The 106,144-nt window shown below is 33.5% G+C and overlaps 10 protein-coding genes, 1 long non-coding RNA gene and 1 pseudogene across 15 annotated transcripts in view; 4 read left to right on the top strand and 8 right to left on the bottom strand.

The window, feature by feature from the left end:
* The first annotated feature begins 8,968 nt into the window (after positions 1 to 8,968).
* MYB176 (transcription factor MYB176) lies at positions 8,969 to 11,111 on the top strand. Its single transcript, NM_001249119.2, has 3 exons — positions 8,969 to 9,333; positions 9,467 to 9,675; positions 10,169 to 11,111. The coding sequence occupies exons 1-3, from the start codon at positions 9,102 to 9,104 to the stop codon at positions 10,583 to 10,585; spliced, it is 858 nt and encodes a 285-aa protein (NP_001236048.2). The 5' UTR covers positions 8,969 to 9,101; the 3' UTR covers positions 10,586 to 11,111.
* A 6,729-nt stretch (positions 11,112 to 17,840) lies between these two features.
* On the bottom strand, positions 17,841 to 23,175 carry LOC100800825 (serine/threonine-protein kinase AtPK2/AtPK19). 3 transcript variants are annotated; one of them, XM_026128634.2, is made up of 6 exons: positions 22,990 to 23,175; positions 22,716 to 22,798; positions 22,481 to 22,601; positions 21,997 to 22,170; positions 21,303 to 21,407; positions 17,841 to 20,228 (listed from the first exon to the last, which is right to left on the bottom strand). In XM_026128634.2, the coding sequence occupies exons 1-6, from the start codon at positions 23,059 to 23,061 to the stop codon at positions 19,953 to 19,955; spliced, it is 831 nt and encodes a 276-aa protein (XP_025984419.1). In that variant the 5' UTR covers positions 23,062 to 23,175; the 3' UTR covers positions 17,841 to 19,952. The 3 variants fall into 3 exon arrangements, with proteins under 3 accessions (XP_025984419.1, XP_014630920.1, XP_040871825.1); XM_014775434.3 differs by having other exon boundaries at positions 23,014 to 23,175; XM_041015891.1 differs by having other exon boundaries at positions 22,716 to 22,879; positions 23,014 to 23,155.
* Positions 23,176 to 26,170: 2,995 nt separating this feature from the next.
* Positions 26,171 to 46,367, bottom strand: LOC100813996 (transportin MOS14). The gene is made up of 27 exons (XM_003525041.5): positions 46,044 to 46,367; positions 45,597 to 45,674; positions 45,379 to 45,441; positions 45,113 to 45,160; positions 44,839 to 44,985; positions 44,412 to 44,543; positions 44,256 to 44,296; positions 43,592 to 43,683; positions 42,234 to 42,358; positions 39,987 to 40,062; positions 39,712 to 39,832; positions 39,530 to 39,629; positions 39,138 to 39,219; positions 37,730 to 37,812; positions 37,317 to 37,436; positions 33,571 to 33,622; positions 33,216 to 33,371; positions 32,242 to 32,365; positions 32,061 to 32,142; positions 31,892 to 31,980; positions 31,709 to 31,783; positions 31,541 to 31,595; positions 30,980 to 31,099; positions 27,602 to 27,694; positions 27,369 to 27,514; positions 26,927 to 27,104; positions 26,171 to 26,825 (listed from the first exon to the last, which is right to left on the bottom strand). The coding sequence occupies exons 1-27, from the start codon at positions 46,164 to 46,166 to the stop codon at positions 26,547 to 26,549; spliced, it is 2,880 nt and encodes a 959-aa protein (XP_003525089.1). The 5' UTR covers positions 46,167 to 46,367; the 3' UTR covers positions 26,171 to 26,546.
* A 3,408-nt stretch (positions 46,368 to 49,775) lies between these two features.
* On the bottom strand, positions 49,776 to 53,513 carry LOC100809878 (transcription factor bHLH79-like). 3 transcript variants are annotated; one of them, NM_001255556.2, is made up of 6 exons: positions 53,193 to 53,502; positions 52,882 to 53,106; positions 52,740 to 52,805; positions 52,377 to 52,445; positions 51,905 to 51,982; positions 49,776 to 50,202 (listed from the first exon to the last, which is right to left on the bottom strand). In NM_001255556.2, the coding sequence occupies exons 1-6, from the start codon at positions 53,310 to 53,312 to the stop codon at positions 50,086 to 50,088; spliced, it is 675 nt and encodes a 224-aa protein (NP_001242485.2). In that variant the 5' UTR covers positions 53,313 to 53,502; the 3' UTR covers positions 49,776 to 50,085. The 3 variants fall into 3 exon arrangements, with proteins under 3 accessions (NP_001242485.2, XP_006579447.1, XP_040871168.1); XM_006579384.4 differs by having other exon boundaries at positions 49,821 to 50,202; positions 51,891 to 51,982; positions 53,193 to 53,512; XM_041015234.1 differs by lacking the exon at positions 52,377 to 52,445 and having other exon boundaries at positions 49,821 to 50,202; positions 53,193 to 53,513.
* Positions 53,514 to 58,852: 5,339 nt separating this feature from the next.
* On the bottom strand, positions 58,853 to 60,865 carry LOC100806149 (uncharacterized). Its single transcript, XM_003525027.5, has 2 exons — positions 59,525 to 60,865; positions 58,853 to 59,357 (listed from the first exon to the last, which is right to left on the bottom strand). Exons 1-2 carry the CDS (start codon positions 60,161 to 60,163, stop codon positions 59,202 to 59,204), a joined length of 795 nt encoding a protein of 264 aa, XP_003525075.1. The 5' UTR covers positions 60,164 to 60,865; the 3' UTR covers positions 58,853 to 59,201.
* A 3,438-nt stretch (positions 60,866 to 64,303) lies between these two features.
* LOC100800292 (hydroxyproline O-galactosyltransferase GALT6) lies at positions 64,304 to 68,139 on the top strand. The gene is made up of 7 exons (XM_003525434.5): positions 64,304 to 65,172; positions 65,799 to 66,037; positions 66,119 to 66,409; positions 66,489 to 66,617; positions 66,705 to 66,878; positions 67,489 to 67,596; positions 67,720 to 68,139. The coding sequence occupies exons 1-7, from the start codon at positions 64,416 to 64,418 to the stop codon at positions 67,927 to 67,929; spliced, it is 1,908 nt and encodes a 635-aa protein (XP_003525482.2). The 5' UTR covers positions 64,304 to 64,415; the 3' UTR covers positions 67,930 to 68,139.
* A 1,087-nt stretch (positions 68,140 to 69,226) lies between these two features.
* On the bottom strand, positions 69,227 to 70,252 carry LOC100527285 (PUA domain-containg protein). The gene has a single exon (NM_001250625.2). It carries the CDS (start codon positions 70,193 to 70,195, stop codon positions 69,632 to 69,634), a length of 564 nt encoding a protein of 187 aa, NP_001237554.2. The 5' UTR covers positions 70,196 to 70,252; the 3' UTR covers positions 69,227 to 69,631.
* A 1,491-nt stretch (positions 70,253 to 71,743) lies between these two features.
* Positions 71,744 to 72,823, top strand: LOC102668772 (uncharacterized). The gene is made up of 3 exons (XR_414171.4): positions 71,744 to 72,148; positions 72,235 to 72,586; positions 72,685 to 72,823. It is a non-coding gene; the product is annotated as an uncharacterized lncRNA (long non-coding RNA).
* A 5,420-nt stretch (positions 72,824 to 78,243) lies between these two features.
* On the top strand, positions 78,244 to 80,221 carry LOC100798176 (AAA-ATPase At3g28580). The gene has a single exon (XM_003525013.5). The coding sequence runs from the start codon at positions 78,425 to 78,427 to the stop codon at positions 79,946 to 79,948; it is 1,524 nt and encodes a 507-aa protein (XP_003525061.1). The 5' UTR covers positions 78,244 to 78,424; the 3' UTR covers positions 79,949 to 80,221.
* A 3,726-nt stretch (positions 80,222 to 83,947) lies between these two features.
* On the bottom strand, positions 83,948 to 92,817 carry LOC100795519 (DDT domain-containing protein DDR4). Its single transcript, XM_003525008.5, has 12 exons — positions 92,127 to 92,817; positions 91,928 to 92,038; positions 89,644 to 89,730; positions 89,512 to 89,549; positions 89,350 to 89,431; positions 88,514 to 88,620; positions 88,240 to 88,405; positions 86,662 to 86,754; positions 86,453 to 86,576; positions 85,427 to 85,469; positions 85,121 to 85,306; positions 83,948 to 85,041 (listed from the first exon to the last, which is right to left on the bottom strand). Exons 1-12 carry the CDS (start codon positions 92,478 to 92,480, stop codon positions 84,285 to 84,287), a joined length of 2,148 nt encoding a protein of 715 aa, XP_003525056.1. The 5' UTR covers positions 92,481 to 92,817; the 3' UTR covers positions 83,948 to 84,284.
* Positions 92,818 to 98,032: 5,215 nt separating this feature from the next.
* Positions 98,033 to 101,939, bottom strand: LOC102668285 (HIPL1 protein-like; annotated as a pseudogene).
* Positions 101,940 to 102,018: 79 nt separating this feature from the next.
* Positions 102,019 to 106,144, bottom strand: part of LOC100792892 (protein EARLY FLOWERING 5) — a 6,109-nt gene continuing 1,983 nt past the window's right edge. Inside the window, exons 4-9 of the mRNA XM_003525003.4 lie at positions 104,986 to 105,035; positions 104,827 to 104,896; positions 104,637 to 104,718; positions 104,128 to 104,531; positions 102,952 to 103,482; positions 102,019 to 102,465 (exon numbers count right to left, since the gene is read on the bottom strand). Coding sequence (XP_003525051.1) covers positions 102,247 to 102,465; positions 102,952 to 103,482; positions 104,128 to 104,531; positions 104,637 to 104,718; positions 104,827 to 104,896; positions 104,986 to 105,035 — 1,356 coding nt within the window. The 3' untranslated portion in view covers positions 102,019 to 102,246. The remainder of the gene's footprint in view (positions 102,466 to 102,951; positions 103,483 to 104,127; positions 104,532 to 104,636; positions 104,719 to 104,826; positions 104,897 to 104,985; positions 105,036 to 106,144) is intronic.

The raw sequence follows: 106,144 nt of genomic DNA, 5'->3' as shown, positions 1-106,144 counted from the left end.
GCTGAATTCGGCATGTGACGATTTTTTCAAGGTAAAATGTTGAAACACGGGAGAAAATACCGACGTGTCAATGGTGTCAGTTAAACGGTGGGAAATGCAAGACGTGGACAATTTAGTAGAATGAGAACATTATATTATTTTTCTACAAAGTTGCAAAGAGAATAAAAGAGGAAAAATAATAGTAAACCTGATGATTTTAGCTTAATTGAAGAAAAAATTAGAAGGGAAAATAAACATTTATCACTTGTTAAATTTACTTGTTTATTCATCATCAAATAAAAAATGTCAAATAAATTATATTATAAAATTATTTTTTTTTATCACTTTTTCAATTATAGCTTTAAAAAAGTATCATCTTAAAGTTCGTTTTATGTCTAAAAATATGTTGGGTTGGTCCTAAATTAGTAAAATATTTTTTTGGATCTTTAAGAAATTAATTTAATAATTTAAATTTTCCATACGAATAAATTTAGAGAATCAATTCAAATAAATTTACTAAAAATAATTATACACTTCAGCTTGACAGCATGAGACGAGACACCTACTTGTTGGCTCTATTTTTTTTTTAAGTAATTAGGTTAATTCGCATAAGTGAATGAAATATGAAACATATACTAATGCAAACATGATTTTATTTTTTTTTAAGAAAAAAATCTTGTACAAAAAAAGAATAACTTCAGCGTCAGGGTCGACAATTAACCTCGCACTCATACCTTTCGGCCGAAAGGAAAACTAGCAATTAAAAAAAGTTTAAATCTTATAATAATTTTCTATTATTATAATCTTCTTATTTTTTTATATGATAAATATTAAATATATTATACATTTTTAAATATTAAATTATATATATTTTTAATAAACCGTTGGTCATTATGACTTATCAGTCTTGAGATGAGGCACTTGGCTCTACCTCTTCTTTAATGCTTACACATATAAGTTGATTTTGTCCAGCCATAATTACAGAAAGAAAAGAAATACTGTATATATTATATTTGCATATATTGCGTGTATTAATTTTTATGTATAAGAAGTATCTAAATTACCACAAAATTATATATGTTTTTTTATCCGGTAGTTTTAAAATTAGAGTCTATTATTGCACTTTTTTTTTTCTTAGGTCGTCTCACATATTATGGGTGTATGTAAACTCTCTGTATCAAAGATTAATTTTATTTATAATATGTAATTGTTGTTGGTATGAAGAGAATGTTACACGTAAAAAATTAAACATAAATTATTTCATTAGGTAAATTATTCCTCTCACACAGCACTGTATTAATCTTATGGTTCTGTTACGTTTGCAATATATATATAAATAAGGGATTCTAGATTTTTCTAGGCAGCACTGTAGAGCCTTGATTGAGAAAAATGAAATTTAGAAGAATGGGATTCCCAGTGGAGAAGGAAACTAAATACTTCAAAAATTATGATTTTTAGTGACTAAAAAATTGTGATAAAAATTTAAGTTGTTACTAATAATATACATTAATGATTAAATTTTATTTTGTCATTGGTATTATTTATAATAGTGACAAAAAAGAAATTATCACTAATATTATTTACAATAGTGACAAAAAAGAAGTTGTATATTATTTCTTGATTTATTACAATTATAGTTTATATTATACACAAGTTTAACTTGTATATTATTTCTTATTTTTATGATTAATCATTGTAATTGATAGATGATAAAATCTTTGATATTGAATTCTAAAAGAGTCTATAATGATTCATCCACACACCACTCTTTTGATAAGGAAATGAAAGTTTTTACCTAATAATGCATCTCATGCCTCATAATTGATCAATGTAGAACAAGTTGAATCAAATGCAGGTACCTTTATAGAATAATCCTTAATAAAAAAGTTATCATTTAAAATTTTATAACTTATGTTATTTATGTTAGACAAGCAAATCATAAAGAAGGGACGTGGACATATAATAAATGCAAAATTTCAAAAGAAAAAGAAAAATCTTATGACAAAGGGAAAAAGTATCAACATTCAATTTCCTCCACCATTTTATAAGATTTGCGGAAAACATGCAAAATATTTCAAGTCCGAGGCACAAGTGTAGATGAAATGTGGTGACATATGAAGGTTAGTATATAATTAGGTCAATTATATTTAATATATTTATATATTTGAATATTAGTTATATCTTCAAATTGGTTTGATAATGTATCTTGATAGTATTTAATTTTTACTTTTTTCTTATGAAAACGTATGATATAAGGATGCTTTTAGTTTATCTGACGAGGTGAAAGAATATGCAATGAAGTAAATTCAATCTCAATACAAGAATAAACTTTTATCATTTACATCAAGCTTGTCTTAAAGAAAAAGGTAGACCAAAATTCGTATCTCCAGAAGATTGGAATTGGCTAATTAAAAACAAGTGAAGTGATTCAAAATTTCAGGTAAATTTATTTTATTATTTTGAACAGAATTTTTTAATAGGTTTATACTTATAATATAAAATCATTTATACTTTGATGTAGCAAAGAAGCTTGGCAAACAAAGCTAATCGAAGCAAGCAAGAAATAAAATCAATTATTGGCACAAAATCAATCGTGCAAAAGGTATTTGAAATGATAACATCTTTTAATATTTTATATTCATTTTCTTATAAGTTATATAATAATAACTCTTTTTTTATTTTGTGATTGTTTTTATATGATATATGAAAGTTTGGTGAAATTTTTATAAAGGTATCATGCATTAGATTATATTATTTAATTTGTCTTTTACTATATTTAATTTTAATAGAAAAAAGATTCAATATCTGGTGAATGGTCAGATGCTATGAAAGTTTGGAAGGCTACTCACATGAGATCTAATGGAGCTTGATGCATTTCAAAAGGAGAAGAAATTATGATAAAGAAAAAATCCATTTTAAAATCTTGATGTCAATATTAGAATTAAAGACATTAATTGTATTATGATATCATATCTAGTTATATTTTTGTGGAATGTTTTTCTTTCCATTTGTCAACTAATAATGTGAAGATTTTAATGTAAGTATGAAAATTATATATACTTTTTCCACATTATACAAGAAGCTTTGGAGAATGTGGGTGATATATATCAAGAGGAAATTTCAAAAGTTCCTGTACAACTTGTTGAACATTTTGTCATGATATTAGGAAGAAAGTCAAACCATTATGTAGGTGTTGATCGTGCATTAATAACAAATAAGTTTTCACACAAATAAATTATTCAAAATCAACTTGAAAATGCACAAAATTGAGCAAATAATTTGGAGTTGGAAGTGCAAAAGTGGACAAATACTACAAAAAAGTAAGAGGATGTCATTACCCAACGAGAGTTGATTGAAACTAACCGAGAACAAATGAAGCAAAATCTTGAAAATGAAGTCAAGCGCCAAATTGTAGGCATATTGAAAGAATTGTCGACCTCTGAATCACTTACTAACTCAATTGCTGACGTTAATAATACAAAGCTTTTTTATTGAATATTTTCTTTTAGACTTATTATGTGGTCATTTTTCTAAAACCAAAATATCAATATTTTTTAGTTTTATCTAATTTATTTATTTTTATATTTATTTGCAGGATTGAAACATACGAAGATACTACTTACTGTAGTTTTGGGATTGAAACTTACGAATATACTATTTTTTTTATTGTGATGTCTAGACTTTTATAAGTTATATACTTGGCTTTATTATTTTTATGAGAATCTAAATATTGTATTAATGTATTTGATTACGCATTTTTGGATACTATTGCTTTAGTATATCGTTCAACATGTAATGACTTTATTATATTTTAATGTAAACTTTGATTTATTTGATTATTTTACTTTTATTTCAATAAAATTATTTTAGCATTTAAAAATAATTTTCAATGCATTATTGATATATTTAAAAAATAATAGTGATAATAAAACAATATTTTATTTTAAAATAGTAATAAAAATCATACTAATTACAATTAGTAACTAGTTGTGACGAAAAATTGGCAATAATAATAATATTTTATCATTAATTATTTTGTCATTATAAAATCTTATAAAATATTGGTGACGATTACATAAAAATATTAAAAATATTAGTGACGATATTTGTTTTCACAATAAAATAGTATTCTTGTGACAACAAAAAATATTGTCACTCTTACAACAATGACTAACATATTAGTGACGACGGTGACAAATCAAAATATTATCACTAAATATTTTCAATGACGATTTTTTAAATTTTTAATCACAATTTTTTTCATCACAAAAGATATTTTTTTTCAGTGACAATTATATATATATATAGAGAGAGAGAGAGAGAGAGTCAAGAATATTGTGGCTGAATTTGTTGGATAGAGACTGGTGGCATAGACAAAATGCGATAGTGGAACCCCACAAAGCCTTATCCGAGGCTTATCCTCCATTCCCAGTTGCACCCCACCACCAAAGGTGAACTACCATTGATTCAATCAGCATATCATAATAATATCTTTTATTTATTAGATATAGGGAAATAAAAAAAAGAAGGTGTGTTTGTACCTGCGTCCATAGATAACCAAAAAATCTTCCTTGATCCCCTTTATTTTACGCCAATAATATTGACGAATATGTGTTAAAAAAGCCACCGGTGCACGCAGCATCTTCCATCCCCTTTTCGCATTAATAATGGATATAATGCAATCCCTTTCATTATCATTACCATCACAACTATAAAAAATATGCCCCCTCTTCCCCCAAATTCTATGATTAAATTAAACACCCAACATTGTGAAATATAAAACTTAAAGGGCAACTGTTACTGTATTATTAAGTGTAATTGCCAGTAGTACTAGTCTAAAAAAAATTATGGTGGTGATCAGGTGGGTTTAATTTAATAATATATCAAGTTAATGGGTATATACAGTGTTAGAATAATATAGTTTAACGCCAAGTTGCTGGAGAATAGTGTAAGGTTGACCACTGAAGATTAGAGATTTTGTTTGCATACATATATACATGCATGTGGCCCTGATCCTTTGTGCTTCATTTTTTTAACTTTTAAATGAAAGATAAGGGAGGAGCCCATGTGTCGGAGTTGCATTAGTGGGGATTAGAAAAATCGTTGCTACTGTGAATTTGTCTGGTAGCTGCAGCTCAATTTGGATAATATATATGTCGAATTTTAATCAATGTATTAAGGGTATTGGTTAAAAAATTTATTGTGTAAATTATAAAAAAAAACATTTAAAAATCATAATTAATATAATTTTCATGTCTCAATAAAAATATTTTTATTTTAAATTTCTTAAACAATACCCAAAAATACTGTTCAGCAACATCCAATATTTATATATCTATTCTACTTATTCACTCTTAGGATTCCTATATGCATGGGGTTTTGGTCATCTTGGTTGCTGCATTGCATCTGGTTTGGTTATTAATGCAGACTGGAATATTATCTCTGTAAGGTAGACACGTCGAGTGGTAATTAATTAGGAATGTGCTTAAATGTCGTTTTCCACGTCAAAAATATCTAGGGTGTACGTCCATTAATGTAAATGTGTATGTACCTCTATGTATATGGTGATACACTCATACTGTTAGAATTTTTTGAATTTAAACATTTTATTCAATTGATGTATTTAGTTTTATAAAATAGGTTAAATATCAATGTATAATTTGGTAGATTCTTTGAAAGTTTATATTATTATCTGATTTAGTGTGGATTTAAGAATTATAGTGCACGTATATTTGGATTTAAGTATAAGTACTAGTAGGCATGTTGAGTTATATTGTGTAAGATTAAATAACCTAAAATTTATAGTAATATTTATAAGAATGAGGATTATACTATTTATAAATTTATAAGATGAAATAATCCGATTAAGATAAGTAAGTTTGATTTAGGTTGGGGTATGACAAAAAAATTGATTATTTTTTTGTAAGTTTTTATCTTCACTTATTATCTACTTCATATAAAATTGAATTTCATATTGATGTGTAAGGTAAAAATATTTCTTATTTTTTAATGGTTAATTGTTTATTATTTATATTTAGTAATTTTTTATAATTATCACTTTACATATATATCTCATTAAATTTTTTTATCCAAAATATTATAAAAAGTTATATAAACATGACCAAATTAAGATACTTGATAACATTAAACAAGATTATAAGAACATCAAAATAAAATAAAAAATAAAGAAAAGACAAAGATAAAAACATTAATTACTGAAGTCTAAAATATACTAATATAAAACTTGAAAAAAATGATCATTTTATTGGATTTTGAGATGAAAAAAATATAAATTCGAAAATGGAATCAATTATAATTGGTTTGATTCACATTCAAAGTCAAAAGAACCAATATCATCTAAGATATATAGTAAGTATACAATCAGAAAGTATAGTTCAGTTTGTAAATTTAACTATCCGATGTATACTAATATTAATGGAATTACTTTGTGATTGAGAGGATATCAACAATATCTAGATAAAAGTCTGTTACACGGTTTTGTAAAAGCACGTTTAGGTGGAGGGGAAAAGAGTATAGATGTTTTTAAAAGTTCGTGTCATTAACTATTTCAAAGGGGAAAGAAAAAATTAAGTTATTTTACTAATAAGCCTTGGAGAAAAAGAAGTGCTAACAACGTTGATATAAGAATTCAATTCAATTACATATCGTTCCTTTTGCTGCTAGCCTTCACGCGTTTTGTTAATTAACTACGATTCACACCGACCCACACTTAATTGTTTGATTTAGATTGACACAATTGTTTGTGCTTCAAGGATTTAATCTGTCAATTAGTCATATGATTTCTTAGTTACTCCATACGCTGCCTAACGTGTAGCTTTTTAATACAAAAAAAATCCATAAAATACAAAGTTCTTGATCCCAGGTTATCCGTAGCATAACTTGCGGATCTTTGTAAGAACCTACTAGTTGACGAATGGTTTATTTTTTTGGGTCTTGTTACAACCTTGTAATTTGTTTTACTATCTTGATATCCAATGATTTTACGACAAATGTACTCAAGAATCGAACCCACAATTTATATTGTCGTCTCTTTTCATAGAATCGATGCCTAATAACATGCAAGATTGGCTGTAAAGTGTACTGTCAACCTTTTTTTTCTATCTTATTTGTACGACATCTTAATTTTAAATTTCATTATCAACATCGTACACCAAGTAATAACAATAATAATATTTTTTTCACTTATGATATATATTTAAATTTCAATATGACATTTGTGATTAAAATTAATTTTATTCACGTTTAAAATAAATTAACACTAAAAAAATAACAAAGGACTACTTAATTTATTTATCTTTGTCATATTTGACCAAACATACAATTGTACGATATTTTTTTTATTATAATATTAATATTAAGTAACTTCTGCCGGAAGGTCAGAATTCGAACCCAAGGTCTTGGGTACCATCTTAATGTGTTGTGGTGGATTAACAAAAATAAACCACCTTCTTAATCAAAATCATTTGGAAAAGGAGGACTAGAACTTGTTGACTTGATGTAAATTAGTATGTTGCGTAATCAAATAAATTATACAAGGATGTGTTACAAGATGTTAGTGTAAAATTACCAATATCATTAAGGCATCTTTTCTTAATTGAATAATTACAAAAATATGATATATTACTTTAATTTACCAGATGAGTAGGTATAAACTTGTAAAAAAATTTATTGTACGATGATAATGAATAAACATATCATCACTTAATCGATGTATTAATCATAATCATAAAATATCTAAATAATTTACATCCCGGATATATTGAGGCACAAAATATACCTCTATAAATTTAAAAAATATCCATTCCTAGATTTTGTTAATAATGATTAAATAATTGTTATCAGAGAATAAATAACACATAAAAGTTATTGAATATTTTTAAAGAGTCGATAAATCTTTTCCATTTGTTTAAAGTTGTTGACCTTTTTTTCATTGTCATTTCTTCATCTCCTTTTCCATGATACTAGATGAAGCCTAACTCTTAACAAAAAAAAAATGTTATATTTTTTAAGAGAAACTATTTAAAATAGTTTTCTATTTAGCTTCTTCAAAAAATTGATTTTATCTTGGACAGGAAACAAGGATAAAGCCCCCTGTATTAAGAGATCGAGCTGTCACTGAATGAGGGTATGTTGTCTTATGACTCGGTACATAATCGGATGATACATGACCCCTCAACTTTAAATGCAATAACACTAACAGACTAAGTTGAAGATGCAGTTGCTATACAACCTCTCATTCAAGTACAAATTGAAAATTTGATTGATATAAGATCAGGAGGGTACAATAATCAAACATTTTCTTTCACTTCCTTCTCTAGATTAAAAATACCATTAAAGTCAATTGTGTTAATCTTTGAAAGGTAGATTGCATGACATCTTTATACATTAACAAATATATAGTACATTTTTAAGAGTTCAATTTAAATATCTTATTACACAATAATTTATAAATTTTATTTTTATATATTGTTAATATTATATACCATTATTTAATTATATATTCTAATATATGATAAGATATTGGTTTTTATAATAATAATTTTAAAATTTACAAATAAAATAATTTATAATTAGTTAGTAGTAGTAGTATAAAAATATTCATACCAATGATGTATGATATTTAATTCCCTAATTTATAGATAAATATTAGTAGTGTAATAGAATTTAGTTTATTTATAACAAAGGAAAACAAGCATTTCGTGTCTAATTATTTTTTCATGTATTTTTTTTTAAATAAAATGAAAGGTAATAAGAATTAGTGAATGATTCGTGAAGGTAATTATAAAAATAAAATAATAGTATATAAATGTAATTACACCCTACTCTCTCTCTCTCTAGTTAAAAATATTGTAATTAGTTCTTATTAAAGTATTATTTTTAAGCTTAAAAAAAAATGATCCACATGGTTGCCACCTCATTGCCGTCTGACTCTATTATTATATATTAACCATGAGGCTCTCATCTTCTTCCCTTACTTGTCTCTGTCTCAACTTTTCTTCATTTTCTCTCTTCCTCTCACCGAGTCACGCACTCGCCTCGACTCGTACGGACTCCGATCCCCCCCGAGTCACACTCAGCCAGCACCACCGCCCGATCCGACGATGTCTCGCGCCTCTTCCGCCGCCTCCGGCGAGATCATGCTGTTCGGGGTCAGAGTCGTCGTCGATTCGATGAGGAAGAGCGTCAGCATGAACAACCTCTCACAGTACGAACATCCTTTAGACGCCACCACCACCAACAACAACAAAGACGCCGTCGCCGCCGGCTACGCCTCCGCCGACGACGCCGCTCCTCAGAACTCCGGGCGCCACCGCGAGCGCGAGCGAAAGCGAGGTTCGATCCGTCTCTCCGATCGATCATCATTTTTTTTCTCTTGTTTAATCTCATAATTGTTGAATTAATCGGAACTGTCAAACGCGATTATTGATTTTGCATTGACTGAGTGATGGTTTTGGTGAACGATCAGGAGTTCCGTGGACGGAGGAAGAACACAAGTTGTTTTTGGTTGGATTGCAGAAAGTAGGGAAAGGTGATTGGAGAGGAATCTCCAAAAACTACGTCAAAACGCGAACTCCGACGCAGGTTGCCAGCCATGCTCAGAAGTACTTTCTCCGACGAAGCAACCTCAATCGCCGTCGCCGTAGATCCAGCCTCTTTGACATCACCACCGACACGGTAATTATATATTCCTCTCACGCGCCTCCTTTGTTACTTTTTTAAATATTCGCTTTTATGTTAATTTTCTCATACAGTTTCTATATAGAAAATATCGAGATGCTTTACGTGTTAATTCGTGTTCAATTAGTTATATTCCTAATCAATGGAGCGTTACGGTCTTAATAAAATTACATGGATTTTTCTCAAGTCTAGTCACTAGTCAATAGTCAATAGTCAAGCCTTGAATATCATTACTCTTACCATTTCAGGGTTTTGAAAAATAAATAAATAAAAAAAGGAAATCAAGTTTCTGCTATCTTGTTAATTATGAAATTCCTTTGGTTAGTTGAAGTGTGTGTTTGAGTCAGCATTTGCAAAAAATAGATATAGGGATTTTGTTGCCTTCAAATTCAATTGGAAAAGTTGACTTGCCAAGAGTTAAAGCTTTCTAAAACTTGGATTGGAATTTGGGGTAACAAAGTTTTCATGATTTTGTCAATTTTTGTGCCAGGTCTCTGCAATTCCGATGGAGGAAGAACAGGTCCAGAATCAAGACACCCTGTGTCATTCACAACAACAACCCGTGTTCCCTGCTGAAACTAGCAAAATCAATGGGTTTCCAGCGATGCCAGTGTATCAGTTTGGGGTTGGTTCTTCTGGAGTGATTTCAGTCCAAGGTACTGGAAACCCAATGGAAGAACTCACTCTGGGACAAGGAAACGTGGAAAAACACAATGTGCCAAACAAGGCCTCTACAGTGTCTGGTATCATCACCCCCGGTTCTTCTAGTTCTGCCATTGACCCACCACCGACACTGTCCCTGGGGCTATCCTTCTCATCTGACCAAAGACAGACATCATCAAGACATTCAGCTTTACATGCCATGCAATGTTTCAGCAATGGAGATAGCATCATTAGTGTTGCTTGAGAATATGGTCCTTGGATTCACAGATTAATTACATATATTAATATTTCTCTAGTTTCCTGTCTTTTTGGTGGGAGAAAGAGAAAGAGGTTGAAGGAAAGGGCGATGGATTAGAGAAGGCAAGAAGAGTTTTAACAGACTGAATTTGATCCTTCTGTTCCTTGTACAGACCCCAGAAAAGGTCCTGTCCTGTTTCTTCTTGTTTGCTTATGTTAATTAATGTCATGACTTTAGATTCTTGTTTATTTGGCCGTTTACGTTTGTAGTAGTTGATGTAACTGAAAATAACAAAGTACACTCTGTTCTTTGCTGATAATGTATTAACGTTCGATATGAACTTTCACTGATGAGGTCTTTGTGGCTCTTTCAGTTGGTAGTCTGTGTCATTCCTGTTAGGTGTTAGCAGTTGGCCACGTTTATTTTTTCTCATGAATTTGCGTATTTACTCCTACTCACTAATTGTACTACATACTGGTAGCTGCGGTAGTATCATAGGAGTAATTGTTTTCGAACAAATGGATCATCTTATCTACACGGAAGTGTTCGTTTGATTTCCAAGTGAAATTAATTTAGGTCATTGTGATACAGTACTACTTTTCATTGGGAAATTAACCAAATTATTGACGAAGCTTATTTTGCAGTCAGATTTATTAAATAAGAATACATACCTCTAAAAAAAACTATTGCACATAGACAAGCGAGTTTAAGTTTTTTTAAACAAATTAAAAATATACAATCTTAAGTATATTATAAATTTAATATAATAGTAATGATGTTATTAATGATGTTATTATTGTTGTTATATTGTTTCTTAGCTAAATAAATTTTTAAAGAAGTCTTGATCCTACTTCGTACTTATTTAACAAATAGGGTCTAATTTGATTTGTGCTTAATGTAGATTTTGATGATAGGTTCTGACGAGCGGCCAAATTTATCTCCTAATAATATATTCCTTAGCATATTCTTTTAGGAATTTAATTAGAATTTGTTGACAAGGTAATTATTTTAGGTTGTTCCTAATTAATGTATTTGAAACATTTGTTAGGGAACTAAAATGAAAAAAAAAATATTTATTGGTTAAAACATACAAAAGCAAAAAATTATCTAGACTAGTTTTACACGATTACCTGATCATAATCCATCATTTATAATAAATTTATTAACTTTTATAAAATTATTTTAAAAATCATATAAACAATGATTTTAAATAATAATATAAAATTATTTTATATCTTTCAAGCATCACCATTAAATTCGTTATTTAATCATAAATTTAGTATAAACTAACATTACTTCGAATTTAAAATTATTGATGAAGCTAAAACAATTTTATAATAATTAATTTATATGTTCCACAGTATTTTTGAATCATATTATCATTATATTATCATTATATTAGAATGAGTAGAATTCAACTTATTAAGTAAGATTTTGAATTTTTTTATATGGAAAGTAAGATTTTTAAAATAAAGATCTCATTAAATACGTTGACCATATTTTTTGGTAAAAAAAAATACTAGTTATTAACAAATTGGTAGGTATTTTGCATTTCTAACATAATAACTAAAAAATGATAAATTTTTTAAATTTTTGTAATATTGATATTAAGAATAATATTTAGATTGATTTTTAATTAGTCGAAAGTGTAAATTTTTATATAGATGACGCATAAAAGTAATTTTTTAAATAATTTTATTATTAGGTGAGGTTTATAAGTTTTATTGAATAAAATATGTTTCACCTTTTATCTAGTGAGCAACACTGTCTTTTATAGTGAGTTTTATAATGAATTTTATTCGTGGTTCTCCATTAGTGATTGGCAGCTAATGCTGCCTTGCCGAATACGTTCTGAAATTCCCGTGCAAGGGCTGGCTATAGCATTGATCAACGAGAACCACTTTTTTAGAATAATATCCTTTCATATAGATATATAGTACATACTTATTATAAAGGGACCACTCGGATTAGCGATGGGATTGGGATCTTACATTAAAATGTATGGATTTTTTTCTTCTATCCAACAGAACGTTCTTGTATCATTATTTTACCAAAGGGGAGGGAGATTCGGATTAGATATTTCTGTGAACCACTCCAAACCAGTAATTTCAGTGGCTAGTGACAGTTTCTACTACTATTTTACTCCATTAGTTAGTGCCTCCTCTTAACAAAACTTTACTTATTAAGAATCAAATAATTTACTTTAAGTACTCTTCTGACGTGTTTGGCAGGGGTATCGGAGGATTGAATTGATTTTAAGATTAAATTTAATTTGGAAATTCATAATAAATTTATAAAATCTCATTTAAAATATTGTTATAAGAGCAACTCCAAATGTGGATTGCTCGGTGACAGCAAAAAAACAAAAAAACAAAAACATTTTTAACCGTTGGAGAGAAACATTGAAGTTGTTCTGATGACTTTGAGAAACATTTTTAGTTGAGTATTAAATATAAACTCCTAATACCTTTTGATTGTACGAAAAAAATGTTTTCATATGTTTTAGATTTTAATTTTTAAGTTAAAATTTTCTATTCACGTTAAGTTAGATTGATTCACGAACACCTTTAGTTTTTGAGATAATGAAAAAGAAAAACAGATACATTAAAAGTAGGAAAAAAAGGATAAATACCACTCAGATTTATGTTGTACTATCATAGTAATTTTCTTTCTTTATTTGTTTTCATTATTTTTATTAGCTCAATTCCTCAATAAACATATTTTATCAACTTTAATTCGTACCTGGACAAAAACCTTTTTTTTTTTCTGTCTGATTGTCAAATTTAGTACGTTAGGTTATGTACAAGGACAATGTCCGACATTACCGGGTGAAAAGCTGTAGGAAGAAAAAGAAGAAAAAAAAAAGGATCAAGAGAAAAGAAGTAATTATTTATGGGGCAAGGCGAATCTTTTTAGTTCTTGTGCGGACCCGTAAGAGATTATGTCTTGTTCCCTGCCCGCAGTTTTCTGTTTCATTTTGGTTCCATTCGGTTGTAGTTGTTGTGTAATTGAAGTGACTAGACTAGTATTTCATTGCTTCACATTTTTTTTTCATCAAGTGTATTAAAATTTTAATTTTTATTAATAAAAGAATTGCATTTATTATTTTTTTAACTATCTAACTCATCTTATATTCTTCATTGTTGACATCGCTGGTCTATTGCATATGCAATATGCACATTGAATAATGACTAAAATGACTAAATTATTCACAGTGTCTCTTATCTTTATTTTAAGTTGTAATTTAGTTATTTATTTTTATAAATTATTAAATAGTCTTTTATTTATTAAAGCTTGTAAAATGATTCTTTAAGTAATTTTTTATAGCATATTTATCCCAAAAAAAACTGATAAAGAGATTACTTAGGGATAAACATGTTATAAAAAATTATTTGAGAGATTATTAATTTATAACTTTTAAGAATAAAATATCAAATTATAACCTAAAATAAAGATAAGGAACAATAGAGTAATTTATCCTGCAAAATAATTGTTAATGAGTTTTCTTCAAATTAAGAATTTCATTTCAAAGAGTATAACTATTCGTGAAAATAAAATTTAAAAACATATTTTAATAACCTAACCTCGTAATTTATTATACATGTGCATTAAGTAATGATGTGATGTTAGCAAGAATTTCATTTCAAAGAGTATAACTATTCGTTAAAATAAAATTTAAAAACATATTTTAATAACCTAACCTCTTAATTTATTATACATGTGCATTAAGTAATGATGTGATATTAGTAGGAATATCTTTTTAAGTTAAATGTTTAGTTAAACTCGCATGCGACTTGGTTGGGTTTGAACAAAGATAAGGCCCAAAAGAACAATACGAGGTGGCCCACAGCACTCGCTCTTACTCTTACGTCCAGAACTATGTTTTGGAGAAACACTGGGCTTTAGCCTCTACATCCAAGCCCACTTTGAACATTTAGAAAATTATTAAGAGAATTTTTTTTTTTCCTTTTTAGGATAAACAAGAGAATCTTACTCACGGAGGAGGCATGCTGTTTTGATCTCTAATGATCTTCAAAGCGTGCTAGTAGAATTAAGGGTGCTATGTTCTTCCTACTTTTTTCTTTCTTTCTGTAAAACGACTAAAATTAAGTTCATGGCGTGCAAACAATCTCCAATTTCTTTGTGTAGAGCAATCTCTTGCTCTCTGGGTTCTAGAATAAAACCACGAGCCTCAATTTAACTATATTTGTTTGTTATATCCTTTCTATACATATTTTTGTGAACTTAATAAAAAAAAGGGTTTAATGTTTAGTAAGGAAAATGATTTTTTGTACGAAACAAATTTCGTATTAAAAGAAGCACGAATGATGTGGTTTGGTTTTGATTTATAACCGCAAGTTTCTTTTGGTTTGGTTTGGATTTAAAAGGATCCTTCTTAATCATTGGATATCCAAAATATAACAGTTTTTCATAAAATTATTGATTCTGCAACTGAAGGAAATCTTTTAGAAACTTCATAATCGAATTGCATACATGATTTTCAGAAGATAGAGCAAACTGAAGGACCTTTTATATATTTTTCATCTCTCTTATTTTTTACAAAGAAAATAAAAAGAGAAAAAAAAGGAAACTACAAGATAGCTAGAAAGAAAGTATCATCTCTTTTATATATCTTTCATCTCTGGCATTTGATTTGCTACTGCAAATTTTTTCATTTTCACTATTGCATTGTTGTCTTTTAGAAACAATTAGATATTAGTTATCAACTAGATATCACAGCCAGAAAAACTTAAAATCGCTGAAGCCGCTTTGGTAGGAGAGCATCCATGATTAGTGGGATAAAATCTCAGATATAGAATCAGAGATCTGTTATTTTTAAAAAAATATTTTAATTAATTATTTTAAAAATAATTATACATCAGAATTTAATTACACATGTTAACTGTTTCGTGTGTTCCCTACTGTAGTATTTCGTACTAAATAGCAGTACTCGTTTAGTAAATGCAATCGTATACAAGATTCTTAAATGAGGAGAAAAACATGTCACATGTGATTATGTTTATAGATCTGGGTCTTTGAGAAAGGAAGATTTTTTAACATCACCAAAATCAGGGAAGCGGATTTATAGTGAGATTCACGTGGATCCGACAGACTTGTGAGCATGCTATCATATGTACTGTATTACGTACAGAAGAATTAGCATCGCTCATAAAAATTCCAATTCTTTAATTTGCTAGGGTTTGAAATTCATATTAGTATTACTAAATGAAGTAGGTTTGTAATGCGTTCCACTTTCTATATAATGAGTTCTTCATCTCATTTAGTAGGTGTTTGAAAGGGTTTGTTAATATTTCTTTTGAAATGAGTAAACTTCTACTTTATTTTATAAAATTGTAAGCATTTGTCACTTAAGTCTTAATTTTTTATATATATATATTCTCATTTTAGTCCTTTAGTAAAATGTTACTCACTCTCTATTCTTTTTATACTATATTTTCCACTTACATTAATGATTAAAGTGAATGCCATTTTGAAACAAAAAAGACTAAGTTAGAAATTGAAGTGAGAATTTTATAAAATTAAAGACTAAAATAAAATGCTTAAAATTTCAAGACTAAAGTGGGAATATACTCCTTTTTAATACATATATCCTTTGAAATGAATGAAGCAGAAAATTATTATTCCCTCATGGTGTGAATTACCATGTGTTGTTGGATATAAAATATGCATGGAATATAAACAATTTTCCTATAGATTCTCGTAAAAATGGGTGTGAAGAGTTGACAAAATTGTTACCTATATAATCCACCAATTCTCTCCAAAGAACAAAGAGAGGTGTGAATTAGTTTTCTTTTGCTTGCTAACTGAACAAAAAGAAGGTAGGATTAACACGCATTATGAAAAGAAGAAATCAATAAACGTGTGAATTGAGATGGAAGAATCAAACGCTATACTTGACGAGGCAGTGACATGATCATCAACAGTCATCACACGCTGACGTAAAGTTTTGTTCACACTGGTGGTGAGGGATTGTGGAAGATTTGGTTCACTAGTGTAGAACACCTGATAAATTAATCATGGATTATTCCCATTTAGCTACAGTCATTCCCTTCAAAGGCAGAAGTTCCTTTTGTTGTGCACAAGCTGCATATATGCCGAACCGTTTAATTATTCAATGTTTTGAACAGAAGCTTGTCGCTTGCATCAACACAGAATTTGAATTCAAGACTTGCACAAGCTATGTGTTGGTCACAGTCACAGTGTTTTGCTTCTCACAAAGTCACAAGAAATGAAGAAAATATATATAGCTTGAGGTGAGATAATAATTCTAAACAAATTGAGGCATTGAGGGAGAATGACTCCACGGGATTCTTAATGGGCAAGGTAAAGTAAAATTACTTTAAAAGCATAATCAGAAAGTTAAAAGAAAAAAAAAAAAAGATGCTGAAACCTATTGTGAGTGAAAAGCAATATGGTTGGCCGGTCAAGTATAAGGCAGATAAAGTTGACATCTCTTTGCTGGTATTTGAGTTATGCTTAGCAAGCTTCTATTGATAAATGTAGCTTATGTTAACTTGAAAGCATGAAATCAGCTTATCACATAAAGGATATTCATAAGCTTGACTGGAAAATTGTTAAAGTATGTTTAATAGGGTTTGTTTTAGTTAGTTTATGCGAAAAAAACTTAAAGAATTAAGATAAAGAATTTATGTGAAGCTATTCTAATCACCTCCTAAACATAATTGGTTGCTATGTAGTATGTATGGGTCCATGAGGCCAGCACATGAATTACTGCAGTGACTTTTGCACAGCATATACAATACTCTTAAATTCTCTGTTTTATTCTATATATCTACATGGCCCATTTGAAGCTTAAAATTGTAGTTAATAAAGATTTAGAAGCTTAAATGTTGGTTAACCTTCCATCAGGATGTTTAGCAACAATATTCTTGAACCACTTGTTCACGGTTTCTAGTACTTTATCTTTTTATCCACACATGTAAGTTGGACCACCACTATGCCTGCAACGCTCAAATACTCGGTAATATTAATTTATTATTATATACTATCGATATTTTATTCAATTTTCCCAATGAATAATATCTTTTGATCTGCCATGACCTAAACAGCGATTGACTAAATAAATGATTTGGATAGAACAAATTATCTTAAAACCAAATGAAATACTTAAATATAATTCATGCAAACTTATGTTGAAAACTAGTCTACATGTAATACTTGTCCATCCAGCAAGGAATATTAAAGAAAGCATCAAGGAAAAAAGTTGAGTTGGGACTCATCAGCAACAGCCACATCATTTCTTTTAGCTAGAAACCCCAACAACTACAAAGTTTATTACAGCTGGTTAATGCGAACCAAAATGGCTGTTTATGTAAGTAGTATGCTACACGGAACACATAAAACTACGAAGACAATAGTTTTTTACTAGGAGCACATAAGTGAAGACTTTTAATTTCAAGTCTCTTCTTATAAACGAGAAATTATTACATGATCCAAGATCATGTTGATCTCAACCAATCTTCACGTGACAAGTTATCAACTCTTTTTGTAAATTGAAATATGAAGTTACATGTCACATAGAGAATGGCTCGGGACCACATGGTCCTGAATCATGTAATAATTTGTCCTTATACACCACGCCCGAGCTTGTTACGTATCTTACTGATATAGTCAGAAGCCAATCCATCAACACACTGCTCTTTCTTTGGGTTGACATCACCAGGGACTCTCTCTTGATAAATCAAATGTTGGGTTGATCCATTGCTCCCAGCTGACTTGATCACATATGTGGGGTTGGCGCGGCTCTGTGGTTGTTGTGACCTTTTGCTTGCTGCAGGGAATTGATCAGGAACAGGAACCAGTGCTTCCTCATCAGGGTACATATCAGACCCTGTACCAGCCTTTGTTGTATTGGTAGCTCCAAGAGTCTTCTGTGCAATAGAGAAAGAGGAAAACCTAATGACATTTACTACAACCTGCATCGATTTCTCGCAAAGAGACATCTCACTCTTAGACTTAATTCTATCCATGATTTTTGGCTTAACAGGTCCTTGGTGTCTCAAGAGAAGATGGTTAATACAACATAAAAGGCAAGCAAGGTCTATTTATAAGAGCATAGGATGAATATGGGTGAATTGGTCTTTTTGGCCTTTTTCTGGTTTCGTGTAAACCCTCATCCAAATATATCCTAATCAGGCTTCTTTAGTGGGTGGATCCCTTGCTCGTTCAGTTAAATGAAGGTTCTTTTGCAAAGAGTAGAGCCCACGTAATATAGACAGAATCTTGTTGCCTTTCTTGTCTGTATGATGAGTGAAAGCATGTAGTAGCACATACAACATTAATAATTGGTTTGGTGAGTTTGGTCCCTGGTTGCACCATTTGTAAAACCATTAAGATTCTCGGCTTTATAAAACTATAAATGGGCAAAAAGTAGATTTTAGTGACTAGAGTATGTGGCCAGAGATTGGGGAGATGTAACGAAGAATTTACCCTGATCTTAAATCATTCACGTAATTCACATGTTATGGAGGATTGATATTTTATTATATTTGTGTTCTGAAGTCGGGGAGGAATAAGATTCTTTGATACTGCTAATGCCTAATGTTCTATTTGTGTTTTTCAGAATGCTTCTCTCATTATTTGTTTCTTAATGTGTTCGTCTTTACATTTTAAATAACATTGCTCTCACCTTACTAGTGACGCTTTTGTGGAATCATTTCATCTTCTTTGTCTGACTCTACTTGTCAAACATGCAGTGATGGAAGAAGGAGGTCGATCTTAAACAACCACGATAAGACAGTTTGATTAGACAAAAGTTTTTATGGATACTATTGTTTAGTGTGTTCCTACTTCCTATTTCCTACCCCCCCCCAAAAAAAAAACGTGCGCTTTTGCAGGGAAGTAAACACAACCGAAGCATTGGTGCCAACAACTATCTATCTTTCTAGATCTTATAATATAGAACATTTGATAGCTACGTGTTCAATAGCTCATAGTTACATATACATATAAGGGGCAATGATAAAATGCATCAACCTTTCAGTTGTGTCGCTGCAAAAAATAGGACAAACACAATTTGACACGTGCAATTCTTTTGATGAATAATAAGTCAAATATGCTATAGCCTGTCACCCTCCTTTGGGCCCTGGCTAGTCAAATATGTTAATGTTGACCTGAATGGAAGGCAAAGCAATTCAAATCTTTTTCCTTTAAGACAAGAACTAAACCAAGCTGCATAAACATGAAAGGCCATATCAGAGCCACTAAACATTCTCTGTTTTGTGCAATTTGCCTTTACAATTTACATTTAAGAGTTAACTCTGAAAAACAGATTGGGTGGCACCTTTGTGAGAGAAGCTTTGGGTTACTTACAAGCTAAGAAAGCTTACAATCAGAAGATTTGGGTTGCTAGATGAAAGCCAAGGCCCTGGAAATGGTCACCTGCTGTAGGCGTGGGTGCCGGCGAGTCATCAACAGGCATTGCTGTCCAACATTGGTCAAAATTAGCTGTACAATCTTTTGCAGACACGTCTGGTTTGAAATTTGGTTCCAGTTCTCTTGCCTCCAATTTTTTCCAATTGATTGACCTAAACCATTTATGACTTTTGATCTGATCATCTCCATTTGGCCCATTGCCTAACCTTGTCGATGGATCCTTTTGTAGCAACTGTAACAAGTAAACAGAAATGTGCAGTTTTTAGCATTGGACCCCTCTGTTTCTCTCCTTACCAAGGCTTTCTTCTTCTTCTTCTTTTTTTTTTTTTTTCATTTTTAATCTAAAACACAAAAATATTTACAGAACATCATGTCCCAGAGCACGAACTTTGCCTGTATCCATGCATTCTCCTATATTCTTTTTCAAAATTATCCTTTGAATGTTCACGCTTTGTAGCAAAATAACGTCTACAAAAATGTGGTCATCAATGTTTTTCTTTTTCTAGAACTTGTCATTATATAAAGAGAAGTGGTTATTCTCATTGTGCAGATGCTTTTACTACATTCAATTTTGTACTTAAAGAATTACTTTTCTGAGCAAGATGATTGCATCTTTTCAGGATAACCTTGAAAAGCATTAGAAAATTACCGATTCACAAACAGTTGCAGGGGAATCATGGTGTATTTTTTCCACTAATTTTTATTAGAATATTAATATCAATTAAAATTTATGATTTATTTAATAAAAAAACAAAACAAACGCAAGTGAAATCAAAGTAGATTAACAATAGACATCAGGTTCCATTTACATACGCATGAAATAACAGAGATCTGCGTTTGAGTTTAAAAATGTTTTGATAAATACAATGTGTTTACAAATTATAGGATTTGTAATTTTGAAAAGGCGAATTTTAATTAACTTAGAATGGTTTTCAGAAAGATACAAATCGCAATATGCCTATGAATAAGCAATGCCCCGATTCAATAAGTCAATATAGTATAAATGTCAAATTTAAAATTTTAATAAATAGAATTATCCAAATAGAATGTAGATAGGATCACTTTTGGAGTAAAGTAAACCCTGACATGATTTCAACAAAAAATCATGAAAAAATTAAAACATTGGCATAAAAAAGGACACCAACGAAATATTAAGGCAGTGAATTCAGAAATCTACACTATAAAACCTTTATGCCATGCTTAGAAAACAAGCATTTTATACTTGTAAGTTGCAAGTATACTATAACAGGATAGGAGACTGTAGAGAAACAAAAAGGATGAAAACCAGTAACTGTTGTCTACTTACTCCGTTGAGCAAAGAGTGAGCTTCACTGGTAAGGAATGGTGGAAGTTTTACTTTCTCTTTAATAATTTTCTCCTGAAGTTTCTTTCTGTTATTGTGTTTTGGTGCCTGCCAAATAAAACTCAACAATCAAGAAAAACTGAAAGTACATACTTTGTAACATAGCAAAAGCCCTTGGTATGGGTTAAGAGAGATTCTGCAAAGTGGTGCTAGGTGTCCTAGAGTAGGGAGCCTTCAAATGCTGATAGCTTCAACATGTGCTTATATAGAAAAGAAATGAAATAAAAAAGGTTCCTAAACAGCAAATAAACAGATTCATTCACATACCAATTTTGAAATAAAAAAAGAAGATTGATCCTCTCAATAAGATCCATGTTAATATAATGCAGTTCACAACTTTCCATTACCATATAATTTGAACTTAAATCAATAAGGTAAAATTTAGAGTTACAGGCGTCTTTTCACCTTTTCCCTCATTGCATAAGCAACTAAACCTGGCCAAGACTTACCTATCGTGATTCCTAATGTTCTCTATTCAAGACTTGATTGCCAGAGACATAATGGATTCTAACCATGCATAATGTTATTGTATACCCACATATAATTCCAAATATTCAACTTAGTTACCTTCAAATATGCACACGTGCACACACAACCAACAGTAATTACAGATAAATGATGAAAGATATGGCATTACCTTCCCTGTTAGCATTTCATACAACAGAATACCAACACTCCACCAATCTGCATCCTTATTATGGCCTTTAGCCAGTAGGATTTCTGGAGCCATGTATTCTACAGTCCCACAAAAACAGTTAGATCTTCCCAATTCATCAATCTCTTTTGACAGTCCAAAATCAATTAGCATGACCTATACAGGCAGAGCAAACATCAAAGTTGAATAATACACCTCTGTCTTCCAAGATATTCTAACAGTGAACTTGACATATCGGGAAGAGGAGTGTTAACAATACATTTCCAACAAGCTTTTCCTAACACACTTTCTACTATTGGTTAAAATTTATTAAAAAATTACAAAATCATGGGTGAAACTTATTAAGTAAGATGTGGGACCCACAAAAGATCATGATTTCTAATAAATTTTAGCAACAGATACATAGATCGAAAATCCAAAATGTTCCTGCAAGAAAACAAAGCATTTGGGGTAGGGGCATTATTACATGCCCATCAGCATCCATAAGAATGTTTTCGGGCTTAAGATCTCGATGCACGATGCCATTTTTGTGAAGGGGTGAAACAGCAGATACTATCTCAGCAGTGTAAAGCCTTGTCTGATCATCACTACTCAACACATACACCAAACCAAAGCCATAATTAAAATTATATATATATATATATATATATATATTTAAATACGTAGGCTGCAATACTTAGCATGATGAAGAAAAAAAATACCTGAAGATACCCTGGCGATATAATTGAAAGAAGAGATGCCCCCCATTAATGAAGTCCAACACCAAATACAACTTAGATTTGGTCTGCACATAAACACATAATAATAACAAACTCATTAAGTGTGTTTATTAGTGGTTGAAGGGAGAGTTCATGGGTTTGAATCCCTGTAATAACAAAAACTAATAAATTAACAACTAGCATTTGCCAATAAAAAAAATATTTATTGTATGACTGAATTGAATTGAATTGGGTTATTAGTTAGTTAGTTAGAGACATGGAAAGAGTAACGGAGCTTAACGATGAAAGGGTGAAGGACTTTGGTGAGAATATCTCTCTGGGCTTTCATGTAATCGACGTGGTTTTTTGCTTTTTGATTTTCAGTTAGTTGGTTAGTTATGTGAGGGAGAGAAGAGATTAGTTACATTGCACTTTGCACTGAGTGAATTCAATTGCTGTATTGAATAATTTGATTGGATTTGACGAGCAATGGAAATGGAACTTGGAGTTGTTGGAAGGATGGGTCCACGCGCTGAGATCATCGCATCAATAATTGATGGTTACTTCTGCTTCTCGACCAATAGATGATTTAATGAATAGGATCTTGCTAATAAGTTCTTTAATTAATGTTCGTAGGACACCAATTAACTTTTATCTTATAAATAAATCAAAAATAAAAATAAACTTTGATTTTTCTTGTCTTTTTCTTTATCATGATTTTCTACACCAAACCATGCATTGATAGTTATGCCAGCCGTTTTCTCTCATTTTGACCTAATAACAATTCTCTTTCTCTTTGTATCTAAAAATAATAACAATTGTAAATCTAAACATGTCAAAGTTGGGGATTAAGAGTCACACATGGAAAGACATATTTGTATCCCAAGTAGAGGATGTCGCAAATTAACACAAAAATTAGAAAATTATTTTTTTTTGGCAGAAAATTGTTTTTTTTTTAACAATACTGACAACAAAGTTAAAACCTAAGGGATTGTATAATTTAACCAATTTTTCCCACATTTTGGTCAATCCAAACTGATTCGTTATTCCTTTTTTTGTAGCGTTGAGTGTATATGAATGTTAAAATGAACTTTAACATTTGTCCTTATAGTCTTACTACATTTTGGTTTTGGTGCTCTTCATATTTTTCTTGTGTGTTATTCTAGGCAAAGAACATCGTTATTAACATGATTATGATGACTCCAGAAAGAAAGATGATAATCTCGTATACCCTTGATTGAATTTTAATTTTGTCTATTGTTCTCTATTGCCCATGCATGATGAACGCTTATACACTAATGCTCAGTTTTGACAGCGACAAAATGGAGTGAATGGACGCAAATGGATAAAAAGCAGTGTATTTGATACAATAGATTTACAAGAAAAATAAATTTGAAGTAGTGGATCTTACTTGAAAAGTTTCTTGTCACCTTTCACGTGGGAAAATCCAGACCATTGATCTAATGACTTTTGTAACATTTTCTTTTTCTTGTCGATGACCCTACAACTCAATAATCACAAGGGTATAATTTCTCACCTATTTTTCTTCAACTAAACAACCTAATATTCTATTATATTTCTACTCTATTTTCCTTGTTCAAATTATCTCTCTTTTATTTTTATTTATTCTATTTCTCTTCTTTCTACCAAACAAAGCATAAGAGGTCCATCTATCAAAAGTCCTAACAAGACCATTATTCCTACAATATTGATTGCATCTATCTCATTTCCTACAATGCTTCTAACATAAATTCCAAACCATCCCTTCAGTAATGGGTGCTCAAATGAATATTGAATGTTTAGGATTTATGTGAAGGGAGTTTATGTGTATGTACAAGGACTTGTTAGCAACCTACATGTTGCTCTCATGTAAGCACCATAGGCATCTTTAGCAACATGAGTGACTAAGGGAATAAAACCAAAAATCAGGTGTAGGGATTAGGAACCAAAATTGTTAAGTATGAGGAATAATATATATATATATATATATATATATATATATATATATATATATATATATATATTGAGAGATTTACTTTAAGAATGACTCTTTCATAATTACTTCTCTTCCTTTATAGTATTAAAGATTTATTATAACCATTAGATTACAAGAAAATAAATAATAAAAATGAAAAAAATTCTCAAAAAAATTACTCTTAAAATAAGTTGATTTCCATATATATAATATAACCTTTCTTTTTTCTTTTGCCTCCTTTTAAGTAAAACATTTACCTAGTCATTGAAATTCATATCGTCAGTGAATTCATTACCAAATAATTTTTACCATTAACAATAACAATAAATCACAGGGCCAATTTCGCTCAAATGGACAAAAAAAGACTAGAAAAATTATACAACACAAATGGTAAGCTTGTAGTAATCCAAATTCACAAGCATTGCTTTGCAAGCCCAACAAATTGCTAGTACATCCAACATAAGATGAACAATTTTAATATTGCATTTTCATAAAGTCAATACATATTGTGAATATGTAAGAATCAAACATGTGACCTTTAGGATATTAGCACGACGTTCTAACAAATTGAGCTAATAGGCCAATTACGTTACAAAATAATTAATGTCGCTATATATAACACTAAAATTTCTAATGCACATATAAATTTATATAATAAATTTTGTGACAATTAATTTGATCTAATAGTTAATTTATTTACATATATAAATTGTAAATAAAAATAATAAGTTTAATAAAAATTTATATATGTAAAAAAATACATTATTAACATAAATCTAATAATGTATTTTTTGGCCTTATTACAATTAATTTTGATCTAATAATATTTTTTTACATATATAAATTTTAAATAAAAATCATAAGTTTCATAAAATTTTATATATGTAAACAAATTAATTATTAGATCAAAATTAGTTGTCACAATTTATTATCTAAATGTACATGTGCATTAAATATACATTAAAAAATTTAGTGTTATATATAACGACATTTAATTATTTTATAACATAATTAATCTATTAGTTCAGTTGATTAAAGCATCGTTCTAATAACGCAAAAGTTACAAAAAATCATATGGACCACTAAAGAATTGACAATTCGTATTGGACTTATTGATTCACAATCCGTATCAAAGGACAATATTGAAATTGCCCATCTTGTACAAGATGGGCCATCAATTTGTTGGGTGCACAAAGCAATGCCCCAAGTTCACCCTTGCACTAGACCCTCGTATAGTCCAATTTTAAGAATCTGTTGAAACTCTTTGGTTTTTTCTGTGAAAAAAAAAATCAGAGATGGCTTATCCACTCTAAATTTAAAAAGGCTGGATCCCAAAGAGCTTAACATTATACTCTCATGGCATCAACACAAGTAAAAATCGGATCCAAAATGAGTCCAATGTGCCGCGTATTTTCATCTGAACATCCGCCTCCATTCATTTTAACAGATTGGTCCGACGAACTGAACACAATTCAGTCACAGATTCCAAAATCGATATTCATTCCAAACTTGAAAATTTGCAGCAACTTATCAATGTACTCTATTTTCCCCCACCTTTTCTGTTTCCATTAAATTACAACTGTATACCATGTAACCTCCGCCCCCCAAAAATGACAACCGGGACAAACATCACTCACCAATCCCACATCTCAAGAATAAAAAGATACAATACCCCCATCGAATTTCTTCCGGCCAACACATCAGAGCATGCAGGGGCAAATTCTTCTAAAAAATTGGAGAATGATAATGGATAAAAAAAAATGAATATAACAGATAGATAATACACAACCAACTAGCCTAACTAACAGACAGGACCCTAAACAAAATGGCCCTCTCTATCAATGGCATTTACCAATCCTCTATGATACATTCACCATATTCAACTCAAGCGGTCTCAAAGCTTCCTGAACTATTTCCTGAACGGCCCTGTTACGTCGGCAAACATCTGACAGCTCTTCAACAGGAACAGTAAGTCCATTAGTATCCCCTCCGGATGCTGCATCAGAAAGTGCTTTTAAGAATCTTGATCGCTCTACATCTGTAACAGCTGTTGATGGAATTAACAAAACACTCTTTTTTGCCCATTCCAGCGCTTGCATCCCATATGATCGAGTTAATGCCAGGAGTGTATAAGATACCTGAGGGAGGTGCAGGTGCACACAAATTAAAAAGAGATAGTTGGACTTCATCCAGTAAAAAATGTGAATGAAAGACAACCAACGTTGACCTGAGAAATTACCACATCCACTCGAGATTTAGGAAGTGCTCCCGTTAATGAAGCAACCAAAATTCTGGTGATGCTGGCACCTCGAGGAATTATTACACTATCTCTTATTGGTATAAATTGCTCCCCCACAGAAGAATTCGCAAGATCAAAAATGTCAGCCAAGAAATGCAATATGGAATTCGAAGCCTCCCTGCAGAGGAGGAAAACAACAAAAAGGTTAAACAACCACACTACATAGAGGAAGTAAGCCATGAAGCAGCATGAAAATTTGTTACTACAGGATTTTTGCCTCTCAATAAGTAGTAAAGAAAAGGATCAAAAACACACGTAACACCCTGTCAAAAAATGGAGGATGCTTTCAAGGTTTTCCTTTTTGTCGTACGCGTGCGTGTGCATGTGAGAGAGTGTGTGTGCGTGTGTGTGAGAGAGAGAGAGAGAGAGAGAGAGATTGTACCTATGCTGTACTGTGATCCCAATCATAGAGCAATCCACTAATGAAGGAAAAACAGACGAGGGAATAAACAGTTGAGGACAGTAGCGAATACACCTTGAGGCCAACAAAAAACAATCATCTGCTATATCAGGCCGGGCTGTGAATTCCTGCAGCAACAAATATAATCAAACATCCAAACACTATCAACAGATCTGAAAGGAAGGTCTACAGCAAAGTCACTACTTAAGTCACACCTGAATATTTGTGAGAAGGAGTGTTGTGTGCTGGAAGAGTGCCTCAATCAAATTTTTCAGGTAGTCAGCACAAGATGGATCAGAACCAAATATCTGAAATGCAAGACACCAACTGTCAAAGTTATGGCAAACTAGTTCATTGACCACACCATGAACAGGAAGGGGGAGGAATTTGTAGAACCTATAGTTGATGATAATTTTTTTATACAGCAAGAAATTTTTTATTAGGAAAAAAATTAGGGGAGTAAATTAATTGAGGAAACAAAGAAGCAAGAATACACAAGAAGGGAAAGATGGTAATAGGTAAAGCTTGTTTTTATTGATATTTCAATCATAGAGAAATAGCATAGAAGTAGAATAAGAAACTGGGGGGTAATGAGAATAATATCTATCAAAACTCCTTTTTAATTTAGAATAAGAAATTTTATTAGGAAAGAAAACTGCAGGAGTAAATTAGTCAAGAATATGAAATCTTCAAATAAGCAAGAACATACATCTAATAAAGAAAGCGAGAGAGACAGATAAAATAAGTAAAGCTCATTTTTCCTGATATCTATCTATCAAAGGGCTCTTATCTCTTTACTGCTTGTGAAAACTATAAAATAAAACTATAAAAGAAGTTCAAAGATTGCTGCATAAATCTACAGTTCTCTGGATACTAACTAACCCATATTAAAAACACAGGAGGCAAGTGTCGGAATATATGGCTACTAGTGAGAACACATAAAATAGAATTTACTACTGTGGTCTAATCTATGAATCACAACAACTCATTTTGTATTTAACCCATGTGCAGCACACAAAAGAATATTACCACCTTTGGGGGTTGGCAAACAGCTACAAGTCCTTTTTGGGGAATAGGGTGTTGTTGGCCAACAGAATGAAGGTGATGCCCTTTAACATAGATGAGACCCAATCTGCGTTCATTGAGGGAAGACATCTATTACATAGTGTTCTCATTGCGAATGAGGTGATTGAAGAGGTCAAAAGGAACAGCAAACCATGCCTTGTATTCAAAGTAGATTACGAGAAGGCATATGATTCGGTTTCTTGGGAATTTTTATTATACATGCTGGAAAGAACAGGTTTCAGCTCTAAATGGGTCAAATGGATTGAGGGGTGTTTGAAATCAGCATCCATCTCAGTTTTGGTGAATGGGAGTCCCTCGGCTGAGTTCCTCCCCAAAAGGGGTCTTAGGCAAAGGGACCCATTAGCTCCTTTCCTGTTTAATGTGGTGGCTGAAGGTCTGAATGGGTTGATAAGGAGAGCTAAGGAAGAAAACCTGTATAAGGGTTTCCAAGTAGGCATCAATAATGTGAATATCAGCATCCTACAGTACACCGACAACACAATCTTTTTTGGGGAGGCAATCATGGAGAATGTTACAGCAATCAAAACTATCCTAAGGACGTTTGAACTTGCCTCAAGCCTAAAAATCAACTTTGCAAAGAGTTGTTTTGGAGTTTTTGGTCAATCACAACAATGGAAGCAGCAGGCAGCCAAATATCTGAATTGCAGATTGCTGGCTCTTCCTTTAGTTTACTTGGGAATACCAATAGGGGCAAACCCGAGGCGAGGACAGATGTGGGATTCTATCATCCACAAATGGAAGAGAAAGTTAGCAAAGTGGACACAGAGACACATATCCTTGGGGGGGGAGAGTGACACTAATACAATTAATGCTAACATCGACCCCTATTTACCTCTTTTCTTTTTTCAGGGTACCTAAATCAATGGTGGATAAGTTGGTGATATTGCAACGTAGATTTTTATGGGGAGGCGCACCCGACCAAAACAAGATTGCATGGGTCAGGTGGGAGACAGTGTGTCTACCAAAAGAAAAGGGTGGTTTGGGCATTAAGGACATCAACAACTTTAACCTTGCATTGCTCAGAAAATGGAGGTGGAAACTCATGCAACACAAAGGAGAACTATGGGCTAGAGTAGTGGAATCCAAATATGGAGGATGGCGGGGTTTGTTTGAAGCAGATAGAGCAGGACCTGAATCAGTATGGTGGAGAGATTTAAAAAGAGCCCTCATTCATACACAACAGGGGCAGCTTATTCAAAATGGCCTGAAGTGGAAGGTAGGCAGCGGAGATAAAATCAAATTCTAGGAGGATAGGTGGATATGTGGGGAGGAGTCACTGGCAGAAAAATTTCCTAGACTTTATTTGATTTCCTTACAGCAGCATCAGGTCATCCAACAGATGGGAAGCCACAAGGATAATGGATGGAAGTGGAATTTTACCTGGAGAAGGCCGTTGTTTGACAATGAAATTGACTGGGCTATCAGTTTTCTAAATGAGGTTCAATATAAGGTCATTCAGCAACAAGGATCTGATCGGTGGGAGTGGATTGGAGACCCAACAGGCCAATATTCAGTGGGAAACTATGTCATGGAATTTTTCCTTATCATAAACAAAACAACATGATAAGTGCACGCTCAAGCATAGTTACCCTGCTGCTTTATGTGTTACTAAACCTGTTTTATAGATATTCTCAGTTTTCCCCCCATTTTACATCAGAAATGCATAGGGTTTCAGATTTGAGTCACCAGTTAAAATCTCCCCCTTGTTGAGACCAAAAAGCACAAGGCACTTGTGTTTTTTTCTCTGACCAACTAGCAGATCTCCAGAGTCATTTTTATCGAAGCCAGAAGATCTCCAGCGCTGTTTCCAATCACCCCTTTGTTCATGTATCATAGCACAGCTTTGGACTTTGTTCTGTTTTTGTACAGTTGTCTGTTTTTATAATTTATTTTTTTTATGTTCTTTCTTCACACTTCAGTCTATATTTCCTAAATTGGTCTGCATTTTCCCAAGTCCTTTGGCATTTGTTTACACATCTGATTGTGTTTATTTTTTCTTACATAATTCCATCTTTCTTTTACTTCATTTCGTGCAGTCTCATTTTTTCTTGACAGCCATGGCATCATCCACTCAATTGTGACTACATTGCTTTTGTTGTAACCTTAGATTAGGGATGATTGTGTGAATGTGAGCTTAGAATTAAAATATGACTTTTGATTATTAATTATTATTGTCGTTAATTTTTAGTTTTATTTTTTAGCATTGATGTGCATACATACCACTGTTTGCTATCCTGCTATGGTATTTTTGGGCTTGGCCGTGCCATGCCGCAGTCAGGGATTGATAACCATGCACTCATGTTCACCTACGGTAAAAAAGATCTTCATTTTAAAGTTGAAAGGTAGTTCTAAGACCACCTTTGCATGCAGACTCATTCCTATAATTCTTATAATAAAAGATATTTACTAACATGCAAAATAAAGGTATCAATTGAGCTAAAACCATATATAACTTCGGCAACAATTGGTTATTAGGAATGGCCAATGGTGTAGCTAGATATGAATACCTTTATAACTTCACTGGAGAGATAAAGAAAGCATGGTTGGTGGTGCTGCCTATAAAGACTCTGAATCTCTTCCAGCATGGCACCAATTGTGAGCCCCATGAACCTTCCAGAAGTTCTCACCTAGAAACATGTGATAGAATATTGCCACATAGCATTCAATAATACAAACTAATCTTTTCAACGTTGATAATGCATAGAACCAGAGTTGAGCTTGTACAGACTCTTTAGGAGGAAGAAGCCACCAGGGAACTGACATTAAATTTTAAATTTGTATCACAGACATGGCTGAAAAACAGCCAACTGAAAACATGGCTTATATTGCATGCTGGAAAAAGAACACATCATAAACATAGCGTGTTGTGATCTCATGAAAATTATGCATGGCCATATGACAGGTTGAGACAAATAATAAGCCTAAGTTGAAAGTTGAAACTACAAATAAAAATTGCAGTAATAAGGAAATTTAGGATAAATGCCTAATCCAAATTGAATGACTCAATACCAATTCATGTCTTGTCATTGTAAATGTGCAAATGGAGCAGAGTTAATGGTTTAGCTTACAGCATATTTACATGCTCGGCAGAGAGATTCCATTGTTCTCATGTCCCAAGCACGACTGGCATCAATATCATCATAAACATGTCTTAGACAAGCAAGCAAGCTTCAAAAAATAGAAGAAAACAAAAGAAGAAATGATAGACATCACATAAGCAACTAGAGATTACTTACATATCAAAAATAGCCTTAAAAATTGGCCATAGCCGTTGAATAGCATCTGCCACAACTTGAGGATGATTTACAAATCTAGAAGAAGATTCAGTCATGTGTTCAGGATTGTAGCCAAATTGAGTTAAAAGAAAAAAAAAAGGTAGTAGGGTGCATAGACATGACAATATTAATTATGGAACACACCTAAAGATGTAGGCAAATCGATCAATATGAACCGTTAACTGCCGAGAAGGTCTTTTACTCAAGCTTTCTGGACCTTGATTGATAGCTTCCTGATGGAGCAAAATATAGAAAGCAAAACCATCAAAAGAAAATGTTTAACTAAAAATATCTCTACAGTTTGGACACTAACCTGTAAAGGAGTTATGACTGGTATGCATAATGCCTCAAGAGCTCTCTTAGCATCATCTGGAGGAAGTTCAGTAACAACCATACTGCACAGAAATTGAAGATGTTTAAATCAATACCTACCATTCAAGATAGAAAAAATAGCAAACAATCCTAGATGCAAATATTTAAAGGAAGCAAACTACCTCAACGCTTCAACCAGATGCAAAGAGTCTTCGGCAGGAACTTTAAAACTATCTTCTCCATTAACTGTCTTGTTGTAGATGTGGAATAGACCTTCTAAGCATCCACAAAGCTTTTTCCGGCAGTCTGAAATCAGAACAAAATCATAGAGTAATGATTCACATATCAAATACTAAACTGCCAATCTCCAACTTGCCTACACAGGCAAGAGCCCTTTGGACGCACTTCTATTTAAAAGAATAAGGACAGCAATGATTGAATTCTTGACCACATGATCAAGAACCAACTATCACCCAAAAGTTTAAGCTGTAGGGTGAAGGCTTACTAACGGCTTTATATCTAACAAAAATCATATAAAATTTAAAGCAAAATTTAATAATTTGATCCATCAAATATTCTGTCTGAATTAACAGGCCATAGCAAAAATAATGGAAATAAATTAAAACAACATCTTCCATGTTCTCCCCACCCAATATTCTCTTTTTTATTCATCTTCTGAAAATTTCTAATCATTACAGGTTTTATTCGGTAAAAGCAGATATAAAAGTAAAATGAGAATGCTAGCAACACTCTATCGTACTCTTTTAAATACACCCTCTACCATTGGCTGAAATTTATTGAAAATCTTAAATTTTGGAGGGTTCCACCTCTCATTTAATGAGTCTCTCTCATAATTTTGTAGTTTACAATAAATTTCAGCCAATAATAGCTTACTAAAAGAGGTTCATCTCATAAAAGCACAAGTGTTTTTCATCACTGTGTATGAAAATGACCAAAACAACTGCTCCATGTAACACTTCATAATCAAACCACACAGTTCAGAAATCAGAAGTTTATTCATTATTGTTTAAACTGGAGTCACTCATCTTCGCTATGTTTGCACTGAATACTGTTGTAACTAACCAAGCTAATTCCTCAACATTCCAAAGGATAAAAAGAAAGTGCAAAAATATACTCAAATAGAAGTTGACTATACCATCACAGATGTGTCTAAATGCCAAAGCAGCAGCAGCTGCACATTCTTCAGATGTACCCATGCCATTCATTAGGATATCTAAAACTGATGGCAGTACAGACAGTCCACAAGATGCAGAATCAAGCCATTTTGAATAAGCTCCAATAGTTAAACACACTGAAAATACAGCAACAAGACATAACAAGCATTTTATAAGTCAGGTACCATACAAATTGAACTAGAAAATCTACAATTTGCGTTAGATATAAAATTACAAGATGGCAAGCAGGAACTAAAAAGTTGATTGGGAAGAGAATAACATAATACACACACACACACACACATATATATATATAAAAGGCAGTATAAACATTACCTGTCTGAAGTAGTTGGGGTTGATGAGGAAGTTTCGGAAGCAAAGCCATGATCTGTATGAAGGCAAAAAAAAAATGAAACTATAAAACAATTTCTTATGAGCTTGCAAGAGAAAGGACTTGGATAGTGTCATCATACTAGCCATTGAAACAAGGGGCGCTTAATTATGCCATTTCAGATGGTGCTATTTTACTAACCACTGAAGTAAGGGATGCTAAATTATGCCATTTCAGATTGTACTAGACCCTGAACTAGGGGACATTAAATTATGCAAAAAAAACAAACGTACTGGTGGTAGCCACTAAAATAGAGTACCAAGCATATTGACATATTGAAGAGGTTAAAAATTAGTACGACTTTGAAATCCTCCTTCATAGTTGTGTCTCAGTTCAAAATTGAAGTTGTAAACCACAGTCAAATCATTAGTATATCAAACAGGTTGTAGATAAAGGTAAATTAAATTAACTTCCCTGGGATATGGCCAAATATCAAGACCACTTTTTAATATTAAAATTCACTCCATTACTGTTCACTGCTATATTGATAGAACCCCAATTGATAAACTAATAGAATATAATACTAAACACAAATCACATACAGTACAGCAATACACTTGCTATAGCAAGGACAATAGTCTCCTACAGAGAATATCCTTTACTCACAAACCACAGATACAACACGCTTGCTTAGTTATACACCTTATTACCAGATATAATTCTAGTACATAACTGCCATCAGTTATTTTCTATGAATAATTTTCATCATTCAGTTTATAATGCAGAACTAATACAGAATTGCTAATACAGGATAAGTTATTTTCTAACACATAATCTCCTAATAATAACTGCCTCCAATCCATCAATGCATCCTTCCTAACCCATGAGGAATACTCTACCTCTCATCAATACCTCCTGCTGAAAAATCAGCCTTGGGGGAAGAAGCTTCTTCCTTGTTCTCTTCATCCACTCCATCCCATAGCAATTACCTCTCCTTTATTTAGAGCTTCGTTATCTCCCAAAAGGCAAAAATCACCAACCTTAAAGGATGGAATTTCTCTTGCATTGGTGTAAAGGATGGAATTTCTCTCCACAAAAAAACATAACCTTAAGTTTTTGCCTCCATAAATTCTTGATAAGTTAAATGTCACAACCCTTACCTTTTCTCAACAGAATTCCATTGATCCCCTTCCTTCTTCCTCCTTGTTGACGTTGAAAAGGAAAGGTCTCTGTTTTGAGAAAAAAACTCTAAGCCATTAAACCAGAATTCATGCCATTTCTCATTCTAACTGCAACTTGGCTGGGTTGCAGCAGTTTAGAAATTAGCTCCCAATTTTACATCCCTGCTCCAAACAGCGTAACCAATTGCATTGCTTGAAGGTGGGAGTTGCGGATGGTTGAAATTGTGTTTGATAAGCCCATGAAACCTAAAGCACTAACACTTATTTATGCTAATCATAATCCTAACTAATTACCTATTCTAGCATTCTATAAGGGCCACCGCGACTAACCAACAAATCCCATCCTAACGCACATATACTCCTAATACTAATTGCCTCCAGTCCATCAAGGATTCCTTCCTAACCCACTTGAATCTTGGTTCTCATCACATCTTAAAAAAAATCTTTGTTGCCAGAGTATTATTTTTCTGTTAAGAATTACTTTGTATTGGAAAAAACCCAAGTCTCACATCAACTAGAGATAGTGTAAAAATATAATATACATAAGTGTGGGGCAACCCTCACCACCTGAGTTGACTTTTAAGGTTAAGTTAGGTTCAAACCCACATTTTAAGATGGTACCAGAACTTATCCTAGATCCATTAAATGAGCCACTCATCATGTCATCCACGCACCAAACTCAAAAGTGTTAGGCATGAGGGAGTGTATTGGGAATAACCTAAGTCCCACATTGGCTAGAGATAATGCAAGAGTGAATAGGCAATTTAGTCCCTGAGATTGTACCCATTTTGTATATTAGTCCCTAACTTAATATTAAATTCAAAATAGTCCATATCTTTGCATAAGTGTTGTAAAATAGTCCTTCCGTTAAATTTTAAAGTAACGTCGTTAATGAGGTCAATTTTAGTGCCACGTGGACTATCCAACGTGGCACTAAAGGATGACGTGACATGACACGTGGACGTGCCTCCTAAAAGATGTCACGCCATTTGATGAAAACAAAACGAGTAAATAGGCAATTTAGTCCCTGACTTTGTGCCCCTGTTGCATATTAGTCTCTAACTTAATGAAAAATTCAAAATAGTCCTTATCTTTTGCATAAGTGTTGCAAAATAGTCCCTAACTTAAAAGATGTCAGAAATCGCGCTTAAAGTGTCCATGCATTGCAAAGGTTGTGCCTTGCACGATTTCTGGCGGTGCAGATTCCTCCTTGAATTCCTTGTCATCTTTTGATTCCTTGCAAAATCAGAACCCAGAATGATACATTGATGGTAATTGAAGAAAAAAAAAGAGGAAAAGAGAATGGTTATGCAGACCTCGCCCATTGGTGTTGACAGCTACAGAGATAAGGTTGTTGCTGTGGATTTTTGGTTCTTTTTATTTGTGCAAGTGTGTGTGGATTATTTTTTGTATATATGCCTCAATTGGTTCAGAACCATCAAATTTGAAGAAGCCACTCATTCTATCATCATCAAATGACGTGGCACTAAAATTGACCTCACTAACAGCGTTACTTTAAAATTTAACGGAAGGACTATTTTGAATTTTTCATTAAGTTAGGGACTAATATGCAACAAGGGTACAAGGTTAGGGACTAAATTGTCTATTTACTCGTTTTGTTATCATCAAATGACGTGGCATCTTTTAAGAGACATGTCCACGTATCATGCCACGTCATCCTTTAGTGCCACGTTGGATAGTTCACGTGGTACTAAAATTAATCTCACTAACGGCGTTACTTTAAAATTTAACGGAAGGATTATTTTGCAACACTTATGCAAAGATAGGGACTATTTTGAATTTAATATTAAGTTAGGGACTAATATGCAAAATGGGTACAATCCCAGGGACTAAATTGCCTATTCACTCATAAGACAAAAATAGAATATATAAGTGAACGACGACCCTTATCCCATGAGCTAGCTTTTAGGGTTGAGTTATGCCAAACCCACATTCTAAGATGATATCAGAGCCTATCCTAGATCCATTAACGGACCATCCACCAAGCCCAAAGTGCTGAGCGTGAGGGGGTGTATCGGGAAAAATCCAAGTCCCACATAAGCTAGAGATAAGGCAAAGATAGAATATATATAAGCGGGGGCAACCCTCCCCCCATGAGTTAGCCTTTGGGGTTGAGTTAGGCCCAAACCCACATTCTCAAACTTTGTCACTTCTACAATCTCCTTCAAGGTGAGGTTGAAATGACAGGAATGTTTTCTCATATTTTCTGTTTAGTATTTTGATATAGATAAAATTTAATAAGAGAAAATAAATAATAAAAAAACATTTTTTTCTATAAAAAAATTCATTTCCTTTTGGAGTTTCTTTAATATAAATCACAAGATACTCAAGGAGTCAGGTTCTATGCACCTAGATATGTACAAAAGGGCTTAAGTACAGATAGAAACCATCTGTGAGGACAAAAGTGTATAAAATCATGGAAGGATTTTATAATGTCACATTAAAAGCAAAAAATGAATTGTGATATTTCAAAGTCAGCAGGAGATTCTACCCATTTGGCTACATTGTAGAGATAAACTATATAATAATTATTAAAGGCGTAACCATACCTGAGGCATTACTTCTGCTTCGACAACCGACACATAATTTGATATTGCCCGAATACAAAACAAAGCAGCCTCTGCTGGACGCCATTCCTTGTGTTCATTATTACCATGGCCAGATACAGCCTAAACAGGGGGACAAGGAAGTTCAGAAAAAGTGAGAGGCTTAGGAAATAACATTCACACATTATTTAAGCAAAAGCACATATAAGCAGAAAAACATAGCCAACATCTACAATCTACTTACTGATATTAGGGTTAATGCAGAAGAATAAACTCTAGAGACTCACAAGTTCAGAATGAAACTTATGCACTAAAATTTGATTAAACAGATAAGCAATATCCACCATTACAATAACCTTATATTAATAATAGGTGAAGCATATTTAATTTAAATCACTTCAAGATGTATTCCGCACCTCAAGCAGTTTCATGTATAGAATTTTAAGTGTGGCATCACCGCCAAGAACTGATGATGCATCTGTTAATACATCCGCAACAGCTGAAACAACAATTTGCAGTTAGCCTATGAGTAATGTCATCTAATTCTGGTTGAAATAAAAACAGCCCTTATATGGTTTGAGTAGTATTATATATAGTTTTGTTGATAAGTAACAACAATCTTTATATGGATTGGATATCCATCCACGAAAAAATAATAATGGATGAGCTTGATTTTTTTCTAAAATGAATCATAATGCACTAATGTCTGTGATGCATCCATTTCAATCCTACTCAAAATGTATCCAAACTATCTATTTTAAACCCATTTATAACATTGAAGGACCAAATTGACATCCAAATTCTTTCTGAGGGGCCAACCTACTGTCTCCTATTGGAGGACCACCTTGAGTGTGTGTGTGTGTGTGTGTGTGTATCAAAGCAGAGAAATGGTATTAACTGTCAGCTGACACCACAACAGAAGTAATCCATGCAAATTATTGTGTTCCCATTCAAGCATAATAACAGGGTAAAAGTTCTATAACTATACATCCATCCACATTGCAATACCATTATTTCACAACAGATTAGGAAACTCACTATAAATTTGCAATTCAATACTCAGAAAATTACTGTAAAAAATATGTATATTGCAAAGCCCCAGCAACTGCAACTAAAAATGCCATATCTAAAGACAATTAGAGTGTGCTTGCGGAAAATATATTAATTCAATAATTAATTATAAATATAATATTTTTTTCTTACAACCAATTATAATCAAATCTTTTTTTGTTTGGGTATATTTGTTGAAAGCAAAAATTTATTTTGTTTATACTGCATAAAAAAAGTTACTTTAACATAAATTACAAAAATAAAGAATATGGCATTATTTGTTATATTAATAATAGTAATGATTTATTAACATTTAAACCTTTTTGAAATATAGTTTAGGGTTTATGGTTTATGCAAAAGAATATGCAAGAGAAGTAGAAGAGAAAAGAGAGTTTGGGATCAGCATATGAGAAGTAAGGTCACAGGTAAAAAAGATAAATGAGGTCTGTTGTGGTAAATGCGGTTGCTGCTTTGCAATAAATGCAACAGTCAGGGTAAATGAATGAAAATGGAAATTTGACATTTGAGAGAGAATATAATATAAAAAATTGAATCAAAATGATCAAGCTGAGAGATGGAGACTCAACAGCATTTTTTAACCATGAACAGCTTTTTTGAGTTTTCATCTCAATTGCCAAACATACTAGCTTCTCTCTAAAACAGCTTAAATGTGAAATCAATTATCAATCTAATATACCCCTGAATATAATCAATCTAATGCACAATAATATATGGAAAACAAGCAAATGAATCACAACACCACCAACCCATTACCATATTTAGTCTGCTTAAATTCCTTAAGATCCTCATATGAAAGGTCTTGATAATCTTCAGGATACTGAACCCGAAAGATAACCTACAAAACATCCATGAAAAAAATAGCATAAAAATAATGGCAGGTACAGAATCGAGTCATGACTGAAAATAAAAGTGTTGTGCATGAGTAACACAGGCAATAAATCATATTTCATAATGCAACAAGAATGTTGAGAATAATCATGTAAATAGTAGAAAGTCATGCAAATTTTTATGGGATATAGATAATTACAAAACTGGTTTTAAGGTAGCACACATGAGAGCTGGAAATCATGCATAGCAAGGGTGTTTTGACAGTTTCAGAGGAAAATTTGAGTTCCAACTTCAAGTTTCCAACCAGGAAGACTCACCAGCGATACAAGTGACTCATATGCAGGTCGAAAAACATGCAGCCTTCTATTTCTCTCAGCTTCAATGCATGTTTCGTTGCCATATGAAATATAGGACTCCCTGACAGATTATGTAATAATCATATTTCTGGTTAAAGCAATGCCAAGTAAAAACAGTACTTTCTAGAGTGAAGAAAAATCACCTTTTAGTCAAGTTTAACTGGAGACTATGCCAAAAGTTAAAAGTCATAGAAGCAATATCATATTCGGCATGTGAAGCAACTTCCAACAGTGCATGCACTATTAACATTGATTCATCTGAACCTGGAAAATTCAGTCATGATGCAGACACAGTAAGTTCAACACAACCAAGAACCATGAGATACTAGCCATGGCAACAAAGTTTTTCACAGAGCATGAGAAAGCATCAATTCTTCTCAAAGAGAAACCAACAAAGATTATATCCAAGTACAAGTACCAGTTGCAATCAGTTCCACATATGAATCACCCATGTCTGCAAATAACCTAGCAATTGCCTTCACATCTTCCTCGTCCTAAAGGCAGATAAGAGGATCATGAAAAGAAGACTCAAGTATAGCAGGCAACTGTCTTTAAATTAAGAATGTCAATATCATATATAATGAACAAAACATCGCTATGATTGGAATACAAATTAGTCCTTTTCTATATCCATGGTCATTCACATAGTCATACAGTTTTACAAACTGAAATCCTTAAAATGAATTTTTAATTAAAAAATCATTAACTTATTACAGATGATATATTTTTTTCAGAAAATCTCGCAGATTATTCAATTTCTTGGTGAATGAGACACCTCAACAAATTATAGAGACCAAGTGTTGCACACAACAGCAGTAACAGGTACACACACACACATACAAACAATAATTTGGCAAAGTAATTTAAATACCTATTTATCCATTAGCCTGAAAAAAATAGCAAAAAATGCAAGTAAAAAACAAGAAAAAAAAATCAATACTTAACTGACCATTGATTTTGAAACCCTTACAGCCTAAATTAAAAAAAAGAATTATAGGGTAAACTTCCAAAATATTACAACTGGAACTTGTGAACTTTAGTAACATCAGAATGTGAGTTTGCTTTGTAATATCATCATACACGATAAAAATTATACAGTTTAAGGTAGTTGACCTTGCTCTTGTATCAGTGTCACCTCACCTCACACAGCCTGGCTGCTATGGTATGTTCACCAAGTCATGCTTTTGGGAAGAAGAAATAACAGCTGTCTTTACAGTCAAATAAAAGCTGTCAAGATACTACATTGATGGGACAAAAATTCCTGTTTTTCCCTGCTTATGTTTGACTACCACACTGGTCTTGAAAAGGCAATTTTTGAAATTCAATTCCTTTTTCACCTACGAGATATGAAAATAGGATAGAAAATCCCTTATGTTTCAAAGAAAAATGCCCTAGATTGTTTGGCTACTGCTCTGTTCCTTTAAACTGCAGCATCACACCAACAGACATATACACTTTGATCAGACTCGCGACCCTGTCCTCATTAACTTTATTTTACAGTGAACACAATGTCTGGCAAACAAGGGGGCTGGGCCAAAGAATCACCGGGTTACTGGAAAAAAATGTCCTAGGAAGCTGGAGGTACGGAGGTGCTAGGCCACAATTAACAAGGTCTATAGGAGAAGGAATAAGAGGTCCATATTAGAAGAGCCCATCCTGTTAATGATAGGATTGTTAGTTATGATAATGAGATGAAACATAAAGTTAGTTATGATAGTAAGAGGGAAGTAAATAGCAACAGGGAGAGGGGGTATCCGAATAGAAGTCTCTTCCTCTGTGTTTTCTTTTCAGTTTTCTTCCTTTCTTAAACCAGTATCTTACAAAAAGATATCTGCAAGTGTAACCCAGTGGTTTCCCAACCAAGTCATTCTGCTTTGAATGTCCCACCTGTTGGAAGACTTCTCACATGATGCATTTCCCAGTAGAATCCCAGTAGGCAGCAGCCAACCAATTTTTCAGCAAAGCAACCTAGGTTTCAGCATGAAGTAATATTTGCAGTCCCCCTACCAGCCTCACCCACCACTGTACTTTTTATTTTGCCATGCTTCTTGAAGCTAATTTATTAGTTAGATTAATTATTATTGGCTTTTTATATGATTTATGATTATTAATGCTGAATATGACTTCAATTTCAAGTATTTTATATTTTTGAGCATTTATACATGTGTAGTATAAATTATTTGCGTTCTATGTAATTTCTTTGGTATCGTGGCTGCTATAGGTCTCTTAGGGTCAGCTGCCCAGCACTGGTTTAAAGGTTGAGTGCTATGATATAGAGTGAACACATTATATTCCTGCCTTAAATTCTGAGTGAAATTGTCAACCAGAACAGAACATAACATTCAAGTAGCTAGCTGTTAGCTGCCCACTAAATAAATAGAGAAACCATCAAAGGCTGGCATGATTCACTAAATATTTGGTATTCACAGCATGCCCCTAAAACCATAGCTGCGACTCCCAATCAACCATTTGATGCATTGCAAACAAAAAATCTAGCAGTTTAAATTTTACGTTACTGTTGACTATAACCATCGAGTAAATGCCAGCAGAGAGAACAGAATCAGCAATATCACAAACAAAAACTGTTCCAGTATGCTTCGGAATTATCAAGTAGGCAATCTCTCATGCCCCAGAGCATGCAGATTGAATACTAAAAAGTGTTTACCTTCGTAGAATCACTAAGCTGGGCTTTTAGATTCATAACATGAGGTACAATGACTTGAATTAAGGGCATATTTGCAGAAACATCAATGTCCCCTGCTGTTGTGTAGTGTATTAACTCGGAAATCACTGCAAAGAGAGCGCACACAAAAAACAAAAAGAATATTATGTTGACAACAGGAACACCAACAGCAATAATCAAATGGTGGTAATAATAACAAATGCTGAAAGTGAAAGCAACATCAATCATTAAAAATATCCAACTTCTAAGCAATCAAGCAAAGACAGCACAACTACTGCTGCTGAAGGAAGGAAGTGGGAGACATGGAACTTTATTTGGATGTCATGCCAACACAAAATTTTATTATACAAACAAGCTTATAATACACATTGTACGGATTCATTTTGCACTAGCAGTTCTTTTCCTTCTCTAATAATATTCCAATTTCCTTGGGGTAACATCATATTTTTTATTTATTCAACATTTTTTTAGAAGAATATCTCATTACAGCAAGACTGCAACAATAAGCTGGTAAACGGTAACAGTTCCTGGTTTAAATTGTAAAACTGTATAGTGTGGGATATGAAGTGTTAATTAACCTAAATATTATATAATTTCTAGACCAAATCGTGGTGGGAACCCAATCCAACATCTAAAACTAATAGGGTTTTAAGATCCAAGGCTCCAACCAACACTTATATGGACCAGAGAAAATGCCTAGTTTATTTATTTTGGGAAGCCTGTTTATTTCTCATGAGCCAATCACCAAGTGACTAACTTCTTTTATTCTATAACACCAAATTGCTTATTCTTTTTAAGTTTTAAGGGTCTCTTTGATAACAAATGACCCATTATTTCTTTAAATATGAAAGACTAAGAGAGGCATTAAACAATACAAGTCAAAAGTTGATGAGAAGTCTTCCTAAACAACAAAAAACAATAATGTCAAAAAAAAATAACAGCAGAAATAATGCTTTTTGAGGAGTGCTAGCAACACTCTCTAACACACTCCTTGTAACCCACTATTTTTATTTATTCAAATTTATTGAAAACTACAAAATCATGAGAGAAACTCATTAAATAAGATGAGAGATCCACAATTATGATTTCCAATAATTTCAACCTATTAGAGAGAGTGTTCAAAAAAGTGTGTTAGAATGTGTTCCTAGTATTTCTCGTGTTTTTTTCATCTTAAGACAAAATTTTAACCTTGAAATATTATTGCAAGCTTTCTTAATGAGGATTTGCTGGCTTAGCAATGTCAATATTACTTAAATGGACTTGAGTGAGCAAGAAAATAGCTAAAAATAAAATAAACAGAACACAAGATTAATGTTTTCCCACTTGTCAACTTGTCATACCATTTACAGATGCCTCTGAAAGTAACTCAGAATTCAAGCTTGACAATGCCGTGAGAACTAGCGGATGAGAACTAAGAACTGATCCAGGAATCCTGGAGAACAGAAAAAAAATCACTGGCCAATAGAATCAAATACTTTTTCCCCACTAGAAGATTGAGAGAAGAACAGACCTGAATAAGTTTATAAAGAACATATATAACTTAAATAGTCCATCTAAGTTTCATCAAGTAGTAATAAACAGTCCCCCAAGCCTCTTCATTCAACTTTATGAATGCTAAACTATAACCCATTCCCAGCATTTTTAGATATGCTTCCCACACCTTCTATCACTTTCACATAACAAAAGCAGTCTATAAATGTAGAACTCAGATAAATTATCCACTCCTAACATTCTTTCACATGAAAGCCAAATTTTAATGTTCATTAAAACACACACACAACAAAAAAGAAAGACTTTTAAATCTTAAACTGGGGACAACAGAGCATTTATGCGATTTTAACAAAAGCTTACGGTCATTCATTAAATGGTTTAAATGAGTCATTGATACCCCAAAAGTTCTTAAAAAAATAACATTGAAGAAGAATAACATATTACAATTATCAGTAATGCCCCATGTGATGAACAAAATTTAGATACAGGCCTAAACAAAGAGAAATTCCGTACCCATGCTTTAGGCGAAGCCATGAAGCAAATGCCTCAAGAACCTGACCATTTAACATGAAAACATCGCCATAAGACCACTTAATAAACCTAAGTTGAAAATACCTCACAAGAACCACATAATGGACAGTGAGTAAATGGATAATATCCACTGCTCACCTGCTCCTTAAGTTCAGAAATACTCAAACACGCTGTCAAGATATTAAGAGAAACTTCCATTTGAGATGTAAGCTCTTTTTCAAATTGACGTCGCCTTTCTGGGCGAGCTGCTATCTTATAATTTAATACTTCCTGTGTATAAAGAAAAAATATACAAAAGGCATAATATGCAACACAAGCGTACCAATTGTTAATAAACTTATTTTAATTAAAATACTTTTTTACAACCATTTATATAAGAATTTATGAGTTGCGTGATGTTAAGCTAAGCACTACATAAACAACAATATCCAAGTCCAACAAGAAAGCAACTTTGTAAATTATAACAACTTGGCGTTGAGTTATTCAAAGTTCAGACATGTGCCTAATTAATAAGATGAAAAGATGACGCATGTTCCTCACACGCTACTGATGTCAGCTTATATACCTCAGGTAGAACTGTAAGTAACTCCAAGAATCCCGGTATATATTCCGGATGGGAATCCATCTCATCCCTAAGCCATTTAACTATACCACCATCCCCCCAGTCTTCTGCAGGCACGTGCACAGCCAAGGCAGCCACTGCAATGCTAATCTACAGGTGCAGACAATTTTGAAGAATACATTTGGTTACATTAGATTTCCATATAAAAAGCACAAAACTAACCAATAAGACAAACTAAAAAGAAGACAGAAGGTTGCAAGGGACTTCTATATGACACCTGTGTTCTGACTTTTGGAGGACCCTTGTGGAACTTTTTCAGTAAGGTCTGCATTCAAAAACAACTATGAAAGTAAAGCATATAAAGTATTGTTTCTACTTAAACATCAGCATGGTCATGGGTCCATAAATCAAACAATTTTACACTGAGCAGGTTTGAAAACAGGAGTATATATGCAGTCCTTTTAAGACGGAATAAAATTACACGTCCCAAACTTAAATAAACACCCTAGGAATAGCACCAACAATACATAAACCCTCACTCACATTCAATGAGTCACGCAACGGCCGAAAAGCTGTGGAAGGGAGCTCCTCAAAGTCCCTTTGTACCTAAATCATACCAAAAACAAGTACTCAAAACCCGAGAAGAAGAAGTAGCCCTCTCAGCGCAAGTATTTTGCATTCAGAAACTAACACCCAACATTCTTAAACACGCATAAGCGTTAACTACACATCAACATGAAGTAGAAGAACAGCAGAGTTACCTTGCTTCTCAAGGTCTGAGAACAAAATATCAAAGTTTCTAGATTGCTACTGGGATCATGAAGTAAATTATCACCCACCTGCAGATAACAAAAGTAAGAAACGTATGTACAGTACGCAAGCCCGTTTGCAACTTTGTTTCTGCACCGAATTACAGAGCTCACACAATTCAAAAGATGAAAAAAAGCCCTAAGTGTCCTTGAAATCCAGAAGACACAGAAATAGAAACATTCACAAAACACAGCTAGATAAATAACTCTCAGCGAAGTTCACAGCTCCAGCGGTGGTCAAATCAAGTACCGAAAAATAAAAGATAGCATCGACAAACAACACCATTATGTAGTGATTCAGTGAAAATCAAATCGGCGCGCGGCGAAGAGAGAGACAAATCGGAAACGAAACGAAACGAAACGAATCGAGTAGAGCAGAGAACGGATAGATGGAAGAACCTGCCACGCGTCCAAAGTTCGCTGGAAATCCTGGAGATAGCGATCGGCTTGCATGCGCACCGCATCATCGGGGTGATGGTACAGTGCATTTAGGGCTTCTTTGACAGTGTTCTGAAGGTCCATGCTCCTCAAATCGAAACGAATCGCAGCACTGATACAAGAAGACGAAAGCAAAGCTCAATCTGGCACTTTGGGATTTGTATCTGCAGCTTTTTCAATTTCGGTGTTCTGGTTTGGGCACTGCGTTTGAAATGAGAGAGTGAGGTTTGTTGATAAAGCGACGAAAGGGGTTTTTGGCGCCCGGTGAGAAAGCCTTGGAGCCTTGGAGCCTTGCACTTGCTTCTTTGGACCGAGACACTTTCTCAGCCGTTTGATCTATAGACACTAGGTCAACTTATGTGTCTTGCGCTTCTGATCTAGACACGTGGCTGTGATCATTCAGGTTTCAGTGTTGGGGCCCATTTTACACACCGTCAACGTGTGAATCCTCGTGGAACGAGGACGCCTGAACTGCGGTTGTTTTTTTTTGTTTTTTTTTTACCTTTCACTTCTTTTGTAATTGGCATCACATTTTTTGTTTAAACTTTTATTAAAAAAATAAATCTTGTTAATGCATATAGTTAGGATATTAATTAAGAAGTTAAAAAATAGATTATTTTATATAAGATTATAGAAAAATATAAAAAAAATTATAAACAACATAATTTTATTTATCTCAATAAAAAAATAATTTCTTAATCAATATTCAAATACCGTGGTTAGCATTTGCAAAAAAATAAAAAGTTTGAACTAAAAATTTTGTTTGAAGGTCACAAAGGCGTCCATAATAAGATTCATGTTACTTGATTGGCGGACTCACTCCATAATATTCATGAGACAAGTTTGATAGTGTTATTTTCTTATTTATATTTTGAATTAGAGTTCAATTAGTATTTTAGTTTCTATAATTCATAGTTTTTTATATAATTAATTTTTTTTAATATGTAAATATTTTTAAATATAAAAATTATATTATAATTTAAATTTATAATATAAAAAAATTAAACATATGAATTATATTTTAAATTTATGATAAATAATTTATATTATGATATAAAAATTGTTTTTAATTGCGATCATTCACGTGTGAATTATATAAATATTAATTATTGATATTTTTAAAATATTATAATTCAATTTAAAAAATAAATATGAAAGTGATAAATTACAAAGATAAATTCGCCTTTAGCCTTTTAAAGTATATGAGATTAGGATAAGAAACATAATTCAATGAGAGTGAATAAAAGTCTTTAAAATGTTATCTAAGAAAAACTTTTAACAAAATCTTATTTAAAAAAATCTTTATAAATACTTTCATTCAATACCAGAATTCAAATTTATAATATTGAAGTAAATTATTGTTTTCTTATTATCATCATTAGGATTTAACTTTTTAAATAAATGTTTAAAGAATATAAAAAATATGCATATTAATTTGTGTTTTTAGAACATTAGTTAAAGAATTAAAAAAATATTAGAATGCATAAAATTATACTTTTTTTACATTTTCTTATATTTTTTATAATAAATATTTTATTTTTAGTTTATTAATCAATATTTTTAGGACTCCGGTTAATAAAAAAAAATATGTATCTATCAATGTTTTGGTAATGACTAAACTAATTTATAAATATCTCTATAAATTTATTTATTGAATTCTTAGTCCAGCTCTTACCCTGCTGAATCGGATCTAACAATATTTTTAGGACTCCGGTTAATAAAAAAAATATATGTATCTATCAATGTTTTGGTACGACTAAGCTAATTTATAAATATCTCTATAAATTTATTTATTGAATTCTTAGTCCAGCTCTTACCCTGCTGAATCGGATCTAACAAATGACACATATAGACAATTCATGTTTCCTCGTAATGATAGACAGCTTGTTCCACTCAAACTAAAACTGGGGGTTTTGAATGATGCCTTTCTCTTTCTCTTATAACCACAAGGATCATTTGTTGTATTGGCAAATGAAGGACTATGAAGTTGATAATTAGTGGACTCAATTATTGAGATTCGGTATTGGTATTCCGTGTAATAGGTTGTGAACAACAGGTTCTCCAGTATTTGCTTTAATTAGATGACTATCTAGTAAAACAGATAAACAAAAGCAATAAGTAGTCACACAAATTTCTATGAAACACAGTGATATAAAAATTTGGATATTCATAGTCTCAAAAGGTGACAAAATAATACTTTAACTTGAACAAGGTGAAACTAGGCTTGGTACGAAATCATAATCATAGATGTGTGTTATGTTGCTGGAAATTGTAAAATGATCTACTTTATTATATTATCTCTTTGGCCGTTCAACACTGCATGCTTTCAAAATCTTGGCATTATCACGATGCCACCATTCTCAATCAAGCGTAATCTTGGAAATAAACATTTTTGCAACCAATTATTAGGAACTTGATCATAACCAATTATGAATAATTGAGTCCAAGAATTCGCAATTCCATAATCCTTCATAGGTTTCATCTGACATACATAAATGGGCCTTGGACTTGTAAAAGAAGATAAACATCATCCAAATCCCCAACGTTAGTTCGATTGGATCAGGATGTCTATCATTCCGAGGCAACATAAATTGTCTCCTTCGTTAGATCTATTGAAACAACCAAATTCTGATCCCTGTCATGATAGGAGTGATATGTTAACCAATTTAAGAGTACCCTTCAAATATATACCATCAAATCGGAAGTGTATAGAGATGGGAAAAATAGGCAAATGTTGAATGTTTCTCCAACAATAGTCACCTATGTTGTAAACTTTCACCTGAACTGCTGGTAACATAGCTCTATTGTACCAATTGAAAATGATTACTACGACTTTGTAACTGGGTTCCACAAATAAAACAGGTATTTTTTATATGAAGGTAAAGCATGATTAAATGGCAGCATATGTGCATTAGAAGGGCTATCACCACCAGCATAACCAATCAACCCATTACAGGAACCAACAATGTGATGTTCCTTGGATGGCTGAACAATGGTACTGGTGGATGATGGGTTCTCCAGAACATTGCAATGTTTCAAAGAGCCACTCATCTTAAATAGGGTGCTGGCATTTTTCTGTGACCTCTGGAGATGCAAATTCAAGAAACTTGGATTGGAGGTTGAGGATTTTAAGGACGTGGACACACACCTGAATCAAACAAGAGATTTCACAGGAAGCCATGGCAGGATTTCAACATACAAAGGATTGGCAGCGGCAATAGCAGCTGCTACATCATATTGTGACAATTCTGGTTTTTGGTTAAATTTACCATGCAATTTGAACTGCTTGTTCCTTTGGGGGCGGGCCTGTTCTTATATTAATGAGTATTAGGTTCTTGCTTCCATCTATGTGTCGGTTATTAACTATTGACTGTGGCAACCATGTGTATGATTTCTTGGCAAAAAGATTGGATTGGTGCGAAGGAGGGAATTATGCAATTGAGTAAATTTTCGATTGGTTTTAGTTAAAATTTCAAAATGATAGGTTTTTTTTATTCAGAAATGAGAGGTTATTAAAATAGATATAGATAATTCATCCTCAAAAATAGATATAGATAATTCTCAAACATTTGAAATTAGTATGTTACTTATTTTGTCGTAATCAAACATTTGAACTTCAGACAAGGACTCAATTACGACCTTGGGGTAATTTTCATAGTGTTTTTTGGAAAAGACAAACTTAGGCATCAGAGTGGAGAGAAGAATCCTACCACAGCAGAGTTTTTAATACGAAAACCAAACCACAATAAGATTATTTCAATTGCTAACATAGTGCAGCACTACATTCCCAGTCAGATGATGCGCGAGGAAATTAGATGCATTTCTTACAATCGATATCATACTATGACAAAGAACATACAGACCTTACAACATTTTGCATCAATTGACTAGGTTGTTAATAGAGCAGACCATGCTAACCAACCAGCCCAAGTGACTTTTTTCCTTTTCAATGTAAAACCAACCACACTGATTGATCTGTCATTCCCTATGAATCTCCCTTGAATTATGTTGCTTTCTCAAAACCACCAGCTATCTGCATATGCAGCCATCCCATTTGTGATCCTTGAGCATATCCCTTGGCCGGTTGTGATCCAAATATTATTCCGGCCTGAGTGCAAACCTGAACCAACAAAACAGCAAATCAAAATCACAGTATTCTGCCATACCCCATTGCCCAGAAGCTCCTCACCATGAGAAAGTATGGGAGAGGGATATTGTACGCACTACACAGCGTTACCCTTGCATATGCAAAGAGGTTGTTTCCAGACTCGAACCCATGATCAACAGGTCACTTAGGCACAACTTTACTGCTGTGCCAGGGCTCACCCTCATCAAAATCACAGTATAATGAAAATAAACAGTCCCAAAAAAAATGATGTGTTAAAGACATGTTCTAGGTCTAAGTAACAATACTGAGATGAACATATTGCCCCAAGAACATGACACACAATGATTCAATGAAATCCATGCAGGTCTTAGTCCTGATTTTGTTCATCCTACATTACATAATAGATTTGACTCAATCATAAAGAATGTGTCGACAAGAGTGAGTCAAAGAGTGTGTAACTAGCTCTCTACTTGTCCCAATTGAGATTATTTCTTTGATATACACTGCAAATCTTTTAAAATGGTAGGAGGGTTCGTTAACATAGTGTTTGGAGTTGACTTGCTAGATTACTTGCATTTACACCTAGAGCTATGCTAGTACAAGTATAAAGGAAAAAGGGTAAGTAAAAAAAACCCACATTGTAGAATAATATATTTGAAGCCAAAAGTAGTAAATTCATTATTGACTCACATTACTTGCAAAGAAAAGTTAATTTTTCCGTGACTTGGAAAAGTTCATTAGGCATCATCACTGATTGACTCTTTTTTTGGCATAATTCATTTTGTAGTTGATACAATAGAAAAACTAATTTTATTTTTCTCTTAATCTTTCAAACACATGCCAAAAGACCATAGATAAGTAACCTGGGTACAAGAATCTCTAAATTCTTTTAGAAAATTAAAACTAATAATGAGAAGGGAAAATCTCATGAATGATGCCCAAAATTATGCAGCAAGCATACCAAAGAAAAATACGGACAGTAAAAAGCCCAAGATAAACATGAATCCCAAGGAAGTTAGCAATTAGTAAACCAAGATGCAGATCTGGAGTGCAAGATTGTGAAAGCTTACAGAACATTCCCTAGAATCAGGTAAATATACTTGACAGCAGGGTTCACTTGAGCTGAGGATTCATGCATCACTGTACAATGTTACATGTAGTCATGTAGATCACTGTATTGCGATAGTGATAATTTACATTGACAAGAAACCAATCTGGATGACAATAAACAAGGTCAAAGGATTCTGGGTTCACAGGTTCACAAAAAGATTCAACTCATTTTCTTAAGCTTCTTCTACTTTGGCTTTTAGACACCCAAAAATGTTTGCAATGTCTCAATAACTGCCACCCCTGCTGGAATCAGACATTCAAAATCACAATTTCAAATTGATCCGGTGCTGTTGCATCATTATATTCTTCCTTTACAACATTTCCCCATAAACTTCTCTTGGTTGGAAAATGAATTTTACCGTATCATTTCAATTTCTATCAATATAAATTATTTTCAGTTTTCCCGTTACCATTCTTCTTTCCTTATCCATGTTACCATGTATGAAACATCAGTATATGTTAAAACCAGCACTGGGCATTTCCTGGGAGTTCTAAAACACCAATAACACCCCACGATGTAACATTTTGCTTAACATTTTCTAAATGGAATGAAATCATGAATTGCTTTGGCGTTAGATTAACATACTTACGTCAATACACTTACTTCTTTTGAAGGAAAACATTCAAGAGTAGGCTTCATGCTCAATCTCGAACTAACTGCCTCAAGCTTCATTGAAAGGAACTGCAGAACAAAAAAAAAATCAAGTTATTTTGCATAGAATTAGTGCATCAAATCATTCAAAATCACGTTAAAATATAATATAACGTAATTTTAGATAAATCAATGTTCATACTATTTAGTCTCATATTAAGAAATTGATTTCGAGTTAAAATAATTTTAAGTAATTTTTTTCGTTAATATTTATTAGTAACTCTTAAAATAAAAACATATAACATAGACAATTTCATTTCAAATTCAATCTTAATCAAAATTAATTTTGTAAAATCAACTTCATTAAAAAAAAAAAGTTAATTTTGTAAAAGTTGTTCAGCTAAGCACACAATTAGATTCATTTCAGTGGCGAAAGATAAAAGCAAGAAACGGCATTGGGTGGTAATGCTAAACAGACACCCACCTCAACCTGACGTTGCAGTGACTGGACATAATTAATTATCTCATCCAGCACAAATGCTTTACCAATTACCTGAACGGAAAAAAATTATACAATAACACGAAACAAAATAAATATGGAAAATAATAATTTAGCACTGAAGCAACGAAAATATCATGTTCAGTTATTGTCGTGCAATCGAGGCGAGATTAGTATGGGGAAGATTTAACTAATGAATCATGAGCAATCATCTAAGTGAATCTTAGACATAATATTTTAACCCAAAATCTTAAGATTCAAGTTTATAGGTTTTTCCTTGGTACTCAACTTCTCATTCCTACATGAGAGACTTCACCTAATGTTTAACAACAGATATTAATTAGTTACCTTGTTGCACCCGGGGACTAAATCCTGAAGAATTTTCATCCTCTCACTGATTTTTTCCCTTCTAGCCTGCCAAAACGACAATAACAGTTATTGAAGATACAAAGAGAAAGAGAAAGAGGTGAATAACGGAATTGTGAATTACTCTCTCAGCCAGACTGTGGTTATCGGTGGCTTGGCCTCTTCTGGCTCGCACGTGTATATAGTCTTGCTTAGGTGCCTGCTCCGAAGAACTAGGTTTCGGGGTTTGTTGAGGTAGCTTGTTACCGGCCACGGAAGTCGCGTCTACTTCACCAACCTTCAACGCACCGTTTTGATCCTGGGATTCTGGTGCTGATAACTTGATATGTTTATTGCTGGCAGAATCACTCTGTTCAATTCTCAAACAGAACAGAGGGTGAGAGAATTGAGAGATTAAAAACTAGGAAATGGAAGTGAAGAGAGAAAGGAACGAACCGAGGGGGAGAGGCGCCTCTTCCTGGGAGTGTGATCGGAGGGGAAATGAGAGGGCCAAATCTCAGACAAAGAAGGGTTAGCTGAAGAGAATGTGGAGTCGTTGAAGAGAAGAGGTTCCATTGAGATTCATTCAATTCAATTAACTAAGCTACTATTGTTTGGTTTCTTCGTTTTCGTAATTTCATTTAATAATAATGAGTTTCCAATTCAGAGATGACGATGGATGAAAGAGAGTGTGTGAGAGCGAAGGTTAGGGAGTGGTGGAAGCAGCAAAGGGGGTGTGGTGTGGACAGTGGCGTACTGCGCCTACCGCGCTACTTATCTATCTCTTCCCACTTTTATCTCATCCCATCTCACCTTTTTTAGAAAGAAATTTTAACATCTCATATTCTACCCCTTTCCTTTCATGCACAAATTAATTAAATTAAAATAACTTATTTTTTATTTTATTTGAATTATTATCTGATTTTGTTAGCTCTCTTCCTTTTACTCCCAATTATTAATATGCTCTAGATGTGTTAGAAATATGATCAATGTTTCTTATAATATTTGGGTAATCTTTTTTCCTTAAATTGATTTTTGTTAATATACTTAGATTTAGCGCATGTTTTGTTTCTTGGTGAAAAAATATTTTTGAGGTAAAAATAATTTTGTCAAAGGTTCATCATTCTTGTTTTTACTTTCACTTTACTTTTATTTATTAAATTTACATTAGAACCCGCATACAATATTTCTAATTTCAATCCAAAAATATACTTGATTTGTATCTAACACAGTATTAAAACACACCTGATCTTAATATTTGATCACACGCGTGTCCATTGTTGTAAACATCACTCTCTAGTGTCCAATCTTGAACGTGAAAAATGTATGTTAAGATGTCTCTTACTGTCCAAATAATTTACGTAGTTTGCATTTTCTTACCTATCATTTATGTTAATGTATAGAGTGAATTCTTGTCCTCCCATGCTCGGGTCAATAAAAAAATATTGATTCAATTGTTGATGGGATAAATTGCACTAATTAGAAATTTATGAGAACGTATTATTAAATGTCATGATTAGTGTAATATTATGAAATGTTATGATTAGTGTAATATTATTAAATGTTATCATGAATGTCTTGATTGTTACGTTACCTAAGATATCTCCAAAATTAGTCTTGATTGTAGTTAAGTTATTATAATTTTTTAAAGAAACTCGTGTATCTTAGAGTATAACCTTGCATGAAGTAAAAAAAAAGGTATACCATGTATATAGAAAAATTACAAAAACAGTGTATGTGTGTTTAATGTATATGGTTGAAAATTAAAATCATCTAAATTTTGATAATTAAAAAAACAATTTTTTTAAGCAAAAGGTCGGAAACTACCAAGGGAAGGGGTTGGTCACATCCCAACTATGTTGGCACCGAACCAACCACCCCCAAAAAAGCAGCTCTCGAATGAATATATATATAAACAAACATATCCAACGACAACATAGGGGGTCAAGCCAAATCCAAGCAAGCAAAGAGCAAGAATTATCTAAATCAGTAGCTAGGAATGCTTAGCTTGTCATTAACGAAAAAAAAAATTATTAGGGAAACTTGGCATAGAATCCCACCAAGAGAAACCAAGATTATCCGCACCAAGAGTGGCTAGCCCATCTACACAAGTGTTATCCTCACGAATCAAAAAACTAAAATTAGAATGTAGAAGTATTTTAGAGGGTGTTTGTTTTGGTTATTTTTTATTTTTATTTTTAATGAAATTAAAAAATGATGATGGAAATGCGTTGATTGAATTTCAGAAGATATTATCAGTGAACATATTTTCTCAAATAAATCAAAGGCTAAAACCAATAAAATCTCATTTTTCATTGAAACCAAGAAACTCATTTTGGATAAAATGAAAATGTGGTGACAATCAATGTAATTTTAAACAAATCTAAAAATACATTTCCTTGAAAACACAATTTCAAATATTTTTATTTCTTGAAAGTAGAAAACAAAAAATCAAATCAAACATATTTTCAGAATTTTAACCTTTTAAAAATAAAAACAATTTTCAAAAAATAAAAATAGAAAATAAAAATAGAAACTAAACACACCCTTATATTTTTTTCATCTAGTTTGAGACGCCAAGGGACTATGGAATGCTACTTGACCGCAAGCACAATCAATAAAGGAGTCACATTCTATCCATAATCTCCTCCATCCTTTCTATTTAGCAACAATTGTCTGTACCACAACCAATAGTTCTATGAAGAAAGCATTTTGGCAACTAGCGTGGAGGGCGAAACACCGCAAAAAATCTACCCTATGATTTCTATGAATCATGCCACTCCCTGCTAATAATTGTTAGTGCATGTTTAGTTTTTACACTTAATTTGCACAACAATTATCTTAATTTTTCTCATTTATTACTTAATTTATTTTCAATAATTTAGAATTTAATATTTTTTAGACTTTTTAGCTTATTGAAGTTAATTTTATCAAATTTATTAGTTTTAGTTGTATTTTGTAAAGTTTTGATACACCAACAAGGAAGAAAGCATTCTTAGGTTAACAATATAATTTTTAATATATATTAAAATGAATAATTAAAATGAAAATGTCATGAAAGTTAGTTATCATAATTTTTAATATATATATTTTTATCTTACATTTCAATGAAAAAATTATTTATTAATTTCTTAACGATATACTCCAAGAATTCTTTTAATCTGCATGAAAAGTTATGCGTTTTAAAAAAATGGCCAGTTAACTATGATTGTGTCTGTCTCTTAGTCTTAGGTACAGTTGAAGTGGTGGGCTGCGCCAGCAGCAGCAGCTGCTACAAAACCTATAACACCGGCAAAACAAATTCTTTAAAATTACCGTTTGAGTTTTTTTTAAATTCTTTAAATATTTAAAAAACTATTCTTTATTGATCACTGTTTTTTCTTTCTTTGTTTTTATGAAAAAATTGTCCTCCTTTTGCTTTCAACTCATACCAATTTCTCATTGATAAACCTAATAACCAAATGATAAGAATTTTGAATAATTTACGTAGAGTCTTTTAAATTCTAATTTCATTGTCACTACTGTAATAAAAAATAAGCTGATAAAAAAAACTGTAATAAACATATAGCCCTCGATGATAATTACCACAACTGATTGGTAAATTGCACTCAACTTTGCAACTAACGCTTGAATTTAAGAATTTATTTAAAAGATTCGAGCTCAATTAAATTTATGAATACTTAAATTTTTTTACTTTATTAAAATTAATTTTTTTAATGTTGTGACATAGTATAATAAAACATTTAAATTGGGACTTTTGCATACGATTTGGATGGCGAACTATTGCAAGAATCCGTCCATTCTAACCACTGACTGTCCAAGCCCAATCAATGGACAAATGAAATGGGTTGAACATGGCCACGCATACTTAAAGCCCATGGGCTATGGCTGCGAACATGGCAATAGTAATGAAAATTGGTGTGGCTTGATGAAGAAATGTTCTATTTCAGTTTGTGTATTAATTATCTAAGGACAAAGTTAATTTGATTAAAAAATATATTTACAGTTAACGATGAATGATGTATCATAATATAAGCTTCATGCCCACTAGGATTGGAGTGAGAAGACTAGGGGTAGTAATCACCTCCTACTCATTACAAATATGCCTCATATTTGCTGCATATCCACACTAGTATCCATTATGTGGATACTTAAGATTTGATAACAATTTACGAATATTCATAAACATTTTTTTAATATTGAAAATTTATTTAAAATATTAATAAAATCAGTCTACATTTAACTTAGCTTTAAATTTGATATACTTATAATAATAATAAAATATTTAGCATAATAGAACTCTATATATATGTAAGACACTTAAGAATGAGGACCCTACAACCCTCTAACTTCTGGAGACCCTCTTTTATTGTCTCAAAAGATACAATAGAGAGAACCTCTTTCATTCACCGTTTAAACCCACCTTTCTTTTTATTGTGAAATGTGTTGTGTAAAAATATAGCTTATTTTTATGCCATTGCATTTTTAAAATATTTTTAAGTAAGTTTCCATTTTAAAAATCATAATCGAGTTTGTATAGTTCCAAATTTTTTAAGATTTTCCCTAAATTCCTTTTATTCTTAAGTTCTTATAAGAGGCCATAAAAAAAACCCATCAGGGTTGGCCTTGTGATGGGTTGGAGTAATAAGTCCGAATTAAAGTGGGACAATTGTATATATAAAAAAAATAAAACAGAAAAATTAAATCAAATTATTAAACAACAAAATTTATTTAAATTTTTAAACTATAAGAATCTACTTAATTTTTTTTAATACTGCATGATCATGTAGATTAATTTAGTGTTTTTTCTGGCGTATTCTACGTTGAAGCAATGTTATAATGATAGATATGACCATGGGGTTTGTAGGCCATAGGGTATCCTCGAGGAAGTGCCAAGGGTACATTTGGATAATACATTAATGAGTAGTGAACAAAACGAGATAGCAAAAGTGCATCAAGAACACAAACATTTAGGAGATCTGAGAGACCCTTTTTCCTTTTTAGATTGTCGTCGTTCTCGATAAACTTCTTCATAGAAAATAAGGCATGGTTTCCACTTTCCACCAAGCTGCAAAGTACATATACAACCGCCCCATGCTTTTTAATCCAATTTCTTGCCGAAACCACGTCAACTATGTTGTAATACTAGTACAATTGCTGTTTGGTTTTAAAAGTGTTTATCTGCAAATGTGAGATGATACTTGGTCTTGAAACTATTCATCAAATTAATGACATGTGGATATGAGTAAATTAATTTCCAATACGAGAGAAAAGGAAACAAAACTATCATGGCTCTTAATATAGAAAAATCCCACTAAGCTCCTTCTCATTAAATTCAATATTTAATGTAATTCACGTAATTAATAGAACCCACCGAAACTATAAAATTCAGGTCATAGAACCATATTTGTGAAATTTGGAAGACATGACATCAAATATATATACCAAACCCCACTGTCCACTGCTGCCAACAATTTCCTGGTTATTCGGGTCAATGCAACAATTTGAATTAATTTTAGCTAATCTATGCAATGGAAGACGAGATTCAAATTCTTTATCAAAGGATTAAGAACTTGTATAGCTCCTCACACACGAGAAATAAGAAATGGACAAGAATGAGGATGGGGACTCATGCCTAAAATTTAATGCCATGGACCCCAAATATATGTAAAAGTTGAATGATTGCACATTTTTGAAGGCAAGAAGTAGTGAGCGAGAGCGACGTGAGAATACAAACAGCCCCTTCTGTGCCCTTTCATGACTACGAACAAAATGCTTGATCAGATTAGAAATCCCAGCTATTTCCATTTTCTTCTTTACTTTAGCACATTGTTACTAAGTTATTTGATAAACAACAAACACATAACAATGACTGATAGGGACACTATATTTGGTAGTCACGATATTGCTAATATTGAGATAGCAACTAAGATGAAGATTACCCCCTACCAAAATTTGTAACTAACACAATATGGCAACATCACATGTTAAGCTGCAGTTTATTAAAACAATTTAGAAGAGCATACCCTTCAAACATAAACAAAACTTTTTAATCATAATGGTTAGCCAGAAATTTGTTGTTAAAAATATGAAATGTCCGCATACTTCAGATACAATTGGAAAGTATGAAATACTTTATAAATTAAAATTCTAAATAATTGTACAATCAAATTCGATTTCAGTCAAAAAGATAGGTACATATGTAGATACACAAACAACAACAATCGGTGCACGTTGCTTGTAAAGTTGGTTTCTTCAATTAACTCCATTTGTTACACCGCATTAGCATCTTCAGACCCACTTAGGTAGTAGAATTAAACCGAAACAAAGTGGGTGATCCCTTTTTGAAGCAGAGGTAATGTGCAGAGGAATGCTGCCACTCTAAGCCCTTTTTTTTTTTTCTTTCTAAGATAAAAATGTATCCCAAAAATCTTATGTTCTGAGCAATAAAGAATTCACCCTGCTTCAAGCTGCTTTATGTACAGCGGTCTTAAATAAGAGGATGTATAATTTTTTATCCATGGAGAAATATAGAAATCCTCCAACAGAATGGGTCACAAAAGACCCAAAACTAGTCCCCACAATACAGTGCCATGCCGGCCCATACACCCCATCAAATTCCTGCAAAAATCACAACCACCCAACCAAATTTCATTGACCAACCAATCAAACCACAGAGACAAATTTTGAATCACCAAAACTTACTAGTAAGTTCCAACACGAACAAATTAATAAAAAAAATCAATTGAATAATAATAATACATACAATGATTATTGCAAAATTGTACCTTCTTGAGGGAGAGTGCAAGGGTCTTGGATGTGAACTTCTCCATGCTATCTATGGCCTTTCTAGCACAATCCACAGCATGGATCTGCATAAAGGGTGGCATATCAACCGAAACCATTTTCGCACCATTGATTGCAAAGACATCTCTTAAATCAGCCTGTGTCCCACAGAAGGATCTCCTTCTACCCCCACCCCCACCCGGAGCCAAAGACACGGACATTCTCTCAGCAGCAGCAACAACAACATCATGTTTCTCCAAATGAGGATTCCTAGGTTTTCCTTTTACAACCTTAGCATCCTCCACCATACCCTTGTCATTAGGATCACCAAGTTTCCTCCTTTCCAATTCCAAACAGTGCCTTTGGGGCTTCTCTTTGTGGGTTCTCTTCACAGGCACGGTACTCTCTTTCTCTTGTATGGCAGAGGTTGCCATGGCTTTTGCCTGCAAATGGGTGTCAATAAGAGGAGAGTGTTTGTGGGGTGGACGGGTTTTGTGTGTTTGACTCAGGTTAAGGTTTGTCAAGTGTTTTACCAAGAAAGAGGGTTTATAGGTTTGAATGAGATCTGGGTTTGAGTTTGGGGTTGTAGGGTTAGATTCTGGAGCTGCTAGATTCCGACGTTGTGAGGAGTGGTGTGCCATGATAGAACGGTGTTGGAAAATGGAGAAGGTGGAAACTGGGGAAAAAAAGAAAAAAAAAAAGAAGGGAAAGTGACTCTTTTTTTCTCTTTCGGTTTGGTTTTGTTTTGTTTGTGGGAGAAAAGATGAGATACAGAGAGAGTGAGATAGATATGATGGAGTTGTAACGTAGTAGAGTTGTTGTATTGTATTGTATTGTAGTATTGTTATGTATTGTAGTAGTTCTTTTTTATTTTTTTGGTGAAGGTATTGTAGTAGTTCTAGGCGTTGTTGGGGAAAGTGATAACTTAAACTGAAGAAAACAACGGTGGTGGTGGTCACTTTGCGTCTTCATTACCACTTATACTGTGCAATAGATGGGGACTTGTGTGGTGAGATCGAACATCACGCGCCATGGGAGGGTGGGACCGGGGATGGGGAGTTGTTGACCGTTGACCGGATACTCTTACTCTTACGTATGAGAATGGGTATTGGGCACAGCTTTGTAATAGTAGGGTAGGTCAGGGCCATGGGTACAGACAGAATAGAATAGATTATTGTTGATTGATATTTTGAACCTTTTTTTTCCCAAGCTAAGAAAATGGTTTTATTGCTTGCTGCTGTTGTTGCCTTGTTAACGCTAACGTTATGATGTTTAAAATTTTGTAGGTTTGTGTAAGGTAAGCCTAAGGCTTGTGTATTTTATGGAAAAATAAAAAAATATATTCAAATGTTTCAATTGTAATCGTGTTTCTAGATTGGTGGTAGTCATAGCACACATGTGGGTGATAATGGAGTCGTAGTTGTTGTTCGGTCTTTGTTTAGTTAAAGGCCAATGGGGGAAGGAAAATGCTGCCATGATGGACACTTTACATGTCATTAATTGGAAGGAAAATTTGCTTTCCCCCCTTTTAATCTAACAACGTTCATTTACGCATTAATTAAAATTTATTATTCTTTGAACATTTATATCATTGGCTCCTCTAAAATTTAAAAGCAAAGAGATATATTTAAAATACTTTCTAATCTTAAAGTACTTTCCAAGCTTAATTTATTTTAAATTAATATTCTTAACAACTATTTTTTTATCAACCTATATTATTTGATTTTAAGACTTCTGAAGATAAAATGATTTTTGAAACCCTTAACAATTAGTTTTGAAAACTCATTTAAAATTTTAATCCCCTAACATTAATAACTTATTTAGAATATTATATATATATATATATATATATATATATATATATATATATATATATATATATATATATATTATGATGACATTTAATCATTACACTTTGAGTTTGACTTATTCATGATTTTATAAGTGGAATTTTGTTGAGTGACTTATGATGAGTTAGGTCACTTATATCCCATTTGTTGAAAAAACTTTGATTTCATTTGTATACTTTTTTATTCTTATAGTTTTATGTAATTTTTTCACAAAAAAAGTATAATTTTAGCGTATATAATATAATAATTTAATTACACATTTGATTCTCAAAACATTTCTAATCTATCATTAATCTGTCATCCAAAATTAAACAAAAAATATTGATATGACCATGATGGGTAACATTGTGTGACTAACTTATTTAAATAGAAAATTAATAATATTAAAAAAATTGCTTTGATATATTTTAAAAATTATTTCTTTAAAATAAGATTTTTCAATTTTTAAAATGTATTAAAGTAATTTTTATTCTTTGATTTTAATACTATTTATTTTCTACATGAATAAGTCAATCAAACATATTATCAATCACGACCACCTCAAAATTTTTTTTGTATAATCTTAGATGATAGACTAATGCTAGAGTAAAATTGCTTAATTTTAAAAATGTTGTGGACCCAATATGCAATTCCTAGCGCATCAACATGCTGGGCAAGACCCCCATCAGGCATGCGGAAATGCAATGTAGATGCCTTAGTTTTTGTGGAGCAAAACCTGTATGGTCATGGCATGTGCATCAGGGATGATTTCAAACAGTTTATAATTGCAAAGTCAGGTTTGCGCAAGGCATTCCAGCACCTGCAGAAGCTAAAGCAGCAACCCTGTTAGAAGCTCTCAAATGGGTTCACCAAATGAACATGCAGAATATTATTGTGGAGATGTGGTTGATACACTCTTAAGTGATTCACTTCATTTTTCAGAGTTAGAACATATTGTTATGATGTGTAATAAAAAACTCTCCCACTTAAAAAATGCATAGAGATATTTTATTAGGACACAAGTGAATCATGTTGCTTATACTCTTTTAAGGGTGTCTAGATTGTATCTCGTCACCATATTTTTTAGTTTGTTCCTTCTTATATTTTACCCTATGTTGAATGAAATGATATAAGCATTTGTAAAAAATATATAAGGACTCATTTAACAAAAAGGTTTAATTGACTTCGAGTGTTTTGAATGTAAAAATAATGTATATTATAATGTTGAAATGACGTTTACTGTTCAGTATAATGTGGACAAATCGAGCAGAATCTTTTATACTATTTCAAATTTTCAATGAATTCGCAAACAATTCGGTCGACACCATTCCCCATCCCATTTCTCCTTTTTAAATTTCTCAAACTACATCTATGAATGTTCTGACAATAGAAGAACGGAGATGCATATATAACAACTTATTCTTTAAGTTGAAATTTTAGTTCGATACCAAATAAAAAGAGAGAAGCATTATAGAAGATCTGTATGAATTATGATTGTATCCTTGACATTAGCAAAGGAACTGTTTCTTTAAGTTAAAACTCTTTATAAATGCATAACGTAACACTCATCATATTTCACATCTTAAATTAATTGCTTTAAAATTTTGAATTATTAATAATAAAGGATCAAGTCAGCAAGAAAAAAAAAATAGTAAAGGATCAGAAATCGTTCAAAAATATCAGAAAAAAATTGTTTAAAAGTATAGATGTAATTATTTTCGAAAATAATTACATTTATACTTTCCAATATATAATTATTTTCGACAATACACTACCCCGTGAGCATATAAAGTAGTAAAACTGAATCATTGACATTTTGGTAAGAAGCTAAAAAAGAAGACAAACTATATTTGACTTGTCCTTCTCTTGATCTTGTTGATAGAAGATTTCAGCAGTCATATAACATCAACACATGGTCTTGCACGTTGTAATTTAGAGACTGATGGATACTTCAGTTCTAATTATTTTGATTTGTAGCGAAATATCTTTGAGCTTTTTCTAGTAATTATGTTGTTTGTGAATAAGTTGTGTACTTGTGAGTTGTGTGTGATATATTTTGAGTTAGTTTAGGTTTGTAAGCATGCTAGGTTATTAGAGGCTGATGGAATATTTAGGAAACAAGTTTATTGGCCATTTTAGTGGCCTTATATACAAGTAGGTCTGTTAGAAGTATATTGGCCTATTTAGGGACAACCCAGCTTATTTCAAGTCTTTAATATAGAATTACTTCTACATAAATTTTAAGATTAGGTCAGATTTATACAGACCAGGTTGGTCAGGTCATAAACAAAGTTTGTAAGAAATAAACCAGTCAAATAAGAAACAAACAGGTTTTGAAAATTAAAAATTAGTTAGCCTATTTCTATCTCTACAGTGAAAAGTACAAACACAAACAATTACCTCGTAACATGAATAAATATTTTTTTGTCCATCTAAATCTTTTTGTAAATCCTTTTTTCCGGTAGAAATACTTTTTTAAGTCTTCTTTATCAACATTTTTTTTAGTTTCATAAGTCGATATGTTTATTAATTAAGTGATTCTCATGGATTTGTCGAAGTGGATAACCCAAGTTAAGATGAACAAAAGCCCAACTTAGAACGACGTGTTCAGAAAATTTCTGGTCCAATGTCATTTCTTCTGCAAAATAAGGGAATTGCTATTCGTACTCCTATATTTACTATTCACATCTCTCAGGTGGGCTTTGTTTTCCCGAACGAAAATACTATTTTCATTGAAATACTGTTGACCAACACAAAAAGGAATTGTGTTTCTATTATGTAAGAACTAAGAAGGGATAAATATATATATATATTCAAATTTGCATCTTAGAATTAGAAGAATAAATAATTAAATTGAACTTTTTAAAATCAAATAGAATATAATTTAAGACATAATTATAATTAACCTTTTCTTTTTAATTCATGTAAAGTAAAAAATAACATGATATGGCAATTTTCTGCTTTTGAATCCCACCACCGTTTCAACTTTGAAGGTGGATGGAATTGGAAAGTTTGTAGCAAAAAAAAGCCGAACAGAAAGTGACCTGAAAAAAGTGCACTTGAGATGCATCAACCCCAACACAATGCCAACAACAAGAACAAAAACGACGTCGTCAGGGTCACCACCAACCTGAAACGAATTCTGAAGCCCAAAGCAGAGATGAAAAGAGGGAGAACAGGCAAGTTCGACAATTTGGTCGCACTGAGCAGACAACGATCCATTCAGATTCTCATCGCCATTGCGCTCTTGTACGTCCTCTTCCTCACCCTCGAAATCCCCTTCGTCTTCAGAACCGCCCAACAACCCACTCACACCCGCCGTCAACTCGTTCGCCGCCAAAACGGCGTCGTCTCCGCCTTGGTCCTAAACGACGCCGCGTTCGATTCGGAGCTCTACCAATCCGCCTGCCGCGCGGGAAAGACCGTCTGGGAGGAACTAAGATCAGGAAGCCCGCCGGGCCCCATTCCGAGTCCTGAGAATCGATCCGGGCCGTGTCCGGAATCCGTTTCGGTGTCCGGGCCCGAGTTTCTGGGCCGCGGAAGTGTGATGGTGATTCCGTGTGGGCTCACGTTGGGGTCCCACGTAACGGTGGTTGGGAAGCCGTTAAGGGCGCAACGGAAGACGTGTCAGTTCGTGATGGAGTTGCAGGGGCTGAAAACGGTGGAGGGTGAGGAACCGCCTAGGGTGATGCATTTCAACCCTAGGTTGAAAGGGGATTGGAGTGGGAAGCCTGTGATTGAACTCAACACGTGTTACCGCATGCATTGGGGTACTGCATTGCGCTGTGATGGTTGGAAATCCAGAGCTGGTGAAGATACTGGTAAGAAAAAGTATGTTTTATTCACTATGGTTGTGATGTATGAAACGATTCAATTCCGATACTTTTTGGATACTTCAGCTACTCCTTTTGTCCCTAAATATAAGTTTTTATTTGTTTATTTATAATTTTGTCTGTCTCTTTTTATAAGAATCTTTGGCTGACTGTGAATTAGTTAGTTAAAAAAGTCTTATATTTATATTTAGGAACGAAGAGAGTATTTGTGAAGTATGCAAGTCTTAAAAAAAGTTATGAAAATCTAATACGCATGCATATAAACATGTATAATATTGAAACATAGAAGCACTAAAAGATGGAAATTGTTCTCTTTACGAATGATTACAAGAAAGGAGTGAGATTGATACTATTCCAACTTGTAGACTATAGGAAGTGATTTATAATTGCAATGATTTATAATTTTTATTTTGTTTTTCGCAATGTCAAAGTAGTATGTTCTTAATATGAATTTGCAAAATTGCAATTATACATTTATTTATTGCATTTTATATTTTTTTTTTATACTTATTTAGATATATCTTGTATGTGTCTTGCGCTATATCTTTTTTGAGAATAATTGTATCATTGTTTTGTATCTGATACACTTATATTGTGGCTTGTGTTTTATACAGTTGATGGGTTGGTGAAGTGTGAGAAGTGGATTAGGGGTGATGATGATGATAGGGATGCAGTGGAGACCAAGGCAGCGTGGTGGTTGAAGAGATTGATAGGGCGGCCAAAACGAGTAACAGTTGACTGGCCATTTCCATTTTCTGAGAACAAGCTATTTATTCTTACTCTTAGTGCTGGATTGGGGGGTTACCATATTAATGTTGATGGGAGGCATGTCACCTCTTTTCCTTATCACACTGTGGGTAATCAATGTTCTACAACTTATCAGCCTGAAGAGGGTTCTGCTATATAATAATGTTAATGTTTTTAATTTGAACAGGGATTTACTCTTGAGGATGCCACTGGTCTTACTTTGAGTGGGGACATTGATGTCCATTCTGTATTTGCTGCCTCTTTGCCTTCGGTGCATCCCAATGTTTCTTCGCAGCAACATCTTGAATTTTCAACCAGATGGCGTGCCCCGAATCTTCCTCGCTATGGTGTGGAATTGTTTGTAGGGATCCTTTCGGCTGGAAACCATTTTGCTGAGCGGATGGCTGTGAGGAAGTCATGGATGCAGCATAGCTTTATCAAGTCTTCTAAAGTGGTCGCTCGTTTCTTTGTAGCACTGGTAATGTGAACAAGTGTCTCAATTTTATTGTTATTTTGTTTGTTGCGTAGGTTTCTTAATAGTTGAATGGTTTTAACAGCACCCGAGGAAGGAAATTAATGTGGAGTTGAAGAAGGAAGCAGAATATTTTGGTGATATTGTTATAGTTCCTTACATTGATAACTATGACCTTGTTGTGTTGAAAACAGTGGCCATATGTGAATATGGGGTAAGTTGTTGATTGTTTAAAGTTCTTTCAGTTTGATAAAGGAAATAGTTTTAAGTTAATATATGAGATGTGTTGTGCTGTTCACAGGTTCGCACAGTTTCTGCGGAGTATATCATGAAAGGTGATGATGACACTTTTGTAAAAGTTGATGCTGTTATGAATCAAGCAAGGAATGTTCCACGTTCTATGAGCTTTTATATTGGGAACATTAATTACCGTCACAAACCCTTGCGCCGTGGTAAATGGGCTGTGACATATAAGGTAATCAGAACCTGTTGGCTGCTGCAATGCTTTTATGATAGTTAATTAAGCAGTGAGCATTGTCTGGGAAAAATATTTGTTTGTTATAATATGTCACTAACAGTGTCTATATTTGATCCAAAGAATGTATGATCTGTGCATGAGCACGGTTTCTTTAGGCACAACTAAGCAAAAGCTCAATGCAATATTATTATGATATTAAAATAACTTCAGTACCGACTTGACTTTAACACAGACTTCATTGTTATTTTAATACTTTGCAAGCTTTTGATTGGTTGTGCCTAAATAATTACTGTATGCAAAAATTGCTATTCTTCCCACTCTGCAATCAACCATCAGGTCCCCATTGTTTATGGTTAGCACCTAGTTGCAGCACCATATTGTCAGTTGTCTAAATTTTATGGGCTGTGGAGACCACGATCCCTACCTGAATTTACCATACACAGCATTCAGTCAAAAGTTTAATTGAGTATTCAGAGCACTTACTTTAATAGAATGGGCTGTGATTGATTTATAATTTAACAATGGCTCTTGCTTCCTTACTGTTGTCACATCTACTTGCTGGTGATAATTTATTTTGGTGTTCTTTATTGTTGTCTTTTGCTTTCAGGAGTGGCCAGAAGAGGAATACCCACCCTATGCTAATGGACCGGGTTATGTTTTGTCTTCTGATATTGCACACTACATTGTATCTGAATTTGAGATGAATAAATTAAGGGTTAGTGCACTAATGTATCATTGCACATTCTCTCTGTTGTCCTGTAATGTCTCAAGTATCTTAATGCTGGTGCATATGGTGTCCATAGTGGTTGAAGTTGACGGTGTTTTCTTCTTTATGCAGTTGTTTAAGATGGAAGATGTGAGTATGGGAATGTGGGTAGAGCAGTTTAACCGGACGAAACCGGTAAACTATTTGCATAGCTTCAAGTTCTGCCAATACGGTTGTGTAGAAGGCTATTACACAGCCCATTACCAATCGCCTAGGCAGATGATGTGCCTGTGGGACAAATTGCAGATGCAGACAACGCCTGAGTGCTGCAACATGAGATAAAGTTGAGGTATTGGTTGCCATTGAATTCAGTGAGGAACAAAGTAAACAAGTTTTGCAGTCATAGCTTAGCTTCAACATTTTGTATATATAGTGGAGCTTGGATAGTTAAATTAGCCCTGTGTATAAAATGTGGCCTTTTAAATTTTGTTGTTTATTTATTCATTTGGAAAGACAATTCCATTATTTAGGTTACTCGATTTTGTTTCGTCATGGGATTGAGATTGGAAGATCAACGTGAGGGTGGGCGGGAACTATGGGTAGGAGGACCATAGGTAGCGGGAACATTTTCTTTTTTTTGAGGGAGAGCAAGAACATGTTAAATATACAAGTTCTGTATTTATTTTATCTTACTCTTTTTGACATTTTATACTTCATCTCATTTTCTAAAAGATTAATTTAATCTGCAATAAAAATAAAAATATTTGTTTAATCTTTATATCTATAAAACTAGGTTTTACTAGTTGAGTTTAGTGTTACTCGCAATACTGAGTCCTGCCCTGGGGCTATTTATGTAAAACAAGGAAGTCTTGTTCTCTTCATTATTTTTAAAAATAAGCTGTAAAATAAAATTAGCAACTATGTATAATTTCTCAATAAAAAAAGACTTGAAAACTTTTTGGGGCACATACTGAAAAAACAAATAGAGACCTCAAAATAACAAGGGTCAAGTCGACCAATGAAACGATGAGAAAGAGATTGCTCATCAATACAATTCAGACCAATGAGACGACGAGAAAGAGATTGCTCATCAATACAATTCAGGTCATTAACTTGTACAGCAGACAACATCATCATCCACCTGTACAAAATCTGAACACAAAAAAAAAAAAAAAAAAAAGCAGAGCAATAGTTGAATCTAAGAGCCTTCTAAAATTTGATAAACTAGTTTACTATTATAATGGACAACACAAACAAAGTAGCAATTCATTTCTCCCAACTGAGAGTAAAATCGATAGTTTGATTTTATACTTCAATGATAAAATAGAGAATTAACCAAAATTGCCGAGGGATTCAATGGTAATGATAATTTTTCACTTAACCTTCATCTAGGAGTCAAACTAGTGAACCATTTCACTAGTCAACCTAAATTATACTCCAAGGCATCCACCGAATTCACAGGTCAGATTTGCTAGCCATGTAAGTATTTGGTTAAACAAACTCTTTTAGATGCAGTAGGATAATAACATTGTGTTAGGATTTATACATAAATCACAATCCTATATCAACAGTTCCAATTATTCAAAAAAGAAAGGAGAAAAATAAATTAATAAAAAATAATAGAAATTTCCAGAAATGCAAAAAGAAAGAAATAATTATTACATAACTTGGCAAAAAAAAGAAAAAAGAACATAGTAAGTACAAAAATCCCAAATTAAACAGCAACATTTAGGGAATAAACCAACAAAGTTGAAGAAGATTCCGTGTACCAACCAAATCAACTCACAAGAACAAACTATGTTATCCAAAAAAACTCGTAACAAGAAGTTGATTTACATATCCAAAAACGCGAGAGGAGCAGCGAACGAAGCCAAGTGAGAACGAATCAACAAACCAAATCCATTCTGTGAACTAATATATATGAAACGAGAACGAAGTCGAAGATAATATAGAAGATAGGCAACTTCAAAGGAGGTACAGATAATATAGAAGATAATGTAATTTCATAAGATGGATCAAAACCAATTACAAGAAAATGCATCAATCAAAGCTCATCCTCCATCCTCAAGTACTCTCCCACATCGGCCTGGTGCAGAACAACAATCCCGTTCGGATCCAGCTTCCTACAATCCAGCGTGGACTTCGCGGCGACACCGAAACCCAACGGCACGTCGGCCATGGAGAACACGACAACCCCGTCGCCGGCAGCAATGTTTTCGGAGAGTTTGCCCAGTGCGCCCTTCAAGACATGGTTACCGTACAAGAAGGACATCTCGGACTGCGGCTTGAGCCAGACCTTGTGCTTGGCGTTGGCGGCGAGCAAGTTTAGGGCCTGGACGGTGAGGTGGAAGCTGCCGCCGTGGGTGTATTTGCCGATGCAGGTGCCGAGGGAGACGAGGTTGGGGCGCGCGACGTTGGTGGCGCGTTTGACGAGGGACTCGCTGGCGTAGAAGATCTTGTTCTTGTGGAGGCGGAAGCAGTAGCGGCCAGGGTTCGAATCAGGACCTTCGTGTGAGGGGTTCTCCACGATGTTCTTCAGGTTGTTTCCGACGAATTTGAACAGCTTCTCGAACACCGCGCTCGTCTCCTTCTCGTCTAAAGGTCTCATCCTTCCTCTTCTTCTTCCTCCTTCTAGGGTTTTACACCGCAATTAGGGTTTTTGCAACAGAAGACAAGAGTTGAAAACTTGAGACGAATAAGAGACGAACGTCAAAAAAATAGTACTAAGGCCCAAGTCTAAGAAATACGGGCCTCGTGAACAGAAGCCCACTACAAAACAATTCAGGGAACTACCATTCCCACTACCAGAAAGGGATGAAATGTCTCTTTTGCCCACAAGTCCTCAAGTCCAAATCCCTACGCCCCCCGACCCCTACGAGACTTCTCCCCTTTGACACGGTTGCACGGATAGGGTTCAGGGTGGCTATTTCAACCTCTCTTTTCCTTTTTTCACCATCTTCTAGTGGAAATCACTCTCATGTGTTCAATGATAAGCACACAAGGGATGACAATTGCAACCGCCATGGTCGTCTTCAACACGGTGTTCCTCCTCACGGAAAACTTTTCTCCCCTCGCATGCATGTACGCAGCCTCTGTGTGTAGCAATGCCGTTGCGAGTTCCTTTCTTTACTCTTTGGTTTCGCCATTCGTTCACAATTTTCATAGAAAACATCATTCAAGAACAAAAAAATCCAAAGCAAGCAAATAATTAACATTCCTGATGGCAACATTAAGTTGAAAGTTCAAAAGGGTTAAAATAAAGAATTGAAGATAAAAAAAAAATTGTTGTTAAAGTGATGCCAACTTTATTCTCTTTCTCTACTTTGTGACTATCCTACACTCTCAAAAAACTCCACCGCTAATTTTTTTTATTATTATATCCAAGGGTGTGAAAGAGTTTGGCACTGTGCATGACTTGAGGGCCTCACACACGCTAGACTTCATCCTTGTTTGGGTTTGAATCTGTGTTGTTGTTGTGTTGGGTTTGGAATGTGTTAGGGTGCTTGTCCAACGGAATCTCGTTGGCAGTTGCTTAGGGCACCTAACAACTCAGGTGAAAGGGCTAAAAGGTCTTTCACCCATTGGTATATAATCAAATAGTGACTTGTTCGTACAAGTCACTATCCCCCTCCCTTGCAAACGCTTCTTCTTCCTCCCTTTGTCTTTGACTTCCTGCTTCTTGTTCCGTCTTCGGCTTGGTGTGTTTTCTTCCTACGGTGACGTGAAGACGTGTGTGTTGTTGCTTCCTCTTCCTTTTTCTTCCTTCGGCTTGCTACTGTTCGTGTGGTTGTTGCTTCCTCTTCTTCTACATGGTTTTTCTTCGAGGTAAGTTATCCTTCTTTTGATGTTTGTTGGTGATTGTTGTTGCTTGGATGCTACCATTGTTGCTGCTTGTTCTGCTTCTTTATTGTGTTTTTGTTGGTGTTTATTGCGATTGTCCTTTTTTATTGTATTAATCTTCTTCTTCAATGCGCTTTATCTTCCTCTGCATGTGCATTTGGTTTGTGAAAAAACCCATACGGATCTGCAATCCGTCAGAGTTTTTTTTAAAAAAAATAGGAATAAAGAAAAATATTTATATTTATTTTAGTTTGTTTATTATTGAATTTATGAATGATTTATTTATTTATTCATTTTATCTAAAAAATGTTAGTAGGATTAAATTACAATTTAGATTAGATTAGATTTTTAAAACAAACATTAGATTTTAGAAAGAAAAATTAGATTAGAAATAGGAAAATGTTAGTAGAACAAAAATACTAAAATATTATTTTGTCAAATATATTTCCAAATGTCACGCTCTCATGCGTCGTCGTCACGTTGGACCAGCCTCAATGAGGAATGGAACAGCTTCTTGCAAATGTGCCTAGTAAGAATTAACATATAGTTACTTGAATGTTAATTCTGTTTTGTGCTTGAATGCCTGCTAATTGCTTGAATGTTAATCATGTCATAATTAACAATTAAAGAGCAGAGGGAATGGAGGGAATTGGCAAACATGATGCAGAATGTGGTGGCTCCACCAGAGGCTTTTTTTCAGACCATTCACGCTAGGGACCAGGTCATGTTCATTTTGATTTAATTAACATTTGATTTTTCTGTTATTTCCTGTAACTGACCAATCTTATTTTGTGATATGATATGTAGATTTTTCGGTGAAGTTGGTAAGGTATATGCTGTCAGGTGGAATGACGTACTGGACGGTGTGTGGCATTTGGTTGACAAAGACGAAAATTATCATAACGTTGTGTATAACAAAGATTTAGACCAACCAGCCATTGTAGCAGGGTGGACAACATTACGAGATTTTTACCAGCTGACCGGAGATCATCTAGTATCCTTGCATTTTTATGGTAGCAGTGCATTTTTTCTTACCATATTCAAGATCAGTTGCTTGCCCAGATCATTCCCAAGATGACACTTTTTATACCATCAAGTGTCAGGTTCTGTCACCTTCAAGGTTTATCTCACTGAGCAGAAAGTTACCTGTAACAATCTGGTAAGCAACTTCCTAATTTAGTTGTCAACATTTCTTTATTTTTTCAAGTTTTAAATTTCATAACATAAATTGTTGCATAACATTTCTTCATTTGTCAGGACGTTCCAAGTAGCATGTATTATTTTCTTAAAGACAAAGGCTGGACACATTTGCACTTGGAGGACGTTGTAGATTGTCCGCTCATGTTCAACCATTATAGGAAGACACTTAAAATTGGAGTCGGATGGAAACATTTTTGCGAGACGTTATCGTTGATCGCTGACATGAAAATAGTTTTTGAATTCATTGATCCCAATGTTAACCGTGTGCTCTATTGGCCGTGTTTATGAACAATTTAGGATTTTGAACATTTTAATTATTATGAACATTTTAATTGTTATGAACATTTTAATTATATATTAGTTTTTTTACAATAATTGTTTTATCATGTGTTGATTCTAAATTTGTTGCAACAATGTTCTTACATATAATAGTTGTTTTGTCATGTATAATATTATCCCATTGTTTTTGAAAAAATTTGGTCATGTTTTTGAAATAAATTATTTTTACTTAATGACCAAATGAATTTTTTATCATTGTTAAATTTAACCAATTACTAAATTAATCATTAAAATATTTTTAAAATTGTTTTCTTTTATCATTGCAAAATTTTGTAATCTGTATGGCCATAACTGAATTAAATTTTTGTAATTGATTTGTTTTAAGCAATAAGTGAATTAAATTTTTTTAATTGATTTAATTTATCATTGTAAAATTTAAAAGAAAAAATTAAAAATGATTTCTACGTACGGATTGACAATCTGTATGGCCATACGGATTGCCAATCCGTACGTACGTCAAATTCTTTTTTGCACCTCTCTCCTTTTATGACGACGGAAATCAACCAAAATTCGTCGTATACTCCTCACAAACGCACGTACACCACTGGAAACTAAATACGCTTCCAAACCGCCCTTAACGGAAGCAACTTACACTAAGTCACGGAAATTTTACGGAAAAAAATGACGCTACATAAATGAAAAATTTTACCTGCTATTTACAACCGAAAATACCATAAGGGTATTTTCGGCATTTTCAGAAATTGCAGGTTGCCCCAGCAAAGATGCTGGGTGCTCCAAGCAATTCCCAATCTCGTTTCCATCTTCTCTCTTTCTCAATCGAAGTGTATTTTCGTTTCAGTAAGAAGGAGCGTGAAAAAAAAATAACGAAGCAATACCCAACAATTCATGGGGCACCAAAAATTTTCAAGGCTCTTGCTGTTCACACTACCTGTTGTTTCTAAGTCCACTACAAAAGAATTCTGGGTGTACTTAGCAAAAATGGATGCTAATAGTAAGTGCCAATTTTTAATTTTCCACTCTCACTGTATTTTACCAGTTAAACAAACTTATTTTTTCAACAAAACTCTTAAAACTTATATAAATTTATAAATCAGGCCTAATTTGATTCAAAATTAATCTTGGGCCAAATTAGGCTTGTCATGTTTGGATTCATATAAAGAGAAGGAAAGGGATAGAAGGTAATGAATTTATGTTCCATTACTTGAATTAAAAAATAAAAGATGGAATGAACAAAGTGATGTACGTAGCTCATTTTTATTTAAAAAACTCCTAGTACCCAAAGCTAAATTATAAGACGAATAATGTTATTATATCTTCTAATTATATTTCCTATTAAGTTTTATAATATAATATTTACTTTTTAACAATTCTAACAGAAGATATTTTGAGAGAAAAGAAAAAGTTTAAAAATCAAGATATTATTAGCCACTGAATTCAAGGTTACAATTTGAAATTTATAAAGTGAATAGTTAGTTATGAAAAGCTGTCATTAACTAACTCACTAGAATTAACTAGAGTAACTAATACAAGAGAAGAAGTTGAATAACTTCAACTCTTACAATCATCTAATAGTTTCAAAAGTAAAAAAAAATGAAGGATAAAATAAAAAATAATTCTTTTAAAATTACTTTTTGAAGTAATTTGATCTTATTGGAGCATAAAATATTTTTATTTTTTTCATTTGGAAAGTGAACTATTTTAGAATTATTTTACAAAATAAAATAAATTATTAATTTTTATATAAAAATGATGAATGGCTGCTTTAAACGACTTAAGTTGTAAAAATATTAAAAACAGCTTAGTTTTTCTCAAAACAATACGTTTCAAAGCTGAAATTCAAGTTTAGTTTTGTTGTTACTTACACTTAAAAAAAATTAGTGACGGTACTAGCGCAACTATATTAAAATTATTAATGCTTGCAGTTAAAATTATTTTGACTGGAAATATATGATAATTTATAGGTGCCAAATTTCGAAGGAGATTAGGTTACTTCACAATTCAAACAATATATTAGTCATGGTTGAAAGATATGTTTTGTAGAAATGATCTCTTCCAGTTTCACAAAACAACAACATATTACATATCCAATCTTCTTCTGGGTAACCTTACCTATCCATGTTGTGGAGTGTATCCGTGATATTAGGTTAAACCATGTTAAATAACTCATTATCTCTTGTCAACAATGAATATTAGGTTAAACCATGTTAAGTTTAGTTTCAAATCTTGCTTCCCCTTATTTTCAACCAAGTTTTGTATCATAACAAATGTATATAGAAGCTAAGAAAAATAGCATCATTTGTTTTTTAAAAAAGTAAACAGATGTTAACAGACATAGAATGGCCAAAAGGAGGAGGGAATGAGCAAAGATGTAAGCTTGTCAAATAGCAAAAAAGACGAACCTGTTACCCATTTTATTTAAATTATGAAGGAGGAGACGACGTTGGTGGCGCGCTTGACGAGGGACTCGCTGGCGTAGAAGAACTTGAACAGCTTCTCGAACATTGCGCTCGTCTCCTTCTGGTCCAAAGGTCTCATCCTTCCTCTTCTTCCTCCTTCTAGGGTTTACACCGCAATTAGGGTTTATTGACTCTGTTTTTACAACAGAAAACAGAGTTGAAATGAATAAGAGACGAACTTCCACACACCACATCTATAAAAACTAAAACTATTCCAAACAAACAGAATTCTGAAATTTATAAACCAAATCCACCTACATCTCCAAAACCAGCGTCATAGCCAGCATCAGAAATCATGTCCCCAATTAGAAGTCCACCCAAGGCTCCTCCAAGCAACCCCGCTCCCAATCCCATTCCGAAATTGTTCTACGCTGGTTTTTGAACCGGAGGAGGAGGAGGAGGTGGATAACTGTACCCGGGTTGTGGCGCGTATCCGTAAACCGGTTGAGGCGGAGGCGGCGGCGGCGGCGGCGGAGGATACAATTTCGGAATGGGATACGGTTTTCTGGTCATATCCTATGTTCTTTCACAGGATTCTGAATTGAATTGGAAATAAAACGTCTCTTTTCTGCTAATAAATGGTTTATCTACTATCAATTCATTAGCTAAAGGGTGTCAAGTGTCAACCCAGCCTGTTCAAATTTCAAAGGTGGCGGCAGGTAAGAGGCATCTCATGGGCATTACTGTGGAGTGTGAAGAGATTCTGCTGAACTGTATAATTGACATTGTTAGGGACATATAACACACAGAACAATTAATTTTCAATTTGATTTTCTTCTTTCCGCCAAATAAATATTCTCTTCAGTTTTTTTTCATTTAATTTAAAATAGGTTAAATTAATACTTTATTCCTCTAACTTATTTTTTTAGATTTAATTTGGTTATTTTTTTTTATTTAATTCGATCCTTTAATTTTTTAAATTAAATCAATTTGTTCATTCTGTTTAAATTGTAAAAATTCAGGTTTTTTGTAACAATTTAAAATTGTCACTAAAAGGTAAACCATCAATAAAAACATTTTTTTTTTAAAAAAATGAATCGATTTTAAAATTAAAATATCAAATTAAAAAAAAATTAAAGGATTAAATTAAATCAGTTTTAAAAATTAAAGTATCAAAGTAAATTAAAAAAAATAAAGAATCAAATTCAATCTAAATAATAAATTAAAAACTAAAAAATTAATTTAACCTTTAAAATATCTTTTGTACACAGTTAACGAAAGCAGCAGATTTCTTCACCATCAAGAAAATTACAGTTAGTTACTGAGTTACATTATCTCTGGGCTTGAACAGTATATTAGATTGACTATTAGATGTACTGGAATGTTGTCGATAGTATTTAACAGAATCCTACTCTCTTAAAACAAATATTTGTATTTTCTCTGGGCTAATTAATTATGTTTTGTTTTGTGTTTTATTTTTTATTCTATTTTTTTGTTCACAATAGGCAGCAAAATTCAAGATGGAGGGCATGTTTGTATTGCCGTTGGAATTGCGACAGTGTGAATTCCAAGGCTTCTTCACCGCAGAATTAACAAATTTGTGCATGTTTGTATTTGTGGTAGAAGTATCTAAGTTGATACTTTTGAAAACGTAAGTTGGACTGTCGTTACCGGCAATCCAAACATGCATAAAGAGAAATTTTTTTATTATTAAAAATTAAAAATTAAAAATAATATATATATTTTTTATAATATTTAAACACTATGCTCAATTAATGCAACTAAATCTCTTTGATGATTTCTTTTCTTTTTAACAAGGCGTATTTCTGGTTCTTTATTATCCAATTTAATTATGAGAATCTGACCCACCAACCATATCAGACCAGATGTACATATATGGCCAGAAAAAATATTGGAGAAAACGTAAGTACGAAAAGAATTACTCAAGAGCCACTAATTTGATGACCTCAAGGTTCTTTGCATCATTATAATAATAAGTGAATACTCCGTCACACATTTTAGATCCAGGTTAAACAATGAATATACTTTAATAATCTTAGTGGAAAATTGTAAAACTGGATAACAAACAAACATCTAACATGGATCTAATTTGGAAAAACATTAGTGGCGTAACTTTATTAACTTGAAATATGCTTGTAATTGTGTTATGTTTCAACAACTTGAGGAAAATGACAAGAAACTGCAACAAACAATGAGAAATAGACACAGGTACTTGGAAATTTTAAGTATAGTGAGCATGAGAAGGACCCCATTATGTGGTATGTTGAGAAGCCCGTCATCTCCATTGACAGGCTAGTAGCAACCTCAAATAGAGAGGGTTTAATTTTCACTAGTCATGCACAAAAAAAAACCCTTGCATAGATAGGGGGCCACATTTGTTTTGTTTTTTTTTTTTTTATTGTATTTGTCAAGTGGTAATGATACATATATCATTTTTCATTTATTTATTTTTATCTAAATCACGTGTTTTCTTCATCCAAACTATCATATTTAAGTTTAGTAAAATTATTGTTGATGACAAATTTTTTTTCTAAGTATTTTACATACCCAGTATTCAAATCATCTTTTATTTTAAATATTCCATCAACATTTTTATTTTTTTTATATTTTTTATCATATCATAAATCGTATCATATTTATAATTTTTTTTTCTATTTTCTCTTTTTAAGTGTTGAATATATTTAGTTAAGTGTCTATCAAATATTTTGCTTCTCAGCTTCAGTCTTTCAGAGCGTCCAATAAGACACAACATACCATGAATCAGCTAATAATTTTTAGGCTCTTGGACCACCTTCCACATAGTCCCACCAAATCAAAAAACACTTAGTGGAACCTAATATTCTATCTCACTTGTCCTTTTCCAATTATAATAATACTCCACACCGCCTTCGGTAGTGTCATTTGACTCATTTTGGTTATAAACACTCACTGTCCGTTCTCTTTCTGAATTCTCATCCCCACCCACTCACTCTCTCACACTGCTTTTTTAGTTTTTTTTCTTTTTCTTTTCCCTTGGCTTTTTTATAACACACCAATTTAAAACACCCCCACAAAAGAGTTGATCAAAATCCAACATCACCATGAAGATAAGTGAGATGTGGACAACAATGGGGTCAACCTTAGCCAGCTTCATGTTCTTGTGGACGATCATGAGGCAGTACTGTCCCTACGGTGTTCAACGTTTCTTCGAGAAGTACACACACAGGATCATGAGTTACTTCTACCCTTACATTAGAATCTCCTTCCATGAGTACATGGGAGACAGGTTGAAGCGCAGTGAGGCCTATGCAGCTGTGGAGGCATACCTCAGTGCCAACACATCAAAGAGTGCCAAAAGGCTCAAAGCTGAAATGGGAAAAGATAGCAGCAACTTGGTTTTGACCATGGATGAGTATGAGAGAGTAACGGATGATTATGAGGGTGTGAAAGTTTGGTGGGTCAGTAGCAAAGTTATGTCACCAACAAGGTCCCCAATGTCTTATTATCCAGAACAGGAGAAAAGGTTCTACAAGCTCACTTTTCACAGCAAGCATAGGGACACAATAACTGGGTCCTATTTGGAGCATGTGATGAGGGAAGGAAAGGAGATTCGTTTGAGGAACAGGCAGAGGAAGTTGTATACTAATAGCCCTGGCTACAAGTGGCCAAGTTACAAGCAAACGATGTGGAGCCACATTGTGTTTGAGCACCCTGCAACGTTTGACACAATGGCCATGGATCCCGAGAAGAAACAAGAGATCATTGAGGATTTGGACACTTTCAGCAAGAGCAAGGATTTCTATGCAAGAATTGGGAAGGCTTGGAAGAGGGGTTACCTTCTCTACGGCCCTCCTGGGACCGGAAAGTCCACGATGATCGCGGCAATGGCGAATTTGTTGGCCTATGATGTCTATGACTTGGAGCTCACTGCAGTGAAGGACAACACCGAGCTGAGGAAGCTTCTGATTGAGACAACAAGTAAGTCCATAATTGTAATTGAGGACATTGATTGCTCTCTTGATCTTACTGGGCAGAGGAAGAAGAAGGGAGACAAGTCGCCGTCCGACGACGAGGCCGATAAGGATGTTGTGGGAAGGAAGGAGGCCAAGGAGGAAGGAGGGAGTGGCAGCAAAGTCACACTCTCAGGGCTTTTGAATTTCATTGATGGGATTTGGTCTGCTTGTGGAGGGGAGAGGTTGATTGTGTTCACAACCAATTATGTGGAGAAACTTGACCCTGCACTCATTAGAAGGGGGAGAATGGACAAGCATATTCAGCTCTCTTATTGCACTTTTGATGGCTTCAAAGTTCTTGCCAATAACTACTTGAAGCTTGAGGCTCATCCACTGTTTGATACTATTGAGAGGCTTATTGGGGAGGTCAAGATCACCCCAGCTGATGTTGCTGAAAACCTTATGCCTAAGTCCCCACTGGATGATCCTCACAAGTGCCTCTCAAACTTGATTGTAGCACTTGAGGAAGCTGCAAAAGTTGAGGAGATGAAGCAGAGTAGTCCCATCAAGGAGGAACTTCTTCAACAAAATGGGTCCATTAAGGAAAATGGTGAGCTTCATGGTGACAAAGCAATGAATCAGTGCCAGATGTGGCTCGTTAATGATACATAATGTTGTGTAGAAGAAATTCTGGTATGAGAGGCACATTTTCTCATTTTACTATGTATCTATGTTAGTCAACTCCATGAGATGATTAAAAGGGAGGGATTATATACTTTAAAACGCTCTGGTTTTGGTTCAGATTGTAATTTAGCGTCTGAAATCTTTGGTACCCTACTAAATCCTCCTACTTTTGGGATTAATTTTGAACTTGTATTAGAGAGTTGATGAAATTTAGTTATTGGGATAGGTCCCTTCCTAATTGTTCTTTTTCCCTTGAAACAACTAGCTGTTGTGACTCCAAAATTGCGACATAAATATAATATGAAGATTAGTATTGTTGCACGGAGGATAAACCAAATTTAGTTTCATGTTTTGCAGGAGCATAATTGAACCTTATATTATGTGGGCTATTGCTGAATATTGTTTCTATTCTGCTACGATGTAAACCTTTGGAATCATGATTGAGGGAAAAACAGACAGGAGAGAGCTCAAGTTAACGTGGAAGAGGGAATATTTTAGTGTTTTTGGTTGCATGTAAACGGACAAGCACCCCCCCTTTTTTTTTCTATGCTTAAAGTTAAAATAAGAAAATGTTTTTTTTAAATTACTCTAAAAGTTAATGTAAAAATAAAAATAATTAATAACTTAATTTTTTTATAAAGTAAATGATATCAAATAATGGTGAAACAAAAATAAAGAGTACAATATAAAAATATTCACAGTCTTTAAAATAAAGAGCTAGGAATATATTCAAAAGACAAGTATAAGCATCCTAAAAATAACTTGTATGGTCATTTCACAGTTCACATTTCGATTTTGTTTTTATCTAGTACTACTATCAGATTCCCTCGTGAATTGAAATGTGTAAAGCGATTGTTAACCAATAAATTTCTAATGCATGTAATATTTATATAACCATTCCAACAGTGTCCTAGAAAAATAATATATTCGATAAAAAAACAACACACGCATTGCCATTTAAAGGACATAATTTATATTAGACTTGAGTGCTTGTCAATAATCTGTCAAGAAATATAGCACCACGTCATTGTTGATTGTGTATTAAAATTGAAAGCGACCTACAAGCACAATTGAATCTAATAAAAGATTATTATTGGAATAATCAATTTAAAACATTGAGATTTTTTTTAACAAGGCAAAAGCATAGATTTTATTGAAATAAACCAGAATTTAAAAAATTGAGTTTAATTTTGATATATTGTTGTTGTGGTGATTTTTATATTTTAATAAATTAGAAATGATTATAAATATAACTTTTAAAATATTGTGAATACTCTAATACTCACCAAGGCCTCTCAATGAGTTATTCTATGTTGGTGTAGCAACATGCTAACTTTACTATAAGACAAGGTGTGCAAAGATGTATTGCAAGAATCCTAGGTTAATAGTCAGCTATCCTACACGAGGTGTTGACTTCGATCAACACTTACCAAATTAGATTGGCCCTATGCTTTGGGCTGAGCTGGATAGTCATTCAACAGTCTAGTCCAACATACTTGTCTCCCAGCTCAATATACTTCATAAGACCATCTCTAATCACATTTTTTGGAGGATTTATTGACTTGAGAAATTATTTCTTACACTTTCTTTCTTTTTCATTAGAATAAATTTAGATGATAGGAGACTTTCTTAAAAATAAAATTTATGATTTTTAAAAAAACTATTCTTACCAATAAAAAAAATATTTATCTAACAGAAATCAACACCAATCTTCAACAAGCAAGAGGAAAAAAACTAAAATGAACATTGTGGGGGAAGAAGATGAACAACAGTGCAACAACATGAATAGGAAGATACAAAAAATTCAGAACCACAAGTCCACAACACCTCCATGTCATCTCTGTGGTGCTGAAACCACCATGGTGCCACCACCACTCCACCTTGCCGTGGTGGGTAGGTTGCAGATTTGAGTCGCAACGAAGCTCCCTCTTTTTGTGCCGCCGCAACTCCCGCTCGGATCCACAAAACTTGACCACTGTGGGCGTCGGAGGAGGAAACACAGAGGCGAGGAAAAGAGCGCAGAGAGGCAGAGAGGAAGACGAAGAGACGTGGAGGCAAAGAAAGACGCTCGAGGAAGATGCTACGGAGGAAGATGGCTACGGAAATTTTGAAAAATGAAAAAGAAATATGGGTTCACTGAAAAATAAAAAAATTTAAAAACGTAGCTTTCTTATTATTACAGTAAAATTGTATATACATTTTTTTATAATAATATAACACTATAAAGACTAAAAATATGAATTAAAAAATTCACTTAAAGAAATTATCATTAAAAATGATAGAGTAAGCAAGACTTTCTGATCGAGTTTTAAGATTTTTTTTATTTGAAGATAAAGTGTTATTTTTAATTAAAGTGCCATTACAACTTTGTCTTTTCAATTTTTGTTTGATTTGTAATTTAGTAGTTAGTGGGACATGTGCAATTTTTGGTTTGATGCCAATCCACATGCATTTGAATAGTTATAAATAGGGGCTCCACTTCCTGTCATATCCTTCTTTTTTTTTTTTGAGTTTCAAATCTTCTCTTACTTCTCTTGTCATTTTTTTACACTGCACAACTATAACTTCTTTGCTCTTTTGGGATGACCTTTCTTTTTCCCACTTCCCTCTACCATAGTTAATGTCAGAGAGGTGGAAGAAGCAAGGGTGAGAGATATGTTAGAGTCTCTACTGTCGTGGCTAGATCTCAGCCACGAGTATTTTCAACAACAACCTTAAGGGATGAGTCTTCTTTTTGAATTAGTTTTTAAAACCGAGTTAAACTCCTACTTATCTTTAATAGAAAGAAATATAAATTGTATGAAAAAACTCAAGCATTGCAAATGCACTTTTTTATTATTTAAATAATTAAAATTATAAGAATATACATTACCATTTTTTTTAAAGTAAGTAATGTTAGATACTGGTGAAACAAAAATAAAAAGTACAATATAAAAATATTTTCTCACTTTGAAAAATAAACAACTATAAATATATTTAAAAAATAAAGACTACAATTTTTTTTCACATTTCAAATGTTTTTTTTTTAAAATATTTATTAGATTTCCAAGTGAATTGAAATGGGTAACGCGATTGTTAATCAACAAGTCTCTAATACATGTATATTTATATGAGAAAATAGGTTAAATATTGTCAGATTAAGACAATGTGAAAACGGATAGATACTTATAAAAGATACTATGTTGTTCAAGTTATTAAGAACTTCTCTAAAGTGACGATGTATACTAAATACCTAAGGTTTCTCATGGTTAATAATATATCTTATTTTAGTATAGCTACAAGGAAACTTTATTTCTGGCTTAGGTGTAATTCATTGAGTACAAATGCAAGTTAAGGGTCATGATTATGGTGTTGATCTCAATGGTGTATGTTTGGATATACATTTATAAAATTGATTTTGAATCAACATAATTTTAAAAAAAATGATTTTAAATAAACGTGAGTCAATTGTAACATTATTTCTATTTAAATAACATATTAAATAATTGATTTTGACACACAAATTTAGAAACTTCCAATCAAAATTTATTGTGTCAAATTTCCAAAATATGCATGCACATGTGTTTGATCTTTGTTATTCATCATGACTTATGCACATTCCTTGATTAGAAAAAATGACAGCCCCTTTACCTTCAGATGGTGACTTTCTCCACTGATCAAGAATATTATTTTGGTGGAGACGCATCTCCAAAATATTACTTGCTCGAGAAACAATACCTACCTCATTGAGATGAATCTTTTACTAGTCTAGTTGAAGTGACTCAGCAATCTCTTCCTCTAGATTCTCCTTTCCTGAATAGCATTTGTGTAGTTTGTAATTGTGGCGGTATTGACACCCTCCTCACTATGATTAACCTAATATTATGTTCTGTATGAAATTAACCTGATTTTTTTTTTTATAAATATTATTCTTCTACTGTGATGCTAATCAGTAATGAGTATCAAATTCAAGAAGAAAAAAAAAAGAAGCTAAAGTACGGGGCATGATAATCTGAAATCCACATCTTTTTTAAAGTACCTGTTACAGTTATTGTACACGGATTGGATGGGCTGAATAACGCCCAACAATTTCTCATTTCTGGAGGACCCTTTGAATGTAAAAATACTATAAAAAAAATGACTATCTAATCTACATAACTGAGTATCACGCTGCTTCTGGTTGCAAAGCATGGACCAAGGGCTGCTTAGATTGTGCCACAGGAAGAGACCTGCTCATAACTTCCTCTGGGACTTATAACAAAATTTATAGTTCTATCATCATACATACACATTGGCCTCCCTGATAGGAAACTGCACTCCCTGCTCTCAAGCATAATGGGAAGCTTCAGTAATCATTGTCTTCATCTTTCATTATTGTGTTCGGACCATCATCGAAACCAGTGCTAGGGGCAAGCTCATTCAAATCAAGGAAGCGTCTCTTTCCTGTGCTGCTCTCAACTTCCTCCTGACCAGGACTACTTAATTTTTCAGGAGGCTGGTTTTGTTCATTCTCTTCTACTGCAGGATATGTAACAGGGTCATCTACTTTCATTTCTTGTTCTTCATTATCACTGTCATCTGAATCTTCACTTTCCATCATGTATTCACCATTCTCATTGGGATCTGAGTGATCAGCTGATGAATTAGACTTCTCAGATTTGATAAACTCTGTTTCTGATTCTGATACCTCACATTGTCGGTAATTTATACGATTTTTAGTTGCCCTCTTACTACGTCTTAGACCCGATTGTATCTCACCCACAGACCTGAGTTTGGTTTCTCTCCTTGTACGACCATGCAACTGCAGCTGTTTGACCTTACGAGGCTTGTCACTATCCTCACTGATGCTCAAGGAATCGTCATCGTCGTCATCATCTTCTTCTTCTTCATCTTCAACATTGTATTCGTCCCACTGATATTCTTCATCTCCTTCAGAGCTACTAGAAGACATCCTTTTCTGCTTGCGTTTCTTGAGATATTCTTCATCATATACGGCTTCTCCAACAATATCATCATCACTGTCGAAGTCTGCCTCATTATCTGATACTGCTTCAACAAACTCTCTTTCTGAATACCGTTTAGGTCTCCGTCTTTGACGATTGCTAATGTTAAAATGAACTTATTAGTGAAAATTTGGAAGAAAACACTTGAACATATCTGAAAGAAACAAAAACTGCGAACCTTCGATCCAAGTTGTCAGTTTCATTATCTTCTTTGTCATCATCAGAATCAGATGATTCTGGAGATGGTATACCAAAATTCCGATCTTGTGTGGCATGTGGAGGACCATATTTACCATTAGACAAAGCTTCAGCTTTTGCTACTGATTCTCTCCTGGGCATACATTCTGGAGATGGCTGTTTCTGCCTGAAAATGGAAGAAACAGATACATAAGCCATGAGTACACGGAACAAACGAATGAATATTACCAACCCATCTCCTTCCCCACATATACATGACAAAGAGAGAAAGGATATAAGTGCATACTTGGTTACTTTAATTGCCTCATTGATTGACCGATCATAATCATCTGCAATAACAGTAATTTCAAAAGTTAGGCTAACATAAAAAAAGAACATAGTGATTTTCTGAGGGTGTAAGTGGATTTGAGTCCAACCAAAAAGAAAATCAGGAAGTTCAGGCATAACAATTTGAACAAAACCACTAGGAGTGGGTTAGATGTACGCGTTTTGGATAATTTGCAAATCATAGGTTCAGACCATCATGCTCAATGTAAAAAAAAAAGTACACAACTTTAGCTTTTACAGAATGCCAATGTATGAAGTTGCATCTTGCATAAAAATGTGACAATGAAAAATCTACAAGGGAAGACAACCAAAATTACTTGTTTTTTGGATCTTGAACCACCATGATTTGAAAAAGAAAAATCTACAACCATTGCGATAATGGGAAAGGTTACATACGCTTTTACCCTTGTGAGGGGAGTTGTTTCCATATGCCTAAAACCAAGGACTGCCAAATCACAAGGTCAAAATCTTACCATCACAAAGGGCCTATCCTCTTAAATTACCCAAGAACTGAGTGTGAAATAAAGAATTCAAGATTTTTATTAAAAAAAAATTACCATGTTGAAACAAGCTGACTGGTAGAGATGAAAAATTCAATGTGACATTGTTTATCAAATTGAGATAGTTCCAAGATAGAACAAGCCCAAGTACTATTTATCAAAGGTCCTATTTATCCCAAGTACTAGTACAGAATTTACTAGAACAAGCCCAAGCTCATTAATACAATAAAATTATTAATCTTAATTAAATAAGAAAACAAATCAGGAAATGTCGGGAAACAACTCCCCAAATTGCTTCCCCAATATAAGGATCATGTAAGATGCACTAAAACATTCAAGGATAGAATCAAGATATTTATGAGATGTTTTTTCAGATATTCTAACATTTATACAAAAGGAGTGCAGACTAATCAGCCTATAATGTACGCATTAACTACCAATACCATGAAAAAATTGGCTCCAGTTATAAACTTTCATGCTCTTACCAAAAGTGTAGGTAACAGGTTTCCTGTCACGAAGAGAACGCCCAGGACCAAGCCCGTCAACAACCAAGTAATTCTCAAGCAGAAGAGCTTGTCTGTGTTGCTTTTTCAGCAACTTCTCCTTTTTCTGTGCCAAACAAATCAATTTGGTATCATTTTGAATTTAGTATTACAAACACCAGTTCTTCTCAAATTTCTCAACCCTAGAGTACCTTGTGAACTTTCTCAATTTCAGGAAGCATGTCTATCTTCAGCTTTTTTCCCATGGAAGCCTCTGTTCTGTTTTTACTTGAGAAAAGCTTCTCCTGTGTGAGCAGATGAAAGAATTGATTAAATTCATGTGACGCAGCTCAATGTAAAGAAAATAGCTAAATAAGGGTGAATCCAATCATCTGGATAAAGTTTTATCTGCTAAAATAACATTGACCAAAAGAGCAAAATCATAAAACAACTGAACAGGAAAAATGCTTCCACTTTGAACATTCAATCTCATTAATTAATAGAAACAGCTAACTTTGACCTCTGTAGTTTGCAGTACAGATGAAGACTGCAGTGAGTATAATTATAATTCAATAAAGGTTTAGCTACAAACATTTATAATGTTTGCTTGTGAGATCAATAAAGGTTTAGCTACAAACATTAGAATCAGGTATTATGAAACCTACATAACAAAGCTACAAAGATGTCTTGGAATTTTGAGAACCACCCACAACATGAATGAGGAAGATTTTGCCTGCCTTTGAGTAAAAACTGTTAAATCCAATAAGTACCAAGTAAAAAAACACTGCATTTGTTTAGCAATTTATTATATTAAAGAAAATCTTTGCAGAATTTTCAGAAATCACGCTTTATCACTTCATATGTTTGCTTCTGTGAACCCATGGGCATTAATGGTATGTTTGGTTTAGGGAAGAAAGTGAAAGTAAATAAATGGGAAGGAAAGAAAATGAGTAGAAAGTGAGAATTTTGTGGGTTGTGTGGTTGCTTAAATAGTGGAAGGTAAGAAAAAAGATATATATATATATATATATATATATATATATATATATATATATATATATATATATATATATATATATATATAAAACAACACAAATATCCCAAATAAAAAAAGGAAATGTATCACAAATAAGGGTATTTTTGTCTTTATACTCTTATAAACCGCTGTCTCTCTCTAAAATGGAAAGAAAAAATATTTAGGTAGAGCCCACATATTTTCTTTCTTTCCTTCCTTGTCCATGTTGGTATGTCCTACCAAACAAAGGAAATATTGAATTTTTTCATTTTTTCCTTCCATCATCATTCCTTCCTCTTCTTTTCCACAGTATCAAACGAATTGTAAATGATGTTCTTTTTTCTTTGTAAGATTAAATAATGAAATAAACAATCAATAAAATATGTAAGAAATAAGAAGCTTTGGTAATTTTAATCAAGCAAGTTTTCATTTGAATTATTATTAGATTCTGATAAGCTGTGAACCTAACATGTTCAGAATAAAGGGATAAAACATAATTTGGATTTCCAACAAAGTTAATGTTTTTTTGCCTTAACAAAGTTTGCTTAGAGTACTGATTTGGGTTTCTAATCATAACTAGTGTGTGTTTTCCAACATAACAACACTATTATGTAATTTACTTATAAATTTATTAAGTGATTCATTATCTAAAACACCAATGTCCCAACTCCAATCAAGCCATCCAACAATTACAACAAACATGTTAGTTGTTCTGTGTTTAAGTGATAAGTAAGTCACTAAAATGAATGGAGATCAACCAGCTTTAGTAACTTACAGAAACATCTTCAAATTCATCAAAATTGGTAGCAACTGCTTCCCACTGGTATGATGTATTAGAAAGAACCTGGGAACCTCTTGGTTTCCCTTTCTTCATTTGAACCACTTCAGTTTTCCTTTTTTCTCGATACAACCTATGACCAATAATGGGGTCATCTTCATACCTGCACCAGTCAAATTTCAAATGATAAAACCAGACCTAAATGTACAATACTTTGTAATATAACATTTCAAAATTTTACCATGACGTCACAAAAACAAAAGTTTATTACCAATAAGAAATTCCATGTGAATCACCTCCAATACGCTCTTTACGGAATGTTGAAAGCTGAACACCGTGTTTAATTGAGTTGTCAATATAACTTCGGATATCTTCTTGCTGCAAAATATTACTTAAATTTGATCATTACATCACTCATACAATACGAAAAGGGATAACAGAGTAAGAACATTTGCGGAATTGAGGGTGCAGTCAGTGAGTTTTGATCTTGGGGTCCTGGCTTCTCTGACCCCTTAAAAATTCTAGGAGGCCTAAAAAGAGACAAAATTCATTGGCCCTCAAAAAAAGAAAATAGAACATAGCCACACATGTGTGGATTGTAATATTGAAAATGCTGTTTGGTATGAACAATTTTTGTAAAAATAGTACAGATGAATATCATTGGTTGAGAACGTTAAAAGAAAAAGGATGCAGAGTAACAGAAATGGAGCAATTTACAAGGACCCACCATGTATGGTCAGTTATTTTCCAATATTTGTGCTCCCTTTTGCAACAATTGGTTCATACTAAACAGCACTACTCTAGTAATATGACATGACAATATATTGATGCTGATATAACAACTTGTTAGATACGCAAGCATAACAGACTCGTTTATGTGAAAGATAGAAGGAGCATGACAAAATAAGCCAAATAAAGAGACAATGCCATGCATAGAACATAAACAGCATTTGACTCAGTGAACAGCATGAATGGACTTTGTATATAACCATCCATTAAGATTCAAGCTGATATCACATAAAGGGAGATCATTCTACCATACCAAAGTTCACCCATTTAAGATAAAAAAAGATATAGATAGATGAATATTAGAAAAACAAAACATACCTCCACACGAATGTCACATAATGCTTTTAAGATGACAACACGGACCCCTGGATCAAGTGATTTATATTCTTCAATCTCCACCCTGTCACATTAGCATAACCTGAGACTTGAGATATACGAATATTAAGATTCTAGGGTTACAAAAATTGCATGAACACTTACCCATGTGAAGCAACAATTGGAAGATCCCCATCGGCAACCTACATTTGAATTTCATCATCTTATTAGCTCTAGAAATTGTAGAATATAAATTATTATAAAATATCAGCTTGCTGATTAAGAATAATTTATTACCCAATGCCACCAATCTCTCAATTTCCTGCATAATACGGTTATCCAAGTATCGCGTGTGAGTGCCATTCGTGTAATAGGAGGGATTGCCTATCAAAATGTTTAATATATGTTATTATCAGACCAGTAGCAGCTCTGCACACATGGGGAGAAGAAAGTACTGATTTTCTAAAGGAATAAACCTTGAGAAAGATCATTGCAGAAGAATTACAGCTAAATCCACAACTTCAAAGTTCAAACACCTCTTTTGAGATTTGAAACTGTACGACTGCTTACAATTAACAGCCTTGACTTCCCCCCATTTGATTTAATAGAGACTAGTGCAACGTTGATGATTTTACAATACTCAAGTCAAAAACATAATTTATATAAAGTCATAAACATAAGTTCAAGTAACACCACTGTTTTGATTCAGTCCATTACTCATTAGACTGAGATCAGGGACTGGTGAAGTATCCTGCCTTTAATATACATTTATAGGCACAGGAACATCACAATAAAGTGTTAAATCATCAAACTTTTCAGAGTATACTATTCTCACAAGTCACAATATTTGAACCTTGTAGGAAACTACAGTTCAAGTTAGAAAATTTTCAGTAGTAATTAGGTACAAACAATGTAACATCCCAATCAAATCATACCAGAATGAAAGAGATTCAAAGGCTGTATAGGTATGAGATTGAACAACTAAGGATGACATAAATGAATTAATTGATACTACTTATACCAACAAGATGCATCTACTTTTCGGTAGCCCACCACTTAAAAACTTCATAGTTAAGCGTGCTTAACTTGGAGTAGTTATGGGATGGATGACCTTTTGGAAAGTTTCCTAGAAAACGTGTGAGAGAACAAAACACGCTGAAAAATCTTGTATTGGTTTGTGAGGTCAATCATTGATCCTGAAAGCAGGCAAAACTGATTTTTGAGATCTTGGAAAGGATTATTTACAGAGGATTCTGACTAGTGGAAAGTTTTAACCAACAAAGATGTTGAATGAAGTGTTATCGTGTGAAGTGTCATAATGTGAGAGCCACCGAAAAGTCAATAATCAGGGACATTACAAACAAGACTTTTGTACCCTAAAGTTTAGAGAAATCTTCTAAATTGGCCTTTCCTTTTAGTATATATTACCCCTTGCAAAAGCAACTTTGAGATTGATTTGCATCTAGAACATTAAGCGAGGGGCCAAAGTCAACACATTGATATTAAAACTTATGCAAATTGTATTGGAGCTTGTAACCATTTCATAAAGAAAACACTACCATTTTTGTTCTTAAAAGTGACAACTGCATGGAATAAACAAACGTCATGGTTGCACTTGCATCCCATGCTTCAGCAGGGAAATGGGCCTTTAGATCAGCTTATCAGTTATCACAACTCCCCAATTTAACATTCATGCATGGAGATGCAAGAACATTAAAACTTCGTACCCCATTGCCCAGAGGCTCTTCGCTATGCGAAGGTATGGAGATGCAAGAACAATGCAAACTCATATTTATCTTTTAGCTATTGAATAAAGGGCTTCTCATACTTGTAATAAAAACCTCTGTCAAGCTGCTTTCTACTCACAAATCTCTGTCAAACTCAATTAAGCAATCAGTCACAAACAATTATATCCATCTCAGAATATTATATTAGCCAAATTCATTGCAAGGTCATCAATCTATTAATGTAATTTAAAAACTAATAATAACAAAGCTTCAATTTTGGATTCCTTCCATCAAATCCAGTATTACAGAAGCCAACTACCACATCAAATAAAGATTCAGCCCAACTGCTGGAAATTCCTCGAGTTTATGATCTGGGTTCAACTCATTCAATTAGAAAATTTACACAAGTTCTCACCTTTGTCATAAAAACATCCGAAAACATATAGCTACATTTATGCTTGCACTAAGACTAAACAACACCAATGCAAATGTCTGTCTAATCCACTCTACTCTCTTCCAACCACAGCACCTTCCTATCCTATGAGCATGCCATAATTACAAACACCCTACTTCATAACTCTGAAATTTCTTTACAGTTAAGCATCCAACTCAAACAGGTTACAAAACCATATTCTGCAATTTAAGGAGCAAATTTGGAGTATAAGCATTGAAAATAAGTGAATTCAGCACAAAACAGAAAGAAACACAATCATAGAATACTAATTAAACATGTGCAGAGTAAAACCACACCACAACAACAGGCTCTAAACAAACTCAATCCACAAAAGATTAATACCTACATTCACAGAAGAGTGATGAAATTCCATAAACATAAAAAAAAAAAAAAAACCAACCTTTAGCAAAGGCATATGTATATGAAACAAAGTCTCGTTGGGGGTAAGAAGAGCTGTCTCGAACTCTTCTGCAGAGAATTCCAACGAGATATTCAAAAGAGGCCTAAACAGCTGCAGAAAGGCACAACATTTCAGCATACAGAAAACACAGTGAAAAAAAAACGCAATCCAAAGAGAAAGATTACACTTTGCAACTCACATGCATGAAATTCAGCACGGAAGCGAACTCCCACATCGACCGCAGGTTCCACCGCGGCAACTGCGACGGCGACGGTGGCTCCACCAGCGGAGTCACGATCTTGCTGCATTGCGACGGCGGCGGTGGCGGCGAATCCTCCTTCTTCGCAGGCGCCTCCTTCTTTACCGGCGCCGGCGAGGAATGGAGGCGAGAGGCGGCGCGCATGGTGCACGCGCGGGAGGGGCGGGTGCTCCTGGTGGTGGGCGGAGGAGGAGCGGCGGCGGTTTCCTCCTTCGAATCGGAGACATGGTTCGGAGGATTGGGTTCCGGCGAGGATCGTTGGCCGGGAACTGAAGGAGGGGATCCGTTGGCCATGGCGACGGAGATCAAATTAGGGTTTAGGGAAGTTATTTTGAGATTACATGTAGAGGATCAAGATTCATGGGTTACCATTAGATTGTAGAAAGAGTAAAGAAAAAAGAGAGAGGAAGGACCAAAGGGTCCAATCCAAACCCTCAATTCCAAGTGTGAGTGTACTCTATCTCTATGAGCTGCTCATCTGAATCAATGTCACTCACTGCAAATAGGAAAAAGAAAAACACTTTGAAGCAAAGTGATGAGAGAGAGGGAGAAGTAGTGGTCACTGGCAGTGGCAGTGATAGAGAGGTAAAATAATCTGGAATTTGGTGAGGTTAGATTTGCTTTCACCTTGGGTCAATAGGTAAAAGTAAAAATAAAAATAAAATCTACTTTTTTGTGCTCTCCTGGGTTAGACTGTTGACTAGGTTTACTTGGATTTTCTTGACTATGTACTTCTTCTGTTTTTATAGTTAGATTAAGATAGTGTTTGGTCTAAATTTTTTAGGTGAATTTAAGATGAAAGTTTTAAATATTAACGTGAGTCTCATATTTTTATATTCTATTTTAATTTTAATATTTCATTTTTTTTATTTTTTTCATTTTTTGCATTTCTTTAAATCAAACAAAGAGTAAGTGTATCTTTGTATTAGTGTTATAAAGTGTAAGACAGATTGACACAGGAGTTAGATTAACTATGTTTGGATCAATATTACATGACAGACTGACATATATTAATCTGAAGTATTTTTTTTTATCTATTCTGCATTATTTGAGAGATTTTCATGTGAATTTGCACATGATTATAGACTTAGATCGTCTTGAAACAATTTCTACTTATATGTGTGTTATTTGAGAGATTTTGATGTGAATACCAAACGCTAAACCATGTAAGTTTGGTTTTGTTTTTCAAACTCAAATTATAGTTTTGACAAAAATTACGATTTTATCAAACAGTAATTTTTAACTTCTCGAAGCTAACCAGACATGTTAAGTTTACAAACATAAAAGTCTAATGGTTGAAACTGAAGAATTTCGACATTGCAGATTTTATTCCCCCCCTTTTGGTTGGCTTAAAAAGGAAGACAGGTTGAATTTTTTGCAAATTCATTAGTGAAATAAAAGTTTAAAGCAATTCAGAAAGAAATCAATTTAAAATGCCTTTTTGCTGAGAGAAAAGGGAATAATAAAGAAGTGTATAATGTTAAATTGTATATTCATATATGGATAGATGTCAAGTTTATCATTGTTTTAGTAAATTTAGCTAATTAACTGTAAATGTTTTTTTTTCTCTCCAAAAAAGTACGTGTTTGAAGAATGTCAGGGAGGTTTTCCCTTATGATCAATGTTTTGTTTTTAATAATTGCGGAGGCAGGGAGGGGGGCTTACAAAACTGTAATTAATATACTAGGTTTTCTCCTGTGCATGCATGTGGGGGCATAATCTGCTCATCATCATGCACATGGACAAAGCTAGATTCACTTGTTATGTAATTATTACTGGTAATACTGAAGAAAAGACCCACATAAATTTATAAAATAAAATAAAAAGAAAACAATGTAATTTTGGGAAGACCAAGTTTTATTTCCACTTCATATCATATTATGCTTCGAACTTTTCTATCAGACAATCATCAGTGTAATTGGCAACATATGTGCTTTATCCTAACTAATAGGTTTCGCTCTCTACGAAACTTGATGCTGTATGCAGGCATCCCCTATTTTTTTTTTTCATATCTAGTGTTAAAAAATATGTGTTCCCTGATCCTTAATTTTCTATTTTTCATGTGTATTATGCATAGTTGCATACTGAGCTTGATAGGTGGGTTTTGTATTTTCTTTGCCAATGGACGTACAATCCTATATGGAGAGGTGTTTTAGGTAGCAAATGAATTACAAGTTCTTAACAATTTACTCAATTAATCCCAAGCTATTAAGAAGAAATTAAAATATAAATGATGAAAGCATGAATTTTGTTAGTCACTTTTTGGTTGATATTCAATAATCTTATTAGCTTCCTAGCTACAATGGCAACTAGAAGACATGTTCTTTCTTCTGAATATTTTGAAAGGTGTGGAAGAGGTTACAAGAATAAAAAGGAGAAACTATAGTCAAAACCAGCGAAAGAAATACTCATTAAAGCTATTGCCGAAGGTACTAGCTTACTCAATGAGTTGGGTCAAGTCAATTATTCTACTCTCAATATGTAATGGAATTTGACTAAACTTGATTGGGTCGATCTTGACAAGATTCTGGTAGGGTCACAATACAAATAAGCTCAAAGCATGTTAGTGGAATAAATCAAGAAATCCTTATTCTTATGTACTTTTTGTAATAATAAGGTATTCAAAGATGCTAATTAAATGCATGTTGAGTGTTTTACTTTTGATATTTTTAATATTGTTCTTTAATTAAAATTTATCTCAATAAAATGTTTGTCACGCATATAAATTAATCATTGATGTTATTCATATATAATTTTTATCACATTATTACAAAATAAGATATCAACATAAATATTTCATTTTCCCTAAATATAAACGTGTAAGAAATTATTCGAAAAATTAAATGACTTGTACAAAATAAGTTTTAAAAAAGCAATCCACTCCGAAAAATGATAATTAAGAATAGGAATTTGATTATTATCAAACAAGCTGTGGTCATGGTTTTCTCCCATTCTCATTCATTCGTAAAACTTAAATTGGGTAACAGGCTGGAAAATCATTCAACAACAAGTGGTACCTTTTTGACAACTATCTAGCCAAATATTTCATCTCCTTCCCATGAAATGCATCCCGTGCAAAGAGTTGCGGTCCAGAATTTAGAATGTGAGAGGCGAGAAGGTTTTGGAAACGCAGTGAATCGTGTTGGAAAAAACTGCGATAAGCTTTGACATATTTGAAATACATGGTGAAACACAGCATATTTTTTATTTAAAATCACCACTGAATATTAACTAAACACATTATAAAGCGCGGTGCAAGTGCAGTGCATAATCAAAATTTGACAACATTCATGGTTCCCCACCACGTGAAACTTCAGCCATCCATCTACTTCTTTATGTCCCGGTACAACCTTAAACATGCATCCATCGTCCAAGACAGATATAAGAGATTTACAATATAACTTACGTTGACGGATCAATCAACTGAATTAGACTTCTAATGGTTGTTGTATGTGCTCTCATAACACTATCTAATTAGCGGTGGATGACGATGCCAGTTTTGTATTGATCCAGGGACTTTGATGGTGAGATCGATCTGCATCCCATCCTGAAAGGGAGTTCATCAGCTTTGTGTGCATGCAATGATATTATCACGTAGCGTTGATATTGATAAAGAGAGCAAGTAAGTATATGCCACCAAAACAAAACTGCCTATAAATATTTCTCCTATAATATAAAATCATTTTTACACTTGAAACAACATCTAGTAATTTAGTTAGAATATATTAAGAGTGCAATTTAAAATTCATCATTTGATAGTAATTTTTAATTAATATTTTAATAGTTATATTGTCAGTGGAAAATATTTTACATTAATTATCAACCAATTAAAAATCACTTATATGACTTTTAGAATGATTTGTATCAAAGTAAATAAACTTATTATAAATATTAGTTTATGATTTGATAACATGTAAGATAAGTTTACATTGTAAATGTATATGTTGTGTGTAACTCATATTTTATAAGCAAAATTAGAGAATATAAGAATCACTTGGATTAGGATTGGGGTGTGGGGGCCAAAACCCCCCACGGAACGCATTATATTATATGCGGATTAAGATATATAAAATAATATGTGTAAAGATAATATAAGATAATGTACACCTATATTTTATATATATATATATATATATATATATATATATATATATATATATATATATATATATATATTATCATGTTGTAAATTCTTAATTTATCAATAAGAAACAAAAATTGTTATGTTTGATGCACACTTTTCGAATTTTGTTAAATTTCTTGTTTATGTATTTGTGATTTTTCTCATTCTTTTTAGAATTCTAGAATTCAAGGTGTTATTGCCAACAATATATAATTTTTTCTCTTTAATTAATTGATAATATAAAAATATACATTCATCATGCACGGAAATTAAACTTTTAAAATAAACTTAACCGGACAAGTTTAATCCATTATTTTTGAATAGGTTTAATAATCAGACATTCTTGGGCTCGGTTAACCCATTTGGTCTTGATTTTAGACGCAGGTAAGGTCAGGTCTGGTAACATGTAAGCACAAACCCCTGGAAAGGATCTAGTTTTGGTGTTGGTTTAATTCTTGAAACAATGTATTATAAGAGATATAAGATTGATCTGATGACTAAAAAGAAGAGAGATGAAAAAGAGAGAAATCACAGCTTAAAATTTCTCTCATTAAAAAGAAGGGAAAAGAGAAAAAAAAGAAATGACAATTTCAAATTTCTCTGATCGAATTTCTAAGAAACTAACATTTATTGATAAGAAAAATCTATTATAACCTATGAAGCACGAACACGTCAGTCCCTTGTCGTGTCCGGTGTCCGACACCGATACGACACCCGTATTACGTTCTATATTTTGGACATTATAAATGTCCATGTATCCGTGTCCATGTCCGTATCGTGTCCAGTGTCCGTGTCGATGTTGGTGCTTCATAGATTATAACAACAATGATGTAACATTAGTGGCTAACTTGATTGTTAGATGTTAGTACATGCTGTTTAAATGACCTTCCTTTTCTTTATATAGCATATTGATTGAAGTTCGCTTTTCGTTGGTACGTGAATGAATTGAGGTCTTGAAAGTGATTCCCATGTCCCCAATTTCCTCTGTTTAAAAGGACATCAATTGATCAAAGGAATTCAGTGTCAGGTTGACCAATGTGTCTTTTGCAGTGGGTTGTCAATTCTCGAGAGTTGAGACTCCAGGCTGATTTTACCTCTACAACTACAAGTAATTGCTAATACAGCTGTAACCAAACCGTCCCAAAACTATAATGCCACTCTAAACTGACACTTGTATGGATGAGATCGTCAACATTGGTTATTTGCTTTGCACACACCAACTGGCAAATAATGTACCTTACTCTTGGTGCTGCAAACAGTTTAATTTCTCAGTCTCATGAGTTCAATGATATCTTTTCAAGAATAGTAATAATAAGTTGGACTGTGGCGAATGGTACAGCTAAGACATGCATAAAAAAAAAAAACTTTCAAGGCTTGCAGTCCACGAAGCTCATAATTATTGAATATTGATGACAGTATAACTATAAGGAATGGGCCAAATGGGGAACCTGTAGGGTGCAGCTGTAGTAGCAAATTGTGTGCCGCATTTAACCAACTAGTCGTACTAACATAATTATATCCAGCATTTTTAGATTATAGTATTTTATCAAGGGCTCTAGGCATGTTTAGAAGATAGTATTTTATCAAGATTCTAGCTGAATTGATTGAATAATATATATGAATTATTGTTAACTTTTTATACTTGTTTTCAATTCTTACGGATATAAAAAAATTATAATATTTGGCATACTCCAAACCTTAATTTAGATAGTACAATCGGAAGTTCATCCACAAATAATATATGATTTTGAGTTTCAAATCATAGTATGGTTTTAAACTGTGGACAGAATCACCTAATGTAGTCACAATATTATGATTACAGCAGCATCTGTAACGGCATGACAATATCACGTGACAATTGTGGAATCAATTCACATGTAACGGCCACAACTCAAGTGTTGCAACTGGTGATAAGCTGATACTATGTGGAAAAAAGAAGAAAAAAAATGATGAGTATATATTAATAAAATATTTGAAAGTTGCTTTTTGCTTGACCTAACTATTTGCAAATTATGATTCAATCATGCCAGAACTCCTTTACTATACCTTTGATATATAGTCCAACTCATCAAATGGAGAAGAGTTGACAGAAGAATTAGAATCTTAATACACTCGTCTTTCAGTAATTAATCCTGCAGAAGGAGAGCAAAAATAGTTGAAAAGTAGAAAAGAAAGGAGAACCGGTGAGTTAAATATTCTCTTATCTACACGTTAAGTGCAAAGATTACAGTATACTATATTATTAGCAAACACTACATAAAACCTATCAAAAGCAACAAAAGGGATGAAATATGCAGAAACAGATATCCAGAGAAGTAACTCCAACAACAGCTTGCATGAGATGGAGTGGTTGTTGTTGCCTTTTTCTTTGCCAGTGAGCAAGTGTAACTGCAATGACTTGGACGAGCAACTCGGTAAACACCAGTGCTTGCAAGAATATAAACATCTTTGTTGTTGTCTTCACCAAATGAATAGATGTAGCCCAGAGCAGGAAGGGAGCTTTCGGGTACAGAGTCACATTGGATAGGAGAATCATGTGCACAACTGTAATGCATTTTGCTAGTGGTGAAATTTCCACTATTTTCTGGCTCTTCGATGCCTGCCCATATTTCATCTGCATAAAGATCAGTATAAAAGTACCTGAAAAATCAGTGACCGATTGTTAGCAAGAGCTGATAGCCTGATAATATTGCATGCATGGTGTGTTATTTGTTCCTATCAAGAGTTTATGTCACCATAGGTCATATTAGAACGTGGGCTTAAGATCTAATTCAACCTTACAAAATTGTCATATAAAATGAGCAGTGGCGTGGTTGTAGCCGGGGAAACCATGCCCCCCCACCCACCACACACCAAATTTTTTTCTTCCTTAAACAAATATATGACTTTTCTTATTATATATGATGCTATAAATAAATGTAAGTATATGTATTTAAATTACTTGCCCCCCTCAAAATATTCTAGCAAGATCCGCCGCTGAAAGTGAGAACTATCCAAATCTTATAAAAACTATCTATAGGTCATATCTCTAATCCATGTTGGAATCTCAACAATGGGGATGCTTAATGAACTAAAAATCTTGTTGAATAGATAAATTATAGGTTTATTTACTTATTTAATCCTTATACATAGAAATTGTTTTTGTTTTAGTCCTTATACATCTATTTTTTAATCTCTATAATTTTGGACGGCAATAAGTAAAATGGATTAATAAGTGTATATATAAAGACTTAAAAACAAGTAGTTTTTAGTTGTAGAAATGTAAAGATTGTGTCAGCATAAGATCAAAGGAGTAATTCAACCTAAATTGTAATTTGATATATACCTCGACGGAAGAGTTTCTGTTTTTCCTACAGACTCTTCAACTAAATATTTTAAATGAGTTGAAGGCCATGAAGGGAAACACAAGCTTGTTTTACCTTCCATACATGCAAGGATCAGTGGTAGATCGATTGACATAACCACCAGTGCTAGATGCGGATCCTTCATTCGTGTTTACTTCAGAATGGTTGTGTCCCAATATTGGGCGAATTGGATTTATGGAATTAAGGGAGGTGTTGCCACCAGGTGACTCAGTAAGAGTGGAAAGATAGGGTCCCTCATAAACACGCCAACCATAGTTTCCACCCTTTGTGATGAGATCCACCTCCTCAAACTGATCCTGCAAATGAATTATGTAATACATTTCACTCAACTTTTTTCTGTAGTTCTAGTCATGTCAGCTTGTAGACTTCTGATTTCTCCAATGCTCTTTCAGTCTTTCTATTGTGTCTTCAAGTTCATCAACACCTCGAATTTATGCAGGGAAGTTAACAGTAATGTAGTCACGCTACAAACAGGCCTATTGATGACCTTGCTGTGAAGAGCTTAGCTTATTTTGTATTCGAAGTAGTTTATGAATAAAATCCTACAGAAAGATTTCATGAAACAAAAAATATCTTGAAAATTAAGCAAATTCAGACATGCACTAAATAATATAAAGATTTTATTAAAGAATACCACGAGTCCACACTAGTGCTCATGACATTTTATTTGTACAGGTCTCTCAAGAGGAGCAGGGAATCAAAATTTTCAGAAACTCTTTTCTATATACTGAGGAAATTGGCTACTATTTGTCACAAACAGACACTTTTCCCCTCTCTTGACGAGTTAAATTGCAGATTGCATTACAGTGCTATATAAATTTAACTACCATAAGATTTATTTTTGGATAAGCATTCACAAACCTGTCCAGCATCTGCACAAAAAAAGTAGGAAGGCCTTTGTGAATCAAAACTACATCGCCATGGATTTCTTAATCCCAAGGCCCCTATTTCAGGATGCAAATTTTTGTCTTCACTAAATGGGTTATCCTTAGAAATGGAGTAGCTATCCCAAAGGCCAAGTTTGCTCATTTCTGATGCACCTGAAGATTTGTGTTAGATGTCATTCTCAAGAGTGAGGGAAAAATGATAATTAGTACTCAATAACTTTACAATATTAATGTGCTTTAAGATTCCCAAGGAATCCATTGTATTGAATGGCCAGCATATGAGTAATTAAATGGTATAATATTTTAGAATTAGTCCTCATGCTTCATAATATGATGCATAACTCACTTGGAATGTTGTTTATATCAAGCCTCATAATCTTTCCAAGCAATGATTTCTAGTTTTGGGCAAAATTGTATGGATCACCTAAACCTCCACCATCTCCCATCATGAAGTATAAATATCCATCACTAGGTCCAAAGAGTTTGTTATGTAGTACGGTGTCTGTGGCCAGCATAGATTGCACTGGTTTAGTAAGTTCTAAATTATAACCCAACACCAGTTGAAGGCGAAAGGCATCTGCTAGTTGTTGATGTCACACGATGTCGTCTAGTGACTCACAAGCATGTGCTAGGTCAAGGTGGACCTACGTTCAGCAAAGGCACATTTTTTTGGCCTAAATTCTTCCAAGAGAGTCCTAAGCGGTGAACGGGCTAATTTAAGTTCATGTTCACCAGTTTAGCCCTCTAACTTAGATAAAAAAAAGTTTAATAAGGGATTCACAAAAAATACTACGTCCAACTTGACCACAACACAAGTAAAAAACTAATAGTTAAGATTCCAACAGACTTTGAGAAACTATACTGCATTACAGTCTATCAATAAACAAATTGGAATTGTTTTACGTCATTCACCAAACAATAAATGGCCTGATAGGATACGGGCAGCAAGCGGAGTTTCGTTGTCTATTCACACTTTCCCAGATAAATTTTCTTTAAAAAAAAATCCCTTTGGTGGGAAAACAGGTTATACTTCGAGGATAGATTCTCTTTTGTTAAATTTTCACCATGATCATATCTCTTAAAATTTACTTTCTCAAACACAATTTTAATATAACCCATCCACACTTGTATAAATAGACACAATTTCCACATGACATAATCATGTAAAAATTCAACATAAGGAATTAATATATGCATTAAATAAACAATATAATAAATTTTATAAACAACAAAATATTATTAATTTTATTCACCAAAAAAAAATATGATTAGTTTTATTTGTTTAATCCACTCTTATACAATAAATTGGATATACTTTTTAAAAAACATTTACACTAGTTTACTTTTCTTTAAAAAACGTTGCATGTCAATCTTCACTTCTTTTCTCTCAATTTTAATTTTTTTTAAACGTAGCTATAGAATGTAACTTTTTTTTTTATTGAAGTATCAACACACCATTGGTTAACAATGCATATATTATTATCAACTAAAAGTGCACTAATTTAAACTAGAGAGATAAAGGAGATGAATGAGGAGTCACAAAAGAGAGTATACATGGTCTTGATGATTAGACTTGATCACCAAGAATAAAAAATTGAGTGAGGTCACGAGAGAGGATATTTGAACTAAGCAAATTTCATTGTGCACGCCCTCACCATCATCCAGCACCGGCACTCACAACGATCTCAACCATCAAGTGCACCAAGGGCTTTCATGTCTTCTAAGAAAGCCGTATATGAGTCATCAATGCTCTGTGTTTTTGGAGCTGATGACAAGCTCACCGACTCTGATTTCACAATAGTTGGTCCAGATGTACCAGAGACTGCCCTAGAGGTTGACACTGCCGGTTTTGGCTTTGTTTTAGACATTGCCGCTTCTCTTCTCACTCGCACAGATGCAGGAACCTAGCCAAAAACAAGATATAGACTCAATTAGAGAATATATACAAAGAGATTGAAATAATAACAAGTGATGCCAGTTTTAAGTTCTCAATCATAAACAGTTCAGATATATGTTAAATTAACTTATTTAACAGCTATCTTTCCTCATGATTCAACTCACAGATAACACTTCTTCCGTTAAGAAAATATGTCCCATACAAGTAAATGCACAATAAATCATTTAGTTGTTATTAGTTTGGTTTATATAATCACTACATACCGTAGCAACAAACAATTACCACCAGACTAAATTACAGAATGATGGCATTAGCTTCTTTCGAGTTCAGGAAAGCTTATAATCAAAACACTGTTGAAAGAAATTTTTACTTGAAAAACTCTTCAGTTATAAAATTAAGCAAAAAACAAACAAGTAATAGAGATCACTAAAAGAAGAAAAAATTAAGAGCCAATATAAAAAGAAGTGCAAAAAAAAAAAAATCCTCAACTTACCATGGCTGTTAGTTCTGGAGTGTGTTGAGCTAATGGCCTTTTAACAACAGTAGAAGCAGCAGATTTAACATATGATGGTTTCGGAGGAGGAGGAGGTGGCCTAGTTGCTATATGATCCTCTTCCTGGAAGTTTGGAGGAGGACCAGGAGGAAGTGGAGGTCTCATCATTGGAGGAGGACCAGGTGGAGGACCATATGGTGGCCTTGGCATTAGGGGGACCATCATTCCAGGAGGTGGTGCCTGAGCATGTAGCCCTGTGACGGACAAAGAAGGTCTCATATCGGGTGGTGGCGGGGGTGGAGGGAAACGAGATATTCCAGGGAGTAATACATCAGGCTGTAAACTTGGGATTAAGGTGGGTCCTGGAACAGGGGGTTGTTGCCTTGGAGGAGGATGCCCGGCAACCATTTTTGGGATCTCCTGGCTTGACAGTGAATTCTTATTCTCAGTAGAAAGCACAGCACCATCAGACTGGATAGCACCAGCCTTGGGTGGCACCTGACTAGGTGGAGGAGGTGGAGGAAGCTGCACCTGCATTTATAAATTATGTTACTGTGTAAGAAGCTTCTGTTTAGGAGAATCATACCAAGTCCTGGGTTTTAAACTTATAATCAAATGTAATGTGTTCCTCCCATTTGGCAACCATGATAAATGTATACTACCTTGATTACCTTCCCATCTATTAAGCATGAATATGCAAAAAGCTTCTCATCTACAAAGCATGAATGAATATACCAAAAAACCAGAGGCATACCTGAATCAAAGATCAAAACACATACAAGAAAAAAATGTCTCTAATGTGTCCAAAATTCAAAAAAAAATGTTTTGCAATGTTTCAAAACATGATAAAATAGATTAAAAGATTTACACAACCCTATAAAATCTTTAAAATCTGTCTTTGGTGCTTTTAAAATGAATATATATATATATATATAAGTTTTTTGTTATATTTTTGTAAGCATACTTTTAGTATTCATTCAATCAATATCCATGTCATATCCACATCCTAGATTTTGAAAGACAGTAGTATCCAGGTACTAAATCATTTCAGATACCTACAACAGCACCAATGAATGCTTTCAACATTATCAATAATTTCATGTTCTTTAATACCTTTACCATCAGATCATGCCTTTAAAGAGAAAACGTATGTCATTTAGTTAGACAAGAGCCTACCTGGCCAGGCTCCTTGGAAGGTGAATCATCTATCAATGCAAATGCAGACTGATTTCTCCCTTCACCTCCACTGGTACCAGGTGGAGGAGGTTGAGACTGTTGTAGGGGCGGGGGTGGAGGGGGAAGAGTGCGATTTGCAACTTGTTCTTTAGGTGGGGGACCAGGAGGTGGAGGAGGCAAAGGAGGTGGTGGTAATGATGTAGGCACAGCAGTAGCAGGCTTTGGAGGCATGGGAGGGGGAGGGGGCAATGGCAAAGATGCAGATAAAACGGCACCATCTGCTGAACTCGCACTGCTACCATCAGGCAGTGGTGGCGGCGGGGGAGGTGGTGGTACAGTTAATACATCATTCTCCAAATCTGTTGCCGAGGATGATGCAGCACCAGACAAAGGAATTCTGGGTCCTGCATTCCAGCACAAAAGTTTACTAAATAAGGGAGATGTCAAACCAACATCATTTATAGATTCACGATTTTACAACACAAATGTGAAAAAGAAGCTCAGCATACCTATAGATGATTTAAACATAGGAGGTTTCCCTGGTGGTGGAGCCCCTGTAGGGTTTAATGTAGGATGATAATAAACAGAGTCCTGCAGTAAAAATCAGTAACTCAACCGTTATCGACAGCTACACCAGTTTAGTTTGGAAGAAAAGGAAAACATAAACACACGCACACACACAAACAACCTAAAACCTACCTCAGGCTTCGGGTGCTTAACCCTCTCTTCTTCTTCTGCAGTTGTTCTCCTTCGAGGAGGCCCCAAATGACTGCCAAAAAGACATCCTAGAATGTGTGAACTACACAAACACAAATTGGGAATAAATCCATATTTTAAAATGACGTGAAAATTCTTAACCTGAACATAACTGGGGTCTCACCCTTTTCCCGCATTTTGTCTTCATATTCCTATACAAGAGGGATTAGATCTAGATCAATAATTAACAATTGGTAGAAACCATTTAACTAAATAAAGCATATAATTGGACGTTGTGTTCAAATTCTGAACACTGAATTTTCAGTCCTCCACTAACTATATACATATAACCAGACAGCTTCTGCTACTAAAACAATATCAAACTCACTTCATGAATGTTCCATTTACATTAAGTTCTGTTTTGCCTTGTTTGTACCACTCAAGATTAAAATTGTAGTAAAAAAAAACATGTGTCTCAAAAGTCAGTTTAACAATGACCCATTACAGATGTGTTTCGGTGTTTCAATAGAAACTCATTACAGACTGTAACCAGGATCGCACAACCTTTTATATGGGTTTAAGAAAATATCGACTAAAACTACCACTTACAGAGTGTGATAAACCCAAAAGGGGGCCATTCAGCTACTCTTAATGGGACTTGCCCATGACAAGAAAGGTACATCAACCAATGTGCATGTTACAACTGGTTTTCAGAGGCACCAAATTAGCAATCACACTATTTGCGATAACACATGGTTTTTAATCATGACAGAGAAAAAGAGACTGCAGACTATAAAGAACCAAGAGGTATTTTGGATCATAGCAGGCACATTGGTTGATGCTGATCTGGATTATGATGTAATGAATATTTTCATTCATTGACAGTATACGTTTCTATTATACTCCATAAAAACTACCAATTGCGGAATGTGATAAACCAAGAATCCAAGAGGGACCTTAAGGTACTTGAACGACACATGCCTGTGGACAAAAATGGTACAAAACCAAGGTGTTTGCCATAAGCCTGGTTTTCAGGGGTCAGAAAATCGCAATTACCCTAAATGTTATAGCAGTTTTTAACCAAGTCAAAGAAAAAAGAGACTAAAGATGATAATGAACCAAGAATAGTTTTGCATTATAACGCATTGGTCAATGCTGCTCTGGATTATGATGTAATGGACTAATGAGTATTTTTCTTCCATCAGAAGTATCCTGTTTCTACCATACACTGTAACATGAACTCTCACTATCTAAAACTCACCAAGTTTTCCTTTACTTCTCCATGTATGAGAAAGAAGTTTGATAGGAAATTTTCTCCAAA

Source organism: Glycine max, chromosome 5 (genome assembly GCF_000004515.6).
Source record: "Glycine max cultivar Williams 82 chromosome 5, Glycine_max_v4.0, whole genome shotgun sequence".
In the NCBI taxonomy this organism is placed as follows: domain Eukaryota; kingdom Viridiplantae; phylum Streptophyta; class Magnoliopsida; order Fabales; family Fabaceae; genus Glycine; species Glycine max.
This window is presented reverse-complemented; position numbering and strand designations above follow the sequence as displayed.

Excerpts from the sequence above, each read along its gene's own strand:
- MYB176 (NM_001249119.2), top strand. The coding sequence starts at position 9,102 with ATGTCTCGCGCCTCTTCCGCCGCCTCCGGCGAGATCATGCTGTTCGGG. Across the intron at positions 9,334-9,466 it reads CGAGCGCGAGCGAAAGCGAG|GAGTTCCGTGGACGGAGGAA; the intron begins GTTCGATCCGTC and ends GTGAACGATCAG. Across the intron at positions 9,676-10,168 it reads TTGACATCACCACCGACACG|GTCTCTGCAATTCCGATGGA; the intron begins GTAATTATATAT and ends TTTTTGTGCCAG.
- LOC100813996 (XM_003525041.5), bottom strand. The coding sequence starts at position 46,166 with ATGGACCTTCAGAACACTGTCAAAGAAGCCCTAAATGCACTGTACCAT. Across the intron at positions 45,161-45,378 it reads CGTTGCGTGACTCATTGAAT|ACCTTACTGAAAAAGTTCCA; the intron begins GTGAGTGAGGGT and ends TTTTGAATGCAG. Across the intron at positions 40,063-42,233 it reads AGCTTAGTGATTCTACGAAG|GACGAGGAAGATGTGAAGGC; the intron begins GTAAACACTTTT and ends ATCTGCCTTTAG.
- LOC100800825 (XM_026128634.2), bottom strand. The coding sequence starts at position 23,061 with ATGAAAGCCCAGAGAGATATTCTCACCAAAGTCCTTCACCCTTTCATC. Across the intron at positions 22,171-22,480 it reads TTATGGATGCTGATGGGCAT|GTCATGCTAATTGATTTTGG; the intron begins GTAATAATGCCC and ends CTGCCTGTATAG. Across the intron at positions 21,408-21,996 it reads ATGAAATGCTAACAGGGAAG|GCACCAAAACACAATAACAG; the intron begins GTAATGCCATAT and ends TTTATTTGGCAG.
- LOC100798176 (XM_003525013.5), top strand. The coding sequence starts at position 78,425 with ATGAAGATAAGTGAGATGTGGACAACAATGGGGTCAACCTTAGCCAGC.
- LOC100800292 (XM_003525434.5), top strand. The coding sequence starts at position 64,416 with ATGCATCAACCCCAACACAATGCCAACAACAAGAACAAAAACGACGTC. Across the intron at positions 66,038-66,118 it reads CCTCTTTTCCTTATCACACT|GGATTTACTCTTGAGGATGC; the intron begins GTGGGTAATCAA and ends TAATTTGAACAG. Across the intron at positions 66,410-66,488 it reads CTCGTTTCTTTGTAGCACTG|CACCCGAGGAAGGAAATTAA; the intron begins GTAATGTGAACA and ends TGGTTTTAACAG.
- LOC100795519 (XM_003525008.5), bottom strand. The coding sequence starts at position 92,480 with ATGGCCAACGGATCCCCTCCTTCAGTTCCCGGCCAACGATCCTCGCCG. Across the intron at positions 89,731-91,927 it reads TACATATGCCTTTGCTAAAG|GCAATCCCTCCTATTACACG; the intron begins GTTGGTTTTTTT and ends ACATTTTGATAG. Across the intron at positions 86,755-88,239 it reads ATGAATTTGAAGATGTTTCT|GAGAAGCTTTTCTCAAGTAA; the intron begins GTAAGTTACTAA and ends CTGCTCACACAG.
- LOC100806149 (XM_003525027.5), bottom strand. The coding sequence starts at position 60,163 with ATGGCACACCACTCCTCACAACGTCGGAATCTAGCAGCTCCAGAATCT. Across the intron at positions 59,358-59,524 it reads TTGCACTCTCCCTCAAGAAG|GAATTTGATGGGGTGTATGG; the intron begins GTACAATTTTGC and ends TGATTTTTGCAG.
- LOC100809878 (NM_001255556.2), bottom strand. The coding sequence starts at position 53,312 with ATGGAACCTCTTCTCTTCAACGACTCCACATTCTCTTCAGCTAACCCT. Across the intron at positions 51,983-52,376 it reads CACTGCAACGTCAGGTTGAG|TTCCTTTCAATGAAGCTTGA; the intron begins GTGGGTGTCTGT and ends TTTGTTCTGCAG. Across the intron at positions 50,203-51,904 it reads AATGTTTTCCTTCAAAAGAA|GTTTGCACTCAGGCCGGAAT; the intron begins GTAAGTGTATTG and ends TTGTTGGTTCAG.
- LOC100527285 (NM_001250625.2), bottom strand. The coding sequence starts at position 70,195 with ATGAGACCTTTAGACGAGAAGGAGACGAGCGCGGTGTTCGAGAAGCTG.